General features: G+C 39.7%; 2 protein-coding genes and 2 non-coding genes across 5 annotated transcripts; 1 reads left to right on the top strand and 3 right to left on the bottom strand.

Moving 5' to 3' along the window:
* Positions 1–22,201: 22,201 nt before the first annotated feature.
* Positions 22,202–51,879, bottom strand: LOC131235130 (5'-3' exoribonuclease 3-like). Of its 2 annotated transcripts, none has more exons than XM_058232269.1 (6): positions 51,736–51,879; positions 51,479–51,636; positions 51,251–51,352; positions 50,911–50,986; positions 23,061–23,134; positions 22,202–22,965 (listed from the first exon to the last, which is right to left on the bottom strand). In XM_058232269.1, exons 1-6 carry the CDS (start codon positions 51,805–51,807, stop codon positions 22,452–22,454), a joined length of 996 nt encoding a protein of 331 aa, XP_058088252.1. In that variant the 5' UTR covers positions 51,808–51,879; the 3' UTR covers positions 22,202–22,451. The 2 variants fall into 2 exon arrangements, with proteins under 2 accessions (XP_058088252.1, XP_058088251.1); XM_058232268.1 differs by having other exon boundaries at positions 51,251–51,355.
* Positions 32,631–32,737, bottom strand: LOC131235745 (small nucleolar RNA R71). The gene has a single exon (XR_009166267.1). It is a non-coding gene; the product is annotated as a small nucleolar RNA R71 (small nucleolar RNA).
* A 760-nt stretch (positions 51,880–52,639) lies between the features above and the next one.
* LOC131234622 (5'-3' exoribonuclease 3-like) lies at positions 52,640–106,912 on the bottom strand. Its single transcript, XM_058231552.1, has 18 exons — positions 106,675–106,912; positions 102,768–102,873; positions 100,793–100,869; positions 100,488–100,640; positions 99,611–99,730; positions 96,968–97,030; positions 96,044–96,113; positions 95,741–95,928; positions 94,742–94,912; positions 93,666–93,743; positions 70,741–70,851; positions 55,780–55,845; positions 55,604–55,684; positions 55,375–55,440; positions 54,967–55,062; positions 53,046–53,116; positions 52,825–52,953; positions 52,640–52,751 (listed from the first exon to the last, which is right to left on the bottom strand). Exons 1-18 carry the CDS (start codon positions 106,861–106,863, stop codon positions 52,640–52,642), a joined length of 1,947 nt encoding a protein of 648 aa, XP_058087535.1. The 5' UTR covers positions 106,864–106,912.
* A 15,475-nt stretch (positions 106,913–122,387) lies between these two features.
* On the top strand, positions 122,388–122,494 carry LOC131235865 (small nucleolar RNA R71). Its single transcript, XR_009166382.1, has one exon. It is a non-coding gene; the product is annotated as a small nucleolar RNA R71 (small nucleolar RNA).
* The last annotated feature ends 21,685 nt before the right edge of the window (positions 122,495–144,179 follow it).

Consider the following 144,179-nt stretch of genomic DNA (forward strand, 5'->3'; position numbering starts at 1 on the left):
AGCTCGAACCTAACCCCGTAGAGATAGTGTCTCCATACCTTCAATGCGAAGACAACTGCAGCCAGCTCTAAATCATGCGTGGGGTAGTTCAGCTCATGGACCTTGAGCTGACGAGACACGAAAGCCACTGGTCTCCCGTGCTGCATCAGGACAGCACCCAACCCAATATGCGAGGCATCGGTAAATACAGTAAATCCATCACTCATAGAGGGAAGAGTGAGGACAGGAGCGGACGTAAGGCGGTCCTTCAACTTCATAAATGCTCGCTCGCAGGCGTCGCTCCAAATAAACTCTGTGCCCTTCCAAGTTAACCTGGTCAACGAGGCTGCAATACGAGAAAAGCCCTCAATGAAACACCGGTAGTAGCATGCCAAACTGAGAAAACTATGGATCTCAGACGCATTCGTGGGCTGACCCCACTGACGCACTGGCTCAACCTTCGAGGGGTCCACTGCGACACCCTCCCTCATCACCACGTGACCGAGGAACTTCACCTCCTCCTATCAGAACTTGCACTTCTCCAGCTTCGCATAGAGCTGATGTGCGCGGAGGGTCTGCACGTATCCTCCAGATGCTGCTCATGCTCCTCATGAGTCCTCGAATAGATCAGAATGTCATCGATGAAGACTACAACAAACTGATCGAGATAAGGGGGGAAGACCTCGTTCATCAACTGCATGAAGACCACGGGCGCATTGGTCAGTCCGAAGGACATGACCTGAAACTCAAAATGACCATAACGCGTCCTGAATGCTGTCTTCGGAATGTCCTCCTCTCGGACCCGAATCTGATGATAACCGGAATGCAAGTCAATCTTTGAGATGAACTGTGCACCCTATAGCTGATCAAACAAATCATCAATCCTCGGGAGCGGATACTTGTTCTTGATCGTGACTTTATTGAGCTCGCGGTAATCTATGCAGAGCCTCAACGAGTCATCCTTCTTCTTCACGAAGAGTACCGGCGCTCCCCATGCCAAACTGCTCGGACGGATAAAGCCCAACTCGCGCAAATCGTTCAACTGCTTCTGCAGTTCCCACAACTCCAACGGTGCCATACTGTATGGGGCATTTGAAATAGGCGCGGTACCAAGCACGAGATCAATCTAAAACTTGGTGTGTCGGCGAGGCGGTAATCCCAGAATCTCCTGGAACACATCGGGAAAATCGTAAACCACAGGCAACTGGTCGATACAAGCGGCAACAAGCTCCTCGATGGTGCAGGACATCAAGCAAGACAATTGTTCTCTCCGAGACTCTACAACAAACTGAAACTGCGGCAAGCCTAGTATACAGAATGTGACTGTCCTGGCGAAGCAGTCCAAGATGGCGTGGTATTCGGCAAGCCAATCCATTCTCAAGATAACGTCGAAATCAGACATCGACAGCATGTACAAGTCGACGGATAAGAAAATCTCTCCCACTAGCATGGGGTAAGATGAACAGAAGCGGCCTAATATTGTAGTCTTCCCCAAGGGCGTCATACGGTCAACCCCTCTCTAGTAGACTCTGTCGGCAATCCAGTCGAACGACAGAATCCCTTCGACATAAACGAGTGCGAAGCACCAGAATCAAATAAAACTCGAGCGATACATGCAGAGACTGGAAGTATACCCTCAACGACCCCTCCAGATGACTGAGGATCCTGCTGGGCAGCGTAGAATCTAGCCTGAGCCAACTAGGGAGGTGTCTATCCCCTCTGAGTATGTTGTTGCTGCTGCCGTCGCTGAGGCGGTCGAAACTGCTACCTCTGCTACTGCGGCCTCAGAGGCTGGCGCTGATGCTACTGCTGAGGTAGCCTCGGTGGTGGGGGCTGCTGTCGCTGCTGCTGTGGGGGTCTCTGCTGCTGCTGCCGTGGACCTCTCGGTTACTACTGCTGGGGGCGGGGACACTCCCATATACGGTGCCCTGTCGCACCGCACCTAAAACAAGAGCCAGTGAACTGCCTCTGAGGTGGTGCTGGAGGTATTGCTGACGTTCGAAAGGCTAGGTGACCTGTGCGCCTCTGCTGTGGTCGACCCTGCTGGGAATCACTGGAAGGAGCTTGCCTCTTCCGGTCCGTCCTCTAACCATGATCAGACTGAGAACCGGCCCACTCAGCCTCAAAAATATGGGCCTTCCATACCACTTCCTCGAAAGTCAGGAGCTCATGCCTAATAACACGGCCTCGAAGACCGTAACGTAAGCCATCCTCGAAGCGGCGAGCTCTCCTCTCCTCAACATCTACCGGGTTTGGTGCAAATCTGGATAGCGCTACAAAATGAGCGGCGTACTGAGCAACCGTCATATTACCCTGCACCAGGGCCTCGAACTCCAATGTTCGCTGTCGTCGGATGTGATCAGGAAAGTATTATCGGTCAAACCGATCCACAAAATCCTCCCAAGTCCACACAAAATCGGCCCCTGCTTCTCGGGAGACTGATGTCCACCAATGCTCAGCCTCACCATGGAGGAGAAATACTGCTAATCAGACTCGCCGCTTGGTCGTACATCCCATCGTATCGAATATCTTCTCCACATCGGCGCGCCATCTCTCAGCTACCATCGGGTCTGGCTCACCCTTGAAACGCGAGGGATCAAGCCGTCGAACTCTCGAAGGAGGGCACTCGCGCTCTCCTGCTCTGCCTAGGCTGGTGAAACAATGGGGTGTCTGCTCTGCCCCTGAAGTGCGGCCGTCACAACCTACAACATCTGCTGTAACTGGGAGGCACTCACGGATAAGGTCGGATCCGCACCGGTCTCTGGTGGACGAGAAGCATCCTTAGGATGGGCGGTAGGAACCTCTATTGGTGGAGTGGGGATCGTAAGTGGTAGGGCGGGAGTCGCAAGTGGTGAATCGAGAGTCGATCGGATCACTCTCCTACACGGCATGTCCTACAGGAAAGAGCGAAGGCACCAATCAATTTTGAAAACTCTCGAAGGCATGCTCGTTAAGGGTCTATAATAAAAGATCATTAGGCTATCCGAGCTTAGGACTTAATCATTCATAGCAGACATGTAATGTTGTTCTTGGTTATTCTCGAGTTATGCTCTGATACCAACTTCTGTCACGCCCCAAACTCGAAAACCGAGCTCATAAAATTCTCGATCACCGAATCTGGAGCTGACAGCCTCCGTAGAACCCCATTCTCGGCTCCAAGTGCCCATTCGCCAGGTTCCAATCCTGGGATGCTACGAGGAGGATTTTCAACATCAATTCGATTCGTAATAAGCATAACCAAAGGCATAACCCACAAACAACAACCAAAAAAACTCCATCACATTTTCACTATGATAAAAAACTTTACAAGTACAATGAGCATAAAGAAAAATACAATGATAATGGACAAAAAGCTTTAAGATGATCTGCTATGCGCTCCTACCTCACCGCTGCTGCGGTCCAACGTCACCTACACGCAATGGTTGTGCATAAGCTTATGGAAAGCTTAGAGGGTAGTGTAAGTGTGTGCGTAAGGTAGTAATACAATTATGCAGTATCAGAGTAATGTAGAATATAATAATGAATCCATGAACGCTATTAGTCGTACCAAGGCCATGCGGTGCAAGGCATGAATGATGTCAGCCATGCCAAAGCCATGCGGTACAAAATGCAACTCAAGCATTCGAATCCTCATCTAAGTCCACATATCAATACAGTTCAAATATGGAATATCACCAGGGTCTAGTACACTCTGAACTAGATTGTCGCCCCATCGCGCACAATAAAATGAGCGGAAGAGACCTCACTATCTGCCTGCCAATATCGGGCTCGGCTCATCGATAGCGGACTCATTCCTCTAGCTGGTCAAACTCAGCTTAGCTTTGCCCCCTCCTCTCGAGCAGGTAAGGCTGCACCCCCTTCCAACCGACTACGACAAAGGGAAAAGCGTGGCCTTCTAGTAATCGGCACTCTGCGCTCATGCACCTACTTGGTCTAGACATTGGAACAACCTCCTGGTACCATAAGAGTTTAGGGACTTTCACCCAGGGATATCTACAGCACCCCATGTAGAAAAAATTTTCTGGTATCCAATCCTACCAACCATGTTACGCCTGTGGCAGCTACGACCCTGATGTCGCTAGGGCATTCAGTATACATGTCACACAATGCAAGATGCATGAATCACGCAATCCAGTCACATGGCAAACATGTGTGTATCTCGTACTCATGTGGGCAACTTCGCCCATTCGGGAGCCCCTAAACAATCTGCCTGAAGGCATATGCTATGATCAGTCACTTCTCATATCAAGCATACATATGATGCCTATGATCATGAATCATGGAACTATAATAAACATGTTATATGGTGATGGATGCTGTTCATAACAAAGATGGGCCTAGGCGGCCTAAAAGTATGGGCCTAATAATGGGCCCTAGGGAGAATTATAATGCGGACATTTAACCAACATTATTCTTACAATGTGGACGTCAAACCAACATTGCTCCCAAGGTACGACCGTCATAAACATCATTACACAAACCATGGTAGAGTCACACTTTGTAATGGACTTGTGTACATTCAATTGGGCCTCGACCCATGGGCCTTAGATACAACAAATAGGCCACATCACATGGGCCTTATGTATATCAGGTGGGCCCCAAAGGATGGGCCATAACTACATCAAGATGGGCCTAATCATATGGGCCTCATATATATGAGGGTGGGCCTCAACAACGGGCCCCGTATATCACATCGGCCCAACCAACTGGACCCCAAGTACATCACATCGGGCCTAGTCAAATGGGCTAAATCAATGGGCCAATTTAAATGGGCTGAGTCAAATGGGCCAAATGTATATCAAATCGGGTCCATCCTTATGTATTTGAGATCTGACCTATTTAAAAGTTATCATAGAGATAGATGAAAAAAAAAGTTATCAACCTAATTGGAAACTACCGTGGCCCTTAGGAGTTTGAACAGTGGATGTCACGATCCACTATTTAAATGGTAGGGTCCACTTGAATGGTAGATCTAACCCAACCTTTTGCTCATGTCATGAAAATGATATCTTAATATGGTTGGACAGTTTGGATAAAACGTATGCATCATGGTGGACCCCACCATTCAAACAATGAATGGTGTAAAATACATACATCAATGTGGGGCCTGCGGGCTTGCTGCCGTCAAAAAGGGTCCCCTATATGACTATTATACGCGGAGTTGCTGCACTAGAAAGGTATAGGTGGATCCCACATAGGGCCCACCATCATGTATATATTGTATAATATAATATATATAATATAATGTATACTATATATAATATAATATAATATATCCATGTCCAGGCCCTGGACGGCCTGGACAGTGCTACATACTATATATAATACATTTAATATAATATATACTATATATATGATATATACACTATATCATATAATATAATATATAAAATATAATAATAACATCATGATCGTCCAGGCCCTGGACGGCCTGGACAGCACACACATCAGGTGTAGCCCCACACGGGGCCCACCATAATGTTCATTTTCCATCCAATCCGCTAAGAGTGAGGACCCAAAAGGGTTTCAATGGCAGACGCTCAACCTCACTGTTTCCTCACGTGTGGGCCACCTGAGCTTCGGATGAGGTTGATTTTTGGGGTCCCACTACCCAAATGGAGGCCCACCAGATGCACGGTGTGGATCGCTCAACCCTTATCACGGTGGGGACCACGGCTGGGGTCGTGGGTCTACCTGCCCGTCCGTCTGCCCATTCGAAAGTCGGATTGGCCCCATCTTTCGGCTCAACGCCTAAAATGAGCTTGGGAAAGGAATGGACAGCGTGGATTGAAGGTGGGGCCTATATACATACATCAAGGTGGGGCCTATATGAGTGGGCCACCCCATAAGCTTGGAAATAAGCTAATATTTATGTTTTTCCTTTTGCCCAGCGTCCCTGGACGCTGGACGGTTGGGTGTTACACATGCATTGAGGTGGGCCACCAAATGATGGATGGTGTGGGTACAACACATTTAAAGTGGGCCCCACTATAAATGGCTTGGATAAAATACCTGCCTCATGGTGAGGTCCATCTTGATGGGCCACATGACCATATTAACACAAGAAAATAAAAATGAAAAAGAGAGGGAGAGAGAGAGAGAAAGAGAGAGTGGGACACGCATGATGGAGGGACCCTGACATTATGGCCCTCCATTGCAATCAATCATACATCAAGTGGGTCCGAATACATGTGGGTCCATCAAATCAAAGATTAACGGTGGGGATTTCTTTCTCCACCGAAATAGAAGGTCTAGATGACCCCTTTTCAAACTAGAAAGTAAACATCATGATGGGGTCCATGGAGAATGGCCCATCATGGAATGATATTGATAATCAAGGTGGGCCATTGGCCACATCTTAGCGTCCAAAGTGAGATTCATACCATCGATCGGTATGCCTCACTTGGCCCATCATGAAAGCATGAAAAACTAGCCTATAGAAGCACCCACCGTTTGATCTTCTTAGTCCGTTGGAAAGCCGATCTCCTTGTGCTTCACTTTGATGGAGGATGATGAGGTTTGAATGGCTGGATGATGGTTCTTAGGGTGGGAAGTGGGCCACAAAAATCACTTTCTCTCTTAGGAAGGGCTTGGACGTGAGCACCTCTCTTTGCTTGGGATTGAGTTTGAAAAGAGAGAGAGAGAGAGAGAGAGAGAGAGAGAGAGTTGTAAAGAGAGATGTGATAGAGTGATGGATAGGAGGGAGAGGGATGGGTGTGTAAGGCCTTTTTGACTTTTGTGGTAGATTGTGTAAGAAAGGTATGGGTGGTGTAAGAAACTTTTGACTTTGGGGTTGCTTGGGGATGGGTGGGAGGTGATGGTGTACTTGACATGTACTTGACATAATGGGATTGATTGATTGATTGATTAATGTGACATATTGTAGAGATTCTTTCAGAATTCACACACGCAGTGTTTTCTTCGCACCGAACGCTGGCCCACATCTCCTGGCCAAAGTATCGGATCGGCGCCCAAGACGCGGCATCAAAACCGCGGCGACGGCACGGTCGCAAGGGTACTAGTCTCGGGTTGAGTTAATTCATGTTGACGGCGTGTGACTCAGGGTCGCACGCAAATACTGGTTAAGGGTCGAAGGTTGCCAAAATTTAACCGGAAAGACCACGGAAGTCTATGGAACGGTATGGTCTAGGATACGGGGTTTACAAACATAGAGATAGATGAAGTGAAAACAAATATCAACTTAATTGAAAACTACTGTGGCCCTTAGAAGTTTGAACGGTGGATGACACTGTCCACTATTTAAATGGTAGGGTCCACTTGAACTTTGGATCTGACTCACTCATTTTTCCATGCCATAAAATGATCCCACAAGTGGTTGGATGGTATGGATACAGCGTGTGCATCATGTTGGACCCCACCGTCCAAACAGTGGATGGTGTAGCTAAAATACATATATCAATGTGGGGCCTGCGGGCTTGCTACCATCAAAAGGAGCAGCAATATAGGTGCTGTACATGCAGATGGATGCACTAAAAAGGCAGAGGTGGGTCCCACGTAGGGCCCACCATCATGTATATATTATATAATATATATAATATAATATATACTATATAATATATATATACATCAAGGTGTAGCCTACATGTGGGGTGGGTCTCACCATCACATGCAATATGGTGTGGCCCATCCAATGGATGGACGACGCGAATGGGTCCCATGGACCCTGCTGACGCAAATACTGCTGCACGTTGCAGCTCTTTAAAAAAAAAAGAGGTGGGTCCCACGTGATGGGCTACCACTCATACAGTAATATAGTATATTTTATTCTTTTATTCTTTTCTCTGCTAGCTAGTACACCCACTGTCAGCTACACTTCACCGTTAGCCACCCCACTGTCAGTTGACACTTCACTGTTAACCATACCCCACCGTCAGTACACCCTCCACTGGTAGACGGTGTGGATATGTACCACATCACGGTGGGTCCCATATGGCCCACCTGTTTTGGATTGGTCTAATATTTGTGTTTTCTCATCATCCAGGCCCGCTAGAAGGCCTGCATAAAACAGATGGATGGCATCAATAACATCCATAAATCATGGTGGGCCACACCGATTAGGGTGGATGGACGAGGTGGATTAGGATAAATACATCAAGGAGGGCCCCACCCACACGTGTGGGGTGGGCCACATCCTATATGGATGGTTGGGATGACATATAAACATCACGGTGTCTCCCACATGGATGGGGTCCACCGGTAGATGGCTTGGATGTAAACATCATGGTGAGCCACACATCTCATCATCATCATTACCATACAAAAAAAAAGAAAAGAGAGAGAAAGAGAAAAAGGAGAGATCGGATGGTGATAGAGGGACCCCGCCACTATGGGTCCTCCATGATCACAATACATACATAAAAATGGGTCCCATCACAAGTGGGCCTTATAATAGAAAATCAACGGTGGATCACCCACCTTTCCTTCTTCTTCCTCCCTAGTGCTTCAAGGCTCTTAAGAAGCTCCTTCAATGCTGGAGAAGATGATCTAAGGGTTGGATGTTGAGGATTGAGCGGGGTATGAAGTGGGCCACACTTAGCTCTCTCTTGGAGGACTTGGACGTTGGATATCTCCTTGGGTTGCTTGGAATGAGAGAGAAATGAGAGAGAGGGGTGATGAATTGATAAGGGATGGGTGAGAGGTGATGGGGTGATGGGGAGTGATGGGTGTGTACTTTATTATAAGAGGAAGTTGACTTTAGGTAAGGTTGTGTAAGAGAGGGATGGGTTGGGTTGCTTGTACTTGATTGATGGAGTGATGTGACGTTTCATAGAGATCCTCTCGGAATTGCAACGCACGGTATTTTTCTCGAACTGAACGCGGGCCTACATCTCCTGGCCCGGGTATCGGATCGGCGCGGGAGTCGCGGCGTTAGAACTGCGGCGATGGCGTGGTCGCTAAGGTACAAGTTTCGGGTCTAGTCGACTTTGGTATGCAGGACTCGGCTTAGGATCGCGCGCAAACGTGGAATACAGGTTGAGGGTTGCCAAAATTCGACCAGGATGATCGTGAAAGCCTAAGGAATGGTACTGTCTAGGATACAGGTCTCACAAGAATGATAAACCAAATTCTTTGTCAAATTGATAACGCTTTCGCTATCACAATTAATTGGCACAATCTCCTACTGAAGTCCATGATCATTTATCATTCCTCCCAACCAAATACTTTTCTTAAATGCCTTTGTCATTGTCATATACTTAGCCTTGATTGTGAAAAGAGTAACCATAGACCGAAGCTTCAACATCCAACTGATTGCTCCACTCGTAGCACAAGCGAATAACCAGAAGTTGACCTTCTGTTGTCCACATTCCTCGTGTAATATGAATCAACGTAGTCTACAAGTTCTACAAGTTTCCTATGATTTTTTAAATGTCAAGTCATAATCCGTTGTACCTCATAGATAATGAAGTGGCCATTTCACTGCCTCCCGATATTGCTTGCCGAGGTTTAACATGTATCCGCTCAAAATACCGACTGCATGTGAAATATTGAAAGTGTTATGTTGATAAACCCTAAGTATTGTCAAATTTTGGTGTGACAAACAAATTCAAGTTTGTATCTTGATTTGTATCAAGCTTGTACATCTGTTCACATTGAATCTTCGATGTTCATTTTGTTCGTGCTAAATCTATCTTGCCGATATCTACAACGAACTTACCGAGATCTTCAAACTGAAAGAAAGTGAAGACTTTCATATATTGAGTGAAGACAGAGTTTTCAAGAACATTCCTTAGATCATGATTAGATCATTTCATACTTTCCGTCAGTCATTTTGGTTATGTTTGGTATGTCGAGTTCCAGCTTTGAAGATCGCAAGAATTAAAACTACTGAAGTGATCAATAGATTAAGTGTTCATATGTTCTATCTCACAAGTAAGGTATGATTGACCTAGATTGACCTTAGATCATTTCATACTTTCGGTCGGTCATTTTGATCATTTTATAAGTGTAAAATTCTGTTGTTTTGACTAGCCCCAACACTGGCTCGACCAGTCCTAGTATTTTCTTGACTAGTCCAGGATTTGTTATGAATTTTTAGAATTTTTTTATTGGTCTACAACCAGTCCTGAAAACTGCTTGACCAGTCGTTCAGTGTTCGACTCATTTTTTAGCTAGTAATCTGGACTCACATGACCAGTCGTGTGATGTCCACCACCAGTCGAGTAGGCCACTCGACCAATCGTGGGACCCACAAGGCCAGTCGTACAACTGAAAAATCTTATCGCGCCAGAATTTTTGAAAATCTATTTGGATAAGGCCAGTCGTAGCTAACTAAAGGCCAGTCGTGTAAACCAATTTTTCACCTATAAATAGTGCTCATATTTCAGAGTTTTCTATTCAATTCTTATCATTCTTAAGCAATCACTTTGAGATAATTTTGAGTACATTCTAAGCTATTTTATGCATATTTAAGATTCTTTATAGTAGCTCTTGAAATTTGATTTTGATTCTCCATTCCATTCTCATTTTGAAAAGTGATATTTGATTTACCCTTTCTTGAGATCAAAATCAATACAAAGCCCATGTTGATTTAATTAAAAATCATCTAGACTTAGAACCCTATACACTTGTGAGACTAAACGTTGAACATCTACGTCATCATCAAGTTGGTTCTACTGGGCTGCTTCAGAATCTTCATACAGATAAATATTTTATTTTTTCTGTAATTCAATTCCTTTTTGGTTTGTGAGATTATTTCAGAAAATCTCTATTTTAGTTTTGTCTGAGGTGATCCAGAAAATCTCAGAGCGAGGGGTTTTTGAATTGTGTAAGCCCATCTAAAGACACAATTGTGAAGGTTTTAGGTGAACCTTAAAAAACCTATTTTGATTAGTGAACGCTAATATCCCGAGGGAGTGGATATTAGGAGTGAAGTAGTTGTGTGGCTATTGTTTGACAGTTGGTGTACACACAAGTGAACCACTATAATTCTCTGTGTTTGGTGGATGTGTGATTTATTTCTTTATCTTTTATAGTTTAAGAATGTGGGATGTATTTGTGGAAGTGAATGTTGTAATCTTTATATTTCAGCATTGTGTGGTGAATGTTGTAATAGATTAGTTTCTATTTCTTTCATATCCTCTTGAGTTTGAGTTTTTGATACTCACCCACGTTCTAGTAAGGTTGTCCTGCCATAAGCCATTAGTTTTTGGTGTCAGGTTATCCTTAGAACCAAGTTTGTATCAACCTCTCAATACTTGATTTTTAAGGTTGTTATTTCCTTTTGTTTTTTGCATTCTTTTTTACTATCTATTGTTTATATTCCATTTGTTAATTTTTATTTGGCATAGTCCTATTCACCCCCCCCCCCCTCCCCCCTCTAGGACATATAGCTCAGCCTTTTCAAATATCCAATCCCATAGAGACCATCAAATACATCAATCTGCCAACTGTACTTGAATAAGGCACAAGAGGCATAAACCGCTTTTCATCATTTGTACAAGGACATTACTATGAAGAAATCCAAAAGTCAGCAGCATAGGGTGTGTTAATTAGTTTAGCCTTATCCATCCCAAACTTCAACAACACCTTCTTAATGTATTCTTCCTGAAATAATTGTAACCTGCTCCTCTCCCTTTCTCTGTATATATCAATGCAAAAAATCCTATTTTTATCCTCCAAATCTTTCATTTCAAATGTCTATGATAAGTGAGTCTTCAATATATTGATCTTAGACATACTATGGCTAGCGATAAGTATGTCATCAATATAAAATATAAGTAAGATGAATTCCCTAATACTTAGTGCCTTGAAGTAGACACAATGATCCTATTCACTTCTGGTAAACTGCTAACTCATTATGAAAATATCAAATTTCTTATACCACTATCTAGTTGACTGTTTTAGGCTATACAACGACCTCCTTAACCTGCAAGCCTTATTCTCTGACCCCTATAATTCAAACTCATTTGGTTACTTTATGTAGATCTACTTTTCCAATTCCACACATAGGAAAGTAGTCTTTACATCCATTTATTTTAGTTCTAGATTATATTAGGCAACCATCGTCAACACGAATCTCATAGATAGCTATTTGACTACAAGCGTAAAAATATCGCTGAAGTTGATACCCTCCTGTGCATATAACCCTTCGCTACCGGTCTAGCCTTGTACCCATAATGTTTCTTCGGGTAAATCCAATTACAACCAATTGCTTTACGCCCAACCCGAAGCTCCACCAACTCGTACGTCTCGTTCTTGTACAAAGAGTCCATCTTGTCTTGCATCACTACTATCCACTTCTCATCATCTATCTCTTTCAATGCTTCATAGAAGGTAGATGGATCCCCCTCATCCATAATTAGAGAGAACGTAACATTTGTGTCATCTCTGTATCTTGCCAGTAATATACGATCTCTCGGTGGATTTCTCCTTGTAGGTGATTGCTCCACCTGCTCCTGTACCTCTTCCTGCTGCTTGGCTTTTACCTGTGTCTCACTTTTTTCGATTTCAACATCAATTGCTGCTGATTTACCCATTTCCTTGTGCTCATCCTTGCAGAATAAGGAATTCTCATCAAACCTAACGTCATGACCTATTTTCCATTTGGTCTAGCTTATCTCTCTCAACTAACAACACATGAGAGTTAGCATCACAACTAAATACCCACAACCCTAAGTAGTCTACATCATGACCACTCTACACTTCTTCTGGAATTTTACAGTGTATTGGCGTAAACGGGGACCGATTCATCAAGTAATAAGTTGATTACATCCTTAATCCATAGTTCCTTGCCCAATGCAACATTACTCAATATGCTCTGGGCACTCTTTAAGAGAGTTTGATTCATTTGTTTCACCACACTATTCTGTTCTGGTGTATGCCTTAATGTATTGTGCCTCACTATCCCCTTATCTTTATAAAAATGATTAAATTTATTCGAAGTGAATTCACTACCATTGTTTGTCCTCAACACTTTCAACTTCCTCAATGTCTACTTTTCTACCATCGGCTTCCACATCTTGAAGGTGGTGAAAACATTGGATTTATGCTTTATAAAGTAAACTCAATATTTTCTAGAGTATTATTGATGAATAAGATAAAAAACGATAACCCCCCTCCAGAAACAACGGGCGACGCCTCCCATACATTCGAATGCACATAATCAAGCACCCCTTTATTTACATGTTTTCCAGACTTAAAATATAATTGTGATTATTTACATTATGTATAATGCTCATATATATATATATATATATATATTACAATCAACAATTTTAAATGTAAGAATCAAACAATGATCAGAAAGTACCTTCATACTGCACTCACTCATGTGGCATAGGCGCGAATGCCACAAATGTGTCGTTGTGAACTCTACTATAGACCTTGCAGCTCCACCCGATACGGTATTCCCAATCATTTTGGAAAGGTTACCACTTCACTGTGCCTTCATCACAATGAGTGCCTGTTCACACCCCAAGTATAGGGTTGCGATGTAGTAATAATCTCAATAAGACCGAGGTCAAATCCATAGGGACTGAACCTTGTACGTATTCTGAAAGTAACCAGAACTAAAATTAGAAGAAGATGTAATCTAAATCAGGGGAATTGTAGGGAATAATTGTGAACTACTTTAACTAAAACTTGTAAAATCCAAGGGTGGGAAACTAGGGTTTTCAAGGATCCACTTGTGGAGATCAGGGATGTCTATGCTTGATTCATGAACACAACTGGAATCAGAGTCCCATCTTCATCCAATTGGAAGATATAACATTAAAAATCAAATTTGAACTTCCTTTGATCTAGTTTTCAAGAGATGAGAGGTATGAGAACTAGAATTGATTCCATCACAAAACCATGCCAATGAGACAAAGCAAACAATAGAATTAAACCAATCAACAACTAATCTGAGAGAATTATGAACGTTAGGAAGGATTCCATCATCTAACCATGCCCATGGGACGATGGTGAACAACAAGGTTCCCAAGTTCACAATCATAATAATGGAAAGAATATGCTCAAAGCTATTACAGATCCATTGTAATTTAAGTCACAATAAACCATTAAAAACTAAAAGCATTCCTTCTAATCAAACTAGAATCAAAATCAGTTTAACTTAAACATAAATCAAGGCATAAAGAAAAGTCTCCCATCACACTATAAGCTTCACCTCTTAGCCCTAGCTAATAGGTTTAGCTCATTATAAATATGATCAAGCTAAGAAAAATAGCATTAAAACAAGAAAAAAATAAAGAAGAAAAGGAGAAGGGAAACTCCTCTCATGCCGGCCGCTCCACCTCTCTCTCTCTCTCTCTCCACATCCCAAGATGATGCTCTTTCTCTTTCTCTCTCCATTTTATAAGCATAAGGGGGAGAGTCAGTGGAGGCTTCTAGTAGAGGTGGTGGCTCTTTACGCATAAGAAGTTGCATGCGTAACACCTTCCGCATGTGAAAGAAAAACGCAACAAGTTGCGTTTGAATTGAATTTTCAGGATGGTTGCTGTTGAGGGTCGAATATTGCATATTAGACCCCAATTATTACCTATTTTTATGAACATAATACTGTTTAACGCCCTATTTTAATCGTGTTTGTGCTGTAAGGTGAATTTAGGAGCTTGAACTGAAAAATAATACTAAAAGCATGGATTTAATGCTCAGATGTCACCAAGGCAAGGGACGGACTCCAGGGGAGCGAGATCGAAGAAATTACACACCAAAAATCCAAGAAAATCAGGGCACTCACATAAAACGGGCCTGAAATTCATCCAGAATGCAAGATCACAGGGTTCCCACTATCCATTTGGCTGGAAACTTCATATATGGTCTGAGGACCATAAATTAACCGTACATGTCAAATTTCAGTCATTGGATCCCTGTAGAAGTGGCCCAACAGTCAGATCAGCAACCAAATCTCTGATTTGGGGCCCACCTGACATCTAGATATGTTTCAATTTCGGTCTCAACCCTTTAAAAGAGGTGAAAAACGGATGGACGGATCGGATCTCTCACAAGAATCATAGTGGATCCCACAAGGGGGGCGTGCGAGTGCACAGGCGGTGCACTCCTGCTGTGCATCGAATCCGTAAAAAGAAACAGAAATCTCCATTTTTCTTCTTTCGTCAGCGTCCGCACAGACGATTTCAATGGGCCACCATCATCATTCGGTTCGTTAATCTGAACCGACCATCATCCAAAGGGGGAAAAACCATTTAAATCTGTTTTGACCGTTGGCACCGGTGCACGCGCATGTGCTGGCCTCAGCGACCATAAGAAGACTGCCCTGCAACGTTCAAAACAGTTGCGGCGTGATTATTTCCTTGGGCCGCGTCAATGACAATCCAAAACCGCCCATATTCAACTAAAATTTTGTTACAAATCTAATGGACAAAGTAGATTTCACTTTTGATGCCGATCATGGGCCCACCAAGCTTCAAAGCGTAAAAGATTACATAGGCTCTGTTTTTCAATCGTCTGAGAAGTCCAACCACTGTGGGCCATTGTACATACACGATTGCAGTCGGATCTTCAATCTAGGCCGTTCAAATGAAGCCCAAGGTGGGGCCAACCACCACCAAGAAGGCATAACAAGTTTTTATTGAATATGGGGGTTCTTCCATAGTTGAAAACGCAAACCGAGTTGCGGTTTCCTGCGCACGCAAACTTCTTGCTACGCACGCATGTGCAATCGACTCCCAGCACCGACTCTCCTTCTTTTTTCTATAAAAGGGAGAGGGCTAGGACGTGCAAGGGGGCAGCGATGTAGTGGGCAGCCGTGGAGGCACTAAATCCAGAGCGTGGAGGCATCTAGCTGGGGACGTGGGTGCACAAGAGAGAGGGAGATAGTAGAACTGTTTTTCTTCCTTTCTTACTGTTTTTCTTCTTAATTTTAGAGAGTTAGCCTAATCATGTCAGGCTAAACCTCTTAGCTAGGGCTAAGAGGTGAAGCTTGTGGCGTGATGGGAAGAATTCTACGGCTTGGATTCATGTTGATGAACTAATTCTAATTATAGTTTGATTAATAGGAATGTTTTTAGTTTTTAATGGTTTGTTGTGACTTAAATTACAATGGATCTGCGATAGCTTTGAGCACGTTCTTAGCATTATAGGGATTATGACTTTAGGAATCCTGTTGTTCACCATCGTCTCCTGGGCATGGTTGGATGACGGAACCCTTCCTAATATTCATAATTCCCTTGGATTAGATGTGGATTGGTTTAATTCTGTTGTTTGTTTTGTCTCATGCACATGGTTTCATGATGGAATCAACTCTAATTCTCATACCTTTCATCTCTTTAAAAACTAGATCAAAAGAAGTTCAGATTGATTTTTAATGATATATCTTCCAACTAAATGAAGATGGGACTCAAAGTCCAATTGAGTTCATGAATCAAGAGTAGATCTCTCTGATCTCTACAAGTGGATCTTTTGAATCCCTAGTTTCCTACGTTTGAATTCTACAAGTTTTAGAGTAATACTTCACCATTATTCCCTTAATTTTCCTTCGTTTAGATTACATCTTATTCTAGTTATAGTTCTAATTACTTTCAGATTACGTACAAGGTTCAGTCCCTGTGGATTCGACCTCGGTCTTACCGAGTTTATTACTACATCACAACCTTATACTTGGGGTGTGAACAGTTGCTATTCAAGACTTGATTTTTTTTCTTCACAGCTAAGGTTGTGGTCACCCTTTGAAGATTTTGGACGGTTTGGATCAGCCATCCGACCATGATCATCACGTACAACTCCTCGCAAGTCCCGGATTTCACAGCCGTGCGTATCCTACGAAATTCATTACGCTTACGTGCTCGGTGGGCCCCACAGTAGTGTTTTTGGAGAGATCCACCCGTCCATTGGATTCCTGGCAAAATTTCGGTCGGAAAGGGGTGGTTTTGGTCAAGTTTGGCGGGACCCACTATATCAAATCTTCCCGCCGTTCATCCTGCATTTTTCAGCAATCCACATGTGTACACGTGCATGGGTCCAAGAAGACACCTTGGGTACGGTCGTCCCCCCATTTGAACATAATGAACGGTCCGAATCATTCGTGTGGGCCACAACACGTCTTAGAGGAGACAGCGTCCGCACGTTGTCCTGCTCGTGCGAGAAGAGTCAAGTCAGCCCGACTTTTGATTGGCCTGACCGACTGGTGTGGAGCGGGAGTGCACCGTTTGTGTACTCTCACATTGCATGTGGGGTCCACTATGATGCTTGTGAGAAATCCGCTTAGTCCATCCATTTTGTCATCCCATTTAAGGGGTTAAGACCAAAGTTGAAGTATATCCAGATATCAGGTGGGCCCCAGATCAGTGTTTTATGGGCTGATTTGTCTGTTGGGTCACTTTCACAAAGATCCAAGGGCTAAATTTTGATTTGTACGGTAAATTAATGGTCCTCAGGCTAAATATAAAGTTTCGAGTCAAATGGGTGATGGGAACCCTGTGATCTTGCATTCATGACGACTTTCGGGCCCATTTAATTTCAATCGGTTGATTTTCTTGGATCTTTGGCATGTAAATTCTTCGATCTTAATCCTCTAAGATCCGTCCCTTGCCTTGGTGATTTGTGAGCATCAAATTTATGCTTTTAGTACTCTTTTTTAGTCTAAGCTCCTAAATTCACCTTGCAATACAAACATGATTAAAATAGAACATTAAACAGTATCATGTTCATAAAATCAGGTAATAACTGGGGTCTAATATGCAATATTTGACCCTCAATAGTATCCCTTTTGAAATTTTTAAGACATGATAAACCCGGTGAACTGGTACCTAAGTGCCTCGAGAGCTCTCAAAGATATCAGATTCTTCTTCAAATCTAGAACGTGTCTCACCTCCATCAAGATACGCTCCATCCAATCAAATATTCTGATTCAAATGAATCCAATTCCAACCATCTTACAGGCATGATCATTGCTTATAAGAATCGAGCCACCATCATACTTGTATCTGGTGAACTAACTCCGATGACGACACATGTGATACTATGCCCCCTATTCAAAATCCACTCATTCCTATGTTCATTGTATAAGTGTTCGACCTTGGACCCCGACAACAAATCACAACCACTTGTACCTACATCAGATTTCACTGAATTGGAATCCTCTGACTTCTCTTCTTTCTAGGTTTTAAAATTTTGACAATCCTTCTTCATATACCCTATCTTTCCATAACTCCAACACTTTATTTTCTCATTGCCCTTAGATTTGGACATAGATCGTGAATTTTTCTTATCCCGTTCAGAATTTCTTCCCCTAGCTACCAATGCATCCGTAGAGGAACCCCGACCACTATCATTTTTCTCAACTGCTTCGAATGAAGGGCTGAGATAACAATTTTGACGTCTATGGTTTACCTACCGTGTCATATAGTATCTATAAGACTCTCATACGACTCTATAAGAGAATTGACTGAGTTAGGGCTTGATCTTCTTAGTCGATATTCAATTTCACACCCATCAACTTACAAAGTAACTAATTGAACACGATCAGATCCTTCTGCCATCTTCATATTATATAATTATTTTTTCAGATACAAACGATTTGATAAAGATTTTGTCATGTATAAGCTTTCTAACTTTGTCTAAAATCCTGCAGTGGTTTTATGATGAAGGACATTATAAAAGACGTTATCCGCCAACATAATTGGATCGAGGTTTTCGCCCTCTTATCCATTTCTTCCCACTATTCATCACTTATAGTCGTAGGACACTTCGCTATACCAAGGAGTAGTTATTGCAATCCTTGCTGAACTAGAAGGTCTCTCATCTTTACCTTTCACAATTCAAAGTTATTTTTCTCGGTAAACTTCTCTATCTAATACTTCACGTTAAATCCTTTCATCTTCATGTTTCAAATTCAAACTCGAATCCCAATGTATATCTCTTATACAACTTGTTGGGGAACCGCATAAGCAAAACACAAATTCGAATCGCAAGACGAGAAGCAAACGCAAATAAAGCATGCACAAGAACACATTATTTTACATGGAAAGCTTTTGTGGGAAAAAAACTATGGTACAAAGTCATAAGCTAATCCACTATGAAAACAAAATATGAGAGATTAGATGAACTTACAGATGTGAAAATCCTTATTTTCTCAAAACCCTAGTCTCTCTCTAAAACAAGCCCCTCATTACCTTAATCCCGTTTTACACACATTTATATAGTGCTATACTTGGAATAGGAAACAAATCACGTAATTATGCAAAACTACGTGCCCCTTTGATCTAAGCATTAATCGATCAAGCAACCTTCGGTCGATCGAGCGCCCATATGTTTAATCAATCGAACATGCTCAAAAGTGTTCAAAGACTTTACATGAATTTTTTGAATTTTGTTAATCACTCGAACTCCTAAGGTCAATCGATTGAACCTGTCCAAAAATATTTACATACCAATCTGTCTAATTCGGGGTTCACTTGATCAATCAAGCAAGCTGTTGGGTTTATCGAACTCCCCTCTTTCTATACAGATTGAAGACTTCCATGCAACACGTAACATGTGTAGGATCTACCTATGTGGATGGTGTGTGTTCCCTAGACCCCCTCAAGGGTTGGCGTATTGAGCTCCCATCCCTCCATCTAAGATAAATTTGGAAGAGACTTCCAATGATGGAAGATCATCATTGACAAAACAATGATTTCTCAATAACTTAGATTAGGTAAATCCCAGCCTTTGAATTTATGTTTTATTTTATAAAAACTTAAGTATATCTAAACTGGGATCCATAAGGCTTAATCTTATAATATAGGTTTATGTAAAGTTTTAAATTCTACTGTGTTTTCTCAAATCCCAACAAAAGTGTTATCAAATTAGTTTTGTTCTTAAATATTGTTCAGTTTTTTTTTTTTTAATAACATTAATGAGCGTATCTGTTTCATGCTTTGACCAACCAAATTGTGGAATCCTTTGCGAGGATCGTCCATATAATGTTTAAGTGCAAATGGATGTATACATGAATTGGGAGATCCAATACAATCAAATTAATGCATCAACCGTGATTAACATTGAATCCATGATTAATTAGGGCATATGGAAGTTAATTTACATGTTTTTCCTTTTATGGATAATGTGTTATGTTATGTAACAATAATTCTTGGGTTTGAATGGTTTGACGGTTCTAATTTGATAGTTTAAATTGAAGGTCGCATGTTTGTACAATTATAAAGATATGATCATGCTCGATCTTCTTCTTCTTCTTCTTCCTTTTTTTTTTTTTTGAGATAAAAAATTACCTAATATTTACTTTTATTGGAGAATTTATCTTGTATAGCATCTTAGATGGCCCGAATTACTTGAGACACGCACATGGAACGTATACATGTGTGATGCCCACCTACAGTCCATTGCGGGTAAGGGCTGCACATATCCATGCATGCTAGATTGTATGTGGGGTCCAAGTGAATATAGTTATAGCCTACACAAACGTGAGATCTAGCTAGACTACTTAAGGCAGTGGCTCAATTTCTTTTATCATCATCAAGGATCCATTGATTGTGAGATGGTTTGGACAAATCCACTGCTTTATGAGATGGTTTAATTAGTTGCATCTGATGATGCACGTCTAGATCTGAATCGGATTCTACTAGAATTATTTATATTATTTTCGGCGAATCTCATTCGTTTAAGACCAGATTAGGCTGAACTTGAACCCTAACCCAATAAAGTATGCCGAAAAAATTTAATGGCTCAGATCAACGGATCTATGGCCCGATCTAGGAGATCTGATAAAATGGTTCATAGTCGTCGCATGGCGACATCCAAGCTGCACATTATTTCCAAGTTTGTTCTGGAGATGATATGTGTGGTTCTATTTGTTCTTGCACTTGGGTGAGGCTCAAGCCAAGGTTTTACTTTAGGGCCTGATTTGCAATGATATTGGCTCGGACCAACCGCCTATGGACAGCCAACTATTCACACATGTGACAAATATCTCCAAGATTTTGAAAATCTCTTATTTTTAAATTTCTCACTATTTTATCATGGAATTATTTTATTTGTAATGTAAAAACATTTAGAAGTTAAAATAAATTAATTTATAAATATATGTTTGTATTTTATATTTGCATTAAAATTAATAATTATCTTTTAATGTTGTATTTTCAGTGAATTTTATCCAATAAAATCTTGAGAAAAAACGTTAAAATATGAAATTCTCTTGAGAAAATGCCAAGAAGGAGATTTGTCACTGTGGTTAGGAACTACACACTGATCTGTTTGTGATACAAACCTACTTTAGGGTTACAGTTGTTCCATATGGGAGATTCTGGTGCATGGGTCGTCTACATTGGGGGCCCATCATACCAATGGTTTGGATCACTCGACCAAGGGCTCCACTTGTAGAAAGTCCCAATCTAACCGTACAAACATTTGGCCTGAGGAAGGTATGATTCATCTTTTGCTAAATGGGTCGCACCCAAAAGGCCGCATGGTTCACGTGTAATAGATCCTAGCTGTTTTCCAGGTGGGCCCCACTAGAAATCCATTATCCAACTAGTTCACTAATCAGGTCGGCCTACTCAACTAGAAATGTACTGCTAAAAGTACTAGTTACCGTCCACATTCAACAAACATGTGCAGTCCAACTGATCGTGGTTCAGGTCTGACTTGAAAGTTAGGATATTCACTGAATAGGTGGGCCACCTGATGGACGTCCTAGATCTCCCAAACATGCACCCAATTGTCACATCTCATGCAACTTTAAATAGAGCAATGGATTTTTATAGATAGGGTGCCAACCACCTGACCAGTAAAAATGTAATGGACAATTAAAATGAAAATTAGTTAATGGTCCGAATAAAGAAACCGATGTCAAACAGATAGTAGATCAGGACCATCCAATCAATATAAAGTTGTGGTTATGGACCAGATCAGAGTAGGTCCCATGATTTGGACGGCCTAATTTGAATTATCCATATGAAACGTTCCACTCAGCCAGAGAATCAAATAACTCCTTGAATTAACATACAAAATGCTACCTTTCCTTTCATTAAACAAATTGCCAATGGAGTGACATTGTTAGTGCTATTCAAACATGCAACTTTCAAACATGTCCTTACCATCCGACGGCCCAGATTGACCCATTCTAGTAAGGGTGCTTGAGATACACCATAAAAAAACGGAATCATAATCACCTAGCAACAGTTTTCATTACTTTCCCTCCAAAAATAAAAATAACAACAAAAGAGAAGGGCGCATTTGGTTGAACCAAATATCATGATATTTCATGAAATAGGGTGCAACCAAACACATCCTTAAACCAAAAAACAAAAAAAACAAAAAACACTGACAGGATCCCCAGAGTAAATGTTTTAACTACCAATGATCACCCAAAACAGAGCCACGAAGGGCGTGTTTGGTTGTACCAAATATCAATATATTTCGTGATTTATCAGTCTTTATCAATCCAATTTAGTGCAAATTTTCATATTTCATGAAATAGGGTGCCAAACACACCCTCAAAACAAAATGCAAAACACCCTATCCAAGGTCCCCATAGAAAATAACTGTCATAACTACCATCTTCGGCTTGAAGAAGATGGCTCAGAACAGCCTCTTCCTCGACCCCGATAAGTTGGTGATGCCGGAAGCTGAGAAGTGGATCTCCAGTTATCACTCCTGTCGGCCCTCGAGCCATTTCCTGATTCGTTGAAACCACCATTTCTAGCCTGAATTCCTCTAACGGGCACCGAAGTCTGACTGAAACTCTGTTCTTCAAAAGACCCATTTCCTCTGCCTCGGACTCGACCATGCAAATCAATGTCAGGTGGAGTATCCTGCTGCCAGCTTCCACTCCCGTGGGCGCACGTAGCATTTCTAGGTTGCCCAAAACCGCTGTTTCTCCCCTCAATTCCCCTAGAAGTCTCTGAACTCCAACCAAAATTCGACTTTTCCAAAGACCCTTTTACTCTCCTGTCATCCCTACATGACCCCGCCCCTTTCCATGTCTCTCGATCCAATGATGGGTCAGATAAACTGGGTTTTCCAATGTTTACTGTTTCCATCGCATACCTTTGCTGATTTTGAAATCTGCAAAGTTTTCAAACACAAGTTAAAACTGATATAACTGAATTTCCAATTTCATTATTTCTTGCAAAGGCATCATTTTGAGAAAGAAAATTCACCTATTTTTCCTCGATTGACCACCATTATATTCATGCCAAAGCGTTCTTTGTTTTATACCTGCTTCGGTGATTGTCTGGACCAGACAATTTTAGTCGAGTGGAATTTAAACAGATGAATTAGATATGAGCAAAATGAAACTACATTAGATAAGAATCCCAAAATTGAGTAAACATATGGTAATTACAGGCTGTGGGGCCCTCCATGATGTGCAAGTACTATCGGACTGTTGGAGCAATAAAATTAAGAAGGAAAAAGAAGAAAGAACAATAGAATTTGAGAAAAGAAGAAGAAATACTGGTGTCCACGCAATGGAGGGCCATTGCGCAGCGCGCAACAGAAGAAGTTATAATATCTGACAAAGATCCATTGCGCAGAGCGCAGTGTTTATTTTGCACTCGCATAATGAGGGACAGTTGCGCGGAAATGGGTTCCGCACGTGTGATTGCCTATAAGTACCCCTTCCCCTCTTTATTTGGTTCGATCACAAACTCCGGAGCTCAAGGACTAGCAGAAATCCAAGATTCTTCCTAGGTATTCCACGAGGAGAAAGAAGGAAGAGGTCCCTGGAGACATCTATTGTGCCGCACGCAATGAAGAACCATAAGTCCATTGTGCGGCGCGCACCAGATCTGTTGCGCGTGCAATAAAGTTCCAAAGATCGATTCAAAGCTTCTTTCAAACGGCGATTTCTTGATAGTTCTTTCGGAAGGTTGATCGATCCAAGGATTTTTGGTTTAAAGAAAAGACGAAGGACTTCTGAAGAATTACTAAATCTGCATGATGACTCTTTCGTTAAGAGGGGTGCATTCGAAGCTGGAATGCTGCCGAAATTGATATTTGAATTATAACATTTCATTATAATTGTACATTCTATTTCTATCTTGGAATCAAGGGAAAAAATGAAAATGCAAACGAACTTCTGAATCAATAAAATATTTAACGATGATAGTTCTTTACTTTTCCTTTGTTATTATAGAATAAATTCTCCAATTGAGATACTTTTGTTTCTTGTAGAAAAACTGACCCATTCATTAGATGCACCCCCAAATGTTACCCAGTTCCCAAAATATAGCTTATCCATTGCTCAGGTGGGTACCAGAGAAGAATGGGGGAGATTGGGGAGGGGGATGCCCACCACAGAAACTTCCAGATAGAATTTGGGGTCTGCAGTGGCGGTGTATACGTCATCCAACCAATTAATTAGGTATATGAATATGATGTCTTATTCTGCAATTTAGACTACATATATTGAGAAATGTGAAGGCGACCATCAAGAAAGATGTGCTTTATGAATACGATGTACCAATAAAGCTTAGAGGTTATTGCGAAACAGGCGGACACCCATCCACACATTCAACTTCGGGTTTCTATTTCAGCCTTGGTTTGGAAAGCATGTCATGGTGAAGCAAGAAGCAAACTACTGTTGCGTTTTCTGCCATAAAGGCTGAATATCGATTCACGATGCTAGCTACATGTGCAAGTGTGTGATTGATATAACTATTGAGAGACTTTGGAGAAAAAGACAACTATCACATTCTTATCAAGAATGACAATGAGTAACGTCTCGGAAAAAATTTTTATCCGTACAAAGACCCGAGTTCCACCTCAGGTAGAAATCTCTCAAAACCAATTCCTTTAGAAATTAAACGAAAATTAATCAAGTGCTAAACTAAATTATCTGTGAAATTAGCTTGAACCACTTTAAATACAAACTGCAAAACCCAAAACCTGTAGAATCGTTGACGCTACATTACCCTAAAACTTAGAATCAATCTCAAAACTCGATTGCTCTCGGGTTCATACCGAAACTCCGTATCGGACCTGTACTGCACGTCGAAAGACTGATTACCGCGAGACTATATGAATATGACCGCCTTACTGGGCTTGACAACCATCTCGAAAATCAAGTACAGATAGTATCCAGAAAGGCACACTTTAGCCCGAAGCGAAGTGTATGAGAAACGCGAATATCTTTAGAAAATGTACTCAGATTTAAGTAAACTGGATCATTCGCTTACAGGCCAATTCTAAGGTTTCAGACCGTCAGAATCTGACCCAAATACACCCTCGGATCAGGGAAAATTTCATACGCAGGTCAGTGTACTTGTGGCCCTGATCGAGTTGCAGTGACCGTTGAACTAAAACTGGTCCTTTGCGGTCGTTCCGTAAATCCAATCGGACCAAAAACTTAACCTGACCTAGATCCAATGTCAAGGAACTTTCCACAGATCGTATGCAGAAAAAAGGCATCCAGTTGTGCTCCGTTGGACTGAAACAGCCACTCTTTGGCTATAACTTAAGTATACCATGGCCCTGAGGCCATTCCCTTCAGTTTTGGGCCTATATAAGGGCATTTACCCACCCCTCTCTCATTCCATACGAATTCTAAACCCTAGTAGAGAAAAGAAGGAGAAAGTGAAGGAGAAAGTGGAGAAGTGAGAGAGCGAGTGTGAGATAGTTCTTGGGATTCGATCCCACTACTCCAAGTACATAACTACCGCTTCCATGTCGCTATACCAGAGATTCTGATTCCGTTCTTGGGTAAGAAACCCTAGCCCTAACCTGTTTTAGGAATCCAAATACGTAGATCGGTGAAATAGCTAACCCATTTTATTGATTAGGTATTCAAGTCTAGTTTACAAGGCGAGAGTGTTCAAACTGAATCCGTTACGAGTTTACTGGCGGAAGGTGCGGACTATAAACATTCAAGTTATGATTTTCAAGGCTGTTATTGTCGGTTAATGATTTATAACTGACTTGGTTGCCATTTTTCATGCTAGATACGATGTTTCCCTCGCTTTACAGATATATATGAATTATGTTGAATATAGTGTAATTCATGTGTTTGTAAAATTGTTTAAATGGGTATAGAATTTAGATTCATGCTTGCCATGATTATCCGTCATGGATATATGATTGTTGTATATGTAACAACTCCTGGGTGAAAGGATTTTCCCTAATACATATTATGACCAACAAACGTCATGTATGTTAAAGTGTGTAGTCTAAGTGTTTGTAAAAATGTTTGAATGGGTATGGAATTTGAATTCGTGCTTACTATGATTATCCGTCGTGGATATTTGATTGTTGTTTATGTGACAACTCCTTGGTGAAAGGATTTGCCCTAATACATGTTATGACCAACATACGCCATGTATGTTGAAGTGTGTAGTCTAAGTGTTTGTAAAAATGTTTAAATGAGTATGGAATTATGATTTGTGCTTGCTATGATTATTGATCGTTAATACATGATCATTGTATACGTGGCTACTCCTTGTGAAAGGACCAACTATAATATGTGTTTTTAACGAATTTATTACCTGTATGCAATATGTGTGGTCTAAGTGTTTAATAAAATGCCTGAATGAGAAAATGCTTGATGTAATGTACTTATTGAGGATGTTGAGATAGGATTCTCAATTCCTTTATATATAGTTACAGTTTCTTTTATGCCACCTATCTTACTACTATGTTGAATGCTTATATATAATGACATGTGTGGTATGTGTTTGTTGAAATGCTCGAATGGGATTTATGTTTAGATTTGGTTGTCACATGCTGTCTTGGAATATCACATGTGGATGCTATTGGTTGGAGTGTGATTGGGGCTACGATGTAGTCCAGGCAATTGGTAATGGTTTATGATCGGTGGCCATACTGCTTAGCTACAACGGATACGCCTGATGAATCTGAGTCGTACATTGTTTGTCGATAATGGTTAGGCCACGCGGAATACTTACGCACTCTATGACGATCAAGTCAACGTACGCTCGTACCAGTCGAGCTTGTCAAGTAACCCGATTGGCCCAATGTATATTCACCATATATGGACGCTACTGCTTGATCTAAGGTACTAAACTTACCAGCGAAAGGCCCGTTTAACCTTGGTACCTTGATCCGCTAAGACTCATGAGCCAGGCATGGTAGTATGGGACACCGTGGTCGAGCTATCAGCTTACGCTGGGGCGACGAGCCTCCCCGTAGTGTCCAATGAGCAACTCAGACTCATGAGCTGAATACGATGGTATGGGACACTGTATTCGAGTTGTTGGCCTACGATCAGGTGACGAGCCTGTAGTGACCTCGAGTATACTCTAAGACTACGTTAAGGCGATGAGCTTTTCCGTAGTGACCTCGAGTATAAACCAGGCCTGCGCTGAGATGACAAGCCGCTCTGTAGCTACCTGGAACTGTTCTTCGTATGTAATTAACTAGGATTGACGACCCTAGATGGATCAATGTTTGGGTAAATGATATGAAGGGAGGTACCTTAGCTTCCCAATCCTGTTGTATGAATAAACCTAATTAAGTATTGGCTAACACGATCATGCACCGCATTGCATGTGCTTTAGCGAGGAAGTGTACGTTTCGGGAGGATGTCATGCGCAAACGTGAGATGAAGTCGCTGAAGGAGTGTAGGCGAGGGCATGCATCATTATCGCATACAATTCTTGCATTAACGAGAGTAATCTAGGACATGATTGCTACACTGCTTTATTATTACTACTTGACTGAATTGATAACATGTTAACCTTTGCCTTATAATTCCACTGAGTTGATCACTCACTCCCACTCTGGGATGGTGTTTTAAAACACCAACCAGACTATCTTAGTTACAGATGATGGCGCAACTTATGAAGCAGAGCCTGATTTTTATGATGACGAGTTCTCGTATATGCAGTATTCTGGCGGGTTCATGTTGACCGCATTCTGATCGTCGGGACTATATGGATTTCATGATGTAGACGGACCTACACATTTTGATATTTTGTATTTTGAAATAATATATGTAATTGTTTAACCTGAAACATGATTATACTCTGGAGACGCACCACCACTTATATGTTTTATACATACTTATCATGATCTTCCACTTGCATAATTTAACTGTCTCTGGGGTATGATATGCTGATTTGGTATAATCCCACTCATGTTTAGTGCACTAACATGGACAACATTTAATCATTATTATCCATCTTGCATAGGTGATGCGTTGGAACTCGGGAGTTGAACTTCTGGTCGACCCCCGATTTTCAAGGCATTTCAAGTTGGTATCAGAGCATGATTTGGATTAAATTGGACCTGGGTTATGGTCACACGACGCACACTGACGTACTTTAACTTAGGAGGGGGCGTTAAAACATAGAAATGATCATAGGACTCCCAGTTTCGCTGCCAGGTGAAACTGACAGTTGAAATCGGGGCCTGTACGCATCCGAGATCATGCGTGGTGACCCCAGATCTTTCCTAAACCGTCAATCGATGGGTTTAGATGATGAATAGACAGATCTCATACTCAAACAAACCGAAAAGCGTGAATATACGTGAAATGGGACCCGAAACGACTCAAACGGAGTCGGGGGCCCAAACGACGTAAATCGGGGGGAACCAAAGTGGACCCCACACCCCTACGGCATCCTGGGGACTATCCTGTGCTGTGTGCAGGACAAGGGTGCACCCCCACCATCGCCGGGTTCTAACGACTAGTCATATATATAGTTGTCTTTTAGTATACCTTGTTGCTGGTTTCTTTTATTTCTATGTATGGTCTTACTAGGTTTGGTTGTATGGTAGAGTAGGTTATATGTTCTAGTGTTTAAAGTTGTTTAGATTAGTTCACATGCATCTTCTGTCATGATCCATGTAAGGCATCTCATGTATTGTGACAATTTTGGTTAAATGAAATGCATGAAGTTCTTTTGTTATGGGATATGTAAACCACTCGAGTAATTGGGTGTTGTTATGCTAAATTTAACACATATTACACCCTGTGTTGTGTAGAGGGCATGTCTCTGAGGACTACTCGGAACACTACCCGTCTAGCACTCTGTGGATTGCTTGAAGGGGTACCTTCACTAAGCGATAGCCGCACGGACCCTTGCTTGGGCCTCGACATGGACACGATGTCGAACTCACTGCCGGCCACTGGCCCCACTACTGGGCCACCACCTTATACACCCCTGGTTCACGAGCAGAACCGTGCGTCTACCTCGACGCCTCACATGCCACAGTCGGCTCCTCCTCCTAATAGGTTGAAGCAGGTGATGCTATTGATGTAGCAACGACAGCTGCAGCACTAGCAGCAGCAGTAGCAGTTTTTGGCCGCCATAGCAGGGGCTTTTGCCCAGAATATGCACGCGACCCCTCCTACATCACCTGTGCACCCTGTTGGAAACACGAGTGTTAGCGACGCATTCGCATATCAGACCCCAGTAATTGCCTGATTTTACGTACATGATAAGGTTTAATGCCATATTTTAATCGTGTTTTTATTACAGGATGAAATCAGGAGTGTGTATTGAAAGATGATGTTAAGAACATGGATTTGGCGCTCCAAAATTACCAGAGCACGGGATGGACTCCAGAAAACCAATAGTGAAGATTTTACACGCCTGGGATTAAGGAAAGCAAGGTAAAGGGGCTCGAAAAGGGTCCAGAATGCAAGATCACATGTTTCCCGCCATCCGATCAACTCGAAACTTCATACACGTGATGGGGACCATAAATTAACCGTACATATTAAATTTCAGCCATTGACGATCTCGGGAAGTGGTCTAACGGCCAGATCAGCCCCTTAATTCATTAAGTGGGGCCCGCTGGATATCTGGATATACATCAATTTTGGTCCTGACGGTGGAAATAATATGAGAAAAAGGATGGACGGTGCGGATTTCTCGAAATCATCACAGTGGACCTATATCTATAGCGTGTGTACACAGTGCACATGTGCACTGCTTGAGCACCGAACGGACTAAAGTCGGTCAGCAGCGCTGACCCGACTTTCTTATTTCAAAAACGGAGATTTCCGTTTCAGCGCGCGTAACGGACGGAAATCCATTTTTTACGGACCGCTGTGGGCCCCACCGGTAGCACGTACGGCCGATCCGAGCCGTCCATCGTGTAGATGGGTTCGAGAACTACAAAACCATGCTGATATTCCACTCCCATACGTGCACACGTGTTCGGTACAGAGGACACAAGCAAGCTGCCCCATGACGTCCAGAATGAAAACAGCATGATTCCTTCTTTGGGCCGCGTCCACGCAAGTTCAAAACCATCCATCTTTGAACGAAATCTCGTCCTCTATCCAATGGACGGGGTGGATTTCCCCGAAAACGCTTATGTGGGGCCCACCGAGCATCGCAGCGCCGGACGTGCGAAGGCTTACGCACGTCCGCGAAAAACTGACTTCCGGGCGATTGTGGCCCACCATCTTCGATCAGATGGAAGATCTGATCCGTCCATCGTGTAGAGGGCGTCGAGAGCTTCAAAACCATGTTGATATTCCTCGCCCATGCGTACACACGTGTGCGGTGCAGAGGCCAAAAGTAGACTGCCCCGGGACGTTCAAAACTGATCTTTTTGTATTTTCTTCTCTGGGCCGCACTAATGGACCTTCAAAACCACCCATTCTTGACTGAAATTTCGTTCTGAATCCAATGGACAGGGTGGATTTTCCATAAAATACCTCTGTGGGGCCCACCGATCACAGCTGCGAAAATTTGTACTCCGAGTCCTTCTACGACTCTGCCACCGACCCCAGCCATCCAACAGCTATAAAAGGGGAGTTTTGGACGTGGGAAAGGCATTCAGAACCAGGGGATTCCAGATCTGGAGCAAGGAAGAGAAGAAAGAGAAGAAAGAGAAGAAAGAAGAGAGAGAGAGATTGTTTGGTTTGATGTTTTTTTATGAATTTTATTTAATATTTTTTATGGATTTTATGGGTCACTAATCTCTCAGCTAGGGCTGAGATGAAGCCCTTAATTTGATCAGCTCTTGTGTTGGTTGATTTACTTTGAATTTCAATTAATTTGTTTCTTTCTCTAAGTGGGCTTTATGGGTTTAAATTCTATACTTCTCCATCTATGAAAGTATATATATGGATGTTGTTTGGATGCTTATTATAGGTGCTTGTGTCTGATCAAGAACAAGTTTCCTATAGAGGAAGAAACAGGGTGCTTTAATGAATGTACATCCCTTATGCCCGACCAAGGATATGGGATATGTCATTCATGGCATTGCTTAAAGGAATTAGACAGTTTGTATGCCCGATTAAGGACACAGATTGTGCTTTCTCTGTATAAGTGGTATCAATCTAGATCAAGGTGAATCAACAGACAAAACAAGGTTAGGATAATTAGGGGTGGATTCGAAAGTCCTAGTGCTCTCTCTCTGATTGAATTTTCTTCCCTGTTCTTAATTAATTGTTTTTTTCATAAAATTGTGCTTAGTAATTCATTCCATTATTTGTTGGATTAGTTAAGGAGAATCATAGATTTGAATTGTGACGACCAGTCCTCGTGGGAACGATCTCGTAATACGTACCGTATCTGCATCTGATTCGTATACTTGCGAGTTTAAATATCATTTAAATCGTGTTGGTTTAAATAAAACATCAAGTTTTTGGCGCCGTTGCCGGGGACTGTTTCGGTCCAATTGGATTTAAGATTCTCTCTTATCATAATTCATAGTCTTAGTTTTTTTTTTTTTACTACCTTTAGGTTAAATTTTTTTAGAAACTAACCTATTTCCTGTTTTGTAGGGACCTGACATAAACTACTAATTTGGTAATCTCTTTCCAAATTTTCTATTTTTTTTCTAATTTCTATTTTTAGAATTAAGGTTTTATTTTTTTCGATTTCTAGGCTAATTTATTTTTAGAAATTTCCTATTTTCTAATTATAGATTCTGATTCTTCTTTCAAGTAACTTTCTATTTTCTAGTTTTAGAAATTTTTTCCCTCTTTAGAAACTAACTTAGTTTTTATTTCTAAGATTACAAACTTTCTTTTTTTTTAGAAATTAACCGTTGCTTAGGATTTTTTTTCCAGCATTATTTTAGTAAATTTAATTTATTTTTGTTTTCTTTTTGTTTACAGGAATTAAGGAAGGAAGCTGCTAAATAACATTGTCTTCAAAAGGAGGAGCTCTCAAATCTTCAGACATTCATCATCTCCTTTTCTCGGGTTCTTCTTTCCAATTCTCGTTTACATAGCTTTCTCTTGTTTTTAGGAATTATTAACTTTTTCCTTTAGTTTTATTCATCTTAGGTTGCATCTTAGTTTAGTTTTCTTTCTTATATTGATAACATAGTTTATGCTAGGACGTAGATCTCTGAACATAGAACTAGCACCGTTTGATCCTGAGATTGAAAGAACAATTCGTGAAAGATTGAGAAATAATCCTGTTGAAATGGCGAATGAAACTGAAGTTAAAGCTCTCAAAGATTATTCAGCTCCTGTCCAATTTAATGCGCCTTCATGCATAGTGTTGCCAACCACTACGGCAGAACACTCTGAACTTAAACCTGGAGTCATACAATTGTTGCCATCCTTTTATGGATTGGACAAGGAGGACCCATATCATCATGTGAAAGAATTCTTAAACATTTGCTCCACCTTTAAGTTCCAAAACTTCTCAAACGATTCGATCCGCCTACGCCTGTTTCCTTTTTCTTTGAAGGATAAGGCGAAAGCATGGTTGAATTCTCTAGAAGTTGGATCTATCACTACATGGGACCAACTGTCTAAGAAGTTCTTAAACAAGTTCTTCCCCGTTCACAAAACCAATGCCCTCCGTAGAGAAATTACTAACTTCACACAAAAAGAGGGCGAGCACTTTCATGAATGTTGGGAAAGATGGAAGGACTTGCTTCTTAAATGTCCTCACCATGGTTTTGAGAAGTGGCAACAAGTTCAATACTTCTATGACGGTCTGACACCACAGAACCGTCGCATGGTTGATGCCACCAGTGGAGGGTCATTCATGACCAAAAGTGATGTCGAAGCGTGGAACTTCTTTGAAACCTTGTGCGAAAATTCCCAGCAATGGGATTATTCAAATAGAGGTGACAGAAGTCCCCAACCACAAAAGAGAGGTGGTATATATGAGATAGGAGTCATGCCAGAGCTGAGCGCCAAGCTTGATAACCTGACAAAGAAAGTTGATGCTCTGGTATTAAATAATGGACCACCACAAACAGCTCAAGTCGAGGCATATGCCACATGTTCTAGTCTTGCCCATCCTATGCAGTCTTGTCCATCTGGTGCAGCATTCCCAGAACTTCTCTCTAAACAAGTTCATGCTATGAACACTTTTCAAAAATCTGGGAATGATCCTTACTCGAACACATACAACCCGGGTGGGCTAGACATCCAAATTTCTCTTGGGCAAAAGGACCACAACAAGGAGGACCATCTGGAAATCCTCCCATGCAACCGCACCTCCAAGTTGGCAGTCAACAACCTCAACAGTTTCCACAATATCAACAACTGCCTACACAATCAAGGAAACCATCTCTTGAGGATACACTCCATCTTTTCATGCAGAGTTCTCTCCAATTCCAAAAAGACACCCAACAAACCTTACTGGCCAACCAGCAAAGCTTACATGCAAATGCACAATCCATTGCCAAGCTGGAAGTACAAATGGGTCAACTAGCTGCCACATTGAGTGAGAGAGAGAAGGGCAAGTTCCCTAGCCAACCTGAGGCTAATCCAAAGGGACAGTATGAGATTGGCTCTAATTCCAACCAAGGGCAATATCATGAACAGGCCAAATCGATCACTACCCTTAGGTCAGGCAAGCAGATTGATAACAGAATAGAGATGCCTGGGGATGAATCAAATTCTAAAACAGAAGATCAAGATGAAGCAGAGAGCCATACCAATGCATCCAAAGTCCAAAAGCTCTCTGACTCTCCAAGAGCCACTAATGTGCCACCTTATGTGCCCAAAGCACCCTTTCCTCAATGTCTGACACCAATAAAGAAAAGAAATAACTTTGATGAAATCTTCGATGTGTTTCAAAAAGTGCAAGTTAACATCCCGTTGCTTGACGCTATCAAGCAAGTCCCTGCTTACGCTAAGTTTCTTAAAGATTTATGCACTCAAAAGCGTAAGCAGAATGTTCATAAGAAAGTCTTCCTTGCAAAGCAGCTCAGCTCCATGATTCAACATAACACCCCTCCTAAATTTAGGGATCCAGGAGCTCCCACCATTTCTTGCGGCATAGGAGATCATAAGATCGGGAAGGCATTACTTGATTTAGGGGCGAGTGTCAATTTGTTACCATATTCGGTTTATGAGCTGCTAGGACTTGGTGAGTTGAAACCGACTAAGGTAACATTACAACTGGCCGATAGATCTATCAAGGTGCCCCGGGGTGTTATTGAAGATGTGTTAATCCAGGTTGATAAATTTTATTTTCCAGTGGATTTCATAGTTATAGATACTCAGCCTGTCCAGAATCTTCATAGTCAGATCCCAGTCATTTTGGGTCGTCCATTTTTGGCCACATCTAATGTTATTATCAATTGCAGGAATGGAGTTATGAAATTGTCCTTTGGTAACATGAATATTAAACTCAATGTTTTTAATGCAAGACAACAACCCTCAGATTTGGATGACATATTTGAAGTGGACATGATCGAGAGCCTTGTGCAGGACTCCTTCCGTACATCTTTTGAAGATCCTCTTGAGACCTGCTTAGCACAATCGGGCATGGATTTTGACATTGATAGTCCCATCCATGAAGTCAATGCATTGCTCGACTCCACTCCTATATTGGAGACTGAAAAATGGAGAGCGAAAGTGGAACCTCTTCATCCCTCTGAGACTCTTCCTGACAGCACAGTTTGTAACTCTGAGAAGACAAAGGCGAGCAGGCTGCTTAATGTTCTTAGAGCATATAAGGCAGCAATTGAACGGAAGATAGAAAAAATCCAGGGAGTATGCCCCACTGTATGGATGGATCATGCTGTGGTAATATCGCATAACATGCAAAGGAAGCGTGATCCTAACATAGAAGAAGTCGTTCGAGCAGAAGTCCTTAAATTATTTGACGACAGTGTCAGTTGCCTTATTTCAGATAGCACAGTTCATGGGAACTCACATCACTTGTCTAGGATCGGTTAATGAAAGTGTTGAGGTAATTTCTTTGGCGGACCCTGGTTATAAAGATTATTTCATTCATGGTCCGTTCTTGTCTGGCTGAAGACGTTAAACTTAGCGCTCATGGGAGGCAACCCAGCCTTTTGCTTTATTGTATTACTAATTTTCATTCCATTTCACTTTTCTCATTCATTAGTTCAATGTTTGTGGGTAGCATTGCCGCAAACCCTCACGAGACTACAACTCGTCCACTAGGGGTAACCTAGGGGTTTAAAGGCTTGTTGCATGCGCTAAATGCAATCGAGAGCACCTGCGAAAGTGGTATAGGTAGGATCTTCTTTTGTTTTTCTTTTTGTTATTTTTGCTTATGTTGATTTCTCTCTTGTGCTAACTCGCTTTTACGTTGAAATTTTTCACAAATTTTGAGAAAGCTTCTTGATTCCCCATCCAGGTATTATCTTTTCATCACTCCTCTTTTATTCTCATTGTCCCATGTGCATTGCTTGTTTATTTCTTTTACATTGAGGACAATGTAGATTTTAGGTTGGGGGTGGGAGGTTAGGGTACGTGTTGGGAGGTTAGGGTACCTAATCAGTATTTTCTTGGTCTTGAGCAAAATTTGTGAAAATTTTAAAATTTTTTCTGAATTTCTATTGAATTCAAAGTGATTTTGAAGGATAGTTGTGATTTTAACATTATAAGATACATGATGTTGGTAACTAATGACTCTTGGATTCGGCCATCTGCTTGATTTCACAGTCAATTTTGAATTGTTAATCCATGATTAGACGTTGTAAACATTGATTGAGTCATGATTTCACATATCACATCTCGCTTGCACATTAAGTTTTGGTTCGATAACTGAATGATTAACTTGGTAAAAAGAAGAATTAAAAGGCTAAGTCACATAATCTTCACCATAGGTTTGCTCCCTATAGGTGTAGATTTGATTCTCCATAGTTGACTTATAAAAAATGAGGCGACGAGTTTTCACCATAGGTTTGCTCCCTGTAGGTGAGGATTTGATTCCCTTCCTTGGCGTACTGTTCATAAAAAAAATAATAATAATAAAAAATAAATAAATAAATAAATAAATTGAAGGCTAAAAGGTTAATCTAAAATGCTAGTGTTGGTTGTCAGGAATTCTGTTGTTAATTACCAATTTTAGCATGAAATTGATTATTGGAACTCTTAATGATTGTAAGCTGAGATTATACTATACACCTGTGGAACTCAATGTTTAGGAATGTTCTAATTAATGGATTAATATGTTGAACTTGATTATGAAGTTTACTGTGAGCTTGATTTCAGGAGAAAATTCTACTTACCATTCATGAATCTTAGAATTTTCACATCTCAGCTATCTGTTCATAAGTCACTCGGGTTCACAAGAATTGTCAAGTATTTCTGAAATTATTTTTCGCATGTTTTGCTCGGGACTAGCAAAATGTTGGTTGGGGGTTGTGATCAGGGTCAAATATTGCATATCAGACCCCAGTAATTGCCTAAATTTACGTACATGATAAGGTTTAATGCCATATTTTAATCGTGTTTTTATTACAGGATGAAATCAGGAGTGTGTACTGAAAGATGATGTTAAGAACATGGATTTGGCGCTCCAAAATTACCAGAGCACGGGATGGACTCCAGAAAACCAATAGTGAAGATTTTACACGCCTGGGATTGAGGAAAGCAAGGCAAAGGGGCTCGAAAAGGGTCCAGAATGCAAGATCACATGTTTCCCGCCATCCGATCAACTCGAAACTTCATACACGTGATGGGGACCATAAATTAACCGTACATATTAAATTTCAGCCATTGACGATCTCGGGAAGTGGTCTAACGGCCAGATCAGCCCCTTAATTCATTAAGTGGGGCCCGCTGGATATCTGGATATACATCAATTTTGGTCCTGACGGTGGAAATAATATGAGAAAAAGGATGGACGGTGCGGATTTCTTGAAATCATCATAGTGGACCTATATCTATAGCGTGTGTACACAGTGCACATGTGCACTGCTTGAGCACCGAACGGACTAAAGTCGGTCAGCAGCGCTGACCCGACTTTCTTATTTCAAAAATGGAGATTTCCGTTTCAGCGCGCGTAACGGACAGAAATCCATTTTTTACGGACCGCTGTGGGCCCCACCGGTAGCAGGTAAGTCGATCCGAGCCGTCCATCGTGTAGATGGGTTCGAGAACTACAAAACCATGCTGATATTCCACTCCCATACATGTACACGTGTGCGGTACACAGGACACAAGCAAGCTGCCCCATGACGTCCAGAATGAAAACAGCATGATTCCTTCTTTGGGCCGCGTCCACGCAAGTTCAAAACCATCCATCTTTGAACGAAATCTCGTCCTCTATCCAATGGACGGGGTGGATTTCCCCGAAAACGCTTATGTGGGGCCCACCGAGCATCGCAGCGCCGGACGTGCGAAGGCTTACGCACGTCCGCGAAGAGCTGACTTCCGGGCGGTTGTGGCCCACCATCTTCGATCAGATGGAAGATCTGATCCGTCCATCGTGTAGAGGGCGTCGAGAGCTTCAAAACCATGTTGATATTCCTCGCCCATGCGTACACACGTGTGCGGTGCAGAGGCCAAAAGTAGACTGCCCCGGGACGTTCAAAACTGATCTTTTTGTATTTTCTTCTCTGGGCCGCACTAATGGACCTTCAAAACCACCCATTTTTGACTGAAATTTCGTTCTGAATCCAATGGACAGGGTGGATTTTCCATAAAATACCTCTGTGGGGCCCACCGATCACTGCGAAAATTTGTACTCCGAGTCCTTCTACGACTCTGCCACCTACTCACCACTATACCTATAAAAGGGGAGTTTTGGACGTGGGAAAGGCATTGAGAACCGAGGGATTCCAGATCGGAGCAAGGAAGAGAAGAAAGAGAAGAAAGAGAAGAAAGAAGAGAGAGAGAGATTGTTTGGTTTGATGTTTTTTATGAATTTTATTTAATATTTTTTATGGATTTTATGGGTCACTAATCTCTCAGCTAGGGCTGAGATGAAGCCCTTAATTTGATCAGCTCTTGTGTTGGTTGATTTACTTTGAATTTCAATTAATTTGTTTCTTTCTCTAAGTGGGCTTTATGGGTTTAAATTCTATACTTCTCCATCTATGAAAGTATATATATGGATGTTGTTTGGATGCTTATTATAGGTGCTTGTGTCTGATCAAGAACAAGTTTCCTATAGAGGAAGAAACAGGGTGCTTTAATGAATGTACATCCCTTATGCCCGACCAAGGATATGGGATATGTCATTCATGGCATTGCTTAAAGGAATTAGACAGTTTGTATGCCCGATTAAGGACACAGATTGTGCTTTCTCTGTATAAGTGGTATCAATCTAGATCAAGGTGAATCAACAGACAAAACAAGGTTAGGATAATTAGGGGTGGATTCGAAAGTCCTAGTGCTCTCTCTCTGATTGAATTTTCTTCCCTGTTCTTAATTAATTATTTTTTTTCATAAAATTGTGCTTAGTAATTCATTCCATTATTTGTTGGATTAGTTAAGGAGAATCATAGATTTGAATTGTGACGACCAGTCCTCGTGGGAACGATCTCGTAATACGTACCGTATCTACATCTGATTTGTATACTTGCGAGTTTAAATATCATTTAAATCGTGTTGGTTTAAATAAAACACGAGTGTTAGCGACGCATTCGAGCGATTCCAGCGCTTGCGACCTCCTACCTTTGTGGGTACTCACCGACCCGAGGAGGCCGAGTATTGGCTTGACCACATCTCTAAGATGCTGAAGCCGTTGCACTGTACTGAGGTGCAGCAGGTGGAGTTGGTCACCTTCATGTTTGAGAAAGAGGCCAGTCTCTGGTGGGACAGCATCCTTAGGACTGTGGCTGCTGGTTACGTGTGGACATGGGACGCATTTAAGACGCGTTTCAAAGAGAAGTATTTCCCTCTCACCTATCGTAATGAGGGAGAGTTTCTTCACCTCCGACAGGGAGGGATGACAGTGGTTGAGTATGAAAACAAGTTCACGGAGCTGGCTAGGTATGCTCCGTTGATATTGGCTAATGAGCCAATGCGTATGGGATGATTTTCTAAGGGTCTGCGACCCGAGTTACACTCGAAGATGTGTTGCGCTAGCATACCCAGTTATGCTGAGCTGGTGAGCATGTCTCTGCGAGCTAAGTAGGACGGGGATAGTCTATCCCGTACTCGTGCACCTGTGGGTCCTCGGCCCCACCTTCATTTTTCGACCAGGCCGTTCCTAGGCAAGAGGCCACGTGCGGATTCGCCTCCTAAGCTTGCGGCATCACCGACTCAGCTAGGGCGAGTAGACTTGCGATGCGACTACTGCGGGAGGACGGGCCACACGAATAGATATTGTTTCAGTAGGATGAGGGACAACGGCTTCTCGTTGCCTTAAAGAATCAACCGCCAGCTTCCTCAGACTATTGCAGCTCCACCTTTACGGTTACCACCTGCACCTTCATCTTTTCGGCCACTTGCAGCTCGATTCAGGCTGCCTCAATGGCCTATGGTACCGCAGCCGAACTGTCCGCAATAGGCTCGTGTGCACTCACTTGCAACTGAGGCATCCGAGACAGCAGTTACAGCATCGATGGCTTTCGAAGTCACGACAGATGTTTAAGGTACTCCAGTTTTATTATTGGTGGATACCGGGTCAACCATCTCTATAGTATCATGTGCAACAGTTAAGCGACTAAGGTTGGAAGTTAGTCCTATGATTGAGATGAGATTCCTTATCGCTACGGGGACCTTCTCAGACTCCACCAAGATGTGTAAGGGTTGCTTGATAGACCTAGGGAGCAGAACAGTACTCGTCGACCTAATGGTTGCCCCACTATGTCATTATGATGTGATCCTTGGCATGGATTGGCTCACTGAGATAAGAGCAGAGATCGATTGTGATACCCGACTAGTGACTGTCCATGGACCAGAGGGTACGACTTTTACATTTCCAGTGCAGGTCAGTTGGTACTACCGCATCAATTACTACGCTACCTTAATAGAGCATATTGATGGGCCGACGTTGGGGAACACGCCAGTAGTCCAGGATTTTGCGGACGAGTTCAGGACGATACCGAAATTACCACCTCGGCGCGAGATCGATTTTACTTTCGACCTTGTGCCTGGTGCGACACTCATTTCATTGTCTACATATCGCATGCCTCCAAGTGAGATGGAGGAATTGAGGAGATAGATTGATGACCTGTTGGATTCAGGTTTCATACGGCCGAGTGTATCTCCTTGGGGAGCACCCGTGTTATTTGTGAAGAGAAAAGATGGATCTCTGCGACTGTGTATCGATTATCGCAGGCTGAACCAAGCGACGGTAAAGAACAAGTATCCCTTGCCCAAGATAGATGATCTGTTTGATTAGTTGAAGGGGGCACAATATTTCTTGAAGATCGACTTATAGTCGAGGTATTACCAGTTGCGCGCCAGGGATGAGGACGTGCAGAAGACAGCGTTCAGAACCTGCTTCGAACACTACAAGTTTCTTGTGATGTCGTTTGGACTCACAAATGCCTTGGCCGTGTTCATGGACTTGATGAACTGGGTGTTTCGGCCGTATCTATTCTGATTCGTCATCGTGTTTATAGATGACATCCCGATATACTCCAAGAGTCGGGAAGATCATGAGGAGCATTTGCAAGTAGTCTTTAATACGCTCAGAAAGAACTAGTTGTTCGCTCAGTACAAGAAGTGAGACTTCCGGAAGGAGGAAGTCAAGTTCCTGGGACATGTGGTGTCCAAGGAAGGGATAGTTGTGGACCTTGCTAAGGTAGCCACAGTTCAGGACGGGGAGGAGCCCGGTTCGGTTACTGAAGTGAGGAGCTTTCTTGGTCTAGCAGGTTACTACCGTCGATTCTTTAGGGACTTTTCCAAGATTGCCAGGCCATTATCACAGCTAACTCGGAAGGATCTTAAGTTTTCCAGGAATGAGAGGGCAGAAGCAGCTTTTCAGGAGCTGAAGGACAAGCTGACGTCCACCCCTGTGCTAGTATTGTCAGAGCAAGGGGTCAGATATACTATATATACTAATGCGTCTCGTGTTAGGTTGGGTTGCGTCCTTATGCAGAATGACAGGGTGATTGCCTATGCATCGCGACAGTTGAGAAAACATGAGGAGAATTACCCTACGCAAGACCTGGAGTTAGCAACCGTCATCTTTGCATTGAAGCTCTGGAGACATTACCTCTGCAGAGAGGAGTTCGAGCTCTTTTGCGACCACAAGGGCCTTCGCTATATATTCACTGAGAGAGACTTGAATATGAGGCAGCGCCAATGGATGGAAACTTGAAGGACTTCAAGTTCGAGGTCTTCTACCATCCTGGCAAGACCAACCTTGTGGCAGACGCATTGAGCCGCAAGAAAGCGATAGCATTTGCGGCTCCGCTAATGGTTAAGTGGAATATGGTGGAGTTCGTGCGAGATTTTGAGCAGAAGCTCACGATAAAGGAGCCGTTTACGAGCGTCGCACACGTTCGTGTGCGGCCACTTGTGGATGATAGGATTATAGCGGCTCAGAAAGAGGATGAGCGATTGGCCGAGATGAGAGAGCTGGTGAGCGACAGTGATGACTCCTAATGGAGGGTTGGTTTAGATGGAGGTTTGCGATATCGTGGCCGCTTGTGCGTCCCGAATCTCCATGACTTAAGGAGAGAAGTTCTGGCAGCCACTCACAATTCGAAGTTGGCGATGCATCTAAGTGGTACGAAGATGTATCGAGACATGAAGCATTCGTACTGGTGGGACAATATGAAGGCCCACATAGCTGACTTCGTATCCTGTTGTCTCACGTGCCAGCAGGTTAAAGTCGAGCATCGCCGACCTCCTGATCTACTTCAGCCTATGTCTATAGATGAATGGAAGTGGGTCTTCATCTTTATGGATTTCATTTCAAGGTTACTAAAAATGAGGAAGGGGCATGACTTTATTTGGGTGATTGTGGACCGATTGATGAAATCGGCTCATTTCCTCCCGATCAAAGTTACAAACTCTACAGACAATTTGGCCAGGCTAAACATCAAGGAGATAGTACGTCTGCATGGAGTGCTTATGAAGATCGTATCGGATCGAGACACGCGATTCACATTTATCTTCTGGACTCGTGTCCAAGAAGCAATGGGTGTGAAGTTGAAGTTCAGTACCGCGTTCCACCTACAGACGAATGGGCAGACGGAACGGGTAAACCAGGTGTTAGAGGACATGTTGCGAGCTTGCATGTTTGATTTCAAGGACAGTTGGGATGACTGTCTTCCTTATGCCGAGTTCGCTTACAACAACAGCTTTTAGGCGAGTATTGGCATGGCTCCCTACGAAGCACTGTATGAGTGCCCATGTAGAGCACCGCATTGCTGGGCGAAAATTGGCGAGAAAAGTTTGATTGGACCCGAGTTAGTACAGGCGACCTCAAAGAAGATCGACATTATCAGGCGTCGACTTCTTACAGCACAGAGCAGACAGAAGAGTTACGCCAATACGAGACGGTGACCACTAGAGTTCGAGGTTGGGGACCATGTATTTCTTAGGGTTTCCCCCGTGAAGGGAGTCCTTCGGTTTGGCAAGAAGGGGAAGCTCACGTCGAGATTTATTAGTCCATTCCAGATACTAGACCGAGTGGGTGTGGTCACGTACCGCCTTGCTTTGCCCACACCACTCGTGGGCTTGCACAATGTATTTCATGTATCTATGCTGAAGAAATACGTTCCTGATCCTTCCCACATCATCAAATGGGAGCAGGTACAGTTGTGTGAGGATACTACTTATGTACTGCAGCTAATGCATATCCTAGACAGGAAGGAGAGGGTGTTGTGTAGTAAGGTTATCCCGTTGGTGAAGGTGTTATGGACGCATCACACTGAGGAAGAGGCTACTTGGGAGACAAGCCGAGGTCCGTAAGAACTACCCCCAAATTCTAGAGGAGTACGAAAAGGTACTAATTTCGAGAATGAAAATTCTTTAAGAAGGGTAGATTATAACGTCTCGGAAAAAAATCCGTACAAATACCCGAGTTCCACCCAGGCAGAAATCGCTCAGGACTAAATCCTTTAGAAATTAGACGAAAATTAATAAAGTGCTAAACTAAATTATCTGTGAAATTAGCTTAAACCACTTTACATACAAACTGCAAGACCCAAAACGTGTAGAATCGTTGACGCTACATTACCCTGAAACTTTAAAATCAATCTCAAAACTCGGTTGCTCTTGAGAGCACACCGAAACTCCATATCGGACCTATACCGCATCGAAAGTCTGATTACCGCGAGACTATACGAATATGATCGCCTTACTGGGCTTGACGACCATCTCGAAAATCAAGTCCAGATAGTATCCAGAAACGCACAACTTTAGCCGGAGCGAAGTGTGTGAGAAACGTGAATATTTTTAGAAAATGTACACAGATTTAAGTAAACTGGGTCATTCGCTTGCAGGCCAATTCTAAGGTTTCAGACCGTCATAATCTGACCCAAATACACCCTCGAATCAGGGAAAATTTCATACACAGGTTAGTGTACTTATGGCCCTGATTGAGTGGTGGTGACCGTTAAACTGAAACTGGTCCTCTGCGGTCATTCCGTAATTTTGATCGGACTGAAAACTTAACCTGACCTAGATCCAATGTCAGGGAACTTTTTTCAGATCGTATGCAGAAAAGGAGCCTCCAAATGTCTTCCGTTGGACCGAAACAACCACTCTTTGGCTATAACCTAAGTATACCATAGCCCTGGGGCCATTCCCTTCAGTTCTGGGCCTATATAAGGGCCTTTACCAACCCCTCTCTCATTCCATACGAATTCTAAACCCTAAGAGAGAAAAGAGAGAGAAAGTGGAGAAGTGAGAGAGCGAGTGTGAGATAGTTCCTGGGATTCGATCCCACTACTCCACATACGTAACTACCGCTTCCGTGTCGCTATATCGGAGATTCTGATTCCTTTTTTAGATAAGAAACCCTAACCCTAACCTATTTTAGGAATCCAAATACGTAGATCGGTGAAATAGCTAACCCATTTTATTGATTAAGTATTCTAGTTTGCAAGGCGAGAGTGTTCAAACTGAATCTGTTACGAGTTTACCAGCGAAAGGTGCGGACCATAAACGTTTAGGTTATGGTTTTCAAGGCTGTCAATGTCGGTTAATGATTTATAATTGACTTGGTTGCCATTTCTCATGCTAGATACAATGTTTCCCTCGCTTTACAGATATATATGAACTATGTTGAATATAGTGTAATTCATGTGTTTGTAAAAATGTTTGAATGGGTATGAAATTTGGATTCGTGCTTGCCATGATTATCCATCATAGATGTATGATTGTTGTATATGTGACAACTCCTGGGTGAAAGGATTTGCCCTGATACATATTATGACCAACATACGTCATGTATGTTGAAGTGTGTAGTCTAAGTGTTTGTAAAAATGTTTGAATAGGTATGGAATTTGGATTCGTGCTTGTCATGATTATCCGTCGTGGATATATGATTGTTGTATGTATGACAACTCCTTGGTGAAAGGATTTGCCCTAATACATGTTATGACCAACATACGCCAAGTATGTTGAAATGTGTAGTCTAAGTGTTTGTAAAAATGTTTGAATGAGTATGGAATTATGATTTGTGCTTGCTATATATATTGATCGCTAATACATGATCGTTGTATACGTGGCTACTCTTGTGAAAGGACTAGCTATAGTATGTGTTTTTAACGCATTTATTACCTGTATGCAATATGTGTGGTCTAAGTGTTTGATAAAATGCTTGATGTAATGTACTTACTGAGGGTGTTGAGATAGGATTCTCAATTCCCTTATATATAGTTACAGTTTCCTTTATGTCACCTATCTTACTACTATGTGATTTATAGATGAATGCCTATATATGATGACATGTGTGGTATGTGTTTGTTGAAATTCTCGAATGGGATTTATATTTAGATTTGGTTGTCACATGATGTCTTAGAATATCACATGTAGATGTTATTGGTAGGAGTGTGAATGGGGCTACGATATAGTCCAGGCAATCAGTAATGGTTTACGATCAGTACTGGCTGTACTGCTTAGCTACAATGGATACGCCTGATGAATCGAAGTCATACGCTGTTTGTCGACAGTGGTTAGGCCACGTGGAATGCATATGCACTCCATGTCAATCAAGTCAACGTATGCTCATACCAGTCGAGCTTGTCAAGTAACTCGATTGGCCTAATGTATGTTCACCATGTATGGACGCTACTGCTTGAATCTAAGGTACCAAACTTATCATTGAAATGCCCGCTTAACCTTGGTACCTCGATCCGCTAAGACTCATGAGCCGGGCATGGTGGTATGGGACACCGTGATCGAGATGTCGGCCTACACTAGGGCGACGAGCCTCCCCGTAGTGTCCAATGAGCAACCCAGACTCGTGAGTAGAATACGGTGGTATGAGACACTGTATTTGAGCTGTCGGCCTACGATCAGGTGACGAGCCCGTAGTGACCTCGAGTATATTCTAAGACTACGTTAAGGCGAGGAGCTTTTCCTTAGTGACCTCGAGTATAAACCAGGCCTGCGCTGAGGTGACGAGCCACTCTGTAGCTGCCTGGAACTGTTCTTCGTATGTGATTAACTAGGATTGATGACCCTAGATGGATCAATGTTTGGGTAAATGATATAAAGGGAGGTACCTTAGTGTTCACTCCCCAAGTATAGGGTTGTGATGTAGTAATAAACTCGGTAAGACCGAGGTCGAATCCCAAAGGACTGATACCTGTACGTTATCTGAAACCAAGTAGAACTGGAACTAGACTAAGATGTGATCTAAATCAAATAAAATTTAGAGAATAATTGTGGAATAATTATCTAAAACTTAAGTAATTCAGAGGAAGGAAACTAGGGATTCAGAGGATCCACTTGTAGGAATTAGGGAGATCTTATGCCTGCATCAAGAATTATGGAATTTAAGCTGAACTTACTTGATCTGGTTTTCAAGAGATGAAAGTTAGGAAAGGTACCATCATCCAACCATGCCCAGGAGACGATGGTGAACAATAGGGCTTCCTGGCGTTATAAAAAAAGGGAAAAAAGAAAATATTCAAAGCCATTGCAGACCCATTGTAATTTTAGTCACAACAGACCATTAATGACTAAAAACATTCCTTCCATAATCACTAAAAACCAAATTCAGTCCATGAATTTACATTAAAAGCATAGAATAGAATCTCCCATCTCATTACAGGCTTCACCTATTAGCCCTAGCTAAGGGGTTTAGCCACACATGAAAGAGGCTAAAATAAACAAATAAACAAAAGAAAAAGAAGAAAAAAAAATACAACAAAAAGTTTAAAGTTAAGAGAAAGAAACTTCTCTTTCTCTTTCGTTCCAGCTTCCAGCTTCCGGCCTTCCAACCAAGCTCCCCCCTGTTTCAATGCTTCATGTCCGCCTTATATCCTCTTCTCTCGTCCGCCCCGTCCTGAAGACTTCATGCCGAAATCTAAGTTGCTGCGTAAGGGGAGGAAGGATAGCCGTTTACGCAACAGCGTTTGTGTGCGCAGCGAAAGCGTAAACCATCTTGCTTTTGGAGTGTAATTCCGGCGCGATATCAATCTATCCGTCATTCCTGAAATCTTGGCTAGGTTATTAGCCTCCCTGTGGACACATTGGACGGTCTGGATCACTCAGAATATTAACAGTCGTGACCCACTACTCCCCATAATTCCCGGATTCGTCCGGACGCGGAAAACAGGGGGGAAGCACTGATCTCTGCGAGACCCACATGTGATGTTTTCTTAATAGATCAGGTCCGTTCAGTGGTCTTGTAGGGTCTATTTAGGCTATTATTCCAAACTTGAAGTGGCCTCGAGCTATGAGTGGACCACTGCTCTGATCAACGTGCAGAGAACGCTCCAGTCTTTTCACTCTTGTTCTTGTGCATGGATGCATGGAAATGATCCGGTTATGGTCTAATTTTCCTCCTAGATACGATGAACGTGTCAAATTATCAATTCGGACGATGATGGTGGGCCATTGGTGGATCAGCGGACGGACTGCACGGCGGAAAAACAGAGACTCTCCTGCTTTGTATAGGAGAGTCGGGTGAGAGCGGTCAACGCGGTTTGACCGCTTGTGATGGGTTCGGTGCACTGCGAGTACTCTTGCAGCAGTGCACGTGCAGTACTCTTTTGGCCCCCTCAGTGATATATCTGATAAATCCACACCATCCATTTCTTTTTTCTTCATCTCATTTAATGCGTGAGCCCGAGTTTGAAAATATCCGAATATTAGGTGGGCCCAAAATCAATGGTTATGGGTAGATCTGTCCTTTGGGCCACTCCGAGAGGGATCCAATGGATAAAAACTTACGTGTACGGTTAATTTATGGCCCTCAGGCCATGTATGAAGTTTCGAACCGAACAGATGATGGAAACCCAGTGATCTTGCATTCTGGCTGACTTTCAAGCTGCTTGAGCTTCAGTTTCTCGATTTTCGTGGACCCCTGGTGTATAATTTTATCGCTCTTGGTCTCCTAGAGTCCGTCCCTTGCCTTGGTGATTCTGGAGCGTCAAATCCATGCATTTACCACCCTTTTTCAGTCCACGCTTATAACTCTACCTTGCAACACAAATACAATTAAAATAGGGCGTTAAACAGTATCATGTTTGTAAATCTAGGTAACAACTGGGTCTAATATGCAATATTTAACCTTCAACACTTAGCTTCCCAATCCTGCTGTATGAATAAACCTAATTAAGTATTAGCTAACACGATCATGCACCGCATTGCATGTGCTTTGGTAAAGAAGCGCACATTTCAGGAGGATGCCATGTGCGAACGTGAGATGAAGTCCCTGAGGGAGTGTAGGCGAGGGCATGCATTATTATCGCATACCATTGTTGCATTAATAAGAGTAATCTAGGACATGATTGCTATACTACTTTATCATTACTGCTTGACTGAATGATAATATGTTAACCTTTGTCTTATAGTTCCACTGAGTTGATCACTCACTCGCATTGTGGGACGGTATTTTAAAACACCAACCAGACTCTGTCTTAGTTGCAGATGATGGCGCAGCTTATGAAGCGGAGCCTAATTTTTATGATGATGAGGAGGAGTTCTCGTATATGCAGTATTCTGGTGGGTTCATGTTGGCCGCATTCTGATTGTCGGGACTATAGGGATTTCATGATGTAGACGGACCTACAAATTTTGATATTTTGTATTTTGAAACAATACATGTAATTGTTTAACTTGGAACATGATTATCCTCTGGAGATGCACCACCACTTATATGTTTTATACATACCTATCATGGTCTTCTGCTTACGTAATTTAACTGTCTCTGGGGTATGATATGCTGATTTGGTATAATCTCACTCATGTTTAGTGCACTAACACGGACAACATTTAATCATTATTATCCATCTTGCATAGGTGATGCGTTGGAACTCGGGAGTTGAACTTCTACTCGAGCCCCGATTTTCAGGGCGTTACGCAATGTTAACTCGATCATGCTTGAATTAAATCTGACGTTTCATGCCCATACGAAGGACGTGATGATCCTTACCACTTTATTCATTAAAAGGTCATGACCAAAGAGGTGAGTTGATGTATAGTCTCTATAATTGGCCAAGTGCAGAATATATTCATCAAAGAACTCAGTGCAGATAAGTTTGATGTCTTCAAAAGAAGTTTAGGAATTATATATGCAACTCGAACTTAACAATGAGTGGGAATGTTAAGAATCCTTGCTAAGTCCTAATTTTATTTGGTTACTTAGTTATTAACCATACTTTAGTTGAGTCAAATTAAGAAAGTGGTTAAGAAGTTCCCTTCTTAGAGTTGTGGTTTCAGTTGGATTGAGAAATGATAGCCATCTTACATATAAAGGCCTATCATAGTACATATACAATAGGATGTTAGAAAGCTCTCTCTCTCTCTCTCTCTCTCTTATCTACACCCTTCCCTCCTATCTTTTTCTATATTCAAGACCCTTCTCTTTATAGGGTTGCCTGTGTGATTTTCTACATGGTAAACCTCAATGCACTTTGTTTTCTCAAGGAACTCCTAGTAACATCTCTCTCACAAGACCCACTACCTAAGAAAGTTTCAGATCCATCCAAATAATCATTTCTACTATAAGTTTCAACTGATGTTTTCATTTTCATAAGAAAAGGAACGTATGTCGGATAAATGCTTATGAGAGATAATGTTAGGGAGGCAGCTTGGCTAGCTGAATCGTGGCATTGGGAAATCACACAAATTTAGACAGGACTGAATCCACCATGACCTTAAGTCTAAGTATTAGTCAAAGGTAGTGCATGATCAAGTTGATCTAATCCGGGCATGAAGGTGTTCCAGACAAGAGACTACATGCATCCTCCAATGAAAGTCCTCAACCAAGCCTAAAAAACAAGAACCTGCATTCGGTGAAGAAAATGTCTATGAGATAAAATGTTAGGTAAACAGCTTGGCTAGCTGAATTGTGGCATGGGGAAATCAAACACGGATTTGGACAAGATTGAAATCAAACACAGATTTGGACAAGATTGAGTCCCACCATGACCTCATGTCTAAGGATTAATGAAAGCTAGAGCATTATCAAGTCGATCTGATCCAGGCATGATAGGTATCCCAGACCAAAGACAACATGCAATCCTCCAATGAAAGTCCTCAACCAAGCCTAAAACAAAGAACCTGAATTTAGCGAACACTTACACTCGTAAGTATGGTAGAGCCAAGGCATATCTAATCTGATGGAGGAGACCTTCCATCCCAACTCATCGTTGGTTCCTTCATACAGGATGACTAATGAACCTTTCATAGATTGTCCAAATCCGCTACTATGGTAAAGGAATTTAAGGTACCATGAAACACAACTCTCCCTTGGCTACTGGTTGTTGTCCAAACTCATCCTCCCCTAGGACAACTAGAGGAATCCCTCACTAAAACCCACAAAATAATAGATAGATTAGGCTTCCCACATATTTAATTATGGCATACAAGGTGGACACCAAATAAATGTGGCTGTCAAGGTACATGCTCAAGACAATCATTTCTCGCTTTCTGGGGCACACAAAACTATCATCTTCGCCTCTAAGGCCAAAGAGTACAGCTCTACTCCTTGTAATAGTGACACAAGGATCCGAAAACCTTTGGAAGGAGAAGTGATCTTGTGCTTTTCCTTCCTCATTTCTCCTAGAAGGACAATGTAAGATCCTCATAAGATTTTGATGACACTATCAAGGAGATCAAGTTCCTTTCCATCTCAATTCCACGATCAAGCATTGAAGACGAAGGATATCGCTTGAAAGCCACTATGCCACATTCCCCTCCATCTTCTTCTTCATAATCTAACTTCTCATTTTCTTTTCTTTTTTTTTCTTCTGTTTTTTGTGACCTTTTGGGGTCAATGAACCATTCGACGAAATTCTGACTAGGGATTTCATTCTCCTTGAGTAGAGAACGCAATATGGCAAGTGGAGTAGGGTGTTTGCCAGGATTTTGGTGAAAAGACCTTATCTGAGTCAAATTTCCAAAAATCAAGAGAATCATTACTTGTGATTTTTGGGCCATAAACAAGGATTTTAGCCTCTACTTGAACCATACACAAAAAAGGGCTACATTGACACTAGATTGAAAAAACTAGCTCTACCCTCTAGGTGGGGCTTTGTCCCTACACTTACACATGGTTAAAAAGAAAATGATCAGCAGTCCACATTCAAAGGCCGATATCAGAATATTTAAGTTTTTGTATCATTCTTTGGTTCAACCCATTTATAATGTGCAAATGAATAAGCTGAACTAGACTGATATGTGTGCATCCCAAACTTACACTGCAGGAATCATCACCAATTAAGAATCGAGAATATTCTATCTAATATGAAGTTTATGATAAAATATAACGAAGAACAAAATAAGTAGAAAATGACTTTTAGACAACTTATAGCAAAACATAAGAATACCTTTTCAGGCATTGTAACATTTTTATGTAGCTCAGGAATATGATTATCAAACAGTGGGTTCTCGAACAGTGCACATCTGCATCAAAGTAAATATTCTATCAAAAAAATAATAATAATAAACAAAAGAAAAAAAAATTCCTCAGATATTATTTCCCTGCACAAGGCAGCCCAATGTCAATGTACACACAGAGCTGAGTGACAATCCAGCATCTATTTCCAAATGCATGGGATTTCAAATGCCATTTAGAAATGTGTTTGGCTTCCGGCATATCGCCTTGGATGGTGGGAGATGTGTGCACCAATTCATTATGCACACTCAAGCTGACAGAAGGAAACTTACAGAACATCATTCTTCATACTGTATTCCCTCCCCTTCACAAGAGAGCTGCTATCATCCATGCATGATTGCTCATCGCATCTCATAAGAAAACCATTCAAGCCACTGCTACAAGGAAACATCAATGTAATGTAAGTAACACGTCCAATATGCAATAAGTGGGTGTGTGCCTTAGAAAAGAAAATTCATGCTTGGCATGCAAACATAATGTGCACAATGCTGGCAAGAAACCTTTTCTCACTGTCAATGCTCATTTTGTTTACGATCTGCTCATGCCCTGATTCACGCACGCATCGGCAACAAAGAGAAGAAACTTGCAATCCTAAATCATGACTGGCCCAAACAAAAATCATTTCATGTGCCACAGTATTCCTTCGAACTTCTTCATCCTACAATGGTTGGAGAAGATAAAACACAATGTCAATATCAAGTACTGACCAAAGGTTCGTGTAGGGTAATTCCAACTTCTGAATTGCGACTAGTCATACTTTTAGTTTGTTTTCTAGTTTCTCAATCTCCGGAAGAAGGCGTTTCACATCAATAAATTTCAGCAGTGACATAGCCTGTAAGAAGTAAATTTCATGAAGATTCTTAAAGTCCAAACGTTTATGATTGATACTCACGCGAGTGAATTAATAACTTCAAAGATTGCATTCATAAACATGTGACTTCAGTCAAATGCAACATACCCGCGCTCCATCCGTGTCAACTTCAAAATCTGATCCATGCAAGATATTCAAGTTGTTAATTACTCTAGGTGTATGGCATGTATGTGGAGTGAGGAGAGGATAGAAAAAGAGAAGGGGGAGATATTCAGAGAGGAAGGAGAGAGGCAGAGGAAAGGTGCGGTAATGGGATTGTCCATAACACGTTTTATCGTAGCATGTAAAACACCCAATCTCTGTAGGGCCCACCATGGGTGTAAAATTGTGCCTAAAACCTCCTTGTTCACGCATTGTGGCGTGCTTGAGTTTTCTTCTGATCTCTGTATCTTCACTTCTTCCTGGTGATTCACACCTGATGAAGGGGTTTGATGAAAGATAAACACCATGATGGCCGCATGCACAAACCTATGGGTGGCATTCCCACTGTTACCTGTGTTGAGGTCCAGCTGAGCTATAAATGTCTGATTTTTTGCTGCAGGGCCTAGGATCTAGGAAAGCACCTGATGGACGGAGCGGATTTTGCATAGACAACATGGTGGGCCCAAATAGCTTTAATTTTATACGCGGTGTAATGCATGCCATTCATTTGTACGGTAAAATCTCAATTGTTCCCTCCCAAACAGCTACATTTTTATGACGAATTTAGCCTCACTCAACCAATGTTGTGAAGATTAAATGTGAGAATAAAATTGTCCAACGGTATTGGTGTTATATATAGTAGAGAAAACTAGTAAACTTCAGTGAGTTTTTTAAAGGTCTTACCAGAGGGGTAAAAATCTATGATATTTGATTCCGAACAAGTCATTAGAGACCTGTATGCTTCGGGAACTGCATGGGCACTGCACCAGAAGATGTTTAGTCATGTCTAATGAAACACAGAAGAATAGAAGAATCCCATAAATGGATGCTTACCTTCTTGGTGAAAGGATGGCCATAAGCTGAGCTAACGGTTTTAATGGAGTTCCCAGCTGAAAGTTTATCTGTGATCCATCAAGGCCCTTGAAATCGGAAGCAAATGGACCAAAATGATGATTGTAAGACCTGAAAGCCCAATATCCAACTTCTTTAAACTGGATAACATATGAGAAATCTGATCAATGTCTAGGAGAGCTCCACTCAACAACCTATCTTACCAGCTCCATGAGCACACTCCTTCAAAATAACAGTGTAGTACCCAACATAGGCCTTCCACATATTTTTGAACCTATAAATTAAAACAGAAAATTATAGCATTGAAATCAGACAATGTTAATCTAGGACTACCACCAACATCCAACAAGCTGATATAGCATTGGGATGGAATAACTATATTAGCTACATAGCAGCAACAAGGACAATGTTTCAATGATAAATTCTAATCAACCATAAAATTCTCCTAAATTGAGAAGAAACAGATCGCAATCAGTAACACCTTTTTATTGAAATTGGAGGTTTTAGATGGGGAAAAAAAGTATAGACTATAGAGTACTTTATAAAACACATTCGGTTATATCTAGCTTTCATAAGCTAGGAGGTAGGTTGGCCCACATGGCAAATGATCAGGAAGTTGGGGTTGCCGGTCAATAGGTCCAATGCTAAATAACAACCCAGCATAGTTCCCTAACTCAACTCATACTCGGCCAAGTCAGCTTGACTCGGCTAGATTTCAAGCCAAGTTGCTGGGAAACTCAAATTACACTTTGAGACTCTTTGAGTCAACTCGACATGACTTGGTGTGACTCGAACCGAGCCTCTCGGCTCTTGAGTGGACATTTCATTAAAAACAAAGAAAGCAGGTAAGTGTTTAATACACCCAACCTTACCTAAGGAAAGCAATGCCCTTTACCGATGAGGCATCCGTGCTGTTGGTACTTTGAGTTATGTCCTATTTTACTTGCAATAAATTCAGCTATTTTAAATATCTATTTACATTCCCAATATTTTCAATTTAGGATAACTAAATATTGAAATGATTCGGGTCAAGTCTTTGAGTCAACCCAATGCAGAAGAACTTCGAGCTGAGTTTAGGGGTTTTTGAACTATGGTTGGAGGCCACAAACAGCTTGTGAAATTAGTTGCCTACTCAACAACAAGGAGTTTGCTTCATCGTAATATGACTGCTAGATGGGATAATTGTCAAGATGCATATATTTGAACAAGAGTCATTTCTGTACTACAAAACATAATATTTTTATTGATGTAACCATTTTTGCCTGTTATTTATGAAATAAAACCCAATAGGCGTCTATTATTCTCAAGCCCCAAAGTTCTCTTCATCCTATTATGTTGTTCAACGCAGTTTCGAAGCATAAAAGCGTGAGTGTTTTTTTTTCATAAGCTTTGATTCAACTTGGACGTATTATAAGCATTTGGATAAGGAGTAAAGAGTAATTTATCTATCTATATATCGACATGATATAGGGCACAGGGACATTAGCAATATCCCCAATGCTTTTAAATGATTCGTTAAATCATTGGCAGGGACGTCAGCAATGATCCCAATGGTATTAAATGACTCATGGAATGGCCAAACAAGACTTCAAATGGTTGAACCTATAGTTGCACAAAGCGTGAAGTCAAGCTGCAATAGATTGAGGTGCTGGAGCAACGAAGCACCTGTTTCAAAATGTTAGTAAATATAAACAACTAGGAAGCAAAAAGCGCGAGTACGAGTCTGAAGCACAAATTGTAGCGGTGTGAGATGAGTCGACGTACAGGATCGATGGATCAATGAACCCTGGCATTTGATCACAAAATAAAACAAGGGAAGAAAAGGGAGAAGGGAATTCAAATAAAACCTATTTGTATTGGTCAATGAGAATTGTTCTCTGTTGGGTCAGCACACAGTAAGTGATCACCATTTGATTGAGAAATCAAGCAAATTACAGCAGGAGGTTGGCAAAAGAAGCAGAATAGAACAACATTATTTCGAATTCTAACGTGAATGCATCAAAAGGAACACCAATGCACAGGACAGAAATGAATGGAACTTCTAACAACTAAAAAATCACGGTGAACGAACAGTTACAATAATTCAAGGTACCAACGTCCAAATATCAAGGCAGCTTAACATACGATTTCTTCCCGTTTGCTTTCAATTTCATCAGGCTTTTCTACATAAAATTTCTCCTTATAATATTGAGCTTTCCAACCTTCAGAACCAAGATTGACCTGTAGCAAAGACATACACAAACCCATGATCCGTTAAGAGAAACAGAAGACGGTTCTAGCTTTCATGAATTAGAAATCTCATATTACAACCAATACACCACATTGAAAGGGGGCCTAGTTGAACGGTTAGAATCAGCCAATGTAAGAAATTTATGTGATCCAAACCATCCATCATTCCAATAGGTCGGCCCCACATATACAGTATATTGGGATGGGCTGACCTAAGACAATTAAGTAATGCAATTTTCCTGACATCAGGCATTGTATGATTCTTCATATGCATGCAACCCACCGAAACCAAACGAAACTAACCTTATCTGATTTCCGTTGATGCAATTCCTTTAACTTTTGTATGAATTCCTTGGTATCCTTATAATACTAGAAGACAGAGAAAAAGAATCATGAGAATACAATTAATAAGTTAGAACACATTTCTAAAACAATATCTACAGCCAGACTGATAACTGTTTCACAATGATGTGCCAGTCGATATACAATGCAGAAACCAAAACTTGTAAGATCAAGAAAGAGACGGACGTACATCAGTTATTGAACATCTGAAAGTTGAAAGACCATTAAACTCCACTGAACGAGCATTTGGTTGGTATTTTGAGTCTTCTTCCTGTATGAGAATGTATTGCAACATTAGTTCCGTGACACCATAAATGAAAGGGAATGGTCTAATAGCATGGCAGGTGAGGGATATTGGATCCTCACCACATTATCTAAATCTTCTTCACCCATGGCTTCAAGTGTCTCGCGCAGGTTCCGATCAAGCTTACGCTGCAACACCCAAAAGAGAAAAAAAAAGCATGGATGACCCAAGCAGTTCAAGAAAAAGTCTTTTAGCAAGAATCGTGTTATGCGGTATGTTGCGCACCACGCCAACAACGCTAGTCAACCGAGATCCAATCTATTGTCTCACCCACAAATGATAAACAAGAAGAAATATAATCTAGAAGAAGAATCAAAATATTCCAAACAAACCACAAGACAAGATATACGTGGAAAAACCCCAAACAAGGGTAAAAAACCACGGGTGCAAAATTCCACTATGAAGAAAACGAGATTACAAGCAATAAACTAACCTTTTCCCTAGGATGTATAGAGAAAACCCTTTGCCCACATTTTAGAATAACTCCCATAACCCTAGAAAAGCCTTAGGGACCCCTATTTATAGTTTAGACAACTTCCCTTTCGCACCCTTGCGAAGCCGACTCAAATTTCCGTAATCCGTATCAAATCCGCAAAACGAATCTGCATAACCTCGACTGGTCGAGCATGGGCCTCGACCGGTCGAGCACCTCGGAACCAAAAAATTGATGCTCGCTAGACTTTGAGTCGAGCCAGCCCTCGACTAGTCAAGTAGGCCACTCGACCGGTCAAGTAGGGCACTCGACTGGTCGAGCGGCCCTGTCCAGATGTGGCTCCACATCTCAACAATCTCCCAATTGGAGACACATCACCATAAACCTTCGTCTTCTATATGCGGAGTGCACCACCTCCCCGTCTTCAAGCCCGAAGACCAATCAAAGCTGAACAGAGCTTCAGCTTCCCCCGTATGACCGCCTTGGTCAGCATATCCGCAGGATTCTCACTTGTATGAATCTTCTCCAGAGAAATCAATCCATCTTCTAGTAATGAATATATGAAGTGATATCTGATATCAATATGCTTGGTCCTTGAATGAAAGGCTGCATGCTTAGCCAAGTGTATTGCACTCTGACTGTCACTGTACAGCTTGCAATTTGCTTGTTCCTTACCCAACTATTCCATGAAACCTTGCATTCACACCATCTCCTTGCACACTTCTGTAATTGCAACATATTCTGCTTCCATTGTACTGATAGGTACTATCTTCTGTAACTGAGAGACCCAACTGGCTGCAGCACTACCCAGAGTAAAGACATAACCTGTAGTGCTTCTTCTGCTGTCGATATCTCTTGCCAAATCTAAATCTACTTAGCCTTGTAGCATGATTTCTGATCCTCCATAACATAACCCTACATCTGCAGTACCTACCAGGTATCTAAGGATCCACTTCACAGCTTCCCAATGTTCCTTCCCGGGGTTGTTTAGGAACCTGCTAACAACACCCATTGCTTGAGCAATGTCTGTCCTCGTACTCATCATAGCATACATGAGACTCCCAATAGCTAACGCGTATGAGACTTTAGTTATGTAGTCTCATTCCTCCTGCGTCTTTGCACCTTGCTCCTTAGAAAGCTTGAAGTGGTTGGCTAATGGAGTGCTAACCGGCTTAGCACCTCCCATACTGAATCGATCAAGTACCTTGGCTATGTACTCTGCTTGTGACAAAACTAGTTTCCTTTTTTCCCTGTCACGCTTTATCCTCATGCCTAGGATTTATTTTGCAGCTCCTAAATCCTTTACGGCAAATTCTTTAAACAGTTGTCTTTTGAGACCTGAGATGTCTTTCATGCTTGTCCGGCCACAAGCATATCATCAATGTACAGAAGAAGGATGATGTGTGACATATCAAACTTCTTCAAATAGCAACATTGGTCTGCATGACATCTCCTAAAACTGTTTCCCGACATGAAACTGTTGAACTTCTTGTACCACTACCTCGAGGCCTGCTTCAGGCCATATAGACTCTTCTTCAGTCTGTACACCTTGTTCTCCTTTCCTGGTGCCAGGTATCCTGTTGACTGATGCATATATATCTCTTCTTCAAGGTCTTCATGAAGAAAGGCTGTCTTAACATCTAGCTGCTCTAGATGTAAGTCCTCTGTAGCCACTATACTCAAGACCATGCGAATCGTAGACATTTTCACCACATGTGAAAATATTTCAGTGAAGTCGATACCTGCCTTTTGTTGGAACCCTTTCACAACCAATCTAGCCTTATACCGTTTCGAACCATCGTGCTCCTCCTTCAGTCTATAAACCTACTTGTTATGAAGAGCTTTCTTACCCTTGGGTAGAGTGACTAACTCCCATGTACGATTAGACTCAAGAGAGTCCATCTCATCATCCATGGCCTGCTCCCACTTAACCCGTGTATCTGATTATAATGCCTCTTTAAAACACTCTGGTTCACCATTATCTGTCAGCAGTAGATAATGTAAGGAGGGTGAGTATCGGACCGTGGGTCTTCTCTCCTGAGTAGACCGGCTCACAACCGGTGTCTGTAGCTCTGCCTCATAATGCTCTTCTGCATGATCATCCTGTGGCACTGTAACACCCATTTTCGGTAACTCTTCCAATTCTATGAATTCTTTCTCATCGGCCTTATTTTGTTGCACATTGTCCTTATGCATCACTTTTTCATTGAATATTACATCTTTGCTTCTGATGATTTTTTTTGCTTTCTATATCCCAAAACCTGTAACCAAAATCATGTTGCCCGTAGCCTATAAATGTGCACCTCTTGGACTTCGCATCCAACTTATTTCTGTGCTCTACATCAATGTGAACATATGAAGTGCAACCGAACACTCTGAGATGTGCGAGGCTCACTTCTTTCCCAGTCCATGTTTCTTCTGGTAGCCCACCATCCAATGGTGCTGAGGGACTTCTATTGATGAGATATGTGGCAGTATTTACAGCATCTGCCCAAAACGTTTTGGGCAACCCTACATGTAACCTCATGCTCCTGGCGCGCTCAAGGATGTTCCTTTTAATGCGCTCAGGCACACCATTCTGCTACGGTGTCCCTGGAATCATTTTCTGATGTTTAATTTCATTTGCTGCACAATACTCCTCAAACCTCTTATCACAGTACTCTTCCCCATTATCTGATCTAAGACGTTTTACTGTTTTACCTGTCTCGTTTTCTACTATTACTTTTCACTTCTTAAATACATCAAATACATCAGATTTATGCTTTAAGAAATAGACCCACAGTTTCCTAGCATCATCAATAAAAGAAACAAAATAATGTAAGCCACCGAGAGATGATGCCTGTGCCAGTCCCCACACATCAGTGTGTACAAGCTCCAACAGATGTGTCTTTGGAGCGCGTCCTGTTTTCTTGAAACTTATCCTCTTCTGCTTGCTATATACGCAATCCACGCAAAATTCCAAGTCAATAGACTTCAGCCCTGGTAGCTTTCCTTTTGACAATAGCACTTTCATTCATTTCTCACTCATATGTACCAGCCTCTAATGCCATAACTGCCCATTCACTTCAGTTGATGCGACTGCGAGTGAACTATACGATCTTAAAGTCACGTACAAAGTACCTTCCTTCTTGCCTCGAGATATCACCAAGGCACCTTTTGTGATCTTCCAGGAATCACTAGTGAAGGTCATCACACATCCGGTATCGGCCAATTGCCCCACCGAGATCAAGTTCCGTTTTAAACTCAGTACATGTCTGACATCCTTCAATTTTAAAATCGTTTCATCTTTCTGATTTATATGAACATCTCCCTTTCCAACAATACTGCATGGCTCATCATCACCTAGGTAGACTTTCCCGAAGTCACCTAACACATAATCACGTAGAACTTTCTTACACGAAGTGGCATGAAACGAAGCACCCGAATCTATGACCCAATACTCATTCCTCGCATCAAGAGACGATCAAGGCCTCTGTGTCACTCTCCTCAGATAGATTCACTGAATCCTTCCCTGCTTGAGAGCTTCCTTCTTATTTCTTAAGCGTCTTGCAATCACGTTTCATGTGCCCCTTCTTCTCGCAATGCCAACACCCATCTGTCTTTTGGTCCCTTGGACTTCCTCCTTGACTTAGAATGTCCATGTTTATTGTCTCATTTGTTCAGCGATCTTCCTCTTCCTTCAACGTTTAGAGCATTCCCTGAATCCCCTGAAACTCCCAATGTCTTTCTTCGAGATTCTTCGCTAAGAATTAAACCGGCCACATCATCGAATTTCAGTTTTGTCGACCCTGAAGAATTGCTCACGGCAATCACCAAACCATCCCAACTGTCTGAAAAACTGGACAAGATCAATAACGCCCTGACCTTGTTGCGCAGCACGCCAACAACGCAGTGAATCGAGATCCAATCTCAAGTTTCACCCACAAACGATAAACAAGAAGAAATATAAACTAGAAATAGATCAAAGCAATCCAAATAAACCACAAGATAAGATATACGTGGAAAAACCCCAACAAGGGTAAAAAAACCAAGGATGCAAACTTCCACTATGAAGAAAAATGAAGATTACAAGGCAATATACTAACCTCTCCTTTGGAAGTACATAGAAAACCTTTGCCCACACCTTAGAATTATTTCTCATTAATTTCCAATATACTAGAAAAGCCCTAGGGACACCTATATATAGTTTAGGCAACTTCCCTTTCGCACCCTTGCAAAAGCTGACTAAAAAATCCGCAGTCCGCATCAAATTCGGAAACGAATCTACGTAACCACGACCGGTCGAGTAGACTACACGACCGGTCGAGCATAGGCCACGACCGGTCAAGCAACCCCTAAATGTGGCTCCACATCTCAACAGACCTCATCCTCAAGCAGGGGCCACGACGGATCGTGCGGCCCCCAGATGTGGCTCCACATCTCAACAATTTTCCACTTAGAGACACATCGCTGTAAACCTTCGTATTCTACATCCGAAGTGCATCACCTCCCCATCTTCAAGCCTGAAGACTAATCAAAGCTAAACAGAGCTTCAGCTTCTCTCATGTGACCGCCTTGGTTAACATATCCGCAAGATTCTCACTTGTATGAATCTTCTCCAGAGCAATCGATCCATCTTCCAGTAACGAACATATGAGGTGATATCTAATAGCAATATGCTTGGTCCTTGAATGAAAGGCTGAATTCTTAGCCAAGTGTATTGCACTCTGACTGTCACTATATAGCTTGCAATCTGCTTGCTTCTTACTCAACTCTTCCATAAAACCTTACATCCATACCATCTCCTTGCATGCTTCTGTAGCCGCAACATATTCTACTTCCGTTGTACTGATAGATACTATCTTCTGTAACTGAGAGACCCAGCTGACTGCAAACACTACCCAGAGTAAAGACATAACCTGCAGTGCTTCTTCTACTGTCGATATCTCCTGCCAAATCTGAATCTACTTAGGCTTGTAGCACGATTTCTGATCCTCCATAACACAACCCTACATCCGCAGTACCTACCAGGTATCTAAGGATCCACTTCACAGCCTCCCAATGTTCCTTCCCGGGGTTGTTCATGAACCTGCTAACAACTCCCACTGCTTGAGCAATGTCTGGCCTTGTACTCACCATAGCATACATGAGACTCCCAATAACTAACGCGTATGGGACTTTAGCCATGTAGTCTCGTTCCTCCTGCGTCGTTACACCTTGCTCTTTAGATAGCTTGAAGTAGTTGGCTAATGGAGTGTTAACCGGCTTAGCACCTCCTATATTGAATCGATCAAATACCTTATCTATGTACTCTGCCTGTGACAAAACTAGTTTTTTATTTTCCCTATCACGCTTTATCCTCATGCCTAGGATTTGTTTTGCAGCTCCTAAATCCTTCATGGCAAATTCTCTAGACAGTTGTCTTTTGAGATTTGAGATGTTCTTCATATTTGAACCAGCCACAGGCATATCATCAACGTATAAAAGAAGGATGATGTACGACATATCAAACTTCTTCAAATAGCAACAGTTGTCTGCATGATATCTCTTATAACCATTAGACTAAAAAAAAGGATGATAAAGCATAGATTTAACGCGCTGATGACACCAAGGGCAAGGGACGGACTCCAGGGGACCAAGATCAACGGAATTACACACCAGGGGTCCGCGAAAATTGAGAAACTGAAGCTCAAGCGGCCTGAAAGTCAGCCAAAATGCAAGATCACTAGGTTTTCATCATCTGTTTGGCTCGAAAATTCATACATGGCTTGAGGGCCATAAATTAACCGTACACGTAAAATTTCAGCTATTGGATGCCTTTGAAAGTGGCACAATTGTCAGATCAGCCCATAAACAGTTGATTCTGGGCCCACCTAATCTTCGGATATGCTTCAACCTTGGTCTCAACCCCTTAAATTTGATGATTCAGAAGATGGACGGTGCAGATTTCTCGCGAACATCATATGTGGACCCCATATGAGACGGGTGTGCATAGTGCATAAGTGCACTAGCCGTGCACGGCAACGAAAAGAAGTTCAAACCGTCTCTGACTGAGACTCCTTCTAAAAAATGGAAAGCCCGTTTTTCATTCCAGCATCCGTGTAACGGACGGACGCTATCCTTCCGGTTTTGAGTTGTGGGGCCCATACATCGTTCAAAAGATAGATCTGGACCGTCCATGAGAATCACAAGGGCCATATCACTCATGCCTAGGTGGCAAATTTTCAAAAGGTCCCGGAGATCCATTTTTGATCGTCCAAAAGAAAGATAGACGGTGAATGGATCTGGTACAATGGGCCATGCAGAATTTGAAGAAAACCCACCCTTCCTGACCAGTTTTTCGTCAGGAATCCAAAGAACGGAGTGGATTTATCATTCGAAGCCGATAAGTGGGTCCCACCGACAGCCAGCGCAAGAAGCGCTGGCTCTGTTTCGCACGTCCGTGAAATCCGGCCGTTGTGGGCCATTGTGCGTCCATGGTGGTGGTCGGATGCATGATCCGGACCATCCAATATATTGAAAATGTGGCCCTAACCCTGTCTATGACGTCTTTTTTGAGATATTTAGAAGAATAGCCGAGCAAACTCGATCCAAACGTAAGTCCTTTTGCATTTTCTATTGTTGCGCACGCTGCTGCACCGCCTGTTGCTGCGTAAGAAGCTTTCTAGGAGCTTCTGCACCGACTCCAGTAGCCACAGCATTGCCCCTAATGCTTATATAAAGGAGGATCCAAGAGGAGAAAAAGGGGGGGAAATCGAAGCTTGACTTGGGCTCGACATGGATTCAATCTTCAGAGAAAGAGAAAGAGAGAGAATTTTTAGAGTTTTTATTTTGTTCTTCTCCTTATGATTTTTGAGAGTTTTAGCCCAATTATGTCAGGCTAAACCTCTTAGCTAGGGCTAAGAGGTGAAGCTTGTGGCGTGATGAGAGTACTCGTATGGTTTTGATTCATGTTGAACTGATTTTGATGCTAGTTGATTTCATGGAATGCTTTTAGTTTTTAATGGTTTGTTGTGACTGAAATTACAATAGATCTGCGATGGCTTTGAGTATTTCTTTCTCCTTTTTATGTTTATGATGTCAGGAAGCCCTGTTGTTCATCATCGTCTCATGGGCATGGTCGGATGACGGTATCCTTCCTAACTTTCATGCATTGTTGATTGGTTGGTAATTAGTTTAATTCTGTTGTTTGCTTTGTCTCCTGGGCATGGTTTGATGATGAAATCCATTCTAATTTATACACCTTTCATCTCGTGAAGACTAGATCAAGTTCAGTTTGATTTCCATAATTCTTGATGCAGGCATAAGATCTCCTTGATCTCTACAAGTGGATCCTCTGAATCCCTAGTTTCCTTCCTCTGAATTCCTTAAGTTTTAGAGTAATATTTCACTATTATTCCTCAAAAACCATTCGATTTAGATTTCATCTTAATCTAGTTCTCGTTCTACTTAGTTTCAGATAACGTACAGGTATCAGTCCCTTGGGGTTCGACCTCGGTCTCACCGAGTTTATTACTACATCACAACCCTATACTTGGGGAGTGAACATTCATGCTTAAACTAGCCACAAGCATGTCATCAATGTACAGAAGAAGGATGATGTATGACGTATTAAACTTCTTCAAATAGCAATAATGGTCAGCATCACATCTCCTGTAACCGTTTCCCGACATGAAAATATCGAACTTCTTGTACCACTGCCTCGGGGCCTGCTTCAGGCCATATAAACTCTTCTTCAGTCTACACACCTTGTTCTCCTTTCCTGGTGCCACGTATCCTGTCGGCTGATGCATATATATCTCTTCTTCAAGGTCCTCATGAAGAAATGTTGTCTTAACATCTAGCTACTCTAGATGTAAGTCCTCTGTAGCTCAGTGAAATTAATACCTGCCTTTTGTTAAAACCCTTTCACAACCAATCTGGCCTTGTACCATTTTGAACCATCGTGCTTCTTTAGTCTGTAAACCCACTTGTTATGAAGAGCTTTCTTACCCTTGGGTAGAGTGATTAGTTCCCATGTACGATTAGATTCAAGAGAATCCATCTCATCATCCATGGCCTACTCCCACTTAACCCGTGTATATGACTGTAATGCCTTTTTAAAACACTCTAGTTCACCATTATCTGTCAGCAGTAGATAATGTAAAGAGGATGAGTATTGGACCGTGGGTCTCCTCTCTTAAGTAGACCTCCTCACAAACAGTGTATGCGGTTCTGTCTCATAATGCTCCTGTGCATGATCATCCTATGGCGCTGTAACACCCGTGTCCTGTAACTCTTCCAACTCTATAAATTCTTTCTCATCGGCCTTATTTTCTTGCACATTGTCCTTATGCATCACTTTTTCATTGAAGACTACGTCTTTGCTTCTGATGATTTTCTTATTTCCTACATCCCAAAACCTGTAGCCAAAATCATACTGCCCGTAGCCTATAAACGTGCACCTCCTGGACTTCGCATCCAGCTTATTTCTATGCTCTGCATCAATGTAAACATATGAAGTGCAACTGAACATTCTGAGATGTGCAAGGTTCACTTCTTTCCTAGTCCACGCTTCTTCTGGTAGCCCACAATCCAATGGTGCTGAGGGACTTCTATTGATAAGATATGTGGCAGTATTCATAGCATCTACCCAAAACATCTTGGGCAACCCTGCATGAAACCTCATGCTCCTGGCGCGCTCAAGATGGTCCTGTTAATGCGCTCAGCCACACCATTCTGCTACGGTGTCCCTGGAATCATTTTCTGATGTTTGATTCCATTTGCTGCATAATACTTATCAAACCTCTTATCACAGTACTCTCCCTCATTATCAGATCTAAGACATTTTACTGTTTTACTTGTCTCATTTTCTACCATAACTTTTCACTTCTTAAATACATCAAATACATCAGATTTGTGCTTGAAGAAATAAATCCATAGTTTTCTACTAGCATCATCAATAAAAGAAACAAAATAACATGAGCATCCAAGAGATAATACCTGTGCCGGTCCCCACACATCAGTCTGTATAAGCTCCAATAGATGTGTCATTGCGTCCTGTCTTCTTGAAACTTACCCTCTTCTGCTTGCCATATACGCAGTCCTCGCAGAATTCCAAGTCAATAGACTTCAGCCCTGATAGCTTCCTTTTTGACAATAGCACTTTCATCCCCATTTCACTCATATATCCCAACATCTGATGCCATAACTGTCCATTCACTCCAGTTGATGCGACTGCGAGTGAACTATATGATCCTGAAGTCACGTACAAAGTACCTTCCTTTTTGCCTCGAGATATCACCAAGACACCTTTTGTGATCTTCCAGGAATCACTAGTGAATGTCGTCACATAACTGGTATCGGCCAACTGCCCCACTGAGATCAAGTTACGTTTCAAACTCAGTACATGTCTGATATCCTTCAATTTCAAAACCGTTCCGTCTTTCTGATTTATGTAAACGTCTCCCTTTCCAACAATACTGCACGGCTCATCATCACCAAGGTAGACTCTCCCGAAGTCACCTGATATATAGTTACGCAGAACTTCCTTACACGAAGTGGCATGAAACGAAGCACCCGAGTCTATAACCCAAGACTCATTCCTCGCATCAAGAGACAAGATCAACGCCTCTGTATCACTCTCCTCAGATAAATTCACCGAATCCTTCCCACCTTGAGAGCTTTCTTCTTGTTTCTTGAGCGCCCGACAATCACGTTTCATATGCCCCTTCTTGCTGCAATGCCAACACCCGTCTTTGTCTTTCGGTCCCTTGGACTTCTTCCTTGACTTTAGAACATCCGTGTTTATTGCCTCTTTTGTTCTGCGATCTTCCTCTTCCTTCAACGTTTAGAGCATTTCCTGAATCCCCTAAAACTCCTGATGCCTTTCTTCTAGATTCTTTGCTGAGAATTGGACCGGCCACATCATCAAATTTCAACTTTGTCGACCCTTAAGAATTGATCACAACAATCACCAAACTATCCCAACTGTCTGGCAAACTGGATAAGATCAATAACTCCCTGACCTCATCCTCAAAAACAATGCCAACGGATTCCAACTGGCTCGTGACTGTATTGAACTCGTTTAGATGTTCAGCCACGCTCCCACCATCTGACATCTTCATGTTGAATAGCTGTTTCATAAGATGAACCTTTTTGGATGTAGAGGGTTTTTCATACATGGTGGTTAGGGCTTCCATTAATTCTTTTGTAGTTTCATCTTGAATATATTGAAGGCGACGCTCTTAGACAAAGAGAGTTGGATCATTCCTAAAACTTTCCTATCTAGTAAAAACCATTCATCATCTGTCATCTTTTCTGGTTTCTTCTCTTTTTCTCCTAGAGGAATATAGAGGTCCTTCTAATATAGATAATCCTCCATCTGCATCTTCCAGAAGGTAAAGTTTGAACCATCAAACTTCTCAATTCTAGTTTTCCCATCTTCTGTCATCGATCCCTTTATTACTACGTCACAACCCTGCACTTGGGGAGTGAACACGAACTGAGATCCAATCTCAAGTCTCACCCACAAACGTTAAACAAGAAGAAATATAAATTAGAAACAGATCAAAGCAATCCAAACAAACCACAAGACAAGATATACGTGGAAAAACCCCAACAAGGGTAAAAAACCACGGATGCAAACTTCCACTATAATGAAAAACGAAGATTATAAGGCAATATACAAACCTCTCCTTTGGAAGTACATAGAAAACCCTTTGCCCACACCTTAGAATTATTTTCCATTAATTTTCAATATACTAGAAAAGCCCTAGGGACACCTATATATAGTTTAGGCAACTTCCCTTTCGCACCCTTGCGAAAGCCGACTCAAAAATCCGCAGTCTGCATCAAATTCAGAAATGAATCTGCATAACCACGACCGGTCGAGCGGACCCAACGACCGGTTGAGCATGGGCCACGACCGGTCCTGCAGCCCCTAAATGTGGCTCCACATCTCAACAGACCTCATCCTCAAAAAATAATGTCAACGGATTCCAACTAGCTCGTGACTGTATTGAACTCGTTTAGATGTTCAGCCACGCTTCCACTATCTGACATCTTCATGTTGAATAGTCGTTTCATGAGATGAGGATGCTGAATGTTTCTCATACATCGTATCTAGGGGATACATTAATTCTTTTGTGGTTTTCACCTTGGATATATTGAAGGCGACACTCTTAGACAAAGAGAGTCGGATCGTTCCTAAAGCCTTCCGATCCAATAAAAACCATTCATCATCTGTCATCTTCTCTGGTTTCTTCTCTTTTCCTTCTAGAGGAATATAGATGTCCTTCTGATACAGATAATCCTCCATCTGCATCTTCCAGAAGGCAAAGTTTGAACCATCAAACTTAGTCTTCCCTTCTTCCGTCATCGCGCCCACTTGAACTAAACCAATGGCTTTGATATCAGTTGTTGCGCAGCATGCCAACAACGCTAGTGAACCGAGATCTAATCTCTGGTCTCATCAACAAACGATAAACAAGAAGAAATATAATCTAGAAGAAGAATCAAAGCATTCCAAGCAAACCACAAGACAAGATATACATGGAAAAATCATAAACAAGAGTAAAAAACCAAGGGTGCAAATTTTCACTATGAAGAAAACAAAATTACAAGCAATATACTAACCTTTTCCCTTGGATGTATAGAGAAAACCCTTTGCCCACACTTTAGAATAACTCCCATAACCCTAGAAAAGCCCTAGGGACCCCTATTTATAGTTTAGGCAACTTCCCTTTCGCACCCTTGCGAAATCGACTCAAATTTCCGCAGTCCGTATCAAATCCGCAAAATGAATCTGTGTAACATCAACTGGTCGAGCAGGCTGCTCGACCGGTCGAGCACCTCGAAACCAAAAAACTGATGCTCGATGGACTTTGAGTCGACCCAGCCCTCGACCGGTCGAGTGTGCCACTCGACCGGTCGAGCGACCCTGTCCATATGTGGCTCCACATCTCAACAATCTCTCACTTGGAGACACATCACCATAAAATTTCGTCTTCTACATGCGGAGTGCACCACCTTCCCATCTTCAAGCTTGAAGACCAATCAAAGCTGAACAGAGCTTCGAGTTCTCCCGTGTAACTGCCTTGGTCAGCATATCCGCAAGATTCTAACTTGTATGAATCATCTCCAGAGCAATCGATCCATCTTCCAGTAATGAACGTATAAAGTGATATCTGATGTCAATATGCTTGGTCCTTGAATGAAAGGCTGAATTCTTAGCCAAGTGTATTGCACTCTGACTGTCACTGTACAACTTGTAATCTGCTTGCTTCTTACCCAACTCTTCCATGAAACCTTGCATCCACACCATCTCCTTACATGCTTCTGTAACTACAACATATTCTGCTTCCGTTATACTGATAGATACATCTTCTATAACTGAGAGACCCAACTGACTACAGCACTACCCAGAGTAAAGACATAACCTGTAGTGCTTCTTCTGCTGTCGATATCTTCTGCCAAATCTGAATCTATGTAGCCTTGTAGCTTGATTTTCAACCCTCCACAACACAATCCTACATCCGCAGTACCTACCAGGCATCTAAGGATCTACTTCACAGCTTCCCAATGTTCCTTCCCGGTGTTGTTCATGAACTTTCTAACAACTCCCATTGCTTGAGCATTGTCTGGCCTCGTGCTCACCATAGCATACATGAGACTCCCGATAGCTGACGCGTATGAGACTTTAGCTATATAGTCTCGTTCCTCCTGCGTCTTTGCACCTTGCTCCTTAGAAAGCTTGAAGTGGTTGGCTAATGGAGTGCTAACCGGCTTAGCACCTCCCATACTGAATCAATCAAGTACCTTAGCTATGTAATCTGCTTGTGACAAAACTAGTTTCCTGTTTTCCCAGTCACGCTTTATCCTCATGCCTAGGATTTGTTTTACAGCTCCTAAATTCTTCAGGGTAAATTCTCTAGACAGTTGTCTTTTGAGATCTGAGATGTTCTTCATGCTTGATCCGGCCATAAGCATATCATCAATGTACAAAAGAAGGATGATGTAGGACATATCAAACTTTTTTAAATAGCAACAGTGGTCTGCATGACATTTCCTAAAACCGTTTCCCGATATGAAACTGTCGAACTTTTTGTACCACTACCTCAGGACCTGCTTCAGGTCATATAGACTCTTCTTCAGTCTGCACACCTTGTTCTCTTTTCCTGGTGCCACATATCCTGTTAGCTGATGCATATATATCTCTTCTTCAAGGTTCCCATGAAGAAAGGCTATCTTAACATCTAGCTACTCTAGATGTAAGTCCTCTGTAACTATGAAAGTTCTACAACAAACTATAAGAAGATTCGGAAGTATATGACAGATGGTAATTTTTCTTTTTAAAAAAATCCATCTTTTGAGCTTTACATTGTGGGTTGAACCGATGCCTTCATGTCCAAAAGTGTGGGAGGACCCAATTTCACGTAGAGTTCAAGCATTCACAAGGATTGCAATTGCAAATAAAATTTTCACCCTACATGTACCAAAAAAGTGGCCTGGTTCTCCTAATATGTGTTTTCGATGTCAAATTGTAATTTCTGCATTGCACCGTTGCCCGAGATATTTGGGACCACTACTTTGAGCTTGTTGGTATGAGGTGGATGTTAATTATGTTTATTAAAGATGAGATCAGAGTGTTTTGTGAATAATGACTCCCTTGGCTATCCTATTACGACCGTTGAAGGAGAGAAATAGTAGGACATTTGGTGAAAGAAACTTGCCTGTGGGACTGATTAAATGGCAAAATTACCTTGATGGTTACAAATTGAGATCTATATAATCTTCAGGGTAATGACCTATATGGAGATTTTAACAAAGTGGAAACCCAGTTTTAAAGATGAAGGTAAAAATCAAAATTTTTGAAAAGAAAATTGCCTTATTCTACTGAATTTGTTCTACTAGATCAAACTATCATTATAGGTTAGACGGCAATAGATCACCACTTGTTCTGCTACAGTTGGAATCCAATAAATTGTGGACCCAATTACTTGTAAATGCAATGTGTTATTTCCAACAAAGATTGACATTGTATTATTTCTATCAGTCATAGTTCTAAACCTCAGCCTTGGCAAGATTTCAGGCCAAGTGCGCATGAAAATCAGTTGCAGGCATTACTTGGCCTCAACCCTCTCTGAATAGACTGAATCAACTCAATGACTACGTTGCCTTAACTCTCCGTAACTTGTTGAGTCTACTTGATGACTCCATCGGCTTAACTCCCGACAAGACCTCTAGTAGAGGTAGCACCATCTCTCACTAACAAGAACTGCAATAAATATGCATCTTTTTCCATTATTTTGATATTTTAGCTACACACAACATTAATTTAATTTTAAAAAATCAAGTTAAGTCAATTAAAGACTCATCCTAGTCTTCAAGTCAACCCGACATGGCTAGACATACATCGAGTCAAGTAGAGTTTTTGAAATATGCTATCAGTAACGAAAAATTTAAACACATGAATTAGTGCCAGAACACAACTCCAATTGCCAACAAAATAGATGAATTGGATAACACAAGGCATCAAAACAGAAGTGCCAAACATGAATCAGCAAAAATAAAATGCAAAAAAAAAAAAAAAAACACACATCACGCAAAAAGATCTGCATATATGGTATACCTTCTGTATCTCTGATCTTTTCTTGAAAATTTTATCTTCATAAGAACCAACAGCAAGGATAAGCTGTTCTAGTCTTTCAAATTTTATATGGGCAGCATTCTTATCTTGCAACTGACCATGAACAGAAGTAATATCAATCAGTATTTTCAACTACTTGAAATCAATTGCATACAGTCCATTAACATTCCATGCCAGAGCACGGAATGAGTGAAAATGTAAAAGTATGCCCACTCAAACAGTGCCACCAAGCATCATAAAACAGGATTGGAAAGTGCAGAAACCAATTGCAGCATTCAGTGAATGGACACTACCAAAAAATCGAGTAAAGGCTATGGAAGTTGAAAGCTTTTAGCTACGGATTAAATCCGTAGCAAAATAGCTACGGATTTAATCCGTAGCTATAGCCTAGGTTCTCTGTAGCTAAAACATACCTTTCAACCTATAACCTATATGGTGCTGAGGGGGATCCATGAGGTCCACTGGAATATATGTATTTGATCTAAGCCGTCCAAAAATTCGGATATATAATGTTGTTGCATAAGCCTAAAAATTATGTGGATTGAATATCTAGGTGGACCACATCATAAGAAATAATATAAATTAAATGTGTACTGTTAATTTGTTGTGTGGTCACCTTAAAGATTTGATCTAAATGAATTTTTTATCATCCTTAAAATAATAATTTAAATTTATTGGATGGAGTGGATATATGAAATACATCACAGTGGGCCCCACATAACTAAAATTCTAAAACCGCTCAGGGCCGTCCGTCACGCGCCCGTCGAAAACCCCATCTCCCTCCAAAAACCCAACCCAGCGCCATTATCTCCCGCCCTCCAAACCAGAAACCCACTCTCCATCTCCATCTCTCTCTCTCTCTCTCGCACTCTGTCTCTCTCGTTCCCTTGCCCTCTCTTCATCTCCCGATCTCCCTTACCCTCTCTCACTGTCTCAAGGCCGCATTCCGCATCTCCCGAAACCCATTTCGCTGCATAAAGTAGAAGAAGAAGAAGAAGCATCGTACGGTGAGTATATTTCTTTTTCCCTATTTATCTCTTTCTCAAATCTTTCAGAGGTTCAATCCGCATTCCCCTCTCTCTGTTTCTGAAATGTAAGGGCCGTTTGGCCGGTCGGATTGGAAGGGATTGGATGTTATTGGAAGGGATTGGAAGGATTTGCCCCTTCTGTTTCTAAAATCTAAGGGCCGTTTGGCATTTCTGATTGGAAGGGATTGGATGTTATTAGAAGGGATTGGAAGTTAAATTCTGGGATTGGTCGGGCGTGCCAAACAGAGTCGGTGATCAACAGCCAATGCCTGAGACGTGTTTGGCTCGAGGGATTGGAAGGGATGGTAAGGTTTAATCCCAGTATTGGCCGGGTGTGCCAAACAGACTGGATATATCAATCCAGGGATATAGCAATCCCATGTATCTGAAGACAATCCACTGTCAACACCATCAATACATAGAAATCTAGGCCATCCACCATAATAGCTTTCAATCCCTTTCAATCCACCAAGCCAAACGGGGGAACGGACTGGCTACTCCCCCTGACACCAGCCAATGGCTGGTGGTCGGTGCTCTATGGGCCCCACCATGATGTATGTGTTTCATCCATGCCGTCCATCTATTTTTACAGATAATTGTAATAATTGCTCAGGAGGCATCGCCGGCTGCTGAGTCGGCAGCAACGGGGATTGTGCAGTCGGGAGAATTGTGTGCCGGTGTCAGGTATTGCCTTGTGAATTATAATTCTTTGTTTAGGTTTTGCTGGTTAGATTCTGCAGATTGTTATTTACGGTTTTAATTTATATGTTCGGTGATTGGAAGTTGGAATTTGTGAGGAGAAATGCGAAGGAGATTCGCTTGGACGGTGAATTGGGGGGAACATGCTGTTGTTACACAAGGGTGCAAGATCCTGGCCAGTCATCAGGTGGGATGAACATGCCTTGGATTATAAACCTGTGGCTGTGGTCCACTCATTAGGTTGCATGCTAGTTTCTGAGTAAAATGGATGGTGGAAAGAAAGGGCAATGAATGGTCCATAGTTAATGTACACGTATGGTCCGCCTGATGAGTAGACCAGTTTGGTTTTTTGCCCAAGGGATGTTCATGTTGGGCTCTGTCTGATGAATGGTCTGGACCTTTCAAACAGCCTTAGAGAAACGGATGGATGAGCAATTATTAGCGGGTTGTCAAAATCCTAATATCTACGATTTATGATTTGAGTTGAATTTTAAGTAAGACGATTTGAATCTCACCTTGTATCCCATTTTATATAAATCCTACGATTCTCTGATTTGAATCCTATGATTTATGATTCAAATCCTGATTTACAATTCAAATTATGCTTGGTCTCTTCTATTTAAGCTTCCCTCGGCTTTCATATTATGTTTTTAAATTGGTGGGGGCTTTAAGAATCGTTTAGAAAAGGTAAATTATTTTATTGTGCTCTTTATGAGAGATTAAATGATATATATTTTCTTCAACATTAAATCATGGAGCTGTCTCTCTCTCTCTCTCTGTGTCTCTCTCTCTCTCTCTCACTCTTTTTAAGATCTCTTACTTCTTAACTAGTTGAAACACCAAATTAATGTATGACTTATCTGGAATGTTTTCATGGGTGCTTACGATCATGTGGACTTATCTGTATTGTGGAATAGTGGTTAGAAATCAAAATATCTTTTTCTGTTGGTCTACATAATCAAATGCCACTTTTCCAACGTGATTCTAATTCATGAAATGTCACAAGAACATAAATTATAAAAGGATCCTTGTATGTTTTTTAAATGAAATTTCTTGAAAGATAAATAATAATAAAAAAGGAAGATAAGAATCCTTTATCGCTATCATAACATGGTATTACTTGGCGCATATTGATGGCAAAAGGATGATTGATAAGTTTTTAATTTTTTTTGCTTATTTATATTTTTCATTTTTGTAGAAAATCATAAAAATCTTACAATTTACAATATGATTTTCGATTCGATATGATTCAACCCCTATTATGATTTGCAATACAATAATGATTTTGACAAAATTGATTATTTGTTCCAAACTTCCAACGCAACATGGAATTAGCTCCCCCAATTTCCATTAGAAAGGCCTCCTTGAGATGCACCTCTTTTGGTGAACCCACAAGATTTCGAAAGTTCTCTACTTGCGTTTAGGCCATATCGACTAAAACCCTGCTAGCTAAGTTAGCCTTCAACAGACCATTCTTTCTAGGCCTTGGCAACCTCCGTGCCATACTTGAAAGAAGGGGGCAATCATCTGAGGCATCACCAAAATTTGCTTGAAAAATCGGAGAATCTCCACTATAGGGCCCTCACAAAGTCGTAGTGCATCAATACATGATCTACCTAGTGGAGATTATGAAGGCAAAGGATTCAAATCTTTGTCTTTCTTCTCTTTAGGTGATCTTGCTTGAACACCTTACTTCTCCCGACTAGCCATCGGAAAGCTTGACACACTCATATAAGATCATATCTTCTTTGTTGGAGCTTCGTCCCTATGCTAGAAAGGCCAAAACTATAGTAGAAAGAATTCACAAAGAAGAGCCCCAATCTTTCCGGCTTTTAAATCCACTTGTCCCTCTCACCAATCAATGCTTTCCATTAATAGTGGCTCTAAGAACCCCACAAATTCTTCAATTTTCCCTATGTTGAATCCCTTCAAATTAGTGGAGACCATGCAATTTGATTTCCTTGAGGAATAAACACTCGGATACTGTGACTCCTTTTTCATGTGCACCAAATACAGACTTGGGAAGACAAGGCTGAGTGGTCTAGCAATGCACCAGACATCCTCCCAAAACTGTGCCTGCATTGCATCCCAATTACTGTGAACAATCTCCTTTCTAAAAAGGTTTTTCACTTTAAGTACCACTTTCCAAACGCCCCAATGCTTGTACTAGGATGAAGCTTCAGTAAAACATCCACTGGCACTTTCAATATATTTACATTTATTAGCTTACTTCCAGAGACATTCTTCCTCCACCCCGAACTTCTGTAACCATTTTCCCAAGAGCTCTTTGTTAAAAAATCCAGCAGTTAGGTCTCTTGGGGAGCTCCTGTTTCAAGTTGTGTATAGTTCTCGGTTTTGTTTCTTGAGTTATTTAGTTGCTTTGCTTAGTTTTGTTTTTCGAGTTGTTTGGCTGGTTCCTTGCTTTTGTTTTCTGTTTTGTTTGGCTTTTCTGTATTTGTTTTGTGCTTGTTCTTTTGGGTTACTTTAGAAAAGGGTGCATGCATTTGTTGGTGTAATGTTCTTTTTACCTGCTTGTTGCTTCATGTTATGTTGGGTTAGCTTGGAAAATTACATGATCAAGTTGTATATTTTAACAATTGTGGCCTGTTGGATGTCAGAAGTGATGTCTTGCATCATTTTACATTCGATTGGATGCTTTGTATCCTAGAAATGAAGTGTCAAAGGGGTTGCGTGGGTGATGCCCGCTTCAATTGATGGTCTGCTATGTTCTTGGCATGAGGATCTGGGAGGAGTGATTGGGAGAAAGAAGTGGAGAATCCTTCTCCTGGCTGTTCTTTAGACTATGTAGGCAGAAATGAAAAATCATTTTCCAGAATCCGAGTGTCTCTTCAGCTGGGGTGTTTAACAGGGTTTTATTATTCTTTAGAGATTCGGTGCCTTTAGCTCTTAGGACCTTTTGGGTTTGGGTTTCCTCCGTCTTGGGACTGGTATTGTTGTATTTTATTTTATGCTTTTTTTTTCCTTTTTGCTATTTCCTGCTTGCTGGTTTGCAGCTATGCCTATTGCTTCATCTTTTAAAAAAGAAAAAAGAAAAAAAAAAAAAAAGGAAAAAAGAAATGAAGTGTCAAAGGTATGCAAACTTCACAAATTTTTCATTAAGCATTTTGTAAGAAAATCTTTTTGTTAACTAAGTAGTTGGTTGGAAGGAGGAAGAAAGGATATGGTCCAAAGAGGTACAAAACAGAAAATTTTTTCTCAAGGAGTAACAGGATATTGTGAGACTAGAAGACATGTTTTGGAGGTGAAATTCCTGTGCTATGCAGCTCAAGGAGGGGTGATGAGGACACTAGCTTCCTGTCACCATGTTGTAAATGCTATTGAGGGTGAATTTAATAAAGAAGATAAAGAATGGGGGATGCGCTAAAGGAGTGCTTTCTTAGTGAGTGCTTTGAGTTCTTAGGGGTGTGTCGGTGTGGAATTAATTGTTTGGTAGTTCAAGGCATAACAAACAAAGATATGTGAAGTATTGTTGATGGTGTTGATTGATGTGTTTTTCTTTACGAGTATAGATGAGAAGAGGATCTGGAAGTTCACAATTCTCAGCTAGATCATTCTTCCATGCTTTGAAATCTAGGGCCTGTTTGGGTTGTGGGAAAAGAAAAGAAAACTCGAGGGTTTTCCATTATTTGGACCTTTTTTGTTGTTTGGATAGCAAAGGAAATGGTGAGATTGGAAGCGATTGCTAGCCTTTCCATAGTCAAATTTTCATGCACAATATAAAACGTGAAAATTGTGAGAGGAATGTGAGATTTCCACTTTCTATCGAAACAAGATCCTCAAAAAATAGAATCCATGGGAATCCATGTTTAAATAATGCTCATAGAGTCTATGATTGGATAATCACTGTACTTTTCTCATCTTTTCCCAGTCCAAACAGGCTCCTAGTGATGAATTTTCCCATTCGTATAAGGGAATTGAGTGTGCCTAGGTTGGAGGCACTTGCCCGGAAAGAAACAACCAATAAAATTCTCACCCTAAATCTCCTGTAACGTGGCATCATTTACTTGAAACTTGCATCATGTTCCATAGGAAAATGTGGTGATTGAATGCCCACCATTAGGGCCTGTTTGGCTGGGCAGATTGGATGGATTTGGATGGTATTAGAGTAGATTGTACAAATTTCAAGGTAATGATAGTTGCGTCAATAGATTGGTGCAAGATCTATGGGATTGCTATATCCCGGGATTGCTATTTCTGGTCTGTTTGGGACGCCTGGCCAATCCCGGGATTAAACTTTCCAATCCCTTTTAATCCCTTGAACCAAACACGTCCCAAGCAATTTTAAAGGGATTAGGGTGGATTGGATGGGATTTAAAGGTAATGATGGTGATGTCAGTGGATTGTCTTAAGATCCTAAAAGGAATTCCAGAATTATTTTTTTTTGGGTTTGTCAGATTGTGACATCAATTTGAATTTCTATGTTTTTTTTATTTTTATTTTTTATTTACAATGTCTTTTATGTTACTGGCATAGGCATTCATATATATATTGAGAAATATGATTGAAGTGTTAGACTAGCATGTGCATTTACACCATTTTTTTAAATGTTGGTGACTCATCCACCACATGTGTCATAAAACATGTTAATCCACTGCATTGCATTCATCAGGAATCAAGCTTGGGGGTAAACATTTTTGGCTTTTATTCAAAAAATCAGGTTGTTTCAACTCCTAGTCTGGCCACTTATAAAATTATACCTAAAAATTCTAAATATACATCGTATGGTCCACTTCAGTCTCGGAATAATACAATTTTTGGGTAGTTTTTTTCATCATGATGAGCCAATACTATATGAATGGATTGGATGCACAGGAAACAGTGGTAATTCACCATTAAAACTTAATGTGGGTTGAAGAAATTTTGGATAGAGCTGATATTTGTGTGGTTTCTTCATCCTAGGTCTTTGTAAGCATTCCATTGCCCTTGTGTGGTGAAGTCTTTGACTGGTACGATCCATCATTTAGCTTGATATATTAGAATTGCATGCGAGACTTTTCATCTATGCAAGTGGTTTAATATTATACTTATTAATTGCATTATTAATTTTTTGTAAAAATACAATGATGGCAAACTCCTTAATACATTGTATTTGGTAGATAATATCTGTATGGGTCCAATCATCTGATAGCACTTTCTTCATTTTCAACTTTTAAGGAGGATGGTGCATTAGGTTAATTTCCAACTTTAATTTTTGGTAAGGTGCAGGTTGAAAATGGACCCGTTGGTTAATCGAGATTTGGCTGTAATGAATAGGGAGTGGATGACACTAAGTTTCCCAGACCCACGTTTTCTTTCTGGAATCAGAAGTTTTTCAAAGTTTGCACAAGAAAACCTTCCTGGTAGAGAATTCGTTCCTTGTCCATGCACCACTTGCAGATGTGCACGTTTTTCGGTTTCTTATGATGATATGGAAATACATCTAATGAAAAATGGATTCGACCCAAGCTATAGGGTTTGGAACATGCATGGGGAGCATGTATCACCTAAGTGTACTGTACGTGAATCAAGTTCCCAACAATACCATAGTGTCTCGAACTTAAATGAGGTTCACAACGCGATCGTTCAAGAACTTGGTGGTAATAACCTAGATGAAGTTGTACAGGATGAGCCCAACGTGACCCCTATAGTTGAAGGCGTCTTCGGAGAAAATGAAACTAATGAGTTTGAAGCAAATCTACGAGACGCAATGGCTGAGCTATACCCTGGGGCCCAAGATTTCACCGTGCTGACTTTCATTGTACAGCTTTTCAAATTAAAGGTGAATCATGGATGGAGTGAAAAAAGCTTTACAGAGCTCCTTTCGGCAACAAGGCCTCAACTAATACCTACCAAGCGAAGAAGATCATTACAAAGTTAAGTCTTGATTATGTGAAAATCCATGCTTGTCCAAATGACTGCATCTTATGCTGGAGAGAGAACGAGATGAAAACCATTTGTCCAAATTGTAAAACTTCTAGGTACAAGACTGAAATGGTTTCTGAGAAAAAACGATCTACAATACTTAGGAAGGTGTTAAGGTATTTTTCATTAACAACAAGGCTACAAAGAATGTTCAGCGTGCCATGGTTGGCAAAAGAAATGTCTTGGCACTCAACCAGGAAATTTCAACATGAAAAGATGGAGCATCTGGCTGATTCTATTGCATGGAAGAATCTGATGACAAGTATACAAAATTTTCAGCTGAGCCTCACAATGTTCGATTGGGTTTAGCTACAGATGGGTTTAACCCATTCGACACTTTCAGTATGTCGCATAGTTCATGACCCTTTATGTGTGTGACATACAACCTTCCACCAAAGCTTTGCATGAAACCTCAGTTTACTATGTTGACTTTGCTCATTGAGGGACCGTGACAATCGGGAAAGGATATTGATGTTTATTTACAGCCATTGATTGATGAACTGCAAAAGTTATGGCGAGAAGGGGTCATGACATTCGATGCATACTATGAAAATAAATTCAACATGCGTGCCGTTATGCTTTGGACAATTCATGACTTTCCAGCATATGGTAACGTTTCTGGTTGTAGGACAAAGGGTAAGTATGGTTGTCCTGTATGTGGTCCTAACACAGATTTTTTGCGACTCCAATATGGAAAGAAACATGTTTATATGGGCCACAGACGATGGTTGCCAATGTTACTGACTAGGAAGGACACAAGTGCTGGCACGTTCAACAAAAAGGTAGAGATACGACGTCAACCGATCCATCTGGATGGGATTGAGGTTAAAAGACAAACCGCGAACTTGAATATGCAGTGGGGGAAGACTAGGAAGAGTAATATAAGGGGTATTGATGGAGGCCGACAAGAGCTAGCGGATGATGTTGAATCACCGTGGTTCTTCAAACGGTCTATATTATTTGATCTGGAGTATTGGAAAGATATTCCCGTGCGTCACAACCTTGATGTCATGCATATTGAGAAAAATATATGTGAAATCCTTGTTGCCTTGATGTTGAACACACCTGGCAAAACTAAGGATGATGCTAATGCACGCAGGGACCTGAAACAATTGGGAATTAAGAAGCGTCTATGGCTGAAAAAGAACAATGGCAAGGTGATTCAGAAACAAAGTCCTTTCTGTCTAAGAAAAGAGAAAAAACTTTTCATCCAAATTTTGCATGAGCTGCGTGTTCCGATCGGTTTTAGTGCGAATTGGAGGACCATCGTAAAGGAAGATTGCATGGATTTAAAGGGAATGAAGTCTCATTCTTACCATGTGTTGATGCAACATCTGCTCCCAGTTCTCATCTAGCATGCATTCAGGGATAGAAAGGTCATTCGTCCTATAATTACAAGCTTTTGCACCTTCTTTAATGCCTTGTGCTCGACAACCGTAGACCTTCAAACACTCCTTACTCTCGAGAGAGGCATGGCTAGGACGTTATGTCAGCTTGAGACTATATGCCCGCCATCGATATTTGTCATTATGATGCATTTGTCGATCCATTTGGCTTACGAGGCTCGCATATGTGGTCCTGTATACTATCGATGGATGTATCCATTCGAAAGGTACGTTGTGAGCTTAATAAGAATAAATCGGCTTAACATCTACATTTGCATGTATATATAATGTATCATTAACTTTGTCAGGTTCATGAAGACATTCAAGGCCTATGTCCGTAACAAGACACGACCTGAGGGTTGTATTGCAGAGCAGTACATCCAAGAGGAGACAATTATATTCTGCAATCAATAAAGGAAAACAGAAAATAAGCCTACTGGAAAAGCTGGAAAAACAGTTTAACAGAGTCATTCCAGACTACGTAAGTTGGAAGATATCGTTGATGATGACTCTAATGATGACGATGTTGGTCCAGTAGGTTCGGGTCAAAGTGTTATCCTAGCGGGTATCGAATACAAACAAGCTCGTAGATGGGTAGTGAAGAGTCATCCCAGCTACGACGAGTAGGAATGGTATGTATAATAAGCTCATATATATATGTATATATATATTTATCTTCCTTTATGCGATTTCAATATAACAATGTTATCGAATATCGTGCAAGAAGCACAAAGATTTCTTGCAGCGATGCTATAAGAGGATCAACAGGGTGCCTAGCGAGGACGAATTCATATCTTGGTTGAAGAGGCAACAAGAGTTCATTGAATCTGACGATAATGAATTTAAAGATGTTGTGAGAGGACCTCTAGCTTTTTCTATGCAATACAATAAATATTGTATTAATGGTTTCCTCTTTGTCACTAAGGACTATGAGGAGAATAAAACGAACCAAAACAGTGGGGTTAGGACAGAGGGTATGACAACCTTTCGATCAAGTGCTAAGGATATCAATACAGTGGATGAAAATCAACCTTACTACGGAGTCCTTCGTAGAATTATCCAATTGGAGTACCGAACAGGGTACAAGCCCGTCCTATTTAAGTGTGATTGGGTGAAAGTGACACATCATGGTGTTTCTTTTGATGCAGAAGCGAATTTGAGATTAGTAAATTTGGCTAGTCTTTACAGTTCAGACAAAGTCGGTGACGATCCCTTCATTCTTGCAGAGCATGCTACGCAAGTTTTCTACTCCAAAGATCCAAAAAATCCTGACCGGCATGTGGTCTTGGAGGTTCCCCAAAAAATTTTTGTCGAAGAAGAGACGTGCGTTCTATCGGAACGATTAAGGGCTGTAAGTAATGCCGATGCAGGACCTGATCTCACCTCATTAGCAATGGTTGATGAATTGATATTCAATGAATCTGAAGATGTCAGTGTTGTGGTCGAGAAAACAAAGAAAAGAAAACGATCGAAGAGAATCTACTGATTTGTTTGTATTTTCTAAGAATGTAACAGAATGATATTTATTGGAGGAAGTTTAAACAAGGTTTGGATAATATAGTGAATTTTTTGTACTTTATCTGTGATCTAAATTATTTCTTAACTATTAGCTTTTTTTAAAAAAAAAATCTTTTCTTATCTTTTCATATTAGGGAAGAAATAGGCACATGGATTCACAAGCAAAGGTATTGGGTGCGCAGGTGTTTGGGAGTACAGATTCAAGCAATACCAAAGGTAATAAGATACTTCTCCTTAATTATATATGTAAATTTCCTTTTCCTTATATATTGGCAGTAATCAATAATGTATATATATAACTGTTATTCTTTTTATGTAATTGTGTCAGCTTCTTCTTCATCTAAAAAAAGAGGCATTACTCGGGGGGTCTCTTTACTTGTGTCACCTGATAGGAAAAAAGTCCTAAAGACGAATGAATTCGGGCAACCGAATGAGGACTGTTCCGATCACAGAGACTTTACATCGCATGTCACTGTCCTCACCCGTTCTCATATCCCGATCATATACCTAGACTTTCGCCAAGTGCCTCATGAACAAATTCATATGGTCACAGAAAAATTGTCACAGTTTTATGAGTTTGAGGGTCAAAGTTGGGCTACAAGTCTTGATTACGTTACAAAATGCATCAATGAAGCGTGGAGGAATTACAAGAGAAGATTAACTGCAAAATATATTACAAACAAGGATCCTATTGCTGTAAGAGATGATCCTGCCCCCCAGGTATCCCTATGGAGGATTGGAAGGCCTTCGTGGATCAACGTACCACCGAGGAATTCAAGAGGGTAAGCGTAAGGAATAAAGTCAATCGGGCCAAGCTAAAAGGACCTGCGTGTCTTGGGAGGCACAGCATGGCTGTTACTCGCCATAAGATGGTATGTATTTAAAAATAGATATTATAGTTTAAAATTGAATTTAAATTTGAATTATCATTCATCTAAATCTATTAATGATGTGTATTTCAATGATATATAATGTGCCAAAGGCGATGGAGAAGAATCTTACCTCTGATGTCGAGATAGGTAGATGTGAAGTCTTCTTAAGAGCCAATACAAGAAAGGACAAAGTTGTCCAATATCCTGACCTTGCTGTAAGTGTATCCCTCGTACCACTAACTAGTACCCTTGTGAAAAGCCTAAGTATAACTTTGAATTATATTGCATTCATTTGTATTTTTTCACAGGAAAAACTAGATGAGCTCTATAGTAGCAATCCTGCTTCTAGGATGACCGGCATGGATGATGCCCTTACAGAGGTAGTAATAAAATTTAAAAATTAGTAGAGTTTTATGGTAATTATGAATATCCTAATAACTTAATTTACAATGTTTTATAGTTGGTTGGGTCTGACAATAGAGGGCGAATGCGGGGTCTAGGTTGCTCAATAAGCAAGGTCGGACTGAAGAAGTCAGCCCCTGCTCGTTTAAAGGTAGAGAATGTGACAAAAGAAAAAGAGAGCGTAACTCAAGAGTTATCTCAGGTGAAGAAAAAATTGGATGATATGACCCAAGATATAGTTGAGATGAAGAAAACATTGGTTGATATGCGGAAAGATAGACAATATACTCAAAATCTCTCATCACCAACAGTCGCTAAATCTACTTAGGCATCGTCAATGCAAGTATAAATTTTTTACTATAATGAGCTTACAATTATATTATAAACGCTAACAATACCAATGCCATTTTATGTGTAAATGTAGCCGGATATTATATATATCGGTAAGAGATGCGACTTGCTTGGTTTTGGAAAACGTGGTGTAGTTGCTCGTGGTGAAGTACACGAAGTTAATCCAAATGCAACTGTCCATTGCGAGCCGTTGGAGGATGGAGCTTTTGTTGTTGTCTTCGAGGTTATACAACCTCACGCTCCTTTGTGGAAAGAAGATGGGTTCGCATCTACACTTGGAGAGGCCGGTCCAGGATCATTTGTGCAATGGGGGAAAGAGGCTTTGAGAATTCAATAATTTGAACAAATTTGGTACTGTATAATTGAACATGTGTTGTGTGCATTTTGAACTCAATTTAAACTTGTTGTGTGCATTTTGAACTAATTTTGAACTTGTTGTGTGCATTTTGAACTAATTTGGCACTTGTTTTTTTATTTCTTTTAATATTGAATGAATTTTGTACTCTATATTTGAACGTATTTATAGTCTTAGGCTCCATTTGGTCATCACATTAGTATTTATAAAAATATTTTTTTAAAAAAACCAAATGGAGCCTAAGCTCTTTTTTAACTCCGCCAATGCAACTCCTTGCATTGCCGGTCCCAAGCCCGGGTAAAGGAGGAGGGAGAAGGGCTTTAGAATGAATCGTCAACTATGGAGGAGATCTTGAAAATGCAGTGAGTATCTCTGGTTTTATAGTTTTACTTGTACATTCCTATAATGATTACTCAAGCATGACGGTTATGCGCATTCTTTCAGGTGGATGTTGCATGTGGGAGGGTTGGAGCTGCATATTTCATCTGATACGTCTCTTGTCAAGAATGCACATGTGTAGTTCATTAAACAGTACATTATGTGATATCATGTGCATGATATCTATGTTGTAATTTCCCTCATGTATTTTGCTTAAAATCCATGTTTATGTATGATTCTCATGCATTGACATGGATTTGAGCTAAAAAAGATCGAAATAGAAAATTTGAGAAAACAGGAGAGATTTTCTTTTATAAAGTAAGTATTTGGGACCAAGTGGTTACGTATTTTCTCCATTAAATTTGCTCAAAATTAATGGAGAAGATTCGTCGGAGCTATCCGGATGAGGGGGTTCGTAAGGTGGGAACCATTGTTATGACCATGATGAAGTTGTCCATTTCCTATGAACAGTGGACTGGCCATTTGGATAGGCCGTGTTTATGTATTTGATCGAAATTAATGGAGCAGGATCCGGATGTGCGGCGGAGCTATTCGGAAGAGCGGGGTTCCCCGGAAAGAGGGAACCGCTTATTATGACCATGATGAAGTGTCCATTTTTATGGACAACATTGGAAGGGGCCTGGCATTTGCGCGCCGGATGGCCTTGTTTATATCTGTATTTGCTTTCAGGACCATACCCTTAACCTTTCTCAATTCCCCTAAACTTAAACCTACACCTAATCCTAATCGTAACTCCCTAACCTAAACCTATCTTTAAACTTGAAAACCCAAACATAAACCCGACCCCGAACCCAAACCCGATATCCTAAACCTAAACCTTAACCTATTCTCAATTCCCTAAACCTATGTCTTATAACCTAAACCTAAACCTAAACCTAAACCTAAACCTTAACTTATACCTATAACCTATATCCTAAACCAAAACCCATGACCTAAAATCTTAACCTATAACCTAAACCAAAACCTATACTTAAACCTATAACCTAAACCTGAACATATAACCTTAACCTAAAACCTAAAACCTAAACCTAAACCTATAACCCAAATGTATTCTCAATTCCCTAAACTTAAACCTACACCTAATCCTAATCGTAACTCCCTAACCTAAACCTATCTTTAAACTTGAAAACCCAAACATAAACCCGACCCCGAACCCAAACCCGATATCCTAAACCTAAACCTTAACCTATTCTCAATTCCCTAAACCTATGTCTTATAACCTAAACCTAAACCTAAACCTAAACCCTAACCTAAACCTATAACCTATATCCTAAACCAAAACCCATGACCTAAAATCTTAACCTATAACCTAAACCTCAACCTTAACTTAAACCTATAACCTAAACCTGAACATATAACCTTAACCTAAAACCTAAAACCTAAACCTAAACCTATAACCCAAATGTATTCTCAATTCCCTAAACTTAAACCTACACCTAATCCTAATCGTAACTCCCTAACCTAAACCTATCTTTAAACTTGAAAACCCAAACATAAACCCGACCCCGAACCCAAACCCGATATCCTAAACCTAAACCTTAACCTATTCTCAATTCCCTAAACCTATGTCTTATAACCTAAACCTAAACCTAAACCTTAACTTATACCTATAACCTATATCCTAAACCAAAACCCATGACCTAAAATCTTAACCTATAACCTAAACCTCAACCTTAACTTAAACCTATAACCTAAACCTGAACATATAACCTTAACCTAAAACCTAAAACCTAAACCTAAACCTATAACCCAAATGTATTCTCAATTCCCTAAACTTAAACCTACACCTAATCCTAATCGTAACTCCCAAACCTAAACCTATCTTTAAACTTGAAAACCCAAGCATAAACCCGACCCCGAACCCAAACCCGATATCCTAAACCTAAACCTTAACCTATTCTCAATTCCCTAAACCTATGTCTTATAACCTAAACCTAAACCTAAACCTTAACCTTAACTTAAAACTTAACCTATAACCTAAACCTAAACCAAAAACCCATAACCTAAAAACTTAACCTTAACCTAAAACCTAAAACCTAAACCTTAAACCTATAACCCATAAACCTAAACAAATAACCTTAACCTAAAACCCCTAAAAACCCTTTAAAAAACCCCCTAAAACCTAAAATTATTCTCAATTCCCTAAAACTTAAACCTAAACCTAAACCTAAACCTAAACCTCCCTTAACCTAAACCTTATCCTTTAAAAAACCCTTGAAAAACCCAAACATAAACACCAACCCAAACCCAAACCCGAAAATTAATCCTAAACCTAAACCTTAACCCTTATTCTCAATTCCCTAAACCTTAAACCTTAATAACCTAAACCTAAACCCTAAACCTAAACCTAAACCTTTAAACTTAAACCCAAACCTAAATCCAAACCCAAAACCTAAACCTAAAACCTTAAACCTTAACCTAAACCCTAAACCTTTCTTAAACCTAAACCTAAACTCAAACCTTAATTAACCTTAACCTAAAACCCCTAAAACCTTAAACCTAAACCTAAACCCAAAATTATAACCTAAACCCTAAAACTTAAACCTTAACCTAAAACCTAAACCTAAACCCCTAAACCTAAACCTTCTATCTTTAAACTTAAAAACCCAAACCTAAACCCGAACCCCAACCCAAACCCTAAACTTAAACCTTAAAACCTTAACCTAAATTCCCAACCCAAACCCATTTCCTTAAACCTAAACCTTAAACCTAAACCCTAAACCTAAAACCTTAAACCTTAAACCCTAAATTAAAAAAAACCCTATATCCTAAACCAAAACCCATGACCTAAAATCTTAACCTATAACCTAAACCAAAACCTATACTTAAACCTATAACCTAAACCTGAACATATAACCTTAACCTAAAACCTAAAACCTAAACCTAAACCTATAACCCAAATGTATTCTCAATTCCCTAAACTTAAACCTACACCTAATCCTAATCGTAACTCCCTAACCTAAACCTATCTTTAAACTTGAAAACCCAAACATAAACCCGACCCCGAACCCAAAACCGGTTTCCTAAACCTAAACCTTAACCTATTCTCAATTCCCTAAACCTATGTCTTATAACCTAAACCTAAACCTAAACCTAAACCTAAACCTTAACTTATACCTATAACCTATATCCTAAACCAAAACCCATGACCTAAAATCTTAACCTATAACCTAAACCTCAACCTTAACTTAAACCTATAACCTAAACTTGAACATATAACCTTAACCTAAAACCTAAAACCTAAACCTAAACCTATAACCTAAATGTATTCTCAATTCCCTAAACCTTAAACCTAACCATAATCCTAACTCCCAAACCTAAACCTTCTTTAAACTTGAAAACCCAAACATAAACCCAACCCCTAACCCAAACCCGGTTTCCTAAACCTAAACCAAACCTATTCAAACCTAAACCTATTCCAAAACCCAAAAACCTAAACCTAAACCTAAACCTTAAACCTTAACCTAAACCTATAACCTAAACCCAAAACCTGAACCTAAAACCTTAAACCTAAACCTAAACCTAAACCTTAACTTAAACCTTAAACCTAAACTCAAACCTAAACCTTAAACCTTAAAACCTTAAAACCCTAAACCTAAACCTAAACCTAAAATGTAAACCTAAATCCCCCTAAAAACCTTAAACCTAAACCTAAACCTAAATCTTTAACCTAACATAGTCCAAACCAAATTAAACCCAAACCTAAACCCAAAACCCAATTCCCTAAACCTTAAACCAAAACCTAAACTTCTTTCCAAAACCTAAACCTTAAAACCCAAACCTAAAACCTAAACCCAAAACCTAAACCTAAACCTTAACCTAAACTCAATTCCCTAAACCTTAAACCTAAACCTTAAACCTAAACCTAAAACCTAAACCTTAAACCTAAACCTAAAACCTAAACCTTAAACCTAAAAACCTAAACTCAATTCCCTAAAAACCTAAACCTAAACCTAAACCTATAACCTAAACTCAATTCCCTAAACCTTAACCTAAACCTAAACCTAAACCTATAGCCTAAACTCAATTCCCTAAACCCCAAATAACCTAACCAAACCTAAACCTAACCTAAACTAAACCCTAAACCTTAACCTAGACCTAGACCTAAACGTAAACCTAAACCTATAGCCTAAACTCAATACCCTAAACCTTAACCTAGACCTAGACCTAAACCTAAACCTATTACCTAAACTTAATTCCCTAAACCCCAACCTAGACCTAATCCTAAACCTATAACCAAAACCCAAACCGACACCTAAACCTAAACCTAAACCTAAACCTATAACCTAACCTCAACCTAGACCTAAACCTAAACCTATACCCTAAACTCAAATCCCTAAACCTTAACCTAGACCTAGACCTAAACCTAAACCTATAGCCTAAACTCAAATCCCTAAACCTTAACCTAGACCTAAACCTAAACCTAAACCTATAGCCTAAACTCAATTCCCTAAACCTCAACCTAGACCTAAACCTAAACCTATAGCCTAAACTCAAATCCCTAAACCTTAACCTAGACCTAGACCTAAACCTAAACCTAAACCTATAGCCCAAACTCAATTCCCTAAACCTTAACCTAGACCTAGACCTAAACCTAAACCTATAGCCTAAACTCAATTCCCTAAACCTCAACCTAAACCTAAACCTAAACCTATAACCTAAACTCAATTCCCTAAACCTCAACCTAGACCTAATCCTAAACCTATAACCAAAACCCAAACCGACACCTAAACCTAAACCTAAACCTAAACCTATAACCTAACCTCAACCTAGACCTAAGCTTAAACCTATAGCCTAAACTCAAATCCCTAAACCTTAACCTAGACCTAGACTTAAACCTAAACCTATAGCCTAAACTCAATTCCCTAAACCTCAACCTAAACCTAAACCTAAACCTATAGCCTAAACTCAATTCCCTAAACCTTAATTTAGACCTAGACTTAAACCTAAACCTATAGCCTAAACTCAAATCCCTAAACCTTAACCTAGACCTAGACCTAAACCTAAACCTATAGCCTAAACTCAAATCCCTAAACCTTAACCTAGACCTAGACCTAGACCTAAACCTAAACCTATAGCCTAAACTCAATTCCCTAAACCTCAACCTAGACCTAATCCTAAACCTAAACATAAACTCAAATCCCTAAACCTTAACATATTACCTAACCTAAACCTATAACCAAACCTTAACCTAGAGCTATACCTAAACCTAAACCTAAACCTATAGCCCAAACTAAATTCCCTAAACCTTAACCTAGACCTAGACCTAAACCTAAACCTATAGCCTAAACTCAATTCCCTAAACCTCAACCTAGACCTAATCCTAAACCTAAACCTAAACTCAAATCCCTAAACCTTAACCTATAACCTAACCAAAACCGATAACCAACACCCTAAAACTAAACCTATAACCTAACCTCAACCTAGACCTAAACTTAAACCTATAGCCTAAACTCAAATCCCTAAACCTTAACCTAGACCTAGACCTAAACCTAAACCTAAACCTATAGCCCAAACTCAATTCCCTAAACCTTAACCTAGACCTAGACCTAAACCTAAACCTATAGCCTAAACTCAATTCCCTAAACCTCAACCTAAACCTAAACCTAAACCTATAGCCTAAACTCAAATCCCTAAACCTTAACCTAGACCTAGACCTAAACCTAAACCTAAACCTATAGCCTAAACTCAATTCCCTAAACCTTAACCTAGACCTAGACCTAAACCTATAGCCCAAACTCAATTCCCTAAACCTTAACCTAGACCTAGACCTAAACCTAAACCTATAGCCTAAACTCAATTCCCTAAACCTTAACCTAAACCTAAACCTAAACCTATAGCCTAAACTCAAATCCCTAAACCTTAACCTAGACCTAGACCTAAACCTAAACCTAAACCTATAGCCCAAACTCAATTCCCTAAACCTTAACCTAGACCTAGACCTAAACCTAAACCTATAGCCTAAACTCAATTCCCTAAACCTCAACCTAAACCTATAACCTAAACTCAATTCCCTAAACCTCAACCTAGACCTAATCCTAAACCTATAACCAAAACCCAAACCGACACCTAAACCTAAACCTAAACCTAAACCTATAACCTAACCTCAACCTAGACCTAAACTTAAACCTATAGCCTAAACTCAAATCCCTAAACCTTAACCTAGACCTAGACTTAAACCTAAACCTATAGCCTAAACTCAATTCCCTAAACCTCAACCTAAACCTAAACTTAAACCTATAGCCTAAACTCAAATCCCTAAACCTTAACCTAGACCTAAACCTAAACCTAAACCTAAACCTATAGCCCAAACTCAATTCCCTAAACCTTAACCTAGACCTAGACCTAAACCTAAACCTATAGCCTAAACTCAATTCCCTAAACCTCAACCTAAACCTAAACCTAAACCTATAGCCTAAACTCAATTCCCTAAACCTCAACCTAAACCTAAACCTAAACCTATAGCCTAAACTCAATTCCCTAAACCTCAACCTAGACCTAATCCTAAACCTAAACCTAAACTCAAATCCCTAAACCTTAACCTAAAACCTAACCTAAACCTATAACTAAAACCAAAACCGACACCTAAGCCTAAACCTAAACCTAAACCTATAACCTAAACCTCAACCTAGACCTAAACTTAAACCTATAGCCTAAACTCAAATCCCTAAACCTTAACCTAGACCTAGACCTAAACCTAAACCTAAACCTATAGCCTAAACTCAAATCCCTAAACCTTAACCTAGACCTAGACCTAAACCTAAACCTATAGCCTAAACTCAATTCCCTAAACCTCAACCTAAACCTAAACCTAAACCTAAAACCTAAACTCAATTCCCTAAACCTCAACCTAGACCTAATCCTAAACCTATAACCAAAACCCAAACCGACACCTAAACCTAAACCTAAACCTAAACCTATAACCTAACCTCAACCTAGACCTAAACTTAAACCTATAGCCTAAACTCAAATCCCTAAACCTTAACCTAGACCTAGACCTAAACCTAAACCTATAGCCTAAACTCAATTCCCTAAACCTCAACCTAAACCTAAACCTAAACCTAAAACCTAAACTCAATTCCCTAAACCTCAACCTAGACCTAATCCTAAACCTATAACCAAAACCCAAACCGACACCTAAACCTAAACCTAAACCTAAACCTATAACCTAACCTCAACCTAGACCTAAACTTAAACCTATAGCCTAAACTCAAATCCCTAAACCTTAACCTAGACCTAGACCTAAACCTAAACCTATAGCCTAAACTCAATTCCCTAAACCTCAACCTAAACCTAAACTTAAACCTATAGCCTAAACTCAATTCCCTAAACCTCAACCTAAACCTAAACCTAAACATATAGCCTAAACTCAAATCCCTAAACCTTAACCTAGACCTAGACCTAAACCTAAACATATAGCCTAAACTCAATTCCCTAAACCTCAACCTAAACCTAAACCTAAACCTATAACCTAAACTCAATTCCCTAATCCTCAACCTAGACCTAATCCTAAACCTAAACCTAAACTCAAATCCCTAAACCTTAACCTAGACCTAGACCTAAACCTAAACATATAGCCTAAACTCAATTCCCTAAACCTCAACCTAAACCTAAACCTAAACCTATAACCTAAACTCAATTCCCTAAACCTCAACCTAGACCTAATCCTAAACCTAAACCTAAACCTAAACTCAAATCCCTAAACCTTAACCTATAACCTAACCTAAATCTATAACCAAAACCCAAACCGACACCTAAACCTAAACCTAAAACTAAACCTATAACCTACACCAAAACTTAAACCTATAGACAAAACTCAAATCCAAAAACCTAAACCGCTATACCTAGACCTAAACCTAAACCTATAGCCTAAACTCAATTCTCTAAACCTCAACCTAGACCTAATCCTAAACCTATAACCAAAACCCAAACCGACACCTAAACCTAAACCTAAACCTAAACCTATAACCTATCCTCAACCTAGACCTAAACTTAAACCTATAGCCTAAACTCAATTCGCTAAACCTTAACCTAGACCTAGACCTAAACCTAAACCTATAGCCTAAACTCAATTCCCTAAACCTCAACCTAAACCTAAACCTAAACCTATAACCTAAACTCAATTCCCTAAACCTCAACCTAGACCTAATCCTAAACCTAAACCTAAACTCAATTCCCTAAACCTTAACCTTGACCTAGACCTAAACCTAAACCTATAGCCTAAACTCAATTCCCTAAACCTCAACCTAAACCTAAACCTAAACCTATAGCATAAACCCAATTCCCTAAACCTTAACCTAGACCTAAACTTAATTCCCTAAACCTATAGCCTAAACTCAATTCCCTAAACCTCAACCTAGACCTAATCCTAAACCTAAACCTAAACTCAAATCCCTAAACCTTAACCTATAACCTAACCTAAACCTATACTTATAACCTAAAACTATTCCCAAATCCCAAAACCTATTACCTAAACCTAACCTTTCCCTAAACCATAACCCATTCTCAATTCCCTAAAGCTATAACCTATAACCTAAACCTAAACCTAAACATAAACCTAACCTAAACTTATAACCTTTCCTAAAACCTTTAACTTAAACCTAAACTTAAAACCTAAATGTATTCTCAAATTCTTAAACCCAAACCTACACCTAATCCTAATCTCAACTCCCTAACCTAAACCTAAACTTGAAAGCCCAAACCTAAACCCGAACCCGATTTTCTAAACCTAAACCTTAACCTGTAATCAAGTTCCCAAAAGCTATAACCTATAACCTAAACCTAAACCAAAATCTATAACCTTAACCTAAACCAAACCTAAACCTATAATCATATGGTGAGACCATTTCTTTTGTGTCAATTTTATTCCTCTTTGAGTTTTTTTTTAATTCATTAAGAAAAAAAAAGTGGTTATACGTGATGCACTTCTTTTACTGTCTTTCTTTTCTCTAATGGGCATTCTAATTTATGAATGACATGACTGTTTGTAGGATGATGGAATATACGAAGCTGCTGAAATTCGGTGAAGTCGAGCACATTTCTCTAATGAAGCCAAAGATTTGTATTTTCAGCATTATTGTATTTGTAACTGTATTTGATTGTAATTGTAATTAATTGAATGAAGTATTGTAATTGTAATTGAATGAATGAAGGATTGTAATTGTAATTGAATGATTGTAATTGAATGAATGAATGATTGTACAGGTGGTATTTGAATGAACAGGTGGCAATTGAATGAACAGGTGATGAATGAATGAATGATTGTACAGGTGGTATTTGAATGAACAGGTGGTAATTGAATGAACAGGTGATTTAATTTTTCAATGTACAAAATAGCTACGGATATTGACCGTAGCCACTAGTCAAACAGGTGTAGACTTTTTAATTTTGGCATATTACTACGGACTTTCAGCTACAAATAATATCCGTAGCTGTTTGAAGTTTTTGCTACAGATATAATTGCTATGGATTATATCTGTAGCTATTTACAATATAGCTACGGATTAAATCTGTAGCCAATAATCAGATAGGTATAGCCTTTTAAATTTTGTCCTATTGCTACGGACTTTCAGCTACAAATATATCTATACCTGTTTATTTTTTTTTGCTACAGGGGAAAAGGCTACGGATTTAATCCGTAGCCTTAGGTCTATGGCTACGGATTAAATCCGTAGCCATAGGTTCCAGACCTATCGTTATGGCACCTACGACGACGGTCGTGTTACGGACTAGCTACGAACTTAATCCGTAGCCATAGACCTAAGGCTACGGATTAAGTCCGTAGCCTTTACCCGTTTTTTTTGGTAGTGGGAAAAAGTCCATCAAACTGGTGTGAAATAGAAAGTGGGCTCACTACAGCAAATGGCTAAATTGACCAGATAGGATATTTCAGCAACTGTCCCTACTGCTCAATGCAAATATAGTAATTATCATGCACGTCTTATAACTACAAAGCAGATACAGGTCAGTATTTTACTCGGCGTGTATCGATGAGATATCCACCCATGCTTTTGAACTCCTGTTTGTAAACAGCCATTAGCAAATCCATAGCGCCCTAAACAATGCAACACAGCATGCCATTAAATATTCATGAAAAAGGTAAAGAAGAGGAGAAAGTTGACAAATTCAACATTTGACCTAAGTCAGCTGCTTGCCATTTTTCTGCATTTCCACCATGAAATAATAATTTCAAAGGTTTGCTCGACTACATTCCAATGTATTGCAATGTGATATGTCGGGACTTTAGTCTTTGAATATAAATTGTCTTCTAACAATCAAAACTGTTTATACGATGAGTCCCAACTCGTTTGGTGGACAGAAAATAAATAAATATCTTAAACTAGATTATTTCAACCAATTGAAATTTGGCTCTTTTGCTTTCCAAATGGACAGTTACACAAAGGGGTTGAAACTATTTTGATCTTATTAATTTTTGGGCATCCCCATCCGAGGGAGCCCTATCACATAAATGATCTGTAGTTATTGAAAGAACCCCAATTCCGATGCATAAAGTCCCAAAATATCATATTGCAATACATCGGGCTGTATTCGAGGAAACCTCCTAATTTCATTCATTTTTAACCTCATAAGCAATGTTGAGCGCATTTATTCAATACACGGAGCTGCTGATCTAGAGATTGCCACCTGATAAATCATGCCTTCTTTCTTTCAATTGGATTATTTTTGCTTCCTCTTAACAGTTAATGTACTTCATACATGCCTGGCCCGCTTGATGAAGGTATTGACTAGAATTTTTAAAGAAGCAATCTAAGCAGCGGAGATCGCTTAAAGAGCAGCTCAGATATATTACACACATCTGGCTCATTTCCACGTGCACCAAGTGCACTTACAAAGTGCAATTGATAAGTTGTATGTGCACTCAAGCAATTGCAGTTGGCGTTTCACGAAAGGCATTACACCCAACCTAATCCGCAAGGAACTTCTATACAGGCCCTTATATGAGAACTTGGTACATTAAGAATAGACGTTCCAAATTCTTCTTCAAAATGCATTAGTACCAAAAAAAATGTAACTACAGGCTAATATACATACCTCATGAGTTCCCAACAAAGCAAGATTAGGCACAAAATCGTTTCCCAAGAAGAATGACAGGAAGATGAAATCGTCTATGATTCGCTCGAAATTTATCAAGAAATCTTTGGGAGGTTCAGCAATTGTCATGTCGAGTTCCAAATATTCTCGTAATATCCAAATATTCAAGAACTGCCGAAATGTAAAAGAAAAAAAAACATGTCAATGAAGAACGACACTAAAGAGTTCACACTCGCATTCAAAATTAGATGAATTTAGGGTTATAAGGCTCCCAATTCTATACTCGTAGTGGGCCATGGTGATCCAACTTGTTATCTAATGGGCAGGCAGTGTAGGGATGTACCAAAAAAATCCCTGATTGGAGCATCCAATACCTTTAGCTTTTGGTGTTTTTCCTACTAAGGGCGTGTTTGGATTGGGGCAAAACAAAGAGAAAGGAAAAGAAAAGTGTAATGATTTTCTAGTGATGGATACACAAGGATTCCATGGGACTATTGATACATGGATTCCATTTTTGAGAATCTTGCTTGGATGGCAAGTGGAAATCTCATTTTTGTTAGACAATGCTCACCCGTATCTTGAGATGGGAAAATTGACTACTAAAAAATGTAGCAATTTGCTATGCTGGCGGTACCATTTTGCTATCAAAACATTGTGAACTGTCCCATCATGGGAAAAGTGCTTCCTTTCCTCTTCTTTTCTTCTGTTTTCCCTTAATCCAAACATGCCAAGATGTCGATAGTCAATGTACACATTTTTCTTATATGTGTATTAGGTTAGAGTTCAAACGGTCACAAAGTTCCAATCTGGGAGACATTTAGGGAAATACCCATACATTTGAGGCCCACAATACCGAAAATCACAGGGTTTGGGTGCCTCATCAAATGATACACATCACGTGTAATATTTTTTTTTTCTGAAAGTTATAGGAAGAATGAAGCAATGGTATTGAGAGAGAGAGAGAGAGAGAGAGAGAGAGAGAGAGAGAGAGAGAGAGACCTGATACGGCGTCTTAGCTAACGAAGCACTATCTTTGGACTGACGGAAATTAATAAACCACTCTCTTGATCTTATAGAATATACATTCTGCTTAGGAAGAGATGTTTTGGGGGACAATATGAAGCTTACTTCCTGCTCCCTGGAAGCTGCATCCTGGTGTATCAATAGTAAAAAACAATAAACACTCACTTCTTAATAAATGGGTTCGCAATATTTCATCTCTAAGAATCCATACCAAATATATCTTTGCGACATGGGTTTCCATAATTTCATGCTCTTGTTGATTTTTCCTAATCTTTTTACTTCTTTCTAATTTCAAAATTTTTTGAATGATTTCAGAACGTGTCCAATACAAGATAAGTTGTATCGGCATCTGCAATACAACTCATTCCTGTACCTTAGCAAGTCCCACTCTGAAACTTAGACCTTGAATTATCAATGAGGGCGTCTCAATATTGGCAGATCAAAATCCAGTCCACAAGGGAATCGGATTTGGCACTATCAGATTTCAATACTGGTACCATATGCAAATTGGCAGATCAATTTCCAGTTCGATTGGGATATCCCATGGGGTCCTGTCAGGTCTAATTTCAAGCACGAATTAGGATATAAAAACTTTCGATTTGGAAAGGTTAAGGTCTAGAACCGAATTACAACCCTATGCCAAAAGATTGCCTGTGTATAATTTAAATAATAAATATAATTAAATAAAGGGAAAAACAAAAAAAAAAAAAAATTGTATATCTGATTACCCGATAGGTAGCCAAGTTGTTGACCTGATCCCAATCAGATTTATGGTCGGATCAGATTCTGTGGGCCTAAATTCGACCCATTTAGTAAATATGATTAGATTGGGTTAGACAGTTCGGGTACACACGCTTCCGCTTTCACATCCTCAGATTAGCAGATGTCTAAACAGACCTTTAACAAAGAATCCAAGCACTGAGTTGCATCGGCAGGTTGTAATTATGGTTATTGGTTTGTTTCAAACCAATTTCCCTAAGCCATTAGTTCGCATCACTTGCCTACTTTGTCCTCTTAACAAATAGCAAAAATTTCCAACATTATGTGAAGTTTTTGCTTGCTTAAAGAAGAAAAAAGGACATGCAACCCACCAAACTTTAATGTAAACTAGTCACAAAAATTTTGGTTACTTAAGACATTGCTTACAAACTAGTTTTCACTTCAACATAAGCAAGTTTCTTAAAGAGTAGACACTAAACTCACCTCCCCCAATATAGAGAAATAAACTTCATGTGTGGCTAAAGCCAACATTATAAGATCCGTGTCCTGCAAGCCAGAAAATTCAGAACTTCAGTGAAGAGAGTAATTGCAACTGAAACTAATAACCAATCAAATAATGAGGCGCTCTCTAGTGGTAACAGTACCACCGAAAGCTTACAGTGTTAACGGGCAAATGTGTGGTCCACTGAAGAGGCTGAGTGTCTGAAGGACTTTAGCCTCATTAGCAACCCTTACACGATTATTGATAAAATCATAGTGCAGAGGCTCCGCAAGGTGCTTCCAAAGGTTATTTTGACTTCCCAAGGTGCTTTCACATCCGGGAGGCAAATTCTAGATAATGCTCCGGTAGCTCATGAGTGTATTGACTCATGCCATCGGGCTGGTGTTGAAGGCAATGCTTCCAAGCTTAATTTGGAGAAAGCTTATGATCATGTTGACTAAAAATTTCTTGACTAAGTGTTTCTACATTTGGGTTTTGGGTCTCAATGGAGAAAAGGGGTCCATCCTTGTGTCTAATCTACAAGATTCTCCATCCTCATTAATGGTTTCCCCTTTGGCTTCTTTAGAGTTTCAAGGGGCCTTCGACAGGGAGACCCCCTTTCCCCTTTCTTGTTTGTCATTGTTCCGGAGGCTGTCAACAGAATGCTGAGCAAAGGGAAGTTGGTGGGTCTTTTTTGGGGCTTCAAAGCGGAAAATGTAGAGAGTAGGATTTCACATCTCTAGTTCGTTGACGACACCCTTGTTCTTTGCGAGGCTGTTGAGTCTATGGTCAACAATCTGCGTAAATTTGTGAGATGTTTTTTAAAGTTGTTTTAGGGTTAAAAGTCAATATTTCTAAAAGTGAAATCCTTAGGATCCACTTCTTTGCGGTCGAGGTGTCTGTCTTGGCTGATGTGTTTAGATGTAGGGTTGTGTCCTTCCCATCTTCTTACCTTGGTCCGCCTCTTGTGGATCAGCAACCACCCTTACACCTCTAGGATAAGGTCATTGAGTGTATGGAGAGGAAACTCTCTTCATGAAAAAGTAGAAGCCTAACATTAGGAGGAAGGATAACGCTAATCAAAGCTGCCCTTTCTAATCTCCCTTTTTATTTTATGTCATTGTTTAAATGCCCAAAATATGTCCTTGGTAGGATAAACAGACTGAGAGGGGATTTTATTTGGCAAGGTGCTTTAGCCAAGGGTAAATTCCATTTACTTTATTAAAAGGAGGTTTGCAGGCCTTATTGTGAAGAAGGTGCAAAGATTAGAAGCCTGGAAGACGTCAACGATGCCCTTTTAGGAAAGTTGATTTGGAGGTTTGATCTGATGAGGATAGACTCTGGAGGTCCATTATTGATAGCAACTATGGTGTGTCTGATTTAGGCTAGGGGTTCAAGCCATTCTCTCTTTATAGAGCATCTTCCACGTGGAAGGCGATTGCCCAATTGGATGGGAGAGTGGTTGAGGGGGTTGGTTTTTCCATCAGGGAAGGTACAAGAATTCGGTTATGTGTTGATATCTGGTTGGGTGAGGTCCCTTTGAGATTGGCGTTCCCTAACTTGGCTGCCCTTTCCCTCGACCTAGATATCTCCATTGCTCCTTTTGTTTTTGGTCTGGTTTTGATGGGGTTTGGGTTCCTCTGTGTAGACGAAAACCTTTTGATATTGAGATGGACGTGTTAATGGGCCTTCTTTAGTTTCTTCATGGTGTCTCTCCGTCTCCAGGTTGTCTAGATACTTTGGTTTGGCGCAAAGATAAATCTAGTTGATTCTCTATCAAGTCACTCTTTTACCATATTTCTAGGGTTCTTCTTCGGTTTGTTGTTCTCAAACTAGGCATTTATGGTTTTAGAGTGCTCCCCTAAGGTTGCGGCTTTCGATTGGCTTGTTGGGAGGAATAGAGTCCCCATGGCTGATAATCTAAAAAAAGAACAATTGTGCTTCCTAATATTTTCTTGCTCTACATGAATGGCATGGAATCCATGGATCATCTTTTCATCTTTCATTCTTTTGTAAAGGACGTGTGGGTTCACGTTTTGGAGGTCTTCAAAATTTCTTGAGTTATGCCAAGTTTAATTGAGCAGTTGTTCTCTTTTTGGCATGAAGGTGTCCTAGGGTCTTCTCTTAAGAAGAAATGGAGATTGGCCCTGCTTGCTAATCTTTGGTCTATTTGGGCTGAAAGGAATAATCTTTGTTTTAGGAACAAAGTGGTTCCATTTTAGGGGTTTCAATATTTATTTTTTTTTATTTTTTTTATTTTTTTAAAAGAATCTTAAGGAGTGGCTTCTTAAGTGGTTGGGGCGGTGTTTGTGATGGTTGGGTGTGTGTATTCTTTGCCTTCATGCCTTATCAATAAAATTCTTTATTTCCTCTTTAAAAAATAAAAATAAAAATAAAAAATTGATGTGTTCACAAAATCTAACCCGGCATAAGATGCTTCACCTCAAAAACATCCAAAGCCCAGAAATCATACCAATCCAAAACAAAGATGGGCCACAACACAGGGACACATTGAGAGATAAAAATGCCCACTATTGATATGCATAGGGGACACATCATGTTGTGAGCTTATGGTGGTACCGGAACCACTCGAGAGCGCCCCTCAAATTTGTAGCTCATTCAAGTAGCACTAAAATCAGTCATACCAAGCCATACACGCAGTGATGAGTATTTGGATTGTATCCATCACGATTCCGTTGTAGCCGTATGAATGACATAATCTTATGCTCTCCCTCGCCAGGAACATTTGCATCAGACAATATAACCTAAGAAAAAAAAACAATTTGAAGAAAAAATAAATAAATCAGACATAATGGGCATATGGAGATATTTGAAGGTGAACAATGAAGGTCCAATTCGGAAATCCTACTCTCGCCACATCTCAATGACTGTTTAACATTCAGGCTGTTCAATGCATTCATCATGCGTAAATGGGATGGAAAGACGGATCATCAGGCTGGCCAAAAGTATAAGAAAAAAATGCATGATGTGGCCCGCCCGATGACCTGAATGGCCAGATTTCCAAGCTAAGGAGCAAACACGACGTGGTCCATTGGAAGAACTGCATAGACCTCATAGAGTAGACACATTACCACAAGAACCTTAGGGCCCATTTGGATGCAATTGCGCAAAAAAGGGGTTTCCAGAAAAGGAGTTTCAAGCCTGCTTTTACTATCAACTTGACAGAAATCAATTGGATTGGTTTTTGTCAAGTCGGCATTTTAGTGCCTATTCTGTCGAGTGAGATGATGAAACAGGGGTTTGCAAAGTGCATCTAAACACAAACCAAAATCCCCCGGTTTGTCTCAAAAGGGACTTTATGCCTCAAATGCCCCTTTTGATGGTCCATCCAAATGAGCCCTTAGTAGGGCTCATTCAAACAATCTCTTACCAACAAAGAGTCCTGATTATTTCAAAATTTGAGGCTTTAACAGTTATTAGTAAGAAAAAGGAAGCAAATTACAGTTCCTAATACTATCTATGTAATTAAAAAATAATTTTCAATGTAATTCATCATTAAACCTTGATGTCTTTCCAACCCGGGTCATTGTTCAGTCTCAAACGAATGTAGCATTTAAGCACCTTCGACAATCTATCCATGAATTCAGTTCCTGGTGTAATAACACTTGAATCCGAAACCTCGCACGGAATTTCTGGAAGATCCCCCTCAGCTTCCTAAACAACAAGAAAACTAATTCAAGATTAAGAACACATGCAAAGAAAAATAAAATCAGTAACACCTTTTGATCATTTTCCTTATTGGCTTGTGTAAGGAAAAATAACATCAAATGAGTGTAGCTTTTCTGGGGAACTCAAGAAAAACACACCATAAGTTCTTTTAGCTTTGCAGATAAGAAGCGCCCACATCTTTGCTTCCTCATTTTGGCTATTGTTGCTACTCCGTCTAGATGTAAATTTAAGCCAGTAAACCAATATAACATGTACAATGTAGATAAATGAAAGCTGCAAGCGGTTCCTCAAAGAAAAGACAGTATAAAGCATAGAAATAGGATATTGAAAGAAGGAAAGAAGTGTAATGGTGACCATATGATGATGAGAGTGATTACAGTAACTCTACAATTACAGAAGCAAATAAACAATCTCTTGTAGCAACCAAATGATAAATGAGAAGATGAATAGGTGCTTCGTTCTGAAGAAAAATAAAGAAATTACGTAAAAGGATTTGCTTACTAGTAAGAAATGAACACAAATGGCAAATTTACCACTAATATAGTAAGAAGTCAAGTTTGTTATTTAGGTAGTTAAAAATACAGATTCATCTCAAATGGCTGCTTTCCTATTTGATTGCAAGTTTTTGTCACTACATGGGTAGTTTACTTGTTACCTCCCATGAAGGAATGCTGATTGCACACAACATCTAGCATGCATTCTTCTACATGGATACTCATGGGGATGGCCAAACCAGTCATACAATAGCCACAACAAATATGAGCCATGCCCAATAGTCAATTTAGCCAGAAAATCCTAAGAGCTCAATTTGAGTAAGGTAAATAGACACCCAACATTTTTTATTTTATTTTATTTTTAATATTTTGCCCTTTTTAGAACTAAGGGGATTGGAGCATCCAATCAGTCTGTTTTTGTGGGATGGCCCCTTCATGCCTTGGCCTACGGATGAGCAGTCCGGATCTCTTGAAGGTGCCATGTGTCCACATGGGGATTCATGTGCCAAAACATCGGCAAAAACAACTAGCCTGCACACTTAGCATTCCTCCTTCCAAGTAAGCCTAACCATTAGGACACAATCTTGTTTATAAGATCATTTATTTTGGAATTTTCACCACCATCATATTACACTTTTTGCAGCCCTATTTAGGCAAAAACCACTTGATTCGGATTGTAAACTTGTCAAATCTTAAAATGGTCTCCATCTATTGCATTGCTCATTTATAAAGATTGAGATATAGGTGAAAAGACCACTTTTCCCTTAAAATGATGTCCCTCACCGAACATGCAAAAAAGACCATTTTACCTTCGGGGTGATGCCATTCACCTAAAGGCAAGGTGATGGGCCCTCATTTCCAATGGTTCTAAAAGGCAACATAGGAGTAGTGACATCACCCACAGCCAACTCATCAATATCTCTTCTTTGGCACCAAAATAACCCCTTGTTGCATTGTTAAATTTACTAAAATAACCTTTCGGGCACAACTCATAATACCATGGCCCCCATCTATATATGCTAGCAAGCTAAGAACCCTAACCACGGTTTTAAATACCAGTCGAAATGGCCAATACGTAGTGTATCAGTACAAATGTGATAAATCGATACTTATCACTTATCATGTACAAAAGAAAATTCACTAGAAAAAAATAACAAAATACATATCATATTATTTACTTAATCCTTAAATAAAATATTAATGTCATTTATCAATCCATAGAAGTATTTTTAATTGAAAAAAAAAAAAAAAAACAAACAAACATATAAAAGAATATAATATAAAATATTAATTCTATATATATATTTTTTTACCTTTGAAAATTTCACATTGATACACCCAATAAAATTTGGTTATATCAGTGATACAATACACGTCGTGTCAAGAATTAGTGGTCACTGATATGGATATGATAATTTAAACCATGATTCTAACAACTCTTCCTCATTTGCAGCATGGAAGCAAACTCCTTAATTTTAGTATAAAAAACAATTTTCTAAAGCAAAATCTAACATTTCAGTATTGTTTCAAGAATCCTTATAGAAAACATTATGTATTTATCAACCTATAGAGTGAGTGACAACATGAAGCTGGAGTAAGAGCAATGGGAGCGACTCACCAATGGCCATGTACAATAGGGTTCTTGGTCTCACTATGCGAAAGAGACGATCAATCTCTTCAAAAATGCTATTGAAGACCTCATCGCATGTTTTAGGACGAGATGACTGCAACAACACAACCAGAAACCAAAAACAGCATCTCAATACATAATTTTCTCTTGTCAACAATTGCATATTATATATATGCAAACTTGCATGGCTCTAACTACACACATACATGAAGATTACTAATTCCCTATTTACAATCCATGCCTTTCTCCCATTTTAGGTGATTGTTAGGACAATTTGTCCCGGAACGTATCTCTCCCATGTGGGCCACACCTTTGATCCTTAATCATAGATGGGTCAAATGATGATTGGTCTCATCTTTGTCATCACCTAGTCCGATTAGGTCATGTTGAAAATCAATGGCCTGATTAGACCGGTGATGAAGCTGAATGGTCCAATTTGGACAATAATGTTGGTCAAAAGTCTGATTTGATCAATTCAAAGATGATTAGATTACCCAAAAATAATAATCAACCGTCTAATTGAACCAATATTAAAGACAACCAATATGATTGCGCTGAAATTGGAGATAAATGGTCCAATTAATAAACAGTTTGAAATTGGAGATAATCAGTTTGATTGTGTTGAATTTGGAGATGAATGGTCCAAAGTTCAAAGGTCTTATTTGAAAGATACTGATAAACAGTTTGATTTGACAAATAACAAAGATGAACAGCCTAGTCAACCCAAATTGAAGATCCACATCTTGTTGGACCTTCATTGAAGATGAATTATCTGATTTGGTTGAAATTGGAGATGAATGGTCCGGCTGAGCTGATATTGAAAATCAAAGACCTGATTGACCAATGACAAAATCAAATGGTTTGATTCAAATGATACTGATGAACAACAATGTGATTTGACCAATATCATAGATGAATGGGCTTATCAGTCCAAAATTAAAGATCGAAGATATAACTGACCAATATTTAAGATATATGATGTCTTATTTAAACCAACCTGATTTAAATAATTTTAAATTCGCAAGTATACGAATCAAATGTAGATATGGTACGTATTACGAGATCGTTCTCACGAGGACTGGTTGTCACAATTCAAAATTAAAGACTCTTCTTAACTAATCCAACAAATATTTGAGCAAGTAATTGAGTAAAAAAATCAATGGAAAAATAACTGAGAATAATGAGGAAAATTCAATCAAGGAGAAGACTAGGACTTTCGAATCCACCTCTAATTATCATAAACCTTATTCTACCTGTTGATTCACCCTAATTCAGATTGATATCAAAATAAATAAAGCGCACTTTATGTCCTTGGTCGGGCACACAGAATGTATAATTCCTTAAAGCATATGGATCACATCTTTCCATCCATGGTCAAGCATGGAGAGATGTAGATTCCTGTTTCTTCTTCTATAGGAACCTGTTTATGGTCAAACACAAGCACCTAGAATAATATTCGAAACAACATCCATAACTAGACTTTGGTTGAGCTCTTAGAATGGAGAAGTACAAAACTTTCAATTTAACACAGTAGAGAAAGAAACAAATCAATTAAATCAAAATGAAATCAACACATAACAAGGGTTATTCAAATTAGGGGCTTCATCTCAACCCTAGCTAAGAACTTAGAAACTCATAGATTCAACTGGAAAGAAGGAAAAACATACTTGATAAAAATACATCCCTTTCCAATCTCTCCCTTCTCTCGTTCTTCCCCGTCCTCTGCTTCCTTGAATCTCCCAGCCACTCTCTCTCTCTGTTCTCAGCTCCACGTCCAGCCAAAAACTAGCCTTTCTTCCCTCTTGCTTTCTCTCTTTTGCTTTCTTCTCTCCCCTAAAACCAGCCTTCCCCAAACTCTCAATCCTTTTCTCCCCTCCAAAACGAGCCTTTTCTTTCTCCTTTATAGCTCTTAGGTGCGGTGGAGAGCTGTGCATGAAAATAGCAACCGGTGGAGGACAGGACAGCTATTTACGCAGCAACAGCGTGCGTAAGGTTTTTCGCAGCCAAGTTTAGATGCAAAATCGCCCCTCTTTCCTCACTTGGTTTCCAAATAAATACCGTCGCTTAGGACGTTTCCGAGTTCTCTACATGATGGACGGATCAGATCTTCCATCTGATCAAATATGGTGGGCCAAAACCGCTGCAAAAGTCGGACAGCGTCTGGCGTCTTCTTTTGCACTGACCGCGCTGTGACGTTGGTGGGGCCCACTTCGTTGCTATATAGATAAATCCAAGCCGTCCATTGGATTCAGCACGAAATTTAGGTCGAGACTTAACGGTTTTCACTATCTGTTGATGCGGCCCACGTGATTTCGCTTCTTGCCATCCATTCTTCTTTTGAACGGTTGAAAAATGATCTCTACTGCCATCTGAAATACCGCCACCTAGGCAATGGTAATATGGGCCATTATGGTCTAATAGACGATCCAGATTGGACGTACGAATCATGATGATGGCCCACAACAGGGGACCGCAAGTCCCTGTTTCCGTTTTTGCGAAGCCGGAAACAGTAGTTTCCTTTTTTTTTATATTTTGTCGGTCAGCGCCTGCTGACTGACCTTGAGTGCATGGGTGCACTGCTGGTGTGCGTCCGCACTGTGTGCATGCAGTGCACATGTGAGGTCCATCATGATGTATGTACCAAATTTCCTCCATCCATATAGTTCTCCATATAATTTAAAGTGTTGTTACCAAAGATGAGGCATATCCAGAGACCAGGTGGGCCCCACTTAAGGAATTAAAGGGCTGATCTGGCCGTTGGGCCACTTCCCGAGATATGAAATGGTTGAAATTTTATGTGTACGGTTTATTTATGCCCCCCATCCCATGTATGAAGTTTCGAGTCAATCGGATGGCGGAAACCATGTGATCTTGCATTCTGGACCATTTTCAAGCCTTTTTAATGTGAACGGCTTGATTTCCTCGGATCCCTGGCATGTAAATTCTTCAGTCTTAGTTCTCTGGAGTGCGTCCCTTGCTCTGGTGACTTTGGAGTGTCAAATCCATGCTTGTAGTACTCTTTTTCCATCAACGCTCCTGATTTCATCCTACAACAAAAATATAATTAAAATACTCTATTAAACATTATCATGTACGTAAAATCAGGTAATAATTGAGGTCGGATATGTAATATTCGACCCTCATCAATATACAATCTGATTGTGTTGAACTTGGAATATGCATGGTCTGGTTAATCAAATATTGAACATCAATGATCTAATTGGACCAGTGTTAAAGCCGAATGGTTCGGTAGATTAATGTTAACAATCAACAGTTAAATTGGATCAATATAAAAGATAATATGATTGGTCTGGAATTAAAAAAGGATATCATTTGATTGGGCAGACCTGATAGTGAAAATAAATGGTCTAATTGGACCAATGTCGAAGCTGAATTGGAAAGTTGACTATCAATATCATCCCACTCTGACCATTCATCTTTAATTTCACCCCCAATTAGACTGTTAATATCATTCCACTCTATCCATTGATCTTCAATGTCATACAATTGAACCATTCGGCTTCAATATCAGTCTAATCAGACCAACCTTTGATATTTGCCCAATCGAAACATTCATATTCAATTTCAACACAATTAGATTGTTAATATTCAATATTAGTCCAATCCAACCATTGATCTTTAATTTTAGTCAGATCTGACCATTGATCTTTGATATCAGTCAAATCAAACTATCGAATCAGACGATCAGCTGCATCATCAGTCCAATTTGGTGTTGATTTTCAATATTAGACCAATCAAGGACAAAGACTACATCAACCATTTTGTGGGCACATCTATTTATTTATTATTATGGATCAAAGTGTAAACCCACATGGATTTGGACTATCAATCCGCATACAAATCAAGAAAAATGAAGGAGAGATAAAGAGAGAACCTGATAATCGCCACGGTAGCAGGAATGGATGATACAGTTCATGTCGAGATAAAAGTTATCGAATTCTATTCCATTCGGATTGGGCTGAGTAGTGTCAACACCATCTTCTCCTCCTTTCTCTTCCCATGCTTTCATCAATATCTTTGGATACTTATTTATCAACCACCAGTAGAATGATGGTATTCCCATTCTCTCTCTCTCTCTCTCTCTCTCTCTCTCTCTCTCTCTCTCTCTCACACACACACACACACACACACACACACACACACAAAGAATCCAACTAACCAAGTTCTTGCTCCTGACTACTGTGATTTCTGTATTTCCTTTGTTAAGAAGGAAAAGCTACAGCTATAGAATCCAACAAACACACTCTCTCAACGAAGTTCTTCCTTGTCTGTAATATTCCTATTCTTTATAAAGATGATGGATTTCTCTGTTTACTTGGTTTGCTTAGTTGAGAAGGAAAAGCCACAGCAACTAAAGTTTCAATATCTAACAAGAATCCAGTGTGAGTTGAATCACATTCAGTAAATGGTATCAATTCCAAATAACGGATCTGGAACGTCCAATTACTGGAAAATATCTTGAATGATCCCTGGCCCAGAAAATGTAGCTGATCGACTGTTCTTAGCTACTTCTATATCTCAACCATCTTTCACTATCAATAATGCTTCAGCAGTTTACAACGGTCACTCTATTAAAAACTCCCTAGGGCCCACCGTTATCTTTTTATTTTTCTGTCCAACCTGTTGATTGGGTCACAGATGGATGAAGGGAACACAAATATCAGCTCCATCCAAAACTTTTGTGGGCCCTACTAAGTTTTTAATGGTGGGCGTTCAACCACCACAGTTTCATATGGTGCAGTACACCTGAGATTTTGAAGTGCTTCTTCACCTTTTTTTTCTAGTGGCATGAAATGAGCTGGAAAAATGGATGGACAGCGTGGATATAAAATACATGCATCAAGGTGGGCCCCACAGTCACAGATCTACTGACCTCGGTGTTCCCTGATCCACCGACTCTGCGACTTCTTCTTTCCATGAAAAGCGGGAGATTCCACAGCTGCTACTTTATACGGAAGCAGTTGGGTCCTGCTCCCGCCTGGACCGAAACGGTTCAGACAAGGGTTATGTGCGGCCTACCGTGATGTATGGGTTTTATCCGCGCCGTTCATTTATATTTTCAGATCATTTTATAGTGTGATTGAAAATTTTAGACAGATACAATGCTCAAGTGGACCACACAGTGTAGATTGAATATTCACCATTAAAAACTTCTTGATGGCCACAGAAGTTTTGGATCAAGCTGAAATTTGGTTTTTTTTTTTTTTCCATTAATACAGGTATATATGAACTTATGAACATATTGGATGGAAAATAAACATTACAGTAGGAAGGTTCCAACTGTGTTCATCATTATCACGCTGCTTCCTGTGGTGTGGTTCCCTTGAGCATTGGATCTGTCTAATTTTTAATTCATTAGCCAAAAATGATCTTAAAAAAAATGGATGAACGGCGTAGATAAAACCTATACATCATATTGTGGGCCCCACAGATCCCCTGCCTGGACAGATTTCCGTTTAGGCGGGACAGGACGCAATCTGCTTCCACTTTATACACGCGGTACGGTCATATAGCTACTTTATGCCACACCTGCGACCAGAATTTTAACCCGGGAAGATACATTGGATGATGTTAGTCACTTAGAAATGGGATATGCCACAAGCCAGTAATTAAAATTGGACCGTCCAATTTATGGGTAATCACTTGGATGTATTATAAACAAGGAAAAAAAAAAGGAAAAAGAAGAAGAAGCAATCTTTTCTCTTATAAATCAGACAATCAGATTGGTGAAAATTTATTAGATGGATCAAAATGACAATCCAGTGGTCTTGATTCAATTAACGAGTGCCTATCAATAAGAAGTTACTTCAGCCCATCTGATTTTCGTATTTGGTGGATGATATGCAAGCACTTAGAAATTGCAGATTAGGCATCATAGTAATTAAATTTGGACCGTTCAAGTTGTAGTTAGCCGATTTTAATGTGAGAAGATTTTCTATTTATACTCAACAAAGGGAATCTAACTAATAACAGGTTAGGATCTCCGAACCAAGTCCTAATTGTAGGCTTTGCATTATCTAAAGCAGGATGCTTGGGATTGATGATGTAGAGTGGGTGGCGGACACTTCCATGGCCAAGATGGACCAGCGAACTTTGGATAGGAGGCAAAAATTATCTAGACCGCCAGACTCTTAAGACGTGTATCTCGCAAACTAGAATGAGTTTTTCAACATATTATATATAAATTTAGGGTAGAAGAACCTATTTTAGCCAACCAACCCCTCCATGCAGGGTTGCCCACATTGTATTTGTGAGATTTCATCAAATCGGAGCTCAAAAATCCTTTTTAATTTCGTTTTTACTATTTATGATAAGTTTTAGTTTGATCATAACTCCTCATCCAATGAGCTTTAGAAGTCCTGCCCAACATGAAAAGGGCTTAGAAAAATTACGAGAATAACATGGTTAGGCTAAATTGGACACTTACTAATTTTGGTCGAAAACCATGAAGTCTAGTAGAAATCATGACTGTCTATAAATAGTAAGTCACATTTTTTAAGAAATTTGAGTAGGAGTTTGATTCTGAAACTTCTTCCTAGATATCACTATTTAAATGATTGTAAATTCAATTTTATCATCAATCAATTTATTTTTGAATTTATTAGAATTTATTTCTATTTTCTCGTGGATTTGAGGAATCTCTAGATGAGTCCAGAGAAGCTCTGTAGATTCAGAGTAATTATACCCTGAGGAAGACAATGATCTACCTCATCACGTCCATCCCTGCGTCAATTGGTATCAGAGCGAGGACTCCCCTCAGGCCGATAGCAAATAACAAAGGAATGGACTAAAATTCCATGAACGGTGATCTAAGGATTTGTTATCTTTTTGAAAGAATGTAAGCTTTCCACCGGAAAAGTTAGCTGACCATACAAGGGCTATAGGCAACCTTTGACCGTTTTGCGGATATGTTAATTCCGCGCCGAGCCCAAGGCAATGCTCAACCCCCCGTGATCGTTATATGACATAACCTTGATTTTTGTAACCTTAATGTCCAAAGAATACCGGAGGTTAATCGTAGGGGTACCCCAGATGAGTTGAGTTTTAACGACGAGAACCTCAATGACGGCTTTACCCGAAAACTAGTCCATGGAGGTGATCGACTAGAGCGTGTTGAAAGAGACTATTGAGGTAAGGCCGAACTTTGCAGTTTTAATAGCTTAATGCGTATAGAAGATTTCCTCAATTGGTTAGCCAAAGTATAACGATATTTTGATTACATGGATGTGCTGAAACATAAAAAGAAAAAGTAAATTTAATAGCATTAAAATTTAAATATGGTGCTTCTGCATGGTAAGAGCAATTACAACTCTCACGTGCCCAACAGAATAAGGTGCTCATCCGATTATGGCCACGGATGAGATGCCTTCTTTGATTACAATTCATCCATAGTGATTACAAGAAGGTATCATTCCAGCAATACCAAGATTGTCGACAGGGAAAATCGTCACATATTACCGAAGAATTTCAGCGGTTGGCAACACGAAATGACCTATTGGAAACCGAATCACAGAAGGTAACACGGTTTATAGGTGTGTTACGATCAACAATTAGGGATTGAGTTCAGATGCACCCGGTCGAGACCATGGATGAAGTGGTTCAGTTGGCTGGTAAAGTGAAAACACAACTTGCAAGAGTCCCTACTTGGCCCTATCCTTCAACTTGGCCCCCCATGATGGGTCTTACGCAGGATTCATCACTAGTACGAAGAAAGGAACCAATAGGAGAACATCTTCAACCTCTTGCAACCGTAAACTGTGACATGGGGAGCGATCCATCTAGGCCTCAACGTGTGGCACCCGCTGCAGTGGGTCTGAGTAGGATTTCAAATCCTTATGGTCAGCTAAGGTCGAACACTTGTTACCACTATGGCCAACCGGGTCACTTATTGAACACATTCCCTTAATGCCCCGCAATCGACTTGACCATTAACGAATGGGGCATTGAAGGAGATGCAATAAAAGAAGACCTTGAATTTTATAAAGATGAAGAAGACATTGAGAAATGAGCTAGTGATAAAGAATGGTTGACTAGGGGTCATGGCGAATCCTTGGTTGTGAGGTGATTATTGTACACTCCACGGAAGGAGTTACATCCATAGCGACATAATATATTTCATGCGCGGTATACCATTAATGGCAAGGTTTGTGATGTAATCATAGACAGTAGTAGTAGCGAAGCATCATCTTGAAAGTGATGGTGGACTAGTTGCGGCTACATATGACAAAGAATCCTTCCCCTTACTCAATTGGTTGTATAAAAAATGTGAACGAGATTATGGTAACTAAACAATGCTCTGCCTCATTTTCAATTAGTAAAAATTATAAGGATCAAGTACTTTGTAACGTGATCGACATGTAAGCATACCATATGTTACTTGGTCAATCATGGTAGTTAAACCATGATGCGACCCACCGAGGATGAGACAATAATTATGTCTTCATCAAGGATAGTCGAAAGATGGTCCTTGCGCCTATGACACCAGAGAACTACCCTTAATCTTCTAAAGTGGAGGGGAATTCCATACTGACCATTCGGGATTTCATTAAGGAATCCAAGGAAACAAGCGAGGCGTACGCCGTAGTCATAAAGGACGAGGAATTAGAGCCCTTAAATATTCCCCTAAGTTTAAGGTTGTTGTTAAACGAATTTAAGGAAATCTGGCTTGAAGAGTTACCCAATGGATTGCCTCCCATGCGGGATATCCAACATCACATAGACTTCATCCCTATGGCTAGCTTGCTCAACCACCCTCACTATTAGATGAGTCTGAAAGAGTGTTAGAGACTTCAGGCACGGGTGGAGGAGTTGATCTGTAAGGGTCTTCTGAGAGAGAGCATGAGCGCATGTTCCATGCTAACATTGTTAACACCTAAGAAAGATAGGAGCTGGCGCATGTGTGTCAAAAGACGGTCAATTAACAAGATTATCATTAAATATTGGTTCCCAATACCACGGTTGGATGACATGCTCGATATGCTAGAAGGTGCTAAGGTGTTTTCTAAACTAGATCTGAGGAGCGAGTACTATCGGATTCGTATCCGGCCCGATAATTAGTGAAAAACAACATTGAAGACCAAGGAAGGATTGTATGAGTGGCTGGTCATGCCTTTCGGTCTATCGAACTCTTCAAGCACTTTTATGCGTTTGATAAATCAAGTGCTAAAGCTAATCATTGGCTAGTTTGTAATAGTATATTTTGATAAAAATCCTAATATATAGCCAGGATGAGACGGAGCACATGGAACATCTCAGGTAGGTGTTAAAGGTTTTGCACGTTAAAAAGTTGTACCTTAACTTGAAGAAGTACAGTTTTTAATGGACAGTCTGTTGTTCTTATGATTTGTTGTGATATCCATGGGCATCCGTGTGGATAATGAAAAGGTATGAGCCATCAGGGAATTGCCGATCCCAATGAATATTCATGAAGTGAGGAGTTTCCACGAGTTGGCGACCTTCTATTATTGATTCGTGAGGAATTTCAACATAATAATCGTACCTATTACAGATTGCATGAAAAGGGGATCGTTTCAGTGGACTAATGAGGATGACAAGAGCTTTGCTGAAATTAAGCATCGATTATCCACGATACTGGTCTTGGTTCTTCCCAGTTTTGAAAAATTATTTGAGGTTGAGCGTGATGCCTCATATGTCGGAATTGGAGGAGTCTTATCATAGGAAGGTAGGCCTGTAGCCTTCTATAGCAAGAAACTCAGCGAAGCCCGAAATAAGTGGTCGACATATTAGCTTGAGTTGTACGCAGCTGTTCAAGCGTTGTGACATTGACAACATTATCTGATTCAAAGAGAGGTTGTTCTCTACATTGACCATCAAGCCTCAAAGTTTATTAATAGTCAGGCTCACGTGAATCGTGTGCATGTTACATGGGTTACGTTTTGCAGGAATTCACGTTCATTATAAAGCACAAGTTAGGGCAACAGAACAAGGTGACTGATATACTTAGCGTTCATGCATCACTACTTGTTATAATAACATGAGGTGGTCGGCTTCGACTACCTCAATAAGCTACATGACAAGGACGAGGACTTCAAGGATGCATGGATGAGGTGCCAAGAGGTTAATCCCAATGACCTACATATGTAAGACAGTTTCTTTTTCAAATGGAAACGATTGTCCATCCCCCAAAGTTCTTTGAGGGTGCAGATTATTCAAGAGTTACATGAAGGTGGCCTTGGTGGACACATTGGGCGAGACAAGACATGGACGCTTGTGAAAGAGCAGTATTATTAGCCACAATTAGTACGTGACGGGGGTAAAGCAGTATCATACTGTCATGTTTGTCAGACCTCCAATGGGCAGTCTTAGAATATGAGTCTCTACACCCCATTACTTATGCCTAACGTGCAACACCCCATACTTTTACATAGTCGAGTGTTATTATTATAATCTAGATTAACATATTTGTGTGAAGATACACATAACCTATGTTATTCACCATCATTTGATAAGTTACAATCCGCCCATTTCAACTATTGATTATGAGGATAAACCATCACATCATCAAATAAATCTTTTTTTTTCTTTTAGGATTTCAACCACCTTAGTAGACAGATCAAATCCTCTATTAGGTCCCCAAACTTCCCAACCCACCACTTAATTTCAATAGTTAGAATATCAATTTTTCAAATCTAACCGTTAATTTAAAATAAATCAATAACAATATGTTGAGACCCATGTATTGTGATCCACTTAGAAATTAAAATAATATAATCTTTTTAATTAAAGCTCGTTTGGGGGAGGGAGGGGTGGTGGATGAATAAATAATAAATGGCGCTGATCGGGGTGTGACCCACATAAAAAAAATTAGAGAAAGGTAGAATAAATTATAAATAATAATAATAATAATGATATAAATATAATAATGACCCGTGTGGATAATAATAATGATAGAACCATCAGATTTAAATATAAATATTTGATGATTGAAGATATAATAATAATAAATTTAATAACAACAACAACAATAATAATAATAATAATAATGTTGTAATAATGATATTTAATATTATAAATACGCATTAGGTCATATGATCCCTAATCTAGCCATTGATTTTTAGTTAAGTAGTCCCTTAGATTCTTTTTACCGTTGATGTTCAAATTCGGAATGATCCGACCATCAGACGAACAAAAATTCATAATTGGAGCTAAACATTTTAGAAGTATAGCCCACCCGATCTATGGATCTGCCTCATCTATAGACCAAAACCCTAATAGGACAAGTAGGGACTATTAGACGGCATAGATCTCTCAACACATCACTATGGACCCCACACTTACTACACCAGTGGGTGGACACCCACGGTACATCACACCCCAAACCAGGTCAAATGGGAAATGACCCAATGAATTTTTGAAAAAGAGGAAATCCTCCTCCTTCCATTTTCCGCCAATGAATAGACAATGTCCGTTCATTTGAAATCGAGCCCACCATCATGGCCCATTGCACTAATCCAAACCATCCATCTGGCAGAGCATCCAAAGCCAACCAAAACCTGAGCAAATCTCATGTGCTAGAACCCCATATGTGCACACAATCGAGGGCATAAACTGGCTGTGTGCGGTTGTCTTTCTGAAAACGGAAACCATGTTCGTTTCTCCTTGTTGCAGTGGAGTTTTCCAATCCTAACTGTTGAGCTATAAGCAATCTCAACCCCATATTCGCACTTAACGTAGTTTTAAGGTTGGAGTAGCTAGAGTCATGCAACGGAAGGAAACTTCCTATGGAGATACATGGTTCGATCTCAATCGCCCAAAAGCTTTTAGAAGCTCTTCTGATGCATCACGAGCATTAGTTCTAGGGCTAGAAATAGCCAAACTTGTTGGATTGAAGGTTCAACAAGAAAATCCTCCCTCGCACGAGATTTCATCTGCGGCCAAAAATATTGAAAGCCACTGATAAGTGGGGATAACAATAACGATTGGTGGGTCCCACAATGATCAATGGGCCCATCCGGTCCATCCAAAGGAAATGGATCAGAAAATGAGACTGTAATTGAAAGTTGCCATGATCAAATGCTTCATCTCCTCTGTCAAACCAAAAAATCCATCATCATGATATAGGCCCCACTTCCTAATCTGAGGCTCTCATTTGGTGGACACTGTTGGCAAAAGTCCATCTTTAATGGTGGATTACCCCCATGCAAGAAGATTCAGGGTTTATCACCGCATTTACTGAATGATTAGAAAAATAAACTGTAACTAATCCTCTAATTAGTTGCCTCCATAGGTTTAAGAGAGAATTTCCAGAGATATAAAAGCACCCTTTCTATTTCAAGAAGCCGACCTTAAAAATAGGAACACAGAGAGAGAGAGAGAGAGAGAGAGAGAGAGAGTCAGATGCAAATCAGAACTCGTGCTACATCGACTCATTCAAGTCATAGCCTGAGTCGAAGCCAAGCTAGACTCTGTCCGGCCACACCAAAACTGAGGGAAGAAGGAGAGGAACAAGGAGGAGTACCCTAGAGGAGAGGAAAGCTCGGTCATCTCTCTACCTTGATGTCGCATCCAGACAATGGGAGAGAATTAGGGCTACAGTGAGTCATTGACTCGCTAGCAAGTCGAGTTAGGGTTGTTGTCAAGTTTCAGGCTTGTTTCGACATGTCTAGTTGGTCTAATTAGAACTAGACTCCTTGTTGGTCTATCTAGAGACGCTAGGCGAGTCAAATCTCAGTATTCTTTGTCCAACAAAAGATGGGTTCCTTGGCTGGGTCGATCTCGGGTTGGAATCCAAGTTTGAGCAGGTTGCCTCTTAGCTCGTTTGGTTAGCTCAATAATCCAGAAAGCTAATTTTCTATTGGGCTCAGATCTGGTTTGAGTCATGTGGCTAGCGAAGCCTCCTGTTCGTCCACAAAGTCTAAAAGAGAGGAAAGAGCAGAAGGATATGGAGAGATGGGGAACGGAGTGTCGTATGTCGAGTCTAGTTTGGTTGAGTCATGTTAGGTCAAGTATCCACTGTTGGATTTCCAGATGAGGGGGAGAAAGTAGGATGAAGAAGGAAAGAAAAGGAAGAAAGAAGAAGGAGCCAGCAGGTGTTCGACTCGCTGAGTTAACTCAGCTAAGTCGACTCCGTAACTGTTGAGTCCATAGCCTTGTCTAGATATTTCTTAGTGCGTCCTTAGCCTAACAAGTCAGATTCAGGTCATGTAGTATAATGAGTTGTTATAAATCTTCATGTTTTCCAGTAACTCGACTTCTCATTGGGTTGATTTAAAATAGAGTTATCATCTTGCTGACTCGGTGGACTCACTAGTCGTGTTGTATTGGAATTTATTGGATCCGGATTTCTTTGTTGGTCTATCTAGAGGGAAAGAGAGCAATGGAGAAGAAAGGGAAGAAGAAGAAGAGCAAGTGGAGAGTCAATTTTTTTAGTCAACTCAGTCCAAAATTGAGTCAAGTCATTAACTCGATGACTTGTGGCGAGTTCAACAAAGTTCTGTAGATTTCATTAACCTTACTGGACGTGGTTCCTTACTGGATGTGGGTCCTTACTAGACGTGGGTTGAGCCAGAAGAAAAAAAGAGAAGAAAGAAGAAGAAAGGAAGAAAGAGAGAATAAGAAGTCTTTGTTAAGTCGAGTTGATTTGATGAATCACCAAGTCAATCTAAATCTTGGGTCTAATGTTAGTTTGGACACTTATAGGTCAACTCAGTTCATGTTTGACTTAGTTCAGGTTCAACTAAGTTGGGCCAAGTTCACCTAAGTCCGGACTAGTTCAACTGAGTTCAGTCAAGTAACATTAGCATATAGAGTTCGAGTCTCTTCAGCGAATTAACTCAGTGAGTTTCACAGTCTATTGATTTTAGAGAGTTAATTGTTGCCATTTGGTGTGTCTTTTGATTTCCCTTCGAGTTGGGGTCACTCAGGAATCAAGTTGAGTTAATTGACCTAATCGAGTTACCTTAGATGGGCTAGGTGAGTTGGCTAGGGGGGTCTTAGTTATTGTTTTTGAAATTAACTTAGTGTTGGTCTTTAGTAGTTCTTATCGGATTATAATCACGTGTGGACCAAGCCAATTGAGTCTATTAGGACAGGATCACATCGATGTCAAGTTCCATCTAACCTACTAATCATGTAAGCTTAAGGATTCAATTATAAGGGTGCACCTCTTGACAATATTAGTTGGAAATTCAACTCATGAGGTGATGACTTTTCTGCTTGGGCTTTCTGCTTTCATGTTAGTTTAAATGATAATTTCTATTTTAATCTTGATTGTTAATTGATAATTATTTCATGATTAGTTTTGTTAGTTATTGGAATTGATTCTCAAATCATATGCTCAACATTTATCTGGTGTAAACCCTTACATGTTACACTCGAAGATCTCCTCTTGCTTGTCGATTGTTTCTGAAAATTAAATTGCTACATCGATTAGTGGAAAACTGCACTTATTTATGTATATCTAGATTATTGTGATTACGATGGATACTCGATGTAATGGCCATTTTGTGTATTGGTCTACACGAAATTTTATTATGGACTTACCATCCTATGGATTGTTTGTGTCATTGTGGATTTTGGGGATAATTCCTTTTTACCACATCCTTTGATGGACTATTTTCCCTATGAGGCTTCAATTTAATATTTTCATTATGTGGCTTTGATTGGATATTTACCCTACGTGGCTTGATGGATTATTTTCGTATAACCTTACAATGGTAAGTCCCACTTATTAAACTTGATTGTCTACTAGTTGAGGAGGTTATTATTAAATATCCCAGTGTTGGAGTTTTATAAGTCGGAGATAGTGGTATGGTATATTATGCCCGAGCTGTCGACCTATGCTGGGTGACGAGCCTCCTATAGTGACTTTTGAACTTTCCTAAAATGGTTGTGTGAAATTGGAATAATAATGATTGGACTAATTGTTCACAACCTCAAGTGCAGGGTCGCGATGTAGTAATAACTCGGTAAGACAAAGGTCGAATCCACAAGGACTAATCTTATACGTTTCTAAATTTAAGTAAAATTAAAACTATAAGAAGATCTAAATCTAAATTTAAAATATTGAGAGAGTAATTGTGAATGATGTAATTGAAACTTGTGAATTTAAAAGTGGGAACTAGGGTGTCAAGAATCCACTTATAGCAATTGAGTTGCTACCTTACTTGATTCAGGAAACACGACTGGATTCAGAGTCCTGTCTTATCTAGGTGGAAGAAGAGAAGATCAATTCTTTGAACTTCTCATTGATTTAGCCTTAATAGAGGAGAATTGTGAAGATTGGAAGGGATTCCATCACCCTACCATGCCTATGAGACGATGGTGAACAACAGGATCTACCAATCCTACAATCTCAAATTAAAAAGAAGATATTCAAAACTATCACAAGCTCTACGTAATTTCAATCACAATAAACCATGAAAAATTGAAAATATTCCTTAAAATTAAAATAGAAATCAATGAAATTCAATATAAATAAGAATCAAAGTATAATAAACATCCAAACACGCTACAAGCTTCACCTCTTAGCCCCAGCTAAGAGGTTTAGTTAATCATAAACATGATTGAACCAAAATCTTTTAAATAAAGCACCTCTTAGCCCTAGCTAAGAGGTTTAGTTAATCATAGATATGATTGAACCAAAATCTCTTAAAGAAAGCATAAAAACAACTAAGGAAGAAGAAGAAAAACTCTTGGCGATGGCTATCCACTCTTTTGCTCCACTCCTTAAATCCTAGAAGATGCCTAGGAACGTCCTAGGGACTCTTATTTATAGTTGTGAAGCTCCATCTTACGAAACTCTTTGGAATTTTCAAAAACCGTCTTGAATTTACGCACTCCGCATAAGTCCCACGTTACTCCTCGGTCGAACCGAATTAAGGTTGAAAATCGCACTTTCTTGCTGGACAATTCTGCGCGATTTCGGTCAGACCGAAGTTGACTTTGGTTGGACCGAAGTTAATATTGAAAAATCTTGTGCAGAAAATCTATCAATTTAAATCAGACCAACTCCAACAGAAGCTTCAGTCGGACCGAAGTTGGCTCAGGTTAGATTAAATTATCTTGTTTTCTTCTTAGACTATTTTCTGCGATTTCGCTTGGACTAAAGTTGGCTTAGGTCGGACAGAAATGTACTATTTTCTGCTACGGATTCTGCATTTTTTCAAGTCCTTTCTTCATCTTTTGTATTTGGTTTCCTTAGATCTTTGGCATGTAAATTCTTCATTCTTGGTTTCCTAAGATCCATCTTTTGCCTTGGTGATTCTTGAGTATTAAAACTATACTTTTAGCATTCTTTTCAATCCAAGCTCTCAAATTCACCTTACAACACAAACATGTATAAAATATACCATTAAACCTTATCATGTTCATAAAACTAAAATATAAATAGGGGAAAATATGAAATATTTGACACTCAACACACTCTCCAACTAGCATTTTGTTAGTCTCGAGTAAAAACATATGTTAAACAATTCTCAATTCTCCATGTTCATACCCTTTTTTAGAAATCAATCCTTTGTGCAATCAAGTAAAGATGAGTAGAATTAAGATGAGAAAGTGAGATTTTGAAAACTTAGAGTCGAATCATATACGCAAACCATCAAATAAGTTCTTTATCAATTAAATCAGAGCATAAGTTTATATATCAAGTTTTTCAATGTGCTCACTGAAAGTCAACTTACTTTCCATAAAAATACTATCATTTCATTAACCATGCTCATCACCACAAATTAATTGAATAACCAAGTGCTGATTCCGAACTTATCCCCTTCTTCTTCTTTTTCCAGTTTTTGATTTTATATCGATGGACTCTTTTTATTCATTCAGTCTTCTCATCTTTATTCTTTTCAGATTTTTCAGTCTTTTCATGACATTTTTATCAATCTCATTGTTTTTTAAACTTTTAAGGTGGATAAAATTCTCCAGATTCAATTCTCAACATCTATCAGTGATTCACATGCCAATAATAAATTATTATTTTTTTGCATAATTCACAGAAAATGAATTGAATGTGCTTTGTGTTTTTAGGTCAACATGATATTCAAACTTCTCCTAGTTAATTAAGTGAAAGAACTTCGGTGATAGTTTACTCGGTTGATCAAACTCCAACAATTCAAGATTCAATCTTTATCTTATTATCCTACTCAAGACATTCTTAATTACATAAACTATCACCTTCCAAATAGGTTTTGAATTTGAAAAATTGAAAATTTTCAAAATTTTTGCTCAGAAATTAAGAAAATACTAATTAGTTTACCTAATCCACACCACCCAATCTAAAATCTACATTGTCCTTAATGTAAAATATATAAGCATTTAATGCACATGAGGCAACGAAAAAGAAAGGAGTAGTGATGGAAAGATAGTGCCTAAAGAAGGAAGATTTGAGGCTTTTCTAAGGAACTTAACATATAGATGGGTTAGCATGAAGACTGAGCTTATTGAAAAACAAACTATCGTAATCTTAAATTCTATGAAAGTAATAAATTCTAATCCTAAAATCGGGAAGTATGGGAAAACTACTCAATCATGCAACAAGGTTCCTCCTTTGGCTAGTATCTTGATAAATTTCTCAGAAGGTTTCTTAACAAGATCATCCAAAAGCTTTTTTTTTGCAATAGGTTTAGATGCCCTAGAGCATGAATGTCTAAAGAAATTTATGGACCTCAGCATAAAGTTTTCTTTTATTTCCTGAGGTGTCCAAAGTATATACGATTCACCTGTGACAGAAAAAGTTTCAATGTTAGTACACCATGGTGAATCAAAAACTACAAGCAGATGAAATTCAGAAAAATTCTCTGATTGTGGTGTAGTCTCAACGCATTCCGAAGTTTTAGACTTCAGTTTAATTTTTAGCTTCTCCTCCTTTGATGGTAAACATTCAAGATCTATGGAAGGAGGGGTTTCAAAATAATGATTCCCTCGGTCAGTATCAACTACCAAAGTATTGTCTCGCAAAACATTCACTCTGTCTTGTATCATAGGATCGTTTGAATCTACAAGGTGTGCCAAGCAGACTTCCAGAGATTCAGGAGTTTCAGTTAAAAGAGACTCATCATCTTCAAATGTATCCATCAAATTTATCTCATGCGTCAGGTCTTCATCCTCTTGTGGCTTATGCAAATGAAACACATTGAATTTTACTGTCATATTCTCAAAAGATATTTTCATTTTTCCATTCTGGCAATTTATGATAGCATTGGTAGTGGCCAAGAATGGCTGGCCTAATATGATTGGAATTTGAGCGCTTACATTTAAAACTGAGTGTGTGTTCAAGACGATGAAATCTATTGGATAGTAGAATCTTTCGACTTGGACCAACACATCTTCTATCATCCCTCTTAGTTTCTAGTCGAGCGGTCAACAAGTTGTAATGTTTTTTTGGTGGGTTTTAACTCACCAAGGCCTAACTGTTCATATATCGAGTATGGTATCAGATTAACACTTGCCCCAAGGTCTAGAAGTGCTCTATCACCCTGAAGTTTCCCATCACACATGAGATTGTAGGACTTCCAGGATCCTTATATTTTGGGGGAGTGTTTTGATTGATTATGGCGCTCACCTGTTCAGTCAAACATGATTTCTTATGTACGTTCAGCTTCCGCTTTACTTCACATGGATCTTTTAGGAATTTGGCGTAAGATGGGAACTATTTAATTTCATCCAACAAGGGGTTGTTGATCTTGACTTGCTGAAAAACCTCTAGACTATTTTGATTTTCACTTAGTTTTTTTATGTGATGAGACGTTGGGGAAATGGGGCCACGAGTTTGTATCCTTACAATGGCTCTTTGTCATACGGAGCATTGCTAGATTCATCACCATCCTTTGAATTTTTGGGCTCCTTAGGTTTCTTAACCTTCATTGGAATCTCTGTCTATTTCGTTTCCATTTCTCAGGGTGGTGATGATTTTAACATGTTCCACATGTTGAGTTGATGAGTTGAGATCACTTATTTCAAATTTTCTCCCTAACATTCAATTGTGTCTCAAGTCTTGTAATCGAAGTTCTAAGCTCATTCATAGCCTGCAGTTACTTTTTCCTAAATGCATTTAATGTATCTTCAAGGGTTATCCTTAGTGGAAGTCCACTAGGTGGCCCTCGTGGATAATTGGTTATATTTGCAGTTGGTTCATTTCTCCAATTAAGGTTCCACTCATTAGGAGTGTGTGTGTCAGAATTTGGTGCACTAAGTAGCTGTTGATATGCGTTTATAGTATCTACTTGAACGTAAGACACCTCTTAAAAAGCTAGGATTGTAAGACAATATTTGATTGGGTGTACATTGCTCTCACAAATTTCATAGATGGTTTCAACAACTGCTTTGGGCTGAGTTGATTCCTTCTTATATTCCAAGTCCTCAATTTTTCGTGTGAGGATTGCTAACTGTACATTAATATCATCCTCCTTGAGTACATGTATTCCTATCTCTCTTAGCACTTCCTTAGGAGTACTAGCTTGGTTTGATGTGTCCCATGATTGAGCGTTTTTAGCTAGCATGTCAAAGTAATCTCATGCATCTTCTAGTTTCTTATCCATGAACTCGCCAATACATATCATCTGTATGAATTGGCGCATGTTTGGACTGAGTCCGTCATAAAAGAGATCAATTGTTCACTAAATTTCATAACTATGGTTTGGGCAAGTGAGAAGTAAGTCTTTGAATCGTTCCCAACATTAAAAGAAAGTCTCATTATTTTTCTGGGAGAAGTTCATTATTTCCCATCTAAGAGCGTTAGTTTTATGAGCCGGGAAGAATTTTTTGAGAAACTCCTGCCTCATCTTTGCCCATGTGCCAATGGATCTAGGCCTTAATGAACGAAACTATGATTTGGCCTTTTCTTTTAGAGAGAATTGAAATAATTTAAGGCTAATTGTGTTATAAGGAACATCATTAAAATGTATGGTTGTAACAATCTCTTCAAATTCTTTAATATACATATATGGATTTTCTGAATCAAGTCCATGGAACTTAGGAAGTAGTTAGATTATTTCAGGTTTGAAGTTCATGTTTCCTATATTAATTGGGAGAATTATGCAGGAAGGTGAACTTGTTCTCACCAGTTGTAAATAATCTCGTAAAGTTTGAACCGGTGGAACCCGATGTACTTCATTCTCATCACGCACCATCCTAATAGGTGGTGTGTGATGCACGAGATCTTCATCAACTCGATATTCTTAAGCCATGCTCTCAGATGACATTTCAAAAATATTTGAGGATATTCTAACTTGTTAATGGATTTTTCAACCAAACCTCCTTCTCTCTATGGTCTCAGAGCATGGTTCCTTACCCGTGTGGGCATGAACCACACCAAATTATAATTCTATTTTCTAATTCCTATAGCAAGTATGAAAAATAAGTAGAGGGAATCAATTACAAGAAGAGAAGAACTAGAATTGAAGATCCTATATATATATAAACTACGTTAGCAATGTTAGAAGAAGAAAGAAGAAAGAAAGAAAACAATTAAAGATGAATCCTAAAATCTAAATTTGAAAACTGAAAAATCCTAAAAACCCTAACTTATAAAAATTCAGAAAATAAGAAAAATCCTAACCTAAATTAACCCTAATCTTAACCTAATTCTAATACTAATTAATCTCAGAAAAAGGTAGTTGTAGTCCCCAGCAACGACCCCAAAAACTTGTTCACAACCCAAAATGCAAGGTCGTGATGTAGTAATTACTTGGTAAGACCAAGGTCAAATCCATAGGGACTAATCTTATACGTTTCTGAATTTAACTAGACTCAAAACTAGAAAAAGATCTAAATCAAAATCTAAAATATTAGAGAGAGTAATTATGAATGATGTAATTGAAACTTGTGAATTTAAAGTTGGGAACTATGGTGCCAAGGATCCACTTGTAGCAATTGAGATGCTACCTTACTTGATTTAGAAAACACAACTGGATTTAGAGTTCTATCTTATCCAGTTGGAAAAAGAGATGATCAATTCTCTGAACTTCTCATTAATCCAGCTTCAATGGAGGAGAATTGTGAAGATTGGAAGGGATTTCATCACCCTACCATGCCCATGTGACAATGGTGAACAACAGGATCTACAAATGGTACAATCTTAAATGGAAAAAAAGATATTCAAAGCTATCGCAAGCTCTACTGTAATTTCAATCACAATAAACCATGGAAAACTAAAAATATTCCTTAAAATCAAACTAGAAATCAATGAAGTTCAATATAAACAAGAATTAAAGCAAGATAAACATCCAAACATGCTACAAGCTTCACCTCTTAGCAGTAGCTAAGAGGTTTAGTTAACCATAGACATGATTGAATCAAAATCTCTTAAAGAAAGCATAAAAATAACTAAGGAATAAGAAGAAAAAAAAAACTCTTGATGATAACTCTCCACCCTTTTGCTCTACTCCTTAAACCCTAGATGATGCCTAGAACGTCCTAGGGACTTCTATTTATAGTTGTGAAGCCCCATCTTAGGCAACTCCTTGGAATTTTCAGAAACCATCTTGAATTTACTCACTCCACATAAGTCCCACATTATGCTTCAGTTGGACCGAATTAAGGTTGAAAATCACACTTTCTTGCTGGAACATTCTGCGCGATTTCGGTCGGACCGAAGTTGACTTCGGTCAGACCAAAGTTGATGCTGAAAAATCTTGTGTAGAAAATCTGTCAAATTTAGGTTGTACTAACTCCAACTGAAGCTTTGGTCGGACCGAAGTTGGCTCAGGTCGGATCTTGTTGGACTATTTTCTATGATTTCAGTTGGATCGAAGTTGGCTCAGGTCGGACAGAAATGTCCTGTTTTCTGTTATAAATTCTGCATTCTTTCAAGTCTTTCATCCTTTGTACTTAGTTTCCTTGGATCTTTGGCATGTGAATTCTTCATTCTTGGTCTCCTAATATCCATCTTTTACCTTGGTGATTCTTGAGCATTAAATCCATGCTTTTAGCATTCTTTTCAATCCAAGCTCTCAGATTCACCTTGCAACACAAACATGTATAAAATATACCATTAAACCTTATCATGTTCATAAAACCAAGATATAAATAGAGAAAAATATGCAATATTTGACACTCAACACTAATCATGCAACTTATGGCATGCGCACTTTTTTGAGTGCCTAGTTCTCCTTAAGGTGTACCTTAGAGTACTTTTTCAAGAGTCTAGTTCGCCTTATGTGTCTTCATTGCATGGTCTTTTTTGGGTGGCCAGTTCTCCTTATGGAGTACCTTTGAGTACTTTCCTAGGTAGCTAGTTCTCATTGGGCAACCTTTTTTTCCAATTGGATGTATATCCCTTGGTCTGTGAGCATGCGCATGCATTCATACATTTAAATAAGACTTGTCAAATGTTTCATGCGATGTGAACTTATAACACCCCAAACTTTCAATACTCGAGTATTAAAAGTTCTCAAGTGTTATCATGAAATTTAATTTAATATATAGAGGTGATATCATCAATTTAGCACATCCTAACCCTACATTTATTCTCTAAGCTGAATATGACGGTGGGAGTAATCTTCATCTGTAGATCAAGTCATCTGACCATTGAGTTTCAAGAGCGGAGCATCAAATATTCCAGAATTCTCACATGTCCATCATATCCAACCGTTCAGTCAACTTTCACCACTAGATAAAGATATCTGACTGTCCACTTTGATTTTGGACCACTTGATCATAGTAAACTAATTACCTAATCTCTACATCCGCTTACACACGTATTGAATTGACCCATTCATCTTGTTCACCACCTATGAATATACTTAACCCACTATTAAAACTACAATATGAGGAATTTACATTTGTGAACAAGCCATTTGAATCTAATGGTATACATGTCCTACCCCTTGATAACTCCAAAAACTTACTATGTGTTCATCCGTTTACAAAAATGACCGTACATCCACCTACATACATGTTCAAAATGCTAACAATCAAGTTTTACTATTCTTAACATGTTATCTGACCATCCCTTATGTTGTTTGATATATGTAACTCCCCTTAATTAATGATAATCTTAACTTACTTGGTGAATAACTCTTTATTTGTAATGAATTACATATGAGTTATTTTGTAAGAATTTCTTAAAAACATACATATTACCATATAGAATCATTAGATTTCCTAAAACTCTCAAATCAGCGATAATTATAAAATTGTCATTAACCTAGACCCTTGAATTCTAAATCACATGGTTCTCAAGATCCGTTTGATATGAAATTTTATACCATGCCTATGTATCCTAAATTAATCATACATGTCAAATTTTAGACCTTAGATCATTATAAAAGTGGCCCAATAGACAAATCAGCCCATTAACTATTGATTTTAGTGTTCATCAAGTGAGGAAAGCTCATGGGCAGTCGTAGTAGGATATTCTCTTTTATATAAACAACCTATATTTCTCATCATATGAACCGAGTGTGAAATATGAGAACCCCACCTTGTTAGGCTTTTCCTTAGGCGCTAAATTATCCGTTCCAAGCTTGTCAACTCTTTCTAAATCTGGATCTTTAGATTTAACCACTTTTCGTTGTCCATCGCAACTCAAATTTGAACCATGCTTTAGCCTCATATGACTATAAGATCGTATAAAATCTAGACCCTGATCTATGATCCTACGCGTGGAGCTGAACATGAGTTGAGCTAGCTCGAGACACTCACTCAAATCGACTCGATTAAGCTCATTTCGACTTGACTCGCAATATGGTTCGGGTCAGGCTAAGCGCCAATAACCTTAGCTCAAATAAAATTGATCCGAGCTCAAGCTTGGTCAGGCTCGAATCGACTCGACTTGAACCCTACTTGAACTCAACTCGCTCGATATATTTTATATATATATATATAATATTATTTATAATATATATAAGTTTTTTTTTAAGTAAAAGTAAAAAAGTAAAAACCCTAAACTCTTTCCCTCTTTTCATTTTACCTTACCAGAGCCAAGTGCGACTGAATGTACGAGCAAGAAGCTGGCAGATGGCAGTCCAGCAGAGTCCACCACCGAACCAAGTGCGATTGTGTGAGCAAGTGGCAAACAGTAGAGCCCACCATTGAGTATGAATGTGCAAGCAATTGGCAAATGACAGTTTGGCAGAGCCCACCCAACACCGAGTCCAACTGTGTGAGCGAGCAGCAGACGATAGTCTCTCTACTCTCTACTCTCAAGTCTTTCCTCTCCTTCAATCCTTCAAGCCAGGTAGATACATTTCTTTTTTTCTTTTAATGATGCAATCGAGTTGGATCAGGGTTGTGTCAGGTTGGGTCAACGTCAAAATGGTTTAGGGTGTGGATGGGTTGTAATAGGTTAGGTTAGGGTTGGGTTGCGACGGGTTTGGTCAGTGTCGGGTTAGATTAAGTAGTGGGCAGTGGGTTGGGTTGTGTCGGGTTGGGTCAGGGTAGAGATATACACGAGTTGAGTTCGAATTGGGTCAGCGTTGGGCTGTGTCAGGGCGTGGGCAGTGGGTTGGGGGTTGCATCGAGTTGGGTCAAGGTAGAGTTGTACATGAGTCGAGTTCGAGTTGGGTCAGCGTCGGGTTGGGTTAGGGTGTGAGCAGTTGGTTGGGTTAGGGTAGAGCTATACACGAGTCGAGCTAGGCCAAGCTCGATTCATCTCTAGGTCAGGGTTGGGTTGCGTCGGGTTTAAGTCAGGGTGGGGTTGAGTTAGAGTTGGGTTGCTTTGATTTTTCATTACTTCAATAGTTAAATTTCAATAATTAGATAGTAAACTTGTGTTGACTTGTACTTGACTCTTGCTTCAAGTTTTTTATTTGTGTTTTATTAAAGTAATTTACTTGGATATTATTCTTGATTACTTAAATAGTTGAATTTGAGATTACTTGAGAAATTCTTGTGAGACCCAACCCGAGTTCGCTTGTGTGCATGTGTGTGTGTGTGAGTATGCATTTTGTTCTTTTTGGTCCCGCGATCCTAGCGGTCAAATTTTGGCAACCCGTGACCTTTGGGTAGCGTTTACGGTCATCCTTGAGTCTGGTCACATTGACCCGACTCGGATCGGCCAGAGACCTATGCTATCTCGTTCGTATCGTCGTTGCAATTCCAACGACGCATCTTGTGCATTCATCCGACTTATAGATCAAAAGTTGTGAGCATTTCATCATGTGGCTCACTTTTTGTACAAAAGCATATGGACCACTCTCAGGCACAAGTTCCCATGCACACCACCCACACACACTACAATTCCCATGGAATAAACACTACCCATCCTAAACACTACCCACACCTAACCTACCCTAGCAAGCATTGTTTGTATCATCATAGGTCATGATTTCTTTCTCTAACCAAGGAGGGAGAGCAATGATGACTCTCCTACAACCTTCCCTTCCTCTCTCTCCTCCTTCATTCTCTCATTTTCCTCTTCCATGGTAGAATTTCCAGCCCTCCCTCTCCCAATTTCCAGCAACTTCCCCTTCCTTTCTTCCTCCATCTAGCCACCACAAACTCACCTTGACCATTGAACCTTTAAGCTTGGGGCTTGGAGTACCTAGTGTTGGTGGTAGCTTGAAGATTGAAGGTGGGTGATTATAATTGTTGATCTTCTTTTCTACCCTTTGATCTTATTTTCTTTTTAGATGGATCATATGGGACCCACCAATCCATGGTGGGGATCCCATTTGATCCCATGGATGTGGCCCTTTGGCCCATCCTACATGCATGTCATGATCCATGATGGGGCCATTCTCCATGGACCCCATCATGATGTATTTAATGATTCACTCCATCTTAAGGTCATCTAGACCCTAAGGATCATGTTGGGATGGCATCCCAACCATCCATAGCAATTATATATCATGCATGTAGTGATTTTATGTTGCATGTACAATCAATGTATTTGTATTTGTATGATTCACTCTTGGGAGGGCCCACTAGTGGCGGGGCCCTACCCCCATGGCCGGATTACTCTCTTTCCTTCTTCTCTTTTCTCTGATGTATGGATGATAGTGTGTGTGTGGCCCATTTATAGTGGGCCTTGGATGTCCCAAAATAATTAAAAATAAAAATCCAGCAAGGTGGGATGCTCTTATCACCTAACTCCATGATCATCGGACACCTTAATCAATGCATGCAAGTGTCTTAGTTCTAGTATGTGATCTGGACTTATGTGGGGCCCACTGAGGAAGGCCACACACCTTTTTTATGGCTGAGATTATTGAGATATAGGCTGATGTGTCCAGCCATGTATTGCTGTCCAAAAACCTGGACTGTTGCATGGACTGTCATGTTCATTCTTTGACATGAATTTTTGGATCATGATTGCCATTATTTTCTTTATAATTATGAGGTGTAATGAGAAGGTGTGGACCCCACCATGAGGTGTGATGGGTCATACCTCAGTTGGCCCATGAAATGGTACCCAAAAAGGAGGCCCATAGGGGTGGGCAGTCCACCTTGTTGGCTGTCCAGCCCACATGCATGGAGGGAAAATATCCACTTCAGCTTAGTTTCTTTGAGGGATGGGCCACTTTTATGGACCCCACCTTACTTTATTTTATGAAGAAAATACTAAACCTCCATTTTCCCCCTCTTGGATGAAGGTTGGGCCCACCTTATTGGGTAAACAATGCATGGATAGCAACATCTCTTCCTGGACAGATTGAAATTCCTAATTTAATTAAAATATTTATGAGTATCCAAAAATCATAAAATTTTTCAAAGAGGTGGTTCACTTATGTTAGGACCCACCTACAAAATTTTGGGGCCAATGGACACCTATACACACCATGGTGGTGGCTAGACTGACCCATTACAATACGGTGTCCAGATCAGTCCGATTTTTAGGACAAATTGATTTCTTTAAATAAATTAAAATATTTATATATGTCTAAAAATTTTGAAATTTTGTAGATATATGTTTCACCCATTTTAGGACCCACTTACCAAATTTCAGGACCAATAGACCTCTGTGTACACCGTGGAAAGGGCCGGACTGGCCCACCATGTTGGGACGTCCAGGTCAGTCCGATTTTCTGGACAGTCTATTTTATTTAAATAAATTAAAATATTTCTAAGTGTCCAAAAATCTTGAAATTTTATGGGGGTGTAGGTCACCTATGGAAGTATCACTCTGTAAAATTTTAGACTCAAAATATATTTGAGTTGCCCGTGGTATGTCTGGAAGTGGTCTGCTAGGCAGGGACGCCCAGGTTGGGGCATCCAGCCTGCTTCGTGGGCCCACCTTGATGTGTTGAATGTCCCACCACCCATCCATGTAGGGTCCTTAGGGGATTGATCATACTTGCCCCCTTTTTATTTAATTAGAACACATTAGGTGGATTTTTAGGCCAGATACCCCAGGCCCATAGGGCTGCCTACACATGGGACATCCCTGCCTTAGGCTACTGCTGGGCTTGCATTCTAACGATCTGGCCCATTTCATATATGTATTGTATATCCTCTCTCATCTGGTGGGGCCCACAGTGATGTGTGTGAGCCATCCAGAATTAATTATACTAAGAAATACTTCTAATGTTGAACTCCAACCAACCCAGAAATTTGGGTGGGCTGGAATTTGGCATTGAGCCCAATAACTGTTGCCTATAGATGTTCTTTGGGGCAATATGGCCCACTAGATTTGAGGAGGATTTATGTCAGTATCTTATCATCTTAATTTTTATTTTTTTTGGGCTTAATTAGTGTATGATTAAAGGCCCATCCCAAATAGAATTCTCCTTAGGCTAGTCTCTTAGTTAAGTATGGGCCTTATAGCCTTGGTTGGGCTGGAACTTTTGATAGGCCCATTGAACCCTTAGGTCCTATATTTACCATGTCATTGTGATGGGCCTTATGGGCCAAATACTCAAGTAGTTGGGCCCTTGTTTGCCCACTATAATAAATCCATACTTGGGCCGAGATGTGAGGCCCAACTTACATGTGTTAAAAATTTAAGAATTTCCCGTATTTTGGGATAATGGGCTGCCCATTAGGCCCACCACAATGAATGAACCTATGACCCTTATGGTTGGGCCCTAACCTTGCTTAAGGGCCCACCAGGTTGCCTTTGTTTTTGGACTTAGTGTATGGCCCACTAGGCCATGGGTTGATTGTGCCTTGGACCTTTCTTTGCATATGTAGTAGGCTACCTTTTGGGACCCAGTTGAGGTTGGATGTCCTCCTTGGTGGCCCTAAGGTAGGCCCATAGAGGCCCTTATAGGTGGTTAAAGGCCCACCTTGGGCCTGGCTAGGACTGTTCCTCCTTAGGATTTTGACTCTCTTAGTTTGTGGGTCATCCCAAAGTACTGGGCTCCGACTAGAGGACTTCTCTTCTTCTTAGAATACCTGTCGATGTGCCTAGATCTTGACCCTCCTTGGGACAGACGATTTCATATTCCTCAGGTAGCACACTTACATCGTTGCGACCTATATGCATCATTTGTATGAATTGATTGCATTGTATAGTGGTCATTCAGGGATGGAGTTTCTCCCCTTGTGCACATTGAGTGTCTGAAACTTGTGCATGATCTGTGTGTGCGACTCATGCATTAGCATCGCATTTCATGAGGATACCGCCCTTGCTTCATCAGGGCCTTGCCTCCATAGGGACATTTGTGGATGGCCGCATGTGTGGACACCGGAAATATTACTTGAGCATACTGGGTGCATAAGATGCCCATGGGTGAGATTTCTAAAACTTTCATGGTACCAAGGATCTGCTCCAACGCCGTGACCGGGTGGAATACATGAGCGCACGAGGGCCTTATACCGTTAGGCCGCGACTCCCACTGTCGTGTAGACAGTTGGATAGGGGTGTGGCCTTACCTGCCTGGTGTGAGGAGGCATTGCTAGGCTGAGTCTGACCAGCTCGTAAATGGGTCCGCTGCCTTCAGGCCTTGTTGGTGATTGGTTGTCCACAGGCGGGTAGTGAGGTTTCTTACGCTCGTTTGACTGTGCGGGGTCTGCAGAGCGGTAGTCATTCAACAGTGTAATGGACCCCGGTGATTTCCTTATGATTGAAAATGTACTTGACTTATGATTTGGATATGAGCACTGACATTACTTACATCGCATTAGCATTGGCTGTACAAGCCCCCCTTTCATACATTGCCTTGGTATGGCACCCATTACTTATTACATCGCATTCATGGTAAGCCTTGGTAAGACTAGTGATATGTTCATTGATTATGCTTCTCTCCTTATACCTCCTACTATTCTTCTGTGCACCATTGTCATACACTTACACCACCCTCTAAGCTTCTATAAACTTATGCACGATTGATACGTGCAGGAGACTCTAGGTATGCGCCGTAACAGCAGACCGTGGAGTAGAGTTGAGCAGTGAGGACTCCAGTGTTGCTGATTTCTCTCTCTTTTCCTTTTATTCTCATGTATGTCCTTTTAGACCTTTTGGATGATTGTAAAAGTTTAAATTTTTAGTGGATTTTGTGATGTGTGCCTTTGTTATTCTCAGATGTACTTGCTGTGATCTTGGGTATGCTCGCATTGGAAATGATTATACTGTTATGAAAATTCTCCTTGTAGGATCCCAGGATCGGAACCTACCTCAGGAGCCAAGAATGGGGTACTACGGAGGCTGTTGTGGCCAGAACCGGCCATCGGGTTCCTTGTGAGTCCGGTTACCGAGTCTGGGGCGTGACAATTCTAAACTTGTGTATACCTGTATTTGATTACTTTAATTTGATTTATACTTAATTTAAGTATTCAACTACAAATCATATATTAAATATATGATTTATAGTTGTATATTTCAATTAAATACAAATCAATTAGTTTTAGAGCGACTTCACTTGACACTTAACAGATGAATTTAATAATCTACCTACCCATTTAAGAATCCATATATAATAAATTGTAATCAAATCAATTATTGGTTTGATATATATATATATATATATATATATATATATATATATATATATATATATGAATTCTTAAATTTTCTAAGTTGGACAGTTTGGTAATATATCATGTACCTTAATGTTGCTTACACAATTTACATAAAGTTCAAGATTCGGTGTATCAACCCAATTTATTCTCTTAATATATGGTTCTCAACTGATTTACTGCCTCCCATCTATGAATAATAGATAATGATAATGACACTCAAATAATAGAGAATTTTTACATATATTTGGAGAATTATGGAAAGAGGCTGCCGAATTTTCGACTCACATGTAAATTGTGTGAGTACATGATATATTACTGAATGTGATAAAAAATGAAATTAAAAGTTAGGAGACGTTAGAAAATGCCTACTTACAAATCACATATTACAATCACATATTCGAACTTCACGTATCTGACGTGTGTTTTCTTATTTTCATATTAAAGATGACTAGTGAGGATGTCCCTACTACCCCTGGTGTTGGTGCATCTGCCACATCCCCTCTAGTTGTTGATATTGAATGAGATGAGAGAAACATAAATTCGGATACGTCGAATAAAGGAAAAAAATCAGTAATTTAAGACGATTTTAAAGAGGTTAAGGTGAAAGAAGGTTCGAACTGTGTTATGAAGGTTAAACGTAAGCATTGCAAGTCAACATTAACAAAGAATTCTGGGGGATCAACTTCACATTATTGCAGACATATTATTAATTGTGCTAAGAGTCTAAAAATCCCATGTTCAGGCCAACAATTGCTCTCATTTGCCTCATTTGGAGAAAGCGACTTCGACATGCAAGCTGCTCTCATCACTCATAAATTTGAAAAAGAAAAACTAAAAGAGTAGTTTTCAAGAATAGTTATTGTTGAGGAGAAATCATTTGGATTTATAGAGATCAAAGTTTTTAGCGAATACAACAGGTACATGAATTCGAGATTTGATAAGTGTTTGCAGCTCACGATGAAAAGAGAACGCATAAAGATGTATATGGATGAGAAGATAAAGATGAAAGCCATTCTATCATAATCTCGCGTATATGTCTTACTTCAAAATTGTGGACAACATCGAACCAAAGGAAGGGGTACATGTCGCTAAATGCAAACTATGTGGACACAGATTGGAATCTACGTAAGATAATTTTAAACTTTTGCTATCTTCCTCCCCCTCATACCAGTTTCATTATTTCAGAATGTGTATACAATTGTCTTCAAGAGTGGGGCATCGAAAGTAGGATATCTTCAATCATGCTAGATAATACATCTACAAATGATGCTGTGATTTCTTTTTTGCAAAGCCAATTCAAGAAAGTGTGGAATCTTTACTTTGGAGAGAAAAATTTTCAAGTGAGATGTTGTGCTCATATTCTAAATCCAATAGTGTAAGAGGGGCTAAAAATAATTGATGGCACAATTGAGAACATAAGAGAGAGCAGCCATCTAGACTTAGTATTTGGAATGACATAATCCAACGTTTAAATGTTGGAACTCAAAAAATATTGAAGTTAGATATATGCACCCATTGGACTTCAACATATGAAATGTTGGATGTGGCAGTTGAGTTAAAAATTATATTTTCAGAATTTGCAGTTCGTGATAAAGCATATGCTTGGTTACCTAGTGAAGATGATTGGAGAAGAGTTGAAGATGTTCGTAGTTTTCTTCGAGTGCACGAAGTTATTTTCTAAAAATAAATATTTAATAGCAAATTTGTTTCTTCCAAAGCTTTAGAAGATTAAGGATGCTCTTCATAGAAGTGTCACAACATGTCCATATTATATTCAGAATATGGCGCTAAGTATGCAAGTGAAATTTAAAAAGTACTAGAGAGAATGTCACCTATTGATGGCTTTAGCGGTTGTACTTGATTCTTGCTGCAAAATAGGACTGGTTAATTATGTTAATAAGAAGTTTTATCTGTTCGAAAAGGCAGCAATTGAAATATCTAATATTCATGTGGTAATTCTACCAGCAGTCAAGACACACAACTTATGTATGAATGTGGCTCCAGTTCATTTATAGATGATGACAATTTTCTCGATGAGTACTTCTCAGACTTAGAACAAGATGAAATGAATCAGTAAATAAATGAGTCAGAATTAGATGTATATCTCAAGGAGCCAATCATGAAGGTCTCCAACTAAGACTTTAACATTTTAGACTGGTGGAAGACTAGAGCTCGTAAAGGAAAATACCCTACACTATCGTTGATGGCTCAAGATATTTTATCAATTCTGATAACAACAGTGGTATTAGAGTCTGCATTTAGCACCGATGGTAGGGTGGTGAACAAGTATAAAAGCTCTCTTTCACCTAAAATAATTGAAGCACTCGTTTGTATGCAAGATTGGTTACGTCCAGTTTAGGATGGCAATTCATTTAATGAAGAGAATGATGAAAAGGACGAGACCGAGAGTTTAGATGGATTGGCACCGCACCTTCATATGTTTAAAGTATAAACATTATTTTAAATATTTTGGACATCTTGATCTTATTACTTATTCTGTAAGACTTTAATTTATGTTTATTTTGGAGTAGAGTACTTGACATTGACATTGAAATTTTGAACATACTATAATTTATTTCTTGAAAATTATATTTGGCTTCATGACTTCTCCTAAAAATGTTATTCTTTATTAACAAAAATTTTTGTGTAGAAATGTCGTCTAATGACCCATTCACCGACATTTGGGATTACGATACCTAAGTCTACTCCTCAACATCTGGAAGAATGAAGATTAAATTCCATTTATATGAAAACAAATTCGTCAACAAAACAATTCGACTAAGAATACACTTATCCGATTGAGGAAGAGACGCAAAACCATGTCCTAATGCCTCACAAGAAGTACGAATTCTATTCCAGGTTATTTTAGACTCAAATAAGAAAACTCCCAACCCCTTCACACCAAATTTAACTAGCCACAAAAAATATCATAACAATCCTATTATAATAAATGAAGATTTAGAAATAGAGAGAGTGCGACAAATTAGTAAGAAACAAGAAGAGAAAAATGCTAGATTAAAAGCTCTAGAAGAAGAACAACTTAAAATTGCCTTGAAGATAAGTAGGGAAGAGGTGGATCGTCTAGATATCGATGTCCTCCAAGACAACATGACGTTGAGGCAGGGCCGAGCATGAAAATAAAGAAGAGCTACAAAACATCAAAGTTTCTCTTTAGGCTCTCATCATTTTATAAAATGTTGAGAACTCCTTATAAATTGGCTCATAAAGAAGGATTGAAAAAGTTAACTAAATTTATACAAGAACATGGTGGTGAAGTTTCACCACCTTCTAATTCAGAAGAAGTAAACAATTACCCTAGAGAAGATAACACATCTAGATTTGCAAACATATTTCCTGTCGACGTATTTCTTGTCAACGAAAGCGGTGTTGATGGATCGGGTTCAGATGAAGGTGATAACTCTCTTATCCATCGGTCGAGAAGGCGTTCCTTATATGAACCATATTAATAAGATGTCGATGAAGTTTGAGTGAGTTTATCATTTTCTTATAATATTCTCATATTGTTATTTGCTAGCTTGTATTAACTGTTATGCACTGCCATTACACCTATCTCAGTTCTAATAATCTTGATTTCTTATCATTTATTTGTAAAATAATATTAACTCGACTTGACTTGAATAGCTCGCTCGATCCGACTCGATCCCAGCTCGACTCGACTTGAACCAGCGAGCCGAGTTGAGCTAAAGGGGTGAGCTCGAAGACTGAGTCGAGCTGAGCTCGAGCTTGGGTCATGGAGGGGTCAAGCTGAGCCCAGTTTAGCCTAGCTCAACTCGAACTCGACTCATGTACAGCTCTACCTACACCGTTGAACACTTAAGCCAAATCTTTCTTTTTAGCGCAAAAGATGAAATTTTATACTTAGGCTTTTCCCACCATCGATCAACCACTAAAAATTTTTCAAACGTTTGCCTATCTTGACTACACATTTCCTCCAAAATTGCGCCCTGGTCATTAAGCGTGGACCGTTAATTGAGATCGGGTCCGTTTTATCACCAACTACGGGAATTTTCAAGATAAGCCAATCTAAATTTTGAATCACGAAGAAAATTATTTACCTTGGCCCTATTCGATGACCTTGTCACTATGAACAAATTAGATTTAAAGAATGATTTCCAGAAGAGACAAATTAGAGAAACCTAATTCAAGTGGGATGAGAAACCAATTTGAGAAATCCTTTGAAAAGGGGGCGTGCATCCCTTCTCCACTCAAAATCCCAAACCCACCACCTTCTCACATCTAAGGAAAAGAGAGAGAAATGTCCAAGCCTAGACACCTGTCCCTTTTCTTCCTTCCCCACACGTGTTGTCTCTCTCTTGCTCAAGTGACGTCGTAGTTCATGTAGAAGTCATCATACATCAAGATCTATCTAGGGTTTGCATCTAAGGTTAAGGTGAGGGATTCCTTTAAGCTTACACTAATTTGAATTGGTTTATACATGATTTATCTTATTTTTACATATTTTCCTTTTACTGTGATTTTCATGCCATTAATTAATGGGTTGTTATGAATATTTGAATTATGGTTAAGGTATGATTTTAATTATGAGTTATTTTTTATGAATTCATGTGAGGTAATGGATGCAAGCCTTGCCCTTTGCCGATTTTGAGAGTGACACGTGTTTCCACTATATATTGAGTTGGCTTTTGCTCAACTCCCCTTATTTTTGTTAAGTTAGCTTATTTGCAACTCTTCTCTTTTATGGAATTAGCTTACTGGAACTTTTCTCTTTTATTAGGTTAGCCTTGTGCTGCCTCCCTTTATGACTTGGGCATATGTTCTGGAATACCATAACTCCCATGGTTCAATTTATTTCCCCATAGGTGTAAGTAATGCGTTAGAGGTCTCACATCTAGTAATTCATATATTTTATCATGGACATAATGGGCTTTGGGTAGCGACCCTCTTGGTCAACATGTAATTCCATGAATTTTGGGTAGTGGTGCACAAATCAATGTAAGTAATCCGTCATTCGTGTTACATCACTTCCGAGATTGGATGTCACAAATAGTCGCTCCATGAACAAATCGTGTCACGTAATTTATCCAATCCGTGTGTTGTGACATTTCGCGGTATTCACATAAATCCACTGTAGTGTTGGACACGCTGACGAATCTTGGTAGTATGGGATGTGAGGTGAGCCAGGTTTTCTGTGAATTATATTTCATATTGTGATGATCACTACGTATGATGGACCGCACACACTATGCTAGGCATTCATTCATGTAGATTGGTTGCACATACTAATACCATTCTTAGTGGTGGAGTACGAGATGTATCGAAATCCTTACATTATTCTTATGGATCTCTTGAATTATTGTTAATCTTAAAGTATAATCATCACTATGAGTAGGTCATTGACCCTCTCCAAGTATATAGAAGTTGCAGGTGAAGCACAGACCGAAGATACAGGTGATGATCCCTCAATGGAAGATTATTCTGAGTAAATGAGAAGGATAACATTTCGTTTATATTTATTTTTCGTTGCAAACTTTGATAATGTAATAAGCTCCCATTTGAGAGGGCATTAGATAGTTAGCTGAATTTTATGTCTTGATAAAATAAAAGGTACATATGATTTTAATCTTGTGAATGTAACTGAATGCAATCTATATAAAAAAAAAATAAGGTGTGATGTTGAAGTATCCAATTATTACATTATTAAAACTGGGAATTTTCTGGCATGAGCATGTACTCGAGCCGTGAAAATTAGGGGCGTTACAGGCGTATCTCACAAATCGGAATGAGTTTTTCGACGTACCATATATGAGTTTTGGGTAGGAGAAGATACTTTAGCCAACCAACCAGGTTGCCTATGCTGGATTTGCGAGATTCCATCAGATTGAAGGTTGAAAATCCTTTTTAATTTCATTTTTACTATTTATAGTAAGTTTTAGTTTGATCATAACTCCTGATCCTTTGAGCTTCAGGAATCATGCCCAACATGAAAAGGGCTTAGAAAAATTCCGAGAATAACGTGGTTAGGCCAAATTGGACATTAAATATTTTTGGATGAAAACCATGAAGTCTAGTAGAAATCATGACCATTTATAAATAGTAAGTTTATTATTTATAGTAAGTCACATTTTTAGGGAGTTTGAGTTGGAGTTTGATTCTGAAACTTCTTTCTAGGTTTGATATTAATATTTATAGGATTGTAAATTCATTTTTATCATCAATAAATTTATTTTGTAATTTATTAGAATTTATTTCTATTTTTTTATTTTTCCTTGTGGATTCGAGGAATCTCTAAGGAGTCCAGAGAAGCTCCGTGGATTCGGAGTAATTATCCCCTGGGGAAGATGATGATCGACCTCATCATGTCCACCCATGCATCAATTGAGGTGCAAGCCATCCACATTCACGACAACTATATACATGCGCATAAATAGTAATACTCCCACGCGAATAACAATGCTATTATTGCGACTGATATCAAATCTGCAGCTGGAATCACTTAGGAATATCCCCTTATATGGGAGAGGGGGACCCACGTGGGTACTGGTCAATGTCAGTTGGTGGTTAGTGGGCCCACCATTATAATTGGGCACAAGATAAGTCGACTTGGCATACTCAACTTAGCTGATTATTCAAACCCAACTCGACTCGAATCGAGTGGGTGAGTTGATCCGAACCGAGTAGACTTCTCCCAATCCGAACTCAAATGAGTTAAGTCCAAGTCACCAAGTAACTCGACTCAACTGGACCTGAAATCTAACTTGGTACTGACTATATATATATATATATATATATATATATATATATATATATATATATATATATATATATATATCAAATCTATCATATCCACCGGACTCAACCTCCCTCCTCTCCCAAGTCTAATAGCCACCCACCACCACAAGGCCACTCTCTCTCTCTCTCTCTCTCTCTCTCTCTCTCTCTCTCTCTCTCTCTCCCCTCCACTCCCTCCCTCATCTCTCGCACTCAACGGTCGCAACCCAAAAACCATCATCTCATCTCGATTGAGCAGCTCGTCCGCACCCACCGAGTCCACCCACTCATCGTCGACTCTCAATAGCCACCCACCTCTCTAAATCAACTAATCAAGATAAATTTGTGTCGGAAAGACTTCTATTTCATGAATTTCATTTATTCTTGTGAAATACATCATGTTAAAGTATTCTGATTTGGGGGTTTGGTGAAATTGGAGTTGTGTGGGATTGAATAGATAAATTAGAATGGGTGGTCTGGTGCTTGTATTTGGTTCGGTTTGGCTATGGTGCGTCCAGGTTGGCTCGAGTATGGCCAGGTTGGCTATGGTGCATCTGGGCTAGCTTGGGTTTAGTTGGGTTGGCTGTGTCGTGTCTGTGATCGCTCGAGTGTAGCCAAGCTAGCTCGGGCTAAGCTAATTTTAAACCTTAAACCTAATCCCTAAACCCTAAATGGCTAAACCTAAACCTTAAACTTTAAACCTGAACCCTAAACCTAAACTCATTGCTTAGACGGCTAGCCTATTATATATTATATTGCTTAACTTAGATGGTTAGCCTATTATGGTTTACATTGCCTAACTTATTGTGCATTAAATAATTAGTGGTTTATTTTTGTGAATTATGGATTATATTGCTTATTGTTTAGCTTATTATTGTGCGTGAGACAATTAGCCTAATGTGATTTATCTTTATGGATTAGACAATTAGCTTAGACGGTTAGCCTATTATGGTTTACATTGCCTAGCTTATTGTGCATTAAATAATTAGTGGTTTATTTTTATGAATTAGATGATAAGTGGTTTATTTTATGAATTATACATTACATTGCTTATTTCTTAGCTTATTATTGTGCATTAGATAGTTAGCCTAATGTGATTTATTTTTGTGAATTAGACAATTACTGGTTTATTTTTGTAAAATATGAATTACATTACTTATTACTCAACTTACTATTGTGCATTACACAGTTAGCCTAATGTAATTTATTTTTATGAATTAGATAATCAGTAGTTTATTTTTATGAATTAGACAATTATTAGTTTATTTTTGTGAATTATAGTTACATTTCTTATCCCTTAGCTTATTATTGTGCATTATACAATTAACCTAAAGTGCTTTATTTTTATGAATTAGAAAATTAGTTGCCCATTTAAGAATTTATGTGGCCAGACATAGATATAGTGTATTTTTGGTGGCATAGAAATCAATTAAATTGTCCCATTTTGAACATTTCAAGGTTAGATAGATAGTAGGCCTTCATATAACCTATTTAAATGCCCATGCCTATTTTGCGCTTCATCTCTCACTTGCTCTCTAGATATGTTTCTTCCTTTTTATTTCTCATGTTAAATATCTTCACATTGCTTAGATATTGAGCATGAGAATGAAATAAAAGATCAACTTATCTAGAGAGACATGGGGACCATATGAATGATTTGACGACTAGATTTATTATTACAAATAAAAAAACCATTTTAGATAGTAGAGAGTCCGTCTTTTGTCAAATTAGCCAAAGGCCTTAACCCTAGATACAAGAAGCTCTCCCATACAACAATAAAAAGAGTGTGCATGAAGATATATGCAAATGAGAAGGTCAAGTTAAAATGACAATTGGCATCAATTTTCCAAATCAACTTGACATCATATTTGTGGATGACATTCAATAAATAAAAGGGATATATGTCACTAACTGTTCACTGTTTTGATGCCGAATGGAGGCTCAACAAAAGAATTATAAACTTTTATTATCTTGCGCCTCATCACACTGGTTTGATGATTTCAGACCGCATCTGTAGATGTCTTGTGTAATAGGGCATTGAGAAGAAAATATCCTCGATAACTTTAAACAATGCTTTCGCAAATGATAGCATGATAACAGTTTTGTGAAACCAATTTAGGGCCACCGGTGACTTGTATTTCAGCATAAAAATATTTCATGTATGATGATGTGCCCACATTCTAAACTTAATTGTACAAGATGAGCTTAAAACAATTTAGCTAACAATCAAGAACATAAGAGAGAATGTGAAGTACATATGTGGGTCACCTTCATGATTAACTACATGGAATGAGATCGTGAAATGATTGAATTTGTCATCATAGAGACCGTTGATATTGAATGTCATGACGAAATGTTAGATTTAATGATAGATTTTAGAGATGCATTCCCTTACTATGTGGAGCGTGATAGTGCATATCAGTGGTTGCCTTCTTACGATGATTGGACAAGACTGAAGCAGTTCACAAGTTTCTTTCAATTTTTTTACGACACAACCAAGATCTTTTCCAGAAGCAAGTATCCAACAATAAATATATTTCTATCAGAACTTTAGTGAGTAAATGATGTTTTGCAAAGAAGTTGTAGTGGACCAAACTTTCTACAAATAATGACTACAGGTATGCAGTTAAAGTTTGATAAATATTGGTCTGAGTGCAGTTTAGTAATAACCATTGTAATCATTCTTAATCCTCGTTATAAGATATTCATGATTATATTCATTTTTAAAAAGTTGTATGGTATGAAAAGTGTCACTGAGGTCAATAAGATTTGTTATTCAGTTGAATATTTGTACAATTTCTATATATAAACTTTGGAGGCCATTAAAGACAATACAATAGGTCAGACTCCTCAAGTGGTTCTAGTTCTAGTGTTGCTGCACAATGAAATACGATCGATGATTTCATGACACAAGTTGAGACCCAAACGTAGATAACCCAAACAGAACTTGACCACTATCTCAAGGAGCCACTTGTAAAGTACAAAGGTGAAGAATTTGATGTTTTTGACTAGGGGAAGTTGAAAGCTTGTGAATCAAAATGCCCTATGCTCTCTTTGATGGCATGAGATATGTTGTCAATTCTAATTTCAACTATGGATTGGAATCTACTTTTAGCATAGGGAGTAGGTCCGTTAATGAGTATCAAAGCCTACTTACACCAAAATCAATTGAAGCGCTCATTTGTACATAGGATAAACTGCATCTGACGTGGGAAAAGGCAACTTTGTTGATGAAGAGTTCAAGGAAGAGGAAAGTGAGAAGCAGGATGAGACAATACCTGCAACCATTGTATGAAGCAATATGTGATAGTACCTTTTATTTCCCTTGCATTTGCTTACGACGGTTTGACAGTTATTATTTATGGACTTGAATTATAACATTTGATAGGTGGATGGATATTTTCTATGCTTATCAGCTTATGTGTTTTAATATTTTTTTAATATTTTTTCTCTTTTCGTTTATGCTTTTAAATGACTCATTGTTGCTTAAATCTCATATGGTTGGATAGTTGCATTTGCTTATCTTTATTCCTTAATTATTTATGTTGCCTTAGCCTAATTAAATATTCTTTTTTTTTTAATTTACACTTATAAAAATGTCATCGAAAGATGATCTATTGGCATATATTTGAGATTTTGGAGCCCAAGTCTACTATTAGGACAGAAAGATAAAGTTGTAATGCAAGTTATGTGAAAAACAATTTGTAAACAAAACAAATTGGTTAAAATTGTTAGTGCATTGATTTGTGTATCTTATCTATCAATAACATGAGTCCACATGTCATGTAGTCGGTTGACCCTTGGAAGCTAGAGATTGAAGACACATGATGACATAGAGCATAAAGGAGCAAAGAATGGGTATATGAGGTGCTTTACTGACCCTAACCCTTGAACCAAAACAACCCATACCTCTAGATGATCCGCTTTACTGACCCTTGAACCAAAACAACCCATACCTCTATATGAGGTGCTTTACTGACCCTAACCCTTGAACCAAAACAACCCATACCTCTAGATGATCCCAAACTTAATAGGTAGACCCTTATTGATCTCCCTTAGCCTTAGAAGCCAAATTGCAACATGATAAGTAAGGTTATAAGATGTGTTAAGCTGTCGTAAAGATTTTAGCCCAAAACAATAGTTTTCATAGGATTCTTGATCCCATTGAGCGATCCTCAATCAATTAGGCTCGAGCGATCGAAGGTGGCTAGAAATGTCTAGCAATGAAGCACGTTTTTTTTCTTGATGCCATCGAGCAACCCTTCGAGATGCCATTAAAGAGAAGTTTGATCAATCGAAGGCATTGCTCGATCGCTCGATTAGGCTATTTTCTGCCTGTTTTTTAATCATTGGAACATGATTCCTTTATAAAGGGACTATAAATGTTGGGCATTTGGATGAGTTTTTTTATGTAATAGAAGGCTAGGTATTTTCTCACTCATACCACAAACCTTAAACCTTTAAATCCATGAGATCCAAGTCTCCTTCTTTAGCTTCATCACTCTCATGAGGATTCTAACCTCAATGAAGAAGATGAGATTGATTTCCACCATTTTTCTAAACATTAGACTTGAACCAATAGTCAAATCCTTGTCTAAATCCTCTAGGACACTCATCTAGGACAAATCCCCTAGGATTTCAACTACCATATTAGTTGTACGAGATTCTACCACCCTCCCATCACCTTGTTCATCTCAAATGGAGCATCACATGTAAGGTTTTGATTTTAGAGTTGAAGTATTGAAAAAGCACTGACATCAACGATCAGGAGAGCAAATGGGAACTAATTGAAGCGTAGGAAAACATCAATCAAGTAACTTGAGAAGG

This window comes from Magnolia sinica, chromosome 19 (assembly GCF_029962835.1).
Source record: "Magnolia sinica isolate HGM2019 chromosome 19, MsV1, whole genome shotgun sequence".
Lineage (NCBI taxonomy): Eukaryota > Viridiplantae > Streptophyta > Magnoliopsida > Magnoliales > Magnoliaceae > Magnolia > Magnolia sinica.

What these genes read in the sequence shown, in the direction of transcription:
- LOC131235130 (XM_058232268.1), bottom strand. Translation starts at nt 51,807, where the DNA reads ATGTCACTGCTGAAATTTATTGATGTGAAACGCCTTCTTCCGGAGATT. An exon ending in AGTATGAAGAATGATGTTCT is followed by an intron (nt 50,987 to 51,250) that starts GTAAGTTTCCTT and finishes ACTTTGATGCAG; the next exon opens with ATGTGCACTGTTCGAGAACC. An exon ending in GGTCAATCGAGGAAAAATAG is followed by an intron (nt 22,966 to 23,060) that starts GTGAATTTTCTT and finishes AAAACTTTGCAG; the next exon opens with ATTTCAAAATCAGCAAAGGT.
- LOC131234622 (XM_058231552.1), bottom strand. Translation starts at nt 106,863, where the DNA reads ATGGGAATACCATCATTCTACTGGTGGTTGATAAATAAGTATCCAAAG. An exon ending in ATCACTGCGTGTATGGCTTG is followed by an intron (nt 97,031 to 99,610) that starts GTATGACTGATT and finishes TCTGGCTTGCAG; the next exon opens with GACACGGATCTTATAATGTT. An exon ending in AATTTTGAAATTAGAAAGAA is followed by an intron (nt 95,929 to 96,043) that starts GTAAAAAGATTA and finishes TTTATTAAGAAG; the next exon opens with TGAGTGTTTATTGTTTTTTA.